At 50.4% G+C, this 123,557-nt stretch overlaps 5 protein-coding genes and 2 pseudogenes across 9 annotated transcripts; 5 read left to right on the top strand and 2 right to left on the bottom strand.

The window, feature by feature from the left end:
* Positions 1–1,862: 1,862 nt before the first annotated feature.
* LOC147091901 (uncharacterized) lies at positions 1,863–12,378 on the bottom strand. Of its 3 annotated transcripts, none has more exons than XM_085976919.1 (3): positions 11,942–12,378; positions 11,700–11,864; positions 1,863–2,835 (listed from the first exon to the last, which is right to left on the bottom strand). In XM_085976919.1, exon 3 carries the CDS (start codon positions 2,726–2,728, stop codon positions 1,973–1,975), a length of 756 nt encoding a protein of 251 aa, XP_085833045.1. In that variant the 5' UTR covers positions 2,729–2,835; positions 11,700–11,864; positions 11,942–12,378; the 3' UTR covers positions 1,863–1,972. The 3 variants fall into 3 exon arrangements, with proteins under 3 accessions (XP_085833045.1, XP_085833046.1, XP_085833047.1); XM_085976920.1 differs by having other exon boundaries at positions 12,123–12,378; XM_085976921.1 differs by lacking the exons at positions 11,700–11,864; positions 11,942–12,378 and adding an exon at positions 11,334–11,353.
* Positions 12,379–12,863: 485 nt separating this feature from the next.
* LOC147091900 (uncharacterized) lies at positions 12,864–62,567 on the top strand. Of its 2 annotated transcripts, XM_085976930.1 has the most exons (4): positions 12,864–13,182; positions 13,438–13,602; positions 28,246–29,555; positions 49,122–50,102. In XM_085976930.1, exons 3-4 carry the CDS (start codon positions 28,354–28,356, stop codon positions 49,963–49,965), a joined length of 2,046 nt encoding a protein of 681 aa, XP_085833056.1. In that variant the 5' UTR covers positions 12,864–13,182; positions 13,438–13,602; positions 28,246–28,353; the 3' UTR covers positions 49,966–50,102. The 2 variants fall into 2 exon arrangements, 1 of the variants encoding a protein (XP_085833056.1); XR_015075243.1 differs by lacking the exons at positions 28,246–29,555; positions 49,122–50,102 and adding an exon at positions 62,084–62,567.
* Positions 62,568–64,538: 1,971 nt separating this feature from the next.
* LOC147091899 (uncharacterized) lies at positions 64,539–65,822 on the top strand (annotated as a pseudogene).
* Positions 65,823–69,516: 3,694 nt separating this feature from the next.
* On the bottom strand, positions 69,517–105,730 carry LOC147091895 (uncharacterized). Its single transcript, XM_085976929.1, has 2 exons — positions 105,501–105,730; positions 69,517–70,701 (listed from the first exon to the last, which is right to left on the bottom strand). The coding sequence occupies exons 1-2, from the start codon at positions 105,713–105,715 to the stop codon at positions 69,678–69,680; spliced, it is 1,239 nt and encodes a 412-aa protein (XP_085833055.1). The 5' UTR covers positions 105,716–105,730; the 3' UTR covers positions 69,517–69,677.
* LOC147091898 (uncharacterized) lies at positions 83,633–84,570 on the top strand (annotated as a pseudogene).
* Positions 87,619–88,425, top strand: LOC147091897 (uncharacterized). The gene has a single exon (XM_085976462.1). The coding sequence runs from the start codon at positions 87,619–87,621 to the stop codon at positions 88,423–88,425; it is 807 nt and encodes a 268-aa protein (XP_085832588.1).
* Positions 90,659–101,226, top strand: LOC147091896 (uncharacterized). 2 transcript variants are annotated; one of them, XM_085976925.1, is made up of 2 exons: positions 90,659–91,065; positions 100,254–101,226. In XM_085976925.1, the coding sequence occupies exon 2, from the start codon at positions 100,361–100,363 to the stop codon at positions 101,060–101,062; it is 702 nt and encodes a 233-aa protein (XP_085833051.1). In that variant the 5' UTR covers positions 90,659–91,065; positions 100,254–100,360; the 3' UTR covers positions 101,063–101,226. The 2 variants fall into 2 exon arrangements, with proteins under 2 accessions (XP_085833051.1, XP_085833052.1); XM_085976926.1 differs by lacking the exon at positions 90,659–91,065 and adding an exon at positions 91,280–91,349.
* Positions 105,731–123,557: the final 17,827 nt, after the last annotated feature.

Genomic DNA, 123,557 nt, shown 5'->3' with positions numbered 1-123,557 from the left:
TTGTTTCCCCTGGCTGGAGTATGTAGAACTAATGGGCATAATCTTAGGATAAGGTGTCAGCCATTTAAGACTGAGATAAGGAGGAATTTCTTCACTCAGCGGGTTGTGAATCTTTGGAATTCTCTGCCCCAGAAGGCTGTGAATGCTGAGTCTTTGAGTATATTCAACGCTGAGCTAGATAGATATTTGGACTCTAGGGGAATCAAGGGATATGGGGATCGGGTGGGAAAGTGGAGTTGAGGTCGATGATCAGTCATGATCTTACTGAATGGTGGAGCAGGCTTGAGGGGCCATGTGACATACTCCTGCTCCTAATTCTTATGTTCTTATGTAAAACTTTAAAAGGAGTAGAGGAGCAGAGTGATTTAAGAGTTCAGGTACAGTGGTGTTCCACAGGGATCAGTGCTGGGATCACTGTTGTTCATAAACGATTTGGACTCGGGAATCAGAAGAACAATTTCAAAGTTTGTCGATAACACCAAAAAAGGTAGAGTTAATACTGAGGAAGACACAATGCAAGAAGCCATTAATACATTTCAGCATGGGGGTGTAATTGGCAAATGAATTTCACTATAGATCAGTGCAAGGTGGTGTGTTAATGAATTTCACTGTAGATCAGTGTGAGGTGGTGTGTTAATGAATTTCACTATAGATCAGTGTGAGGTGGTGTGTTAATTAAATTCACTATAGATCACTGAGGTGGTGTGTAAATGAATTTCACTTTAGATCAGTGTGAGGTGGTGTGTTAATGAATTTCACTATAGATCAGTGTGAGGTGGTGTGTTTTGGTGGGAAGAATAAGGAGGCCACTCACTATTTGGACAAGGGGGTGAAACTGGGTTGCTTTGTGCCTCCCGCAATATTCAGCGGGGGGTTAGTGGCGGCAGTAGCCGGTAGCGCCCCGCGGCACTGCACCGCCGGCAATGACGTCATCGCCATGCGCAGCGCCCCAGCTGCAAACTTGGGTTGTGATCCCTGACCGATCGCCGGACGATATGTCCGACAGGGTTAGGGGTCGTTCCTGCGGCCGCGGCAACGCCACTTAAAGGGCAGGTGTCGGGCGGCAACTTTTTATTTTGGCCGACTGCCTGCACCTGCCCCTTTCTTCTTCGGGGTGTCGGTCGCGATCGCTCACCTGGCGTTCCTTTTGATCTGACACCCCGGTGGTCCAGCAGGGCCCCGGTGTGCGCAGTGCTAGGCCCCTCCCCTTTAATCAGGGAGAGAGGTCTGCTATGGCACGGTGCTATGTGCCGACGGGCATGGCGCTGTTACACGAAGCACCGCAAAATTGACTGGTAGCGCTTCAAGAGGGAGAGGAGCGCTTCCAGTAGCACCCTGCCTCCTGCGTGGGGCGCTACCACTGAATTTAATGCACAGGGGCGCTAACTTTTTTGGGGGGCTAAAATTAGCCCCGGCGACGTTAGCGACCCAAAGGGGGCATCACCGAATTTCCCCCTAAGAGTCTAAATGGGCTGGAGGAGCAGAGGGATCCAGGGATACAGATACACAAATCACCAGAAGTAGCGACACACGTTAATAAGGCCATTAAAAAAAAAAGCACTGAGTACATTCCTAAAGGAGCCTTCTGTTCCGTGCCTAGGAGCTCTGAACCATGGCAGAGAGCGGCTGGGACATGTTTCTCACACGCCTCGAGATTAACCCATATGGCAACTTTGCTGACAGTGAAGAGAGACAAGAAAGACCAAAGTGCCGTTTGCCCCTCTCAGTGTGGCCCTGAAGGACTGTGTCTAGGCTGGAGTTCTGTTCCCACCGTACGATCCTCCCCCAGTTTGTCCTTTCTGAGCTCCAGCCAGGTGATGCTAAACACTCAGGTGGGAAAGACAAAAACCTACAACAATGTGTTTAAAACAAAGTTGATTTATTTGACATCTATCCAGAATATTAAACTCCAGCCAAGTTACAGGAGTTATTATCAGCAGAAACAAACCCCAACTGTCAGAATGAACATGGTTCAGTCCTGGATGTGATTAACAGCAGCAAAAACAATAAAATCCAACCCCTGCAGTCGCATGTGAACTCGCTGGTGTCTCAGCAGGTGGGATGAGCGAGTGAATCCCTTCCCACACACGGAGCAGGTGAACGGCCTCTCCCCAGTGTGAACTCGCTGGTGTGTCAGCAGGTCGGATGACTGAGTGAATCCCTTCCCACACTCCGAGCAGGTGAATGGCCTCTCCCCAGTGTGAACTCGCTGGTGTCTCAGCAGTTGGGATGAGCGAGTGAATCCCTTCCCACACACGGAGCAGGTGAACGGCCTCTCCCCAGTGTGAACTCGCTGGTGTGTCAGCAGTTCAGATGACTGAATGAATCCCTTCCCGCACTCAGAGCAGGTGAACGGCCTCTCCCCAGTGTGAGTGCGCTGGTGTACAGTGAGCTCAGATGATCGCCTGAACCCAGTCCCACAGTGAGAGCAACTGAAAGGTCTCTTGTCAGTGTGAACACGTTGATGGCATGTCAGCTCCCCGGAACCTTTATAGCACTTCCCACAGTCCGGGCATTTAAAAGGTCTCTCATCAGTGTGAACTTGCTGGTGTCTCAGTAGGTTGAATGAATTAGTGAATCCCTTCCCACACTCAGAGCAGGTGAACGGCCTCTCCCCGGTGTGACTGTGCTTGTGTCTCGATAGGCCAGAGGATTGGCTGAAGCCTCGTCCACACACAGAACACGTGTACAGCTTCTCCCTGCTGTGAACGGTGCTTCTTGCTTCCATATTCAAAGGCCGATGATATTCAGTTCCTGATGAATCGAGTGACTGTCAGATCTTGACGTGGTGTTTGGTTTGAGTTTCCCGTCTGCAAATCCACCCCTTCTAATACCCTGTAAAATGAATTTAAAACAGGGAGCGTGAGAGAGAACCCACTAAAGAGGCAGGTTGTGAAATTGAGCTCAATGAATCTGGTCATTTGTGGGGCCGGCACTAGAAAAAAGTGACCATGAAAGCTGCTGGATTGTCATAAAATCCCACTGGTTCACTAATGTCCCTCAGTGAAGGGAATCTACCACCTGGTCTAGGCCTCTGGCCTCTATGGGAGGAGAGAGAGAGAGAGAGAGAGAGGAGGGAGTGGGAGGGGGCGAAGGAGATGGACTTTATACATAGAAACATAGAAGACAGGAGCAGGAGTAGGCCATTCGGCCCCTCGAGCCTGCTCCGCCATTCGATGAGATCATGGCTGATCATCCAAACTCAGTACCTCGTACCTGCCTTCTCCTCATATCACAGAATCACAGAATCACAGAAACCCCACAGTGCAGATAGAGGCCATTTCGGCCCATCGAGCCTGCACCAACACATATCCCACCCGATCCCCGTAACCCCTACACCAACACATATCCCACCCTATCCCCGCAACCCCACATATTTTAATCCCCCTACCACTAAGGGTCAATTTACCATAGCCAATCAACCTAACCTGCACATTTTTGGACTGTGGGAGGAAACCGGAGCACCCGGAGAAAACCCACGCAAACACGGGGAGAATGTGCAAACTCCACACAGACAGTCACCCGAGGCCGGATTCGAACCCGGGTCCCTGGCGCTGTGAGGCAACAGTGCTAACCACTATGCCACCGTGCTGCCCTTGATACCTTTAGCTCTAAGAAATATATCTAACTCCTTCTTGAATATATTTAGAGACTTGGCCTCAACCGCCTTCTGTAGTAGAGAATTCCACAGGTTCACCACTCTCTGGGTGAAGAAATTCTTCCTCATCTCAGTCCTAAATGGCTTACCCCTTACCCTTAGACTATGACCCCTGGTTCTTGACTCTCCGACCATCGGGAACATTCTACCTGCATCTAGTTTGTCCAGACCTGTCAGAATTTTATAAGTTTCGATGAGATCCCCTCTCATTCTTCTAAACTCCAGCGAGTATAAGCCCAATCGACCCAATCTCTCCTCATACGTCATTCCTGCCATCCCAGGGATCAGCCTTGTGAATCTTCGCTGAACTCCTTCCATGGCAAGAACATCCTTCTTCAGATAAGGCGACCAAAACTGCACACAGTACTCAAAGTGTGGTCTCACCAAGGCCCTGTACAACTGCAGCAGGACATCCTTGCTCCTGTACTCAAACCCTTTCGCTATGAAGGCCAACATACCATTTGCCTTCTTCACCGCCTGCTGCACCTGCATGCTTACCTTCAGCGACTGGTGCACAAGGACACCCAGGTCTCATTGCACTTCCCCTTCTCCCAATCTATTGCCATTCAGATAATAGTCTGCCTTTCTGTTTTTGACACCAAAGTGGATAACCTCGCATTTATCCACGTTATATTGCATCTGCCATGCTTCTGCCCAATCACCCGACCTGTCCAAATCATCCTGGAGTTTCTCGGTATCATCCTCGCAGCACACACGCCCACCCAGCTTTGTGTCGTCTGCAAACTGGGAGACATTACATCTAGTTCCCTTATCTAGATCATTAATGTATATTGTGAATAGCTGGGGTCCAAGGACCGATCCCTGCGGTACCCCACTAGTCACTGCCTGCCACTCGCAAAAAGACCCGTTAACATCTGCAACTCAACCAGAACTTTGACAGAACCTCCAAAACCCGCAACCTCCAGCACCCAGAAGGACAAAGGCAGAAGGTGCATGGGAGCACCATCACCTCCAAGTTCTCCCAGTCACACATCATCCTGACTTGGACATATATCGCCGTTGCTACATCATCACTGGGTGAAAATCCTGGAACTCCTTACACAACAGCATTGTGGGAGTACCTTCACCACACAGACTGCAGCGGTTCAAGAAGGCGGCCCACCATCACCTTCTCAACGGGAACATGGGGATTGGCATCATATTCTGGTCTTGCGAGCAACGCCCACATCCCAAGAATGAATTAAAACAAATCTGTAGATGTAAACTGGATTAAAAGCCTCTACAGAAATACTTATTTCTAAAACAATATTCTTTTACATTGTAGGGACAGTGTCTGTTTAACAAGCTAATCTCCCCCAGAATCCACCTCCCTTGACTGTCACACATTGGAAATTGTTGGGTCCTCCTGGGCTCAGAAGTACTGGGGGTTAAACCCAGCAACTTCTCCTCCATCTCCACTCCAGCTCAAACTGAAGCAACAAAAAGGCCTACACAGGCAGCCAGGGACCTACCTTCCGTCAGCCTGCAATAAAACTCTTCCCGACAGCCACTGACTAATGGCAGCCGCAGCACCCACAATTCACAGCACCCCAGAAACTGCTCTATCCAATGCGCTGATTTCCCCGCTGAGAGTACGCATGTTCCCCGGGGCCGCGGGCCATTCTGGGAGCCTGGCTCCTATCCTTTGTCCCGAGTTGGACTTGGTGCAACCCGCTGAAGAAACCGGGAAGCGGCAGCTCGGATGGGGGAGGCGCTGCAACCTGGGTTTCCTGGTGCCAGTGCCCTGGCTGCTCTGATTCTGATTGAGTTTTTTGATGAGGTAACAGAGAGGGTTGATGAGGGCAATGCGGTTAACGCGGTGTACATGGATTTCCAAAAGGCGTTCGACAAAGAGCCACATAATAGGCTTGCCAGCAAAGTTGAAGGCCATGGAATAAAAGGGACAGTGGCAGCATGGATACGAAATTGGCAAAGTGACAGAAAACAGAGAGTAGTGGTGAACGGTTGTTTTTCGGACTGGAGGAAGGTACACAGTGGTGTTCCCCAGGGGTCGGTACTAGGACCACTGCTTTTCTTGATATATATCTTTATATATATATTAATGACTTGGAGTTGGGTGTACAGGGCACAGTTTCAAAATATGCAGATGACACAAAACTTGGAAGTATAGTGAACAGTGAGGAGGATAGTGATAGACTTCAAGAGGACATAGACAGGCTGGTGGAATGGGCGGACACATGGGAGATCAAATTTAATGCAGAAAAGTGTAAACTGATATATTTTGGTAGGAAGAATGAGGAGAGGCAATATAAACTAAAGGGTATAAGACTAAAATGTGTGCATGAACTGAGAGACCTGGGGGCATGTGTGCACAAATCATTGAAGGTGGCAGGGCAGGTTGAGAAAGCAGTTAAAAAAGCATGCGGGATCCTGGGTTTAATAAATAGAGGCATAGAGTCCAAAAGCAAGGAGGTTATGATGAACCTTTATAAAACACTGGTTCGGCCTCAACTGGAGTATTGTGTCCAATTCTGGGCACTGCACTTTATGAAGGATGTGAAGGCCTCAGAGAGGGTGCAGAAAAGATTTACAAGAATGGTTCCAGGTATGAGGGACTTCAGTAAGGTGGATAGACTGAAGAAGCTGGGGTTGTTCTCCTTAGAGCAGAGAAGTTGAGAAGAGATTTGATAGAGATGTTCAAAATCACGAGGCGTCAGGACAGAGTAGAGAGAGAGAAACTGTTCCCATTGGCGGAAGGGTCGAGAACCGGAGGACACAGATTTAGGGTGATTGGCAGAAGAACCAAACACGACATGAGGAAAAACTTTTTTACTCAGTGAGTGGTTAGGATCTGGAATGCACTGCCTGAGAGGGCGGTGGAGGCAGATTCAATCAAGGCTTTCAAAAGGGAATTGGATAAGTGCCTGAAGTAAAGAAATTTGCAGGGTTACGGGGAAAGGGCGGGGAGTGGGACTAGCTGAAGTGGTCTTGCAGAGAGCTGGCACGGGCTCGACAGGCCGAATGGCCTCCTTCTGTGCTGTAACCATTCTATGATTCTATAAAATATTAGAAAGTTTGTTCCACAGAAGCACGAGGTTTATCTGCTTTTATTGATGAATTTAAAAAGTCTCTATTAAAACCTGAGCCAGTGTGTTGTGAGCCAAAGAGCCTTGTGTCCAATAAGGGGAATAAAGGCCCACAGCCTCCCCTGGCCCCGGGCCCTGAACAAGGGACTGGAGAAACTCGCTGCCCTGCGGATCAGACAATCAGCCGGCGCTAGTCCTGCCCCTCGGGCTCCCCGATTGGTTGGAGGACCTGCCGCCGGCTCGCTCCTCCAGCCCCGCCCGGCTCGCTCCCTATTGGCCGGAAGCTCCCGTCAATCAGGCCGCGAGCCCAGGTCACTTGTCCCCAAGATCACGTGCTCCGTCCAACTGACGCCGCTGGGTCCGGGGCCTCGCGGACTCTCAGGTTTTTCTATTTCTCTTTATTCTCTCCCGATCCACCCCTCCCCCCCACTCCGCGCGATTCTCCACCCAATCGGAGCGGAGAAAACTCACTTTGCGTCACCGATCGCGACTCGAACCGACACCAAGGCCTTTCCCAGGAATGGCCCGCGCCGACTCCGTCCGGCAGGATCCGAGTGCGCAGGCGCAGCTCTGAGTGGGGGAGCGGGGGTTGGCGTCCTCTGGGCATGCGCGGTTGTTGCCCTTGGTAACCGGGAGGGGTCGCTGTGCCGTACTCGGCCCAAACCGCCGTCCCGTGTGTGCATGCGCAGACTATCGTCTGTCAATCAACCATCAGCCAGAAGAGGTCGCTGGTGAGACCAGTGAAGAAAGAAACACTTGCATTTCTATAGCGCCTTTCACCACCACCGGATGTCCCAAAGTGCTTTACAGCCAATGAAGTACTTTTGAAGTGTAGTCACTGTTGTAATGTAGGAAATGCGGCAATCAAATAGCGCACAGTAAGCTCCCACAAACAGCAATGTGATAATGACCAGATAATCTATCTTTTTGTTAACTCTGTTTCTCTCTCTACGGATGTTGCCTGGCCTGCTGAGTGTTTCCAGCATTTCCTGTTGTTATTTCAGGTTTCCAGCATCCGCAGTATTTTGCTATTATCCTTTTGTTACATTGATTGAGGGATAAACATTGGCTAGGACACCGGGGATATTTCCCCTGCTCTTTCCCACATTACAACAGTGACTACGCCTCAAAAGTACTTCATTGGCTGTAAAGCACTTCAAGACGTCTGCTGGTCATGAAAGCACTATATAAATGCAAGTCTTTCTTTCTCAAAATAGTGTCATGGGATCTTTTACATCCACCTGAGAGAGCAGACAGGGCCTCAGTTTAATGTCTCATCCGAAAGACGCCGCCTCTGACAGTGCCTCAGTACTGCACTGGAGTGTCAGCCTGAATTTTTGTGCTCAAGTCTCTGGAGTGGGACTTGAACCCACAACCTTATGCCTCAGAGGCAAGAGTGTTACCATAGAGTCATAGATTTATACAGCACAGAAAGGGGCCCTTTGGCCCATCGTGTCCGCGCCGGCCATCAAGCCCTGTCTATTCTAATCCCATTTTCCAGCACTTGGTCCATAGCCTTGTATGCTATGGCATTTCAAGTGCTCATCTAAATGCTTCTTGAATGTTGTGAGGATTTAATGCCTTTACCACCCTTTCAGGCAGTGAGTTCCAGATTCCAACCACCCTCTGGGTGAAAAAGCTTTTCCTCAAATCCCCTCTAAACCTCCTGCCCCTTACCTTGAAACTATGCCCCTTGGTTGTTGACCCCTCTACTAAGGGGAAAAGTTCCTTTCTATCTCCCCTATCTATGCCCCTCATAATTTTGTACACCTCAATCAGGTCCCCCCTCAGCCTTCTCTGCTCTAAGGAAAACAACCCCAGCCTGTCCAGTCTCTCTTCATAGCTGAAGCGCTCCAGCCCAGGTAACACCCTGGTGAATCTCCTCTGCACCCTCTCCAATGCAATCACATCCTTCCTATAGTGTGGCAACCAGAACTGCACACAGTATTCCAGCTGTGGCCTAACTAGCATTTTGAACAGCTCCATCATAACCCCCCTGCTCTTATATACTATGCCTCGGCTAATGAAGGCAAGTATCCCATATGCCTTCTTAACCACCTTATCTAGCTGTCCTGCTGCCCTCAGGGATCTATGTACATGCACACCAAGGTCCCTCTGATCCTCGGTCCTTCCTATGGTTCTACCATTCATTGTGTATTCCCTCGTTAGTCCTCCCAAAATACATCACCTCACACTTTTCAGGGTTAAATTCCATTTGCCACTGTGCTGCCCATCTAACCAACCCATCTATATTCTCCTGTAGCCTGAGGCTTCCCTCCTCGCTATTTACCACGCCACCAATTTTTGTGTCATCTGCGAATTTACTGATCATACCTCCTACATTCATATCTAAATCATTAATGTACACTAGAAACAGCAAAGGACCCAGACCCTGTGGTACACCACTGGACCCAGGCTTCCAGTCACAAAAACAACCTTCGACCATCACCCTCTGCCTCCTGCCACTAAGCCAGTTTAGGATGCAACGTGCCAAGGTACCCTGGATCCCATGGGCTCTTACCTTCTTGACCAGTCTCCTATGCGGGACTTTGTCAAAAGCCTTACTGAAGTCCATGTATACCACATCCACAGCATTTCCCTCATCCACACACCTAGTCACCCCCTCGAAAAATTCAATCAGATTGGTCAGACATGATTTACCCTTGACAAAGCCATGCTGACTATCCCCGATTAATCCTTGCCTCTCCAAGTGGAGACCAATTTTGTCCCTCAGAATTTTTTCCAATAATTTCCCTACCACAGATGTTAGGCTCATTGGCCTGTAATTCCCTGGTTTATCCCTGCTACCCTTCTTGAATAATGGTACTACGTTAGCTGTTCTCCAGTCCTCTGGAACATCCCCTGTGGCCAGAGAGGTTCTGAAAATTTGTGTCAGAGCCCCTGCAATCTCCTCCTTTGCCTCACACAGCAGCCTGGGATACATCTCGTCCGGGCCTGGGGATTTATCCATTTTTTGGCCTGCTAAAACCGCTAGTACCTCCTCCCTCTCGATGCTAATATGTTCAAGTATATCACAGTCCCCTTTCCCGATTTCTATGTCTACATCGTCTTTCTCCATAGTGAACACAGATGCAAAAAATTCATTTAAAACCCCGCCTACATCATCTGGCTCTACACACAGATTGCCACTTTGGTCCCTAATGGGCCCTACCCTTTCCCTGGTTATCCTCTTGCCCTTAATATACTTATAAAACATCTTAGGATTTTCCTTTATTTTGCTCGCCAGTGTTATTTCATGGCCCCTCCTCGCTCTCCTAATTTCTTTTTTAAGTACGCCCCTGCACTTTTTATACTCCTCTCGGGCTTCCTCCGTCTTTAGTCTTTTGTAACTGCCAAAAGCCCCCCCTTTTTTCCTAATGCATTTTTGTATATCCCTTGTCATCCAAGGTTCCCTTTGCTTGTTGGTCCCACCCTTGACCTTTACGGGAACATGTTGGCGTTGTACTCTCTATTTCCCTTCTGAAAGTCTCCCACTGCTTTGATGTGGATTTTCCTATAAGTAGCTGCTCCCAGTCCACTTTGGCCAGATCCTGCCTTATCATATTAAAATCGGCCTTCCCCCAATTTAGAACCCTTATTTCCAGGCCATCTTTGTCTTTTTCCATGAACACCTTAAAAGGAGTCGCTGCACTTGTACTGGTTCCTGGGGCCTGATCACCTTCCCCAGGAGCAGGGCCTTGATTCTGGGGGTGTATTATTGCACCGCTTGGTGTACATGAGAAGAGCCCCATCAGGGCGAGTGCGGGAGGGTCAGGGGGCGAGTGCGGGAGGGTCAGGGGGCGAGTGCGGGAGGGTCAGGGGGTGAGTGCGGGAGGGTCAGGGGGCGAGTGCGGGACGGTCAGGGGGCGAGTGCGGGAGGGTCAGGGGGCGAGTGCGGGAGGGTCAGGGGGCGAGTGCGGGAGGGTCAGGGGGCGAGTGCGGGAGGGTCAGGGGGCGAGTGCGGGAGGGTCAGGGGGCGAGTGCGGGAGGGTCAGGGGGCGAGTGCGGGAGGGTCAGGGGGCGAGTGCGGGAGGGTCAGGGGGCGAGTGCGGGAGGGTCAGGGGGCGAGTGCGGGAGGGTCAGGGGCGAGTGCGGGAGGGTCAGGGGGCGAGTGCGGGAGGGTCAGGGGGCGAGTGCGGGAGGGTCAGGGGGCGAGTGCGGGAGGGTCAGGGGGCGAGTGCGGGAGGGTCAGGGGGCGAGTGCGGGAGGGTCAGGGGGCGAGTGCGGGAGGGTCAGCGGGCGAGTGCGGGAGGGTCAGCGGGCAAGTGCGGGAGCGTCCATCTCCAGGACCAGTGTGTATCTGAGTCAATGGGACTCTCTGACATTTCTCCCTGGTCCATCTCCAGGACCAGTGTGTATCTGAGTCAATGGGACTCTCTCTGACCTTTCTCCCCAGTCTATCTCCAGGACCAGTGTGTATCTGAGTCAATGGCACTCTCTCTGACCTTTCTCCCCAGTCCATCTCCAGGACCAGTGTGTATCTGAGTCAATGGGACTCTCTCTGACCTTTCTCCCCAGCCCATCTCCAGGACCAGTGTGTATCTGAGTCAATGGGACACTCTCTCACCTTTCTCCCTAGTCCATCTCCAGGACCAGTGTGTATCTGAGTCAATGGGACTCTCTCTGACCTTGCTCCCCAGTCGATCTCCAGGACCAGTGTTTATCTGAGTTAATGGGACTCTCTCTGACCATTCTCCCCAGTCCATCTCCAGGACCAGTGTGTATCTGAGTCAATGGGACACTCTCTCACATTTCTCCCCAGTCCATCTCCAGGACCAGTGTGTATCTGAGTCAATGGGACTCTCTCTGACCTTTCTCCCCAGCCCATCTCCAGGACCAGTGTGTATCTGAGTCAATGGGACTCTCTCTGACCTTTCTCCCCAGTCCATCTCCAGGACCAGTGTGTATCTGAGTCAATGGGACACTCTCTCACATTTCTCCCCAGTCCATCTCCAGGACCAGTGTGTATCTGAGTCAATGGGACTTTATCTGACCTTGCTCCCCAGTCGATCTCTGGAAGCTCTTTGAATCGGAAGGGTTCTCTCTGGTTGGTGCTCACAATCCTGTGCTGGTTCACCTGCTGTTGTTCCTCAGTCTACAATCCCTGTTTACTTCGAGCTGAGCACCTTCCTCAATCACACCATCATTCACCGGGAGATCTAATTGTGGCAAAGCAGATAATAAGAACAATATTGAGAGCGTGAAATAATGTAATGTAGACTTTTAATCTGCTTACTAATAATTCAATTTCAAGGCCGAGTATTAGTTTGATTGTGTCCCTTTCCTCAGATCCCCAGTTCGAGGGCTGTGCGCTTAGTTTGGAGATTTTCCTCACTGTAAATTTCCGGCCTCCTGAGACTCCCCCATTTTCACTGCTCTGAGCGGAAATGCGGCATTTTCTGTGCGGAGTTACTAACCGGAGCGGTGACCCTGTGACCTTCCCTCGCTGTGATCTAAACTCGGGGCTGAGCAGCCGCTGTCGGGCCGGGTACTGAATGGAGCCCAGTTCCCTCAGTCACAGAGCGGGCCTTGTAACCCGGACAACCAGCCTGTTTCTGACCGGCCGGCGCCGCCCGGCCCAGCAGTCAGCAAACCCAGGATCAGCAGGGGAGCGGCACTGCGCCTGCGCGGGAGGGCAGGGAAGCGGCACTGCGCCTGCGCGGGAGTGGGAGAAAGGGAGCGGCACTGCGCCTGCGCTGGAGTGAGAGGGAGGGAGCGGCACTGCGCCTGCGCGGCTGTGCAAGGGAGCGGTACTGCACCTGCGCGGGAGAGAAAAAAGGGAGCGGTACTGCGCCTGCGCGGGAGGGAGAAAGGGAGCGGCACTGCGCCTGCGTGGGAGGGCAAGGCGCGGCACTGCGCCTGCGCCGGAGAGAGCAAGGGAGCGGCACTGCGCCTGCGTGGGAGAGAAAAACGGAGGTGCACTGCGCCTGCGCCGGAGACAGCAAGGGATTGGCACTGCGCCTGCGCCGAAGTGCACGGAGCGGCACGGGGACTGCACGGGAGAGTAATGGGAACGGCACTGGGCCTGCGCGAGAGAGCGATGTCGCACCTACGCATCACTATCGCTCCCAGCGGTGGGAGGACTACATCGTAACATATTTCCGATGTGGTCCTCCCACCACTGGGACCGATAGTGATGCGTTCGTGCGACATCGCTCTCCCGCGCAGGCTCAGTGCAGCTCCCTTCTTCCCTCTCCCGCGCAGGCGCAGTGCAGCTCCCTTCCTCTCACTCCGGCGCAGGCGCAGTGCCGCTCCCTTGCTCCCTCTCCCGCGCAGGCGCAGTGTCGCTCCCTTGTTCCGCGCAGGCGCACTGCCGGGCGACGCGGGTTGATCGGAGTGAGGGTCAGAAACAGGCTGGTTGCCCGGGTTACAAGGCCCGCTCTGTGACTGAGGGAACTCGGCTCCATTCAGCACCCGGTCCGACAGCGGCTGCTCAGCCCCGAGTTCAGATCACAGCGAGGGAGGGTCACCGCTCCGGTTAGTAAGTCCGCACAGAAAATGGCGCATTTCCGCCCAGAGCAGTGAAAATGGGGGAGTCTCAGGAGGCCGGAAATTTACAGTGAGGAAAATCTCCAAACTAAGCACACAGCCCTCGAACTGGGGATCTGAGGAAAGGGACAAAATCAAACAAATACTCGGCCTTGAAATTGAATTATTTGTAAGCAGATTAAAAGTCTACATTACATTATTTCACGCTCTCAATATTGTTATTATCTGCTTTGCCACAATTAGATCTCGCAGTGAATGATGGTGTGATTGAGGAAGGTGCTCAGCTCGAAGTAAACAGGGATTGTAGACTGAGGAACAACAGCAGGTGAACCAGCACAGGATTGTGAGCACCAACCAGAGAGAACCCTTCTGATTCAAAGAGCTTCCAGAGATCGACTGGGGAGCAAGGTAAGAGAAAGTCCCATTGACTCAGATACACACTGGTCCTGGAGATGGACTGGGGAGAAAGGTCAGAGACAGTCCCATTGACTCAGATACACACTGGTCCTGGAGATGGACTGGGGAGAAAGGTCAGAGAGAGTGCCATTGACTCAGATACACACTGGTCCTGGAGATAGACTGGGGAGAAAGTTCAGAGAGAGTCCCATTGACACAGATACACACTGGTCCTGGAGATGGACTGGGGAGAAAGGTCAGAGAGAGTCCCATTGACTCAGATACACACTCATCCTGGAGATCGACTGTGGAACAAGGTAGAGAGAGTCCCAATCACTCAGATACACACTATTCCTGGAGATGGACTGGGGAGAAAGGTCAGAGAGAGTCCCCTTGACTCAGATACACACTGGTCCTGGAGATGGACTGGGGAGTGTTAGATCCGTGGTTCAGTGCATAAAGAATTACACGGATGCTGTACATAAACAAACAAAAGGTCTTTACTGGAGGAGGGTTCTCTAGACTGGAGTACAGAGGCATGCGCACAGCTTATATACCGGTGTGGTTACTGCCGGTACTACAGTATACAGGAGCTGTAAAAAGTAGTTCTGACTTAAAGCACATACACTACAATTCCTCCCTTTTTAGATTAATAATACCCCCTTAATATTCAAATAACAATTACATTTTTACATGTACATTCAATAACAAAAAGTCCACTTATAGATTCAGTCTTTGGGGTGGCTTCCTGACCCTTTCGGGATAGCGCCTTTCCGGAGGTTCTTGTTCTTGGTGCAGAGGCGATTCTGACCCCTTTTCATCGGGTAGTTCATCGGGTTCCACTGCTACTGGGTCTGAAGTAGATGCTACCGGTATGTTGGGTTCATCCCCAGGTACTCGAGACATGGGGTTGACGTCTTCTTGTGATGCTATGATCTGATCGACGTGGCGTCTCACAATGTTCTCCCCGACATCCGCCGTGTACATTAATAGCCCATGCCTTGTACATATCGTTCCGGGTTGCCACTTCTCTGTTCGATAGTCACGGGCCAAGACTGGTTGCCCTACATTGAAGCTCCTTGTCGGCTTCTCGTTGATGTGCTGGAATTGTTTGTCCTCAACATTTCTTCGCACATTTGGTCTTAGCAAATCCAGACGAGATCTCAACCTTCTGTTAAAGAACATCATGGCCGGGGTCTGATTGGTAACTGCATGTGTCGCGTTTCGGTAGGCTAATAAGAAATTGTCCATCTTATGCTGTAGTGGAATTTCCTCGTCGCACATGGCCTTTATCGCCTTCTTAAAGGTTTGTACAAACCTCTCAGCCAATCCATTGGTGGCTGGATGATACGGGGCGGATGTGTAATGCCTTACCCCATTCCTTTTCATGAATTTTTGGAACTCGTTGGACACAAACTATGGTCCATTATCATAGCAGATCTGCTCTGGCAAACTGTTTCTGGCAAATATGGTCCGTAGGACTGCAATCGTTTTCTCTGTAGTGGTTGAAGATATCTTTATCACCTCAGGCCACTTTGAATGAGCATCCACTGCTATTAAGAACATTGATTTCGCTGGTCCATTCATGGACTCAATGTGCACCCGTTGCCATGGAGAGGAGGGCCACTCTCATGGGTGTAGAGGGGCATGTGGTGGTGCATTTTGGACCTTCTGGCATCCTAAGCAGCTCTTAGTTAGGTCTTCGATTTGTTGATCGATTCCCGGCCACCACACATAAGCCCTAGCAAGGCTTTTCATTTTCACTCCCCCCAGATGACCTTCATGTAGCTCCTTTAGCACTCTCTCCCTTAACTTGGGTGGAATCACCACTCTGGATCCACACATCACTGTCCCCTGGCATACTGACAGCTGTTCTCTTCTGGATGAGAATGCTGGCAACAGTGAGTCGCCATGTGTTGGCCACCCCCTCATCGTCAATTCATATACCCGTGACAGCATCGGATCATTGCGGGTCTCCCTCTCTATATCCGCGTTTGTTACTGGCAATCGTTCAATTATCGATGAATAAAATATCTCGATAGGGTCCACTGCTGGTGCTTCCTCCACTGTCGGCAATGGCAGGTGCGATAGCCCATCAGCATTCCCATGCTGTTTCGTGCCTTTATATTCTATTTCATATTGATTCGCCCCTAGAAACAGGGACCATCTTTGTAACCGCTGTGCAGTCATTACTGGCACGCCCTTCTTAGGATTAAAGATGGAGACAAGTGGTTGGTGGTCAGTCAGCAAGGTGAACTTCTGCCCATGCAGATAATGGTTGAATTTTTTTACTCCCCATACTAGGCTGAGGGCCTCCCTGTCAACCTGGGCGTAGTTGCGCTCGGCTGAGGTAAGTGACCGAGACACAAAAGCCACTGGCCTCTCCAACCCGTCTGGGAATTTGTGCGACAGCACCGCTCCAATGCCGTAGGGTGATGCATCACATGCCAAGCGAATTGGAAGTGCTGGGTTGAAATGGGCCAACACCTCTTTTGATGTGATCAATTCTTTACACTTCTGGAAAGCTCGTCTACGTTCATCATCCCACTTCCATGGTACCCCTGTTTGCAGTAGGGTGTTCAGCGGGTGTAGTACCATAGACAAATTTGGTAAGAACTTGTAATAGTTTACCAGCCTGAGGAACGACCTCAGTTGTGACACGTTTTCCGGTGCTGGAGCCTTGACTACTGCCTCAATCTTGTCAGGGGACTTATGTAACCCCTCTTCATCGATGACGTGGCCGCAATACGAGATCTGTTTCTGGAAAAACTCGCACTTGTGGCGATTAGCTCGTAGCCCACATTCCTTTAATCTGGCGAGCACCTTCTCCAAGTTAGCGAGGTGATCACCGTCATTTTCGCCCGTGACCAAGATGTCGTCCAAATAACACTGGGTCCCTGGAATCCCTTGCAGGACCTGATCCATCGCCCTTTGCCAGATAGCCGGAGCCGAGGCTACTCCAAACACCAGCCGGTTGTATTGATAGAGACCTTTATGGGTGTTGATCATAAGGTAATGTTTCGAAGCTTCTTCTACCTCCATCTGCAAGTACGCCTGGGCTAGATCAATTTTGGTGAAGCGTTTACCACCAGATAGCGAGGCGAAAATATCCTCAATTCGTGGAAGCGGATATTGCACCGTGTGAAGGACTGGGTTCACTGTCACCTTAAAATCCCCACAGATGCGGATCTTCTTTGGTTCCCCAGGCATATTACTCAATGACCTCTTCATTACAGGGACGATGGGTGTAGCCCACTCACTCCAGTCCACTTTGGACAGTACTCCTGAATGTTCCAACCCTTCCAGCTCTGCTTCAACCGCTGGCCTGGCCTTCAGAAACTTTGGGCTTGCATTATCCTCTATTTTAATTGTTGCTGTTATTCCTTTTAGTGTTCCTAGTCCCTCCTGGAACACTTCTTTTGCGTCAGTTAGCATTTTTGACAGTCGTCCAGGTGTGACGTCGTCATCCTTTTTGGCCTCCACCTTCAGTGCCTGTATGGAATGCCAATCTAAATGTATCTTCCGGATCCACTCACGTCCTAGCAGTGGTGGTCCTCCATTTGGCAATACATATATATCCATTTTAGGTATTTCCTGACCTTCATATGTCACTTTCACCCTTATTTTTCCTTTGGGGTAGACTTTTTGCCCCGTATACGTCTTCAAGACAATCTCTGTAGCTTTCAAGGGTATGTGTGAAAATAGCCGCTTGTAGTCTCTTTGATTTATGACTGTTAGAGCTGACCCTGTGTCCAATTCCATTTCCACTTGGACTCCGTCTATCTTGAGTGTAACCCAGATAGTCTGGTGATCCTCTATTTCGGTTACATTATGTAGTTTCAGACAACCCAGCTCCTTGCTTCCGGAGTCTGTGTCACTTTTCTTTTCGTCTGAACCACTGTCCATCACCTGGTGTACCTTTTTGTACTTCTCCTGTGGAGATTTCTTACTGTTGGTTTTCTTCCCAGACCTGCAGACCCTTGCTATGTGTCCTGCTTTCCCACACTGTCTGCACACTTGGTCCTTGAACCAACAATCTTTCTGGTCATGTGTTGTTCTGCCGCAGCGATAGCACTTCCTTGTTCCATAGGTCATTTCATTGGTGCCGTATTCTTGCGGTCTCCATTGTATCTCTGCAGCGCCCCTTGCGGATGCTTCGTGTGATACTGCCATATTGAAAGCTTTGTCCAGCGTAAGGTCCTTTTCTGATAGAAGCCGTTTCTGGGTTCCTTCACTTTGTAGCCCACACACAAACTTGTCCCTTAACGTGTCTGCTAGTCCCGCTCCAAACTGGCAGTATTTCGATAGCTTGCGCAGTTCCGTTAGGTACTCAGCATTGCTTTCGTCTTTGTGTTGGTTCCTTTTATGGAACTTAAATCGTTCTGCTATCAGCAGCGGTGTTGGGCTTAAGTGGTCCTGTAGGATTTCTACTATGCTGCCAAAATCCTTGTTTACTGGCTTCTCTGGGGTTATTAGATTCCGCAGTAACCCATAAGTTTTTGCACCCATGGAATTTAACAGAACCAGTGCTTTATTAGCATCTGGCACTTCATTCGCCCTGCAGTACACCTCAATACGTTCCACATATGTCGCCCAATCTTCGACTTCATTGTCAAACGTAGAGATACTGCCACTCTTCGGCATCCTTGGTTGTGCGTTATCTATCCCCAATGGCGCCTCCCACGCTTCCCCTTCTTCTCCGCTGGCACAAAATGGCGTCTCCCGCGCTTTCCTTCCTTCCCGCGCTCGCCCGTCTTCTCCGCTGCGGCTTCGCAAAATGGCGTCTCCCGCGCTCTTCCTTCTCCGCGGCTCAATGGCGCCTCCCGCGCTCTCCCTGCTTCTCCGTGGCTCAATGGCGTCTCCCGCGCTTTCCCTGCTTCTCCACGGCTCAATGGCGTCTCCCCTTGCTTCGCCCCATGGACCTTGATCAGCCCGTGATCCCTGGCTGTGCTCTGCGCGTTCTTCTCTTGATATTTGTCGACGCCGCTCGGTCTAGAACCCGGCTGTTTCTTACCCTCTCTCTCTCCGGTTTTGCAGTATTTTTCCACGATGCCGCTCGGTGATCAATCCCCGGCTGCGTCCTGCTCTCTTCACCCTTTTTCTTACCCCGTCGACGCTGCCCGGCTCTCTCTCTCTGCCGTCGGTCGGCTCCAGCCGCCGCTGCTCGGGAAGGGTCTGCTCAGGACCTGTCGTCGGTCTCTTACTGCTCGTTGTGGCTGGGGAACCAAGCCCGTCGCTCCACAGCCTCCCCAGCGAAGATGGATCTCTGCCTGACTGCTGGGCGGTTGCTCGCGGTCGACGCCCGTGTTCCTGGACTCGACTATTTTTTTATTTTTTGTTTTGTTTAATGTTGCAGGTAGATTCGCATCAACACTCGTCGCCACTGTTAGATCCGTGGTTCAGTGGATAAAGAATTACACGGATGCTGTACATAAACAAACAAAAGGTCTTTACTGGAGGAGGGTCATCTCTAGACTGGAGTACAGAGGCATGCGCACAGCTTATATACCGGTGTGGTTACTGCCGGTACTACAGTATACAGGAGCTGTAAAAAGTAGTTCTGACTTAAAGCACATACACTACAGGGAGAAAGGTCAGAGAGAGTCCCATTGACTCAGATACACACTGGTCCTGGAGATGGACTGCGGAGAAAGGTCAGCGAGAGTCCCATTGACTCAGATACACACTGGTCATAGAGTCATAGAGTTATACAGCACAGAAAGAGGCCCTTCGGCCCATCGCGTCCGCGCCGGCCATCATGCCCTGTCTAATCTAATCCCATTTTCCAGCATTTGGTCCGTAGCCCTATATGCCCTGGCATTTCAACTGCTCATCCAAATGCTTCTGGAATGTTGTGAGGGTTCCTGCCTCTACCACCCTTTCAGGCAGTGAGTTCCAGATTCCAACCACCCTCTGGGTGAAAAAGTTCTTCCTCAAATCCCCTCTAAACCTCCTGCCCGTTACCTTGAATCTATTCCCCCTTGTTATTGACCCCTCTACTAAAGGAAAAAGTTCCTTTCTGTCTACCCTATCTATGCCCCTCATAATTTTGTACACCTCAATCAGGTCCCCTCTCAGCCTTCTCTGCTCCAAGGAAAACAACCGCAGCCTGTCCAGTCTTTCTTCATAGCTGAAGTGCTCCAGCCCAGGTAACATCCTGGTGAATCTCCTCTGCACCCTCTCCAATGCAATCAAATCCTTCCTATAGTGTGGCAACCAGAACTGTACACAGTATTCCAGCTGTGGCTTAACCAGTGTTTTGTACAGCTCCATCATAACCTCCCTGCTCTTATATTCTATGCCTTGGCTAATGAAGGCAAGTATCCCATATGTCTTTTTAACCACCTTATCCACCTCTTCTGCTGCCTTCAGGGATCTATGTACATGCACACCAAGGTCCCTCTGATCCTCTGTCTTTCCTAGGGTCTTACCATTCATTGTGTATTCCCTTGCCTTGTTTGTCCCTCCAAAATGCATCACCTCACACTTTTCAGGGTTAAATTCCATTTGCCACTGTTCTGCCCATCTGACCAACCCATCTATATCGTGCTGCAGACTGAGGCTACCCTCCTCGCTAATTACCACCCCACCAATTTTCCTGGAGATGGACTGTGGAGAAAGGTCAGAGAGAGCCCCATTAACACAGATACACACTGGTCCTGGAGATGGACTTTGGAGAAAGGTCAGAGAGAGTCCCATTGACTCAGATACACACTGGTCCTGGAGATGGACTGGGGAGAAAGGTCAGAGAGAGTCCCATTGACTCAGATACACACTGGTCCTGGAGATGGACTCGCCCCCTGACCCTCCCGCATTCGCCCCCTGACCCTCCCGCTCTCGCCCCCTGACCCTCCCGCTCTCGCCCCCTGACCCTCCCGCACTCGCCCCGTGACCCTTCCATACTCGCCCTGATGGGGCTCTTCTCAAGTAAACCAAGCGGTGCAATAATACACCCCAGAATCAAGGCCCTGCTCCTGGGGAAGGTGATCAGGCCCCAGGAACCAGTACAAGTGAGCAAAGTCAGGGTCAAGGCCCTGCTCCTGGGGAAGGTGATCAGGCCCCAGGAACCAGTACAAGTGAAGCGACTCCTTCTCCCGGAGATTTATGAAACATGAATACTCCAAGAGTTGACCAAAAATCAGGTTAGTAATATTAATCAAGGAGTCAATTTCTGCTGTAAGGAGGGATGATACCTTAGCAGGTTCCTCTAATGAGGCCATATGGGTAGAACTTAAAAACAAAAAGGGGGCAAGCACTTTGCTGGGAGTGTACTATAGGCCCCCAAACAGGAAAGGGGAGATAGAGGAACAGATATGTAGGCAAATCTCAGAGAAGTGTAGAAATAATAGGGTAATAATTGTTGGGGATTTCAACTTCCCCAATATTAACTGGGATAGTCAGAGTGTGAAAGGCTTAGAGGGTGTGGAATTCTTAAAGTGCATCCAGGAGAGCTTTTTCAGCCAACATGTAGAAAGTCCTACAAGAGAGGGGGCGGCACTGGACCTAATTAGAGTGAATGTAGCAGGGCAAGTGGTAGAAGCATTAGTAGGAAAGCATTTTGGTGACAGTGACCATAATTCGGTGAGATTTAAGGTGGTTATGGAAAAGGACAAAGATGGACCGGAAATAAAGGTTCTAAATTGGGGGAAGGCCGATTTTAATATGATAAGGCAGGATCTGGCCAAAGTGGACTGGGATCAGCTACTTGTAGGAAAATCCACATCAGAGCAGTGGGAGTCTTTCAGAAAGGAAATAGAGAGAGTACAACGCCAACATGTTCCCGTAAAGGTCAAGGGTGGGACCAACAAGCCCAGGGAACCCTGGATGTCAAGGGACATACAAGAATGGATTAGGAAAAAAAGGGAGGCTTTTGGCAGATACAAAGGACTAAAAACAGTGGAAGCCCTAGAGGAGTATAGAAAGTGCAGGGGGGTACTTAAAAAAGAAATTAGGAGAGCGAAGAGGGGTCATGAAAAAACACTGGCGGGCAAAATAAAGGAAAATCCCAAGGTCTTTTATTAGTATATTAAGGGCAAGAGGATAACCAGGGAAAGAGTAGAGCCCATTAGGGACCAAAGTGGCAATCTGTGTGTAGAGCCAGAAGATGTAGGTGAGGTTTTAAATTAATATTTTGCATCTGTGTTCACTATGGAGAAGGACGATGCGGGCATAGAAATCAGGCAGGGAGTTTGTGATATACTTGAACAAATTATTATTGAGAGGGAGGAGGTTCTAGTGGTTTTAGCGGGCTTAAAAGTGGATAAACCCCCAGGCCCAGACGAGATGTATCCCAGGCTGCTGTGAGGCAAGGGAGGAGATTGCAGGGGTTCTGGATGGATTGGAGGGTAGCTAATATTACCCCACTATTCAAAAAAGGTGGTAGAGAGAAAACGGGGAATTATATCGGTTGTGGGGAAAATGCTAGAGTCCATTATAAAAGATGTAATAGCAGAGCACTTGGAAAACAGTGACGGGATCGGACAAAGTCAACATGGATTTACAAAAGGTAAATCATGCTTGACTAATCTACTGGAATTTGTTGAGGATGTAACTGCTAGAATAGATAAGGGAGAACCAGTGGATGTGGTGTATTTGGACTTTCAGAAGGCTTTCAATAAGGTACCGTATAAGAGATTAGCGTGTAAAGTTAAGGCACATGGGATTGGGGGCAAGGTACTGACTTGGATAGAGAACTGGTTGGCAGACAGGAAGCAAAGAGTTGGAATAAATGGGTCTTTTTCCGAGTGGCAGGCAGTGACTAGTGGGGTACCGCAGGGATCGGCCCTAGGACCCCAGCTATTCACAATATATATAAATGATCTAGACGAGGGAACTAGATGTAACATCTCCAAGTTTGCAGACGACACAAAGCAGGGTGGGCGTGTGTGAGGAGGATGCTGAGAAACTCCAGTATGATTTGGGCAGGTTGGGTGATTAGGCAGAAACATGGCAGATGCAGTATAATGTGGATAAATGCAAGGTTATCCACTTTGGTGGCAAAAACAGGAAGGCAGATTATTATCTGAATGGCAATAGATTGGGAGAAGGGGAAGTGCAACGAGACCTGGGTGTCCTTGTGCACCAGTCGCTGAAGGTAAGCATGCAGGTGCAGCAGGCGGTTAAGAAGGCAAATGGTATGTTGGCCTTCATAGCGAGAGGGTTTGAGTACAGGAACAAGGATGTCTTGCTGCAGTTGTATAGGGCCTTGGTGAGATCACACCTTGAGTATTGTGTGCAGTTTTGGTCACCTTATCTGAGGAAGGATGTTCTTGCCATGGAGGGAGTGCAGCGAAGATTCACCAGACTGATACCTGGGATGGCAGGAATGACGTATGAGGAGAGATTGGGTCGATTGGGCTTATACTCGCTGGAGTTTAGAAGAATGAGAGGGGATCTCATTGAAACTTATAAAATTCTAACAGGACTAGATAGACTGAATGCAGGAAGGATGTTCCCGATGGCCGGGGAGTCCAGAACCAGGGCTCACAGTGTAAGGATAATAGGTAAGCCATTTAGGACAGAGATGACTGTAAAAGCTTTTATAGATATGTGAAGAGAAAAAGATTGGTGAAGTCAAGCGTAGGTCCCTTACAGTCAGAATCAGGGGAATTTATAATGGGAAACAAGGAAATGGCAGACCAACTAAATACATACTTTGGTTCTGTCTTCACAAAGGAGGACACAAATAATCTCCCAGAGATGCCGGGGAACATAGGGTCTGATGAAAGGGAGGAACTGAAAGAAATCATTATTTGTAGGGAAATGGTGCTTGGAAAATTGATGGGACTGAAGGCTGATAAATCCCCAGGGCCTGATGGTCTACATCCCAGGGTACTTAAGGAAGTGGCCCTAGAGATAGTCGATGCATTGCTGGTCATCTTCCAGAACTCGATAGACTCTGGAACGGTACCCATGGATTGGAGGGCAGCTAATGTTACCCCACTATTCAAAAAAGGTGGTAGAGAAAAAGTGGGGAATTATAGGCCGGTAAGCCTGACATCGGTAGTGGGGAAAATGCTAGAGTCTATTATAAAAGATGTAATAGCAGAGCACTTGGAAAGCAGTGACAGGATCGGACAAAGTCAACATGGATTTACAAAAGGTAAATCATGCTTGACTAATCTACTGGAATTTTTTGAGGATGTAACTGGTAAAATAGATAAGGGAGAACCAGTTGATGTGGTGTATTTGGACTTTCAGAAGGCTTTCGATAAGGTCCCGCATAAGAGATTAGCATGCAAAATTAAGGCACATGGGATTGGGGGCAAGGTATTGACTTGGATAGAGAACTGGTTGGCGGATAGAAAGCAGAGATTTGGAATAAATGGGTCGTTTTCTGAGTGGCAGGCAGTGACTAGTGGGGTATCACAAGGATTGCTCCTAGGACCCCAGCTGTTCAAAATATACATTAATGATCTGGACGAGGGAATTGGATGTAATGTCTCCAAATTTGCAGACGACACAAAGCTGGGAGGGAGGGTATGCTGTGAGGAGGATGTGAAACTCCAGTACGATTCAGACAGGTTGGGTGATTGGACAGAAACATGGCAAATGCACTATAATGTGGATAAATGTGAGGTTATCCACTTTGGTGGCAAAAACAGGAAGGCAGATTATGATTTGAATGGCAATAGATTCGGAGAAGGGGAAGTGCAAAGAGACCTGGGTGTTCTTGTGCACCAGTCGCTGAAGGTAAGCATGCAGGTGCAGCAGGCGGTTAAGAAGGCAAATGGTATGTTGGCCTTCGTAGCAAGAGGGTTCGAGTACAGGAACAAGGATGTCTTGCTGCAGTTGTGCAGGGCCTTGGTGAGACCACATCATGAATATTGTGTGCAGTTTTGGTCGCCTTATCTGAGGAAGGACGTTCCTGCCATGGAAGGAGTGCAGCGAAGATTCACCAGGCTGATACCTGGGATGGCAGGAATGACGTATGAGGAGAGATGTGTCGATTGGGCTTATACTCACTGGAGTTTAGAAGATTGAGAGGGGATCTCATCGAAACCTATAAAATTCTGTCTGGCCTGGACAGACTGGATGCAGGAAGATTGTTTCCAATGGCCGGGGAGTCCAGAACCAGGGGTCATAGTCTAAGGATAAGGGGTGGCCCTTTTGGACAGAGATGAGGAGGAATTTCTTTACCCAAAGACTGGTGAACCTGTGGAATTCTCTGCCACAGAGGGCGGTGGAGGCCAGTTCATTAAATGTATTCAAGAAAGAGTTGGATAGATTTCTTAAGGCTAAAAGGGATCAAGGGATATGGGGAGAAGGCAGGGACAGGGTACTGGAATTTGGATGATCAGCCATGATCTCATTGAATGGCAGAGCAGGCTCGAAGGGCCGAATGGCCTACTCTGCTCCTATCTTCCATGTTTCTATCTGCTATGTCCAGACCCCTCATGATTTTGAACACCTCTATCAAATCTCCTCTCAACCTTCTCTGCTCCAAGGAGAACCACGCCAGTTTCTCCAGTCTATCCACGTAACTGAAATCCCTTATCCCGGGAACCATTCTTGTAAATCTTTTCTGCACCCTCTCTGAGGCCTTCACATCGTTCAGAAAGTGCAGTGCCCAGAATTGGACACAAAGCTCCAGTTGAGGCCGAACCAGTGTTTTATAAAGGTTCATCATAACCTCCTTGCTTTTGGACTCTATGCCTCTATTTATTAAGCCCAGGATCCCGCACGCTTTTTTAACCACTTTCTCAACCTGTCCTGCCTCCTTCAATGATTTGTGCACACATACCCCCAGGTCTCTCTGTTCATGCACACATTTTAGAATTGTACCCTTTAGTTTATATTGCCTCACTTGGTTCTTCCTACCAAAATGTATCACTTCGCACTTTTCTGCGTTAAATTTCATCTGCCACATGTCCGCCCATTCCACCAGCCTGTCTATGTCTTCTTGAAGTCTATCACTATCCTCCTCACTGTTCACTATACTTCCAAGTTTTGTGTCATCTGCAAATTTTGAAATTGTGCCCTGCACACCCAAGTCTAAGTCATTAATATATATCAAGTAAAGCAGTGGTCCTAGTACCGACCCCTGGGGAACACCACTGTGTACCTTCCTCCTTTCCGAAAAACAACCGTTCACCACGACTCTCTGTTTTCTGTCACTTTGCCAATTTCGTATCCATGCTGCCACTGTCCCTTTTATTCCATGGGCTTCAACTTTGCTGGCAAGCCTATTATGTGACACTTGTCGAACGCCTTTTGGAAATAAATGTTCATCACGTTAACAGCATTGCCCTCATCAACCCTCTCTGTTACCTCATCAAAAGCTCAATCAGAATCAGAGCGGCCGGGCCCGGCAGACATGCGGCCAGGGCCCCGGCACCAGGAAACCCAGGATGCAGCACCCCCCCGATCCGAGCCGCCGCTTCCCGGTTTCTTCAGCCGGTTCCACCGAGTCCGAATTGGGAAAAGGACAGGAGCCAGGCTTCCAGAATGGCCCGCGGCCCCGGGGAGCATGCGCACTCTCAGCTGGGAAATCAGCATGTTGGATAGAGCGGTTTCTGGGGCGCGGTGAATTGTGGGTGCTACGGTAGCCATTAGTCAGCGGCTGTCGGGAAGAGTCTTATTGCAGGCTGACGGAAGTTAGGTCCCTGGCCGCCTGTGTAGGTCTTTTTGTTGCTTCATTGTTGAGAATGTAACTAGTAAAATAGATAAGGGAGAACCAGTGGATGTTGTGTATTTGGACTTTCAGAAGGCTTTCGATAAGGTCCCGCATAAGAGATTAGCATGTAAAGTTAAGGCACATGGGATTGGGGGCAAGGTATTGACTTGGATAGAGAACTGGTTGGCAGACAGAAAGCAAAGAGTTGGAATAAACGGGTCTTTTTCCGAGTGGCAGGCAGTGACTAGTGGGGTACCGCAGGGATCGGTCCTTCGACCCCAGCTATTCACACTATATATTAATGATCTAGACAAGGGAACTAGATGTAATATCTCCAAATTTGCAGACGACACAAAGCTGGGCGGGTGTGTGTGCTGTGAGGAGGATGCCGAGAAACTACAGAAGTTATCCACTTTGTTGGCCAAAACAGGAAGGCAGATTATTATCTGAATGGCAATAGATTGGGAGAAGTGGAAGTGCAACGAGACCTGGGTGTCCTTGTGCACCAGTCGCTGAAGGTAAGCATGCAGGTGCAGTAGGCGGTTAAGGAGGCAAATGGTATGTTGGCCTTCATAGCGAGAGGGTTTGAGTACAGGAACAAGGATGTCTTACTGCAGTTGTACAGGGCCTTGGTGAGACCACATCTTGAGTAGTGTGCAGTTTTGTTCGCCTTATCTGAGGAAGGATGTTCTTGCCATGGAAGGAGATCAGCGAAGATTTGCCAGGCTGATACCTGGGATGGCAGGAATGACTTATGAGGAGAGATTGGGACGATTGGGCTTGTACTCGCTGGAGTTTAGAAGAATGAGAGGGGATCTCATTGAAACTTATAACATTCTGACAGGACTGGACAGACTAGATGCAGGAAGGATGTTCCCGATGGTCGGGGAGTCCAGAGCCAGGGGTCACAGTCTAAGGATAAGGGGTAGGCCATTTAGGACAGAAATGAGGAGGAATTTCTTCACCCAGAGAGTGGTGAACCTGTGGAATTCTCTACCACAGAAGGCAGTAGAGGCCAATACATTAAATATATTCAAGAAGGAGTTGGATATATTTCTTAAGGCTAAAGGGATCAAGGGGTATGGGGAGAAAGCAGGGACCGGGTACTGAATTTTGATGATCAGCCATGATCGCATTGAATGGCGGAGCAGGCTCGAGGGGCCGAATGGCCTACTCCTGCTCCTATCTTCTATGTTTGTATGTTTCTATGCTTCAGTTTGAGCTGGAGTGAAGATGGAGGAGAAGCTGCTGGGTTTAACCCCCAGTACTTCTGAGCCCAGGAGGACCCAACAATTTCCAATGTTAGACTGTCAAGGGAGGTGGATTATAGGGGAGATTAGGTTGTTACACAGACACTGTCCGTACAATGTAAAAGAGTATTGTTTTAAGAACAAGTATTTCTGTACAGGCTTTTAATCCAGTTTACATCTACAGATTTGTTTTAATTCATTCTTGGGATGTGGGCGTAGCTCGCAAGAGCAGCAAATATTGCCAATCCCCAGTTTCCCGTTGAGAAGGGGGTGGTGAGTCGCCTTCTTGAACTACTGCAGTCCGTGTGGTTAGGTATTCCCACAATGTTGTTTGGTAAGGAGTTCCAGGATTATGACCCAGCAACGATGAATATATCTGAGTCAGGATGATGTGTGACTTTGAGGGGAACTTGGATGTGATGGTGCTCCCATACAACAGCTGCCCTTGTCCTTCTAGGTGGTGGAGGTTGCGTGTTTTGGAGGTTCTATCAAAGTTCCGATCAAGTTGCAGATGTATAAAGTTCCTTTCCTTCGCCCCCTCCCCCTCCCACACCCATCTCTCTCTCTCTCTCTCTCTCCTCCCATAGAGGCCAGAGTCTTGTGTAGGCCCAGACCAGGTGGACATCAGTGAACCAGTTGGGTTTTCATGTCAATCCGTCAGCTTTCATGGTCACTTTTTTCTAGTGCCGGTCCCACAAATGACCAGATTCATTGAGCTCAATTTCACAACCTGCCTTTGTTTTCTTGTGGGTTGTCTCTCACGCTCCCTGTTTTAAATTAATTTTACAGGGCACTGGAAGGGGAGGATTTACAGACAGGAAGCTCAAACCAAACATCACTTCAAGGTCTGACAGAGTCACTCGACTCATCGGATCTGAATATCATTGGCCTTTGAACATGGAAGCAAAAAGCACCGTTCACAGCAGGGAGAAACTGTATACGTGTTCTGTGTGTGGACGAGGCTTCAGCCAGTCATCTGGCCTATCGAGGCACAAGCGTATTCACACCGGGGAGAGGCCGTTCACCTGCTCTGAGTATGGGAAGGGATTCACTCAGTCATCTGACCTTCAGACACACCAGCGTGTTCACACTGGGGAGAGGCCGTTCACCTGCTCTGAGTGTGGGAAGGGATTCACTCAGTCATCCCACCTACTGAGACACCAGCGAGTTCACACTGGGGAGAGGCCGTTCACCTGCTCTGAGTGTGGGAAGGGATTCACTAATTCATCCCACCTGCTGACACACCAACGAGTTCATACTGGGGAGAGGCCGTTCACCTGCTCTGAGTGTGGGAAGGGATTCACTCAGTCATCTGACCTTCAGACACACCAGCGTGTTCACACCGGGGAGAGGCCATTCACCTGCTCTGAGTGTGGGAAGGGGTTCACTATTTCATCCCACCTGCTGACACACCAGCAAGTTCATACTGGGGAGAGGCCGTTCACCTGCCCTGAGTGTGGGAAGGGATTCACTAATTCATCCAACCTGCTGACACACCAGCGAGTTCACACTGATGAGAGACCTTTTAAATGCCTGGACTGTGGGAAGTGCTATAAAGGTTCCGGGGAACTGATACGCCATCAACGTGTTCACACTGGGGAGAGACCGTTCAGATGCTCTCACTGTGGGACTGAGTTCAGGCGATCATCTGACCTCACTGTACACCAGCACACTCACACTGGGGAGAGGCCGTTCACCTGCTGCGTGTGTGGGAAGGGATTCACTCGCTCATCCCACCTGCTGACACACCAGCGAGTTCATACTGATGAGAGACCTTTTAAATGCTCGGACTGTGGGAAGTGCTATAAAGGGTCCGGGGAACTGATACGCCATCAGCGAGTTCACACTGACGAGAGGCCGTTCAGGTGCTCTCACTGTGGGACTGGGTTCAGGCGATCATCTGAGCTCACTGTCCACCAGCGCACTCACACTGGGGAGAGGCCATTCACCTGCTCCGTGTGTGGGAAGGGATTCACTCAGTCATCCCACCTGCTGAATCACCAGCGAGTTCACACTGGGGAGAGGCCGTTCACCTGCTCTGAGTGTGGGAAGGGATTCACTCAGTCATCCCACCTCCTGACACACCAGCGAGTTCACAAGTGACTGCAGGGGTTGGATTCTGCTGTTGTTGCTGCTGTTAATCACATCCAGGACTGAACCATGTTCATTCTGACAGGTGGGGATTGTTTCTGCTGATGTTAATAACTCCGGCAACTGGGCTGGAGTTTAACATCCTGGATATATGTCAAATAAATCAGCTTTGTTTTAAACACATTGTTGTGGGTTTTTGTCTTTCCCACCTGAGTGTTTAGCATCACCTGGCTGGAGCTCAGAAAGGACAATTTGGAGGAGGATCGTACGGCAGGAACAGAACTCCAGCCTACCGTCTACTGCCGCCGCTAACCTCCCGCTGAATATCACAGGAGGCACAATGCAACCCAATTTCACCCCCTTGTTGTCCAAGTAGTGTGTGGCCTCCTTATTCTTTCCACCAAAACACACCACCTCACACTGATCTACAGTGAAATTCATTTGCCAATTACACGCCCTTTCTGAAATTTATTAATATCTTCTTGCATTTTGTCTTCCTCAGTATTAACTCTACCTTCCAATTTAGTGTTATCGACAAACTTTGAAATTGCTCTTCTGATTCCCGAGTCCAAATCGTTTATGAATGTGATCCCAGCACCGATCCCTGTAGAACACCACTTCCCACCTTTTGCCAGTCTGAGTAGCTGCTCCCAACCCCTACTCTCTGTTTTCTGTTTTGTGACCAGCTTGCTATCCATAAACAGTATGTAAGATCGACAAGATGACCCAGGTCAGGCTGTGTGGAGGGAAGGGCCAGGCAGCAGAATGGATGGAAAGCTGTCTACAAAACAGAAATCAGAGGCTTGGAGTTAAGGGAAGTTTGTTGCGATCTTTCCATCCATTCTGCTGCCTGACCCTTGACTCCACGTGGCCTGACCGTGGCCATCTTGTAGACCATACATACTGCAGACACAGTGCACCAGTGATGGAGGGGGTGGATATTGAGTCCTGTGGCAGGGGCGCTGATGAAGTGGATTTCTCTGTCCGTGAGCTTTGAGGCATCGCTAGTGGTGTTTTTCACCTCTTTCCACCTTTAAAAAAAACCTTGCTGCCAGTTTATTAAAGCCATTAACAGCCGCTCGGGTGGGACGCACCAATAAATGAGGCCTTGTTTCCCTCAGAATGACAGGCCTGAACCCGAGTTAGAAAACATTTAGGAATTAAACCAGACTGGGCGGGGCCTGAGGTGCCAGTTAGTAACGGAAAATTGGTGGCCAGCGTACTTCACACCAGGGCTGAGGATCCGGGGACTTGGGTTTCTGTGTCATTTATTTATTCATTTTGTTTATTGCCCAATGTCAATCAGACGGGCGGGTCATCTTGCTGTCTGGCGGAGGCGAGGGTCCCCAATGGAGGGCTCTCTATGCGGGAGTCCTTCCCAGCACCATTGGGGATCTGGGTGGAGACTGTTGCAGGGAGCTGTCGTGTGCAACAGTTTCTAAGCTCATTTCCGGACTCCAAGGTCAGATGTGATGTTTGCAACCTAGAGGAGTCCACGGGCCGTGTATATATTCAGTGTGAGAGGTTGCAGCCCCTGGATAGTTACCTGAAGGGGCTGCTCCTCAATTCTTGTTTACACTTTAGCCCCACGCTCCTAATCTTTGGCCGCCCGGTGCGGAGGGGGGTGGGTAAGTGGGAGGTTCTTCTCCTGGACCTACTCTTGGGCCTGGCGAAAACAGCAATTTGTAGGTCCAGGATGGGCAGGGCCCATGGGGTGTCACTCTGGCTGCCTGCCTCTCTCCCGTGGTCTTGTCCCTGCCCGGGTGGCCCTGGAGAGGGAGCAGGCGGTGTCCACCGGTTCACTTGATACATTCCTCGACCGGTGGACACCTCTGGTTAAAGAGACGATAATCGATCCTCACAATCACATTGTGATTTAATTATTAATTGTGTGTGTGTCACAAATACATTTCTTCTATTTTGATACAAAAGCTCTACTAGACATGTTAAACTACTAGTTATTTAATCAGGGCTGCAGCTGCTGAAAGGTTGACTGTACTGAGGTTTGTGGCTGAGCTGGCAGACATGTTGTTCTGAAGTCTGATGTCTCACACCTGAAGAGTCTGTTTATGTCGTGTTGTAATGACCATTTTCTGTTGCCTGGTGTCAGAAATAGAAATCAAAGGAAGATGATGCCCCACTCTGTTAATCAACTCTTTGACACATTTCCATTTCTTAATTTACAAAGATCACAACTCCATTAGTGAACAATGGATTGCCAGTCTGCCACTTTTTACTGAGGCTTGAAAGGATTCGCTGTGAAGCTACACCTGCCCATCTGTCTGTGTGTCACTGTGTTTGGATTGTGTTAGACAACAGTCCTAATATCTCACCTACAGCCATTACAATTTTTGAAATTTTAGATTGTACTTGGAAGAAGTTGAGTTTGAATCTAACAATTCTGGAATTGGGAGCTTTTAATGATTTCTGTTTTTCACATAACTATATAGTGATGTGATCAGTAAAAGCAAATTAAAAGATGGTGCTATTTACTGAACACAACTGAATAATTCTACAAGGATGCTATCGCAGTCTTCCTCAGTATTAACGACACCCCCCAATTTAGTGTCATCAGCAAATTTTGAAATTGTACTTCTGATTCCCAAGTCCAAATCATTCATGTAAATGGTGAACAACAGTGGTCCCAGCACCAATCCCCGTGGAACACCACTTCCCACCTTCCGCCCATCTGAGTAAATACCTTTAACTCATCCCGTCACTATAACTGGACTTGTCTCTATTCCCGTGCCGAGGGGATTGCTGTACCAGACGGGAGGGGCAACATTTGGGGACTCTTGATTCTCCACCAATTGCCATTCCCCTTCTTTCTGGTGGATAATGGAGGTGCCACTGTGTGTAATGTGCAAGTCAGTAAGAGTTATCAGCGAGGATTAATCAGCACTTTCTAATTGGAGATGATAATCAATGGAATCTTTCAGACAATGAATTGTAGATTTTATAGCAAAGATTAATATACGATTGCAGTAAAAGTTCATAATTTTATTGTAAAATATTTCAGGAACACTCATCAGAAATTAAGGGGAAAGTTCAGACAGCAGTACTTAAAGGGACACTGCAGCCCCGACAACTCAATCAGCTATATATCCAGAATATTAAAACCCAGCCTAGTTATAGGGGTTATTAACATCAGCAGAAACAAACCCCAACTGTCAGAATGAACATGGTTCAGTCCTGGATGTGATTAACAGCAGCAATAACGGCAGAATCGAACCTCTGCAGTCACTTGTGAACTTGCTGGTGTCTCAGCAGGTTGCATGACTGATTGAATCCCTTCTCACACACTGAGCAGGTGAACGGCCTCTCCACGGTGTCAACTCGCTGGTGTGTCAGCAGGTTGGATGACTGAGTGAATCCCTTCCCACACATGGAGCAGGTGAATGGCCTCTCCCCAGTGTGAATGCGCTGGTGTATCAGCAGGTTGGACGACTGATTGAATCCCTTCCCACACATGGAGCATGTGAATGGCCTCTCCCCAGTGTGAATGCGCTGGTGTCTCAGAAGGTCAGAGGAATTAATGAATCCCTTCTCACACACGGGGCAGGTGAATGGCCTCTCTGCAGTGTGAATGTGCTGGTGTATCAGCAGGGTGGATGAATTAGTGAATCCCTTCTCACACACAGGGCAGGTGAACGGTCTCTCCCCAGTGTGAATGCACTGGTGCTCAATGAGGTGAGATGACTGCCTGAACCTCTTCCCACAGTGAGAGCAACTGAATGGTCTCTCTTCAGTGTGAAGTCGCTGGTGTGTCAGAAGGTGGGATGACTGACTAAATCCCTTCCCACACTTGGAGCAGGTGAACAGCCTCTCCCCGGTGTGACAGCATCGATGAGTTTCCAGCCGGGACGGGGAGCTAAATCCCTTCCCACAGTCCCCACATTCCCACAGTTTCTCCGTGGAGTGGGTGTCCTTGTGTCTCTCCAGGTTGGACAATCGGTTGAAGCCTCATCTACACACACAACACGTGTACGGTTTCTCCCCGCTGTGAACGGTGCGATGTTTTTTCAGACTGTGTAACTGGTTAATGCTCTTTCCACAGTCAGTGCACTGGAACACTCTCACTCGGGTGTGTGTGTCTCGGTGCTTTTCCAGTCACACCGATCTTTGAAATCTTTTCCCACAGACAGAACAGGCAAACATTTCTCCTTCCACATTCAAAGGCCGATGATATTCCCTGTAAAAGCAGTTTACAAAAGACATCACTGTAAGTTCAGGATTAAAATTCAGAACAGATAATTCTAGTTTCTATGGAACATTCCTCTCTTAGTACATAGAATTACACAGATTGTACAGCACAGAAACAGGCCAATCGGCCCAACTGGTCCATGTGGTGTTTATGCTCCACACGAGCCTCCTCCCATCTCTCTTCATCTCACCCTATCAGCATCTCCTTCTATTCCTTTCTCCCATGTGTTTATCCAGCTTCCCCTTAACTACATCCATGCTCTTCGCCTCAACTACTCCCTGTGGCAGCAAGTTCCACATTCTCAGCACCCTCTGGGTGAAGGAGTTTAATCTAAATAGGACTTCCCTGGGCAGCCACTGAGCACTGCTGCCTCTTTTGTGCATTTCCTGGCGAGGTGAAACAGTGGATATTTTCTGATCAAAAAGAGCTGAGCTCGGCAGCATTAGTCCTGTTTTGCCTCCTTTGGAGACCAGGTGTACGAGCAGAGTGAGTGCAGCCTTCACAGCAACTACAATAAAATTGTTACAGTTGTGAAGGAACTTTGTGTCAGTGCACTGGACCACAAACAAAGTATGTGTGTCGATTATTGTCTTATTACCCTACTGTAAAGTGCCTTGAGATGTTTTAAAAGCTCTATATAAAGGTAAGTTGTTGTTGGTGTATAGAGAACTCTATTGAAATTTAGTGAAATGATCAATAACCAAGGAAGATCATTTCTTTGTTTGGTTCTGTTAGTTTTCATCGAATCATGTAAAAGTACAGCATGAAGGAGGCCATTCGGCCCATCGTGCCTGTGCTGGCTCTTAGAAAGAGCACTCGTGCTTAGTCCCACATCCCTGCTTGTTGTCCGTAACCCTGTAAAATCCTCATCCTCAAGTACCCGCCCAACTCCCTTTTAAAATCATTGATGGAATCAGCTCATGACCTTTTCAGGTCGAGCGTTCCAGATCCCGACAACTCTCTGAGTTTTATTCAATTGTTACCACAGTTGTTTCTGTGGAGGTTTAATAATAAATGCATTTTGCTGTGAAAGCAATTAAAACATTCCTAGTATATAAATAGACAGATGCATCAAAATATTAAAATTGTGGGAGGGGGGTCAGTGCTCGCCAGGGCCCAATAAACAATGGAATTCTTCTTTCCCAACCCAATGCTCAGAAGATGAAGTCCCAGAGCTGCCTCTGGCTCGGTTCCACCTGCCCTATTCTGACAAGCTGAGGTGTTGGTCAGTGCACTGTGATTGCCCTGTGGGCAGAAAATGGCAAATCTAGAAATATGACCAAAATAACACATTTAACCCCAAAGCTGTAAATCCCCGTCCCACACACTCTCCCTCCTCCCTGTGCTGAAATCCAAACCCATTGCACCATCTCCAACATTTCTTTCCTCCACTCCCAGTTTTCCCCCTCCCTCTACTCTGGTTGGGTTCAGTGCTCCACCTGCTGTGTGCAGAGTGAGAATAAAATCAATGTGATAATGATTGTCTCTCCTGGTCACTGGGACTCTGAAACTTTCAGTTCTCCACCTGCTGTGTGCAGAGTGAGAATAAAATCAATGAGTCAATGATTGTCTCTCCTGGTCACTGGGACACTGAAGCCCTGCCCACTCTCTGTTCCTGTATAAAGATGGCCGCGCATGCACCCCGCTGCAGGTAGAACCGGTCTGTCTTTCCTTCACCAAGATGGCGGCGGGTAACCTGGGCCTGTCACCGAGAAAAAGCCTCACCGCTGCCGTCCGGCGGAACACATTCGGCCGCTGGATCTCATTCGGGCCTGAGACCGTTCTCCAACTTTATAAACCCTGAGGCGCGGCCTACCCGCAGTTTATTAACCTCCCGAACCCGCTCCCGCTGACCTGCAGCTCTGCCCAGCGACCGCGCGGGGCTTTCTTTGTAAAGTCGGTGAGGGACACGTGACCCGGGCCCACTGCCTGATTGACGTGAGCTTCCGACCAATAGGGAGCAAGCGGGGTGGGGCTGGAGGAGCGAGCCGGCGGCGGGTCCTCCAACCAATCGGGGAGCCCAAGGGGCAGGACTAGCGCCGGCTGATTGTCTGATCCACAGGGCAGCGAGTTTCTCCAGTCCCTTGTTCAGGGCCCGGGGCCAGGGGAGGCAGTGGGCCTTTATTCCCCACATTGGACACAAGGCTCTTTGGCTCACAACACACTGGCTCAGGTTTTAATAGAGACCTTTTAATTTCATCCATAAAAGCAGATAAACCCCGTGCTTCTGTGGAACAAACTTTCTAATATTTGGGAGTAAAAGTACAAGTTTTTTTCCCTCTGGGGAATTTATTATTAGTTTCAGGAAACAGCAACCACTTGTCTTTATAAAGCACCCTTAATGTAGTAAAACATCCCAAGGCTCTTCACAGGATCGTTATAAAACAAAATTTGACACCGAGCCACATAAGGAGATATTAGGGCAGATGACCAAAAGCTTGGTCAAAGAGCATCTTAAAGAAGGAGAGAGATGGAGAGGTTTAGGGAAGGAATTCCAGAGCTTAGGGCCCAGGCAGCTGAAGGCACGGCCACCAATGGTGGAGCGATCAAAATCGGGGATGCTCAAGAGGGCAGAATTAGAGAAGCGCAAATATCTCGGGGGTGGGGGGGTTTGTAGAGGCTGGAAGAGATTACAGAGATAGGGAGGGATGAGGCCACGGAGGGATTTGAAAACAAGGCTGAGAATTTTAAGGATGAGACACTTGAGGAAAAGCAGGGAGTGGGGGTGGGTCAAGCCCTTATGGGACAGGGTCGCTAATTCTGTTCTGCGACAGTTACTGGGACAGACTGTATCTCCCCCTCTCCTCCACACAGGGATTTGTGGTAGTTAAAGGGACAGCGATTCTTCTTGTTCCGTGAGATTGTAATTAAAGGGACACTACTCTGAGATGGCTGTGAACTTTTAGTGCCGCCAGCCTTTCTAAAACATCTTCCTTTTTTTGAAGATCTGTGTGAACTCGCTGGTGACTCAGCAGGTTGGATGAACTCTGAAACCTCTTTGCACAGTCAGAACATTTAAAGGGTCTCTCATCGGTTCTGGGACAGGAGGAATCTGGTTAACAGTGATCACAATATCATTGGGTTTAAAGTAGTTATGGAAAGGGACAAAGAAGAATCAATGGTGAAAATACCCAGCTGGAATCGAGCCAATTTCAGTGATTTGAGAAGGGATCGAGCACAGGTGGACTGGAAACAAAGATTGTCCAGGAAAACAGTGAATGGCCAATGGCAGGCCTTCAAGGCTGAGATAGTTCGGGTACAAACCAAGCATATTCCCATAAGGAGGAAAGATGGGCATCCAAAGCTAGAGCTCCCGATGACAAAGGATATCGAGGTTAGAATAAAACAGAGAAAGGAGGTTTACGACAAATGTCAGGTACAGAATACAGTCAAAAACCGGGAGCATACAGAGAGTGCGGGGGAAATTGAAACAGGATATAAGGGCAAAGAGAATATGAGAAAAGATTAGCGGGTAACATAAAAGAGAACCCAAAAATCTTCTATAAACATATGAAAAGTAAAAGGATAGTTAAATGAATGGTGGGGCCGATTAGGGACCAAATAGGAGCACATCATACGGAAGCAGAGGGCATGGCTGAGGTACTGAATGAGCACTTAGCATCTGTCTCCACAAAAGAAGAGGATGAAGTTCATGTCGCAGTAGAGGAGGGGGGAGTAGAGAAATTGGATAAAAATGGATAGAAAGCAGGTGCGAAATAGGTTGTCATCACTTAAAGTTAACAAGTCACCCGGTCCGGATGGGATGCATCCTAGGTTGTTGAGGGAAACTAGGGTGGAGATAGCAGAAGCTCCGACCACAATCTTTCAATCTCCCTCAGATATATGGGAGGGGTGCCAGAGGACTGGAGGATTGCAAATGTTACACCCTGTTTAAAAAAGGGGAGAGGGATAAACCTGCTAACTACAGGCCAATCAGTCTAATGTCAGTGGTGGGTGAACGACGAGAGACCATTGTCAAGGTCAAAATTAATTCTCACTTGGAGAAGCATGGGTTAATAAGGGGCAGCCAGTGTGGATTTGTTAAAGGTAAATCGTGTCTGACTAACCTGATTGAGTTCTTTGATGAAGTAACAGAGGGTTGATGAAGGTAGTGCAGCAAATGTTGTATACATGGACTTTCAAAAGGCATTTGACAAAGTACCACAAAAGAGACTTATTCGGAAAATAGAAGCACAGGAAATTAAAGGGATGATGGTAATTTGGGTGTATAATTGGCTGAGGGATAGGAGACAGTGAGCAGTGCTGAGGGATGTTTTTCTGACTGGAGGGAAATATGCAGTGGGTTCCCCCAGAAGTCGGGATTAGGACCATTGCTTTTCTTGTTATATATAAATGACCTGGATTGGGTATAGGTGTACAATTTTGAAGTTTACGGATGATACAAAACTTGGCAACGTAGTAAATAGTGAGCATAGTAGTAGCAGACTTCAGAAGGACAGAGACAGACTGTGAAATGAGCAGACACAAGGCAGATGAAATTAAATGAGGATAAGTGTGAAGTGATGCACTTTGGGAGAAACAACAGGGAGAGGCCGTATAATCTAAATGGGACTATTTTGAGGGGGTGCAAGGGCAGAGGGACCTGGGGGTCCATATTCACAAATCTTTGAAAGTGCCGTGGCAAGTTGGTGAGGTTTCAGAAAGCATATGGGGTACTTGGCTTTGTAAATAGGGCCATTGAATACAAAAACAAGGAAGTTACACTAAACCTTTACAAATCACTAGTTAGGAACATAGGACAGGAGGAGGCCATTCAGTCCCTCGAGCCTGTTCTGCCATTCAATGAGATCATGGCTGATCTGCGATCTAACTCCATACACCCACCTTTGGCCCATATCCCTTAATACCTTTGGGTAACAAAAACCTATCAATCTCAGATTTAAAATTAACAATTGATCTCGCATCAATTGCCGTTTGTGGAAGAGAGTTCCAAACTTCTACCACCCTTTGGCCTAGAAATTCAGTTGCCTTAGCGCCGCTTTTGAGGCGCTAGAGGGACTAGCGCCAGAGTTATGGCCAGTTTAAAAATTCCCTGGGGCCCTAAATCGGCATTGCACCGGTAGCGCTGCGCCGGCACCGATGACGTCATCGGTGTGCGCAGCGTCCTGGTTGCCATGCCGACGGGCCCTAGCGCCGAAATTCAGTTGCGGCCGCCTCGCCCGTGGCAGCCGCAACTAAGACTCTGGCAACAGAGTCTTGCATGAGTTTGCGCCGGCGCATTAAAGGCCCCGCGGCGGCCGGCCGCTTTCCCGCCGGCCGCCTGCCCGCAGCTCCCTCCCCGGACTTCTCCCCCCCACCCCCCAGAACAGATGCAAGCCCGGCACTTGTCCGAGGTGCCGGGCTCATTTTTAGACAGATTTGCGCGGGCCGCGGCCGGGTGCAGGCAGCTCCTCCTTAACGGAAGGAGGAGGCCTGCACTTCCCGAGCCTGCCGCACCGCATCGGGTGCCGCAGCGCCGGAATTGCGGCGCGAAACGGCAGTTAGCGCCGATTTACTGCCGCAAAGACCCTTCAGTAGCGCCGGCAGCCGTTTGGGCGCGGCCCTGCTGAATTTTTGGCACGCGCAGGGGGACTTAGCGCCGGCACTAACTTCCGGCGCTAAAGCCCTGGCTAAGCCAAAACCCAATTTCTAGGCCTTTGTGTGTAGAAGTGTTTCCTAATTTCACTCCTGAAAGGTCTGGTTCTAATTTTTAGATGATGCCCCCAGTCCGAGAATCCCCAACCAGCGGAAATAGTTTCTCTCTATCTACCCTCTGTTCCTCTTAATATCCTGAAAACTTCAATCAGATCACACCTTAACCTTTTAAATTCCAGGGATTACAACCCTAATTTGTGTAATCCCTCCTCGTAACTTAACCCTTGAAGTCCGGGCATCATTCTGGTAAACCTACACTGCACTCCCTCCAAGGCCAACATATCCTTCCTAAGGTGTGGTGCCCAGAACTGCTCACAGTACTCCAGGTGTGGTCTAACCAGGGTGTTGTACAGCTGCAGGGTTTTGGCCTCAGCTGGAGTATTGTGTACAGTTCTGGGCACCACACTTTAGGAAGGATGTCAAGGCCTTGGAGAGGGTGCAGAGGAGGTTGACCAGGATGGTACCATGGATGAGGGACTTCAGTTATGTGGAGAGATTGGAGAAGCTGGGATTGTTACCCTTAGAGCAGAGAAGGTTAAGAGGAGACCTAATAGAGGGGTTCAAAATGATGAGGGGTTTTGATCGAGCAAGTAGTGAGAAACTGTTCACTCTGGCAAGTGGGTCAGTAACCAAAGGTCACAGATTTAAAATAGTTGCTAAAAGAACTAGAGGGAAATTAGGAGAATTATTTTCACACAGAGGGTTGTTAAGATCTGTAACGCACCATCTGAAAGGATGCTGGAATCAGGTTCCACAGGAACTTTCAAACAATAATTGGACATGTCCTTGAAGAGGACTAGTTTGCAGAGTTCTGGGGATAAAGCTGGGGTGTGGGACTAAATTGGACAGCTCTTTCAAAGAGCCGGCACAGACACGATGGGCCGAATCACCTCCTTCTGTGCTGTTAGATTCTATGATCAGTGTGAACACGCTGGTGTCCCTTAAGGCTCTTCGAGATTTTAAAGCTCTTCCCACAGTCAGAACATTTAAAGGGTCTCTCGTCAGTGTGAACTCGCTGGTGTATCAGTAGGTGAGATGACTGAGTGAATCACTTCCCCCACACGGAGCAGGTGAACGGCCTCTCACCAGTGTATAGGAGCCGGTGTCTCTTCAGCTCCCTGGAGCTTTTAAATCTTTTCCCACAGCCAGAACATTTAAAGGGGTTCTCTCCAGTGTGAACTTGCTGATGGGCCAGCAGGTTGGAGGACTGAGCGAATCCCTTCCCACACACGGATCAGGTGAACGGCCTCTCCCCAGCGTGTAGGAGCCGGTGTCTCTTCAGCTCCCCAGGGCTTTTAAAGCTTTTCCCACAGTCAGAACATTTAAAGGGTCTCTCGTCAGTGTGAACTCGGTGTATCAGCAGGTTGGAGGGCTGAGCGAATCCCTTCCCACACACGGAGCAGGTGAACGGCCTCTCCCCAGCGTGTAGGTGTTGGTGTCTCTTCAGCTCCCAGGACCTTTTAAAGCTCTTCCCACAGTCAGAACATTTAAAGGGTCTCACGTCATTGTGAACAAGCTGGTGTGTCTGCAGGGTGGATGACTGATGCGCTATCAATAACTCAAAAGACTGAGATTAAGCGAGTAATTAACAGGCTTTTATTAACAAGAGAATGAAGGTGTGCCTCGAGTGGTCGACCGGTCCAGAATGTAGAGGGACTGTGGAGCAGTCACCTTTATACCTGGACTCATGGGAGGAGCCAGCCGAGACATGTACAGGCATGTACACAGTGGAATACAAACAGTGGTTTACCACAATGACTGAGTGAATCCCTTCCCACACACGAAGCAGGTGAACGGCCTCGCCCCAGTGTGAACTCGCTGGTGTTGCTTGAGCTCCCGTGGGATTTTAAAGTTCTTCCCACAGTGAGAACATTTAAATGGCCTTTCATCAGTGTGAACAAGCTGATGTGTCAGCAGTGTGGAGGACTGCAAGAATCCCTTCCCACGGATGGAGCAGGTGAATGGCCTCTCCACAGTGTGGAGGCACTGGTGTCCCTTCAGATCCCGGGGCTTTTAAAGCTCTTCCCACAGTCAGAACCTGTAAACGGCCTCTCATCAGTGTGAACAAGCTGGTGTCGCTTCAGATGCCCGGGGCTTTTAAAGCTCTTCCCACAGTCAGGACATTGAAATGGTCTCTCCCCAGTGTGAACTCGCTGGTGTGTTTGCAGGTGGGATGAACAAATCCCTTTCCACACACGGAGCAGGTGAATGGACTGTCCCTGGTGTGACTGCGCCGTTGAACTTCCAATGCAGATGGGGAACTGACTCCCTTCCCACTGTCCCCACCTTTACCCGGTTTCTCCCCGGTGTGACGTTGCACGTGTCCCACCAGGTCAGGCGATCGGCTGAATCCGTGTCTACACACTGAACACGTGTGCGGTTTGTCATCGCTGCTTTCTCCTTCCATGTGCAAAGGCCGATGATATTCAGGTCCTGATGAATCGAGCGACCCTCAGATTTTGACGTGATGTTTGGTCTGAGCTTCCCGCCTGTAACTGCTCCACTTCTATAACCCTGTAAATCGAGTTCAGAAAAGGATCAGAGGCAAACTGTTGTTTAATTTTCCCCTTTCCGAACCTAGGGGCAGTGAAGCTGATTTTCAGGCCCCAGCTGCTGCACAAGTTGGTTGAAAGGATCAGCAGTAATGGTGGCTGTAATACCCACAAGCCCCCGGCACTTCAGAAAGCGCTCTGTTGACTGCGTCCTGCGCATGTGCTCATGGCCCCCGCGCTCTCCTGCTCTACAATCGCCCGTCCCGATCGATCCGCAACGCGCATGCTCAGGGCACAAAACCCCGCGGTTGGAACATCGGGCGCGCATGCGGAGCCGCAACAACTGGTATGCATGCGCGGCTCAGGTGGGAGCGAGTCAGTGTTTCGCCTCAGCCGCCAGGGAGGTGCGCATGCGCAGGACAACCCAACATTCTTCCTGTCAGCAATCACTCCCTCGTTTCTTTAATAAAAACAGAAAATGCTGGAAATACTCAGCAGGTCAGGCAGCATCTGTGGAGAGAGAAACAGTGTTAACGTTTCAGGTCGATGACCTTTCATCAGAACTACTTCGTTAGTGTCAGCTGTGGCTCAGTTGGTAGCACTCTCGTCTCTGAGTCAGAAAGCTGTGGGTTCAAGTCCCACTCCAGAGATTTGAGCACAAAAATCTACGCTGGCACTGCAGTGCAGTACTGAGGGAGTGCGGCACTGTCAGAGGTGGTGTCTTTCGGATGAGACATTAAACTGAGGCCCCGTCTGCTCTCTCAGGTGGACGTCAACGATCCTATGGCACTATTTCAAGAAAGAAATGCTTGCATTTATATAGTGCCTTTCATGACCACCAGACGTCTTGAAGTGCTTTACAACCAATGAAGTACTTTTGGAGTGTGGTCACTGTTGTAATGTGGGAAAGAGCAGGGAAATTATCCCCGGTGTCCTAGTCAATGTTTATCCCTCAATCAATGTAACAAAATGATAGATTATCTGGTAATTATCACATTGCTGTTTGTGGGAGCTTGCTGCGCGCTAAGTGACTGCCGCGTTTCCTACATTACAACAGTGACTACACTTCAAAAATACTTCACTGGCTGTAAAGCACTTTGGGGCGTCCGGTGGTGGTGAAAGGTGCAATAGAAATGCAAGTCTTTCTTTCTTCACTGTTCTCACCAGCGACCTCTTCTGGCAGTTAGTTGGTTGATTGACAGCCGAGAGTCCACGCATGCGCACACGGAGCGGCGGTTTGGGACGAGTCTGGCACAGCGACCCCTCCCGGTCACCAAGGGTAATAACTGCGCATGCCCAGAGGACACCAACCCCCCTCCCCCACTCGGAGCTGCACCTGCGCACTCGGATCCTGCCGGACGGAGTTGGCGCGGGGCATTCCGGGGAAAGGCCTTGATGTCGGTTCCAGAGTCGCAATCAGTGATGCAAAGTGAGTTTTCTCCGCTCTGATTGGGCGGAGAATCGCGCGGGGTGGTGGGGAGCGGGGGATCGGGAGAGAGTAAAGAGAAATAGAAAAACCTGAGAGTCCGCGAGGCCCCAGACCGAGCGGCGTCAGTTGGACGGACCACGTGATCTCCTCGGGGACACGTCACCCGGGCCCGCGGCCTGATTGACGGGAGCATCCGACCAATAGGGAGCGAGCGGGGCGGGGCTGGAGGAGCGAGCTGGCGGCGGGTCCTCCAACCAATCAGAGAGCCCGAGGGGCGGGACTAGCGCCGGCTGATTGTCTGATCCGCAGGGCAGCGAGTTTCTCCAGTCCCTTGTTCAGGGCCCGGGGCCAGGGGAGGCTGTGGGCCTTTATTCCCCTCATTGGACACAAGGCTCTTTGGCTCACAACACACTGGCTCAGGTTTTAATAGAGACTTTTTAAATTCATCAATAAAAGCAGATAAACCTTGTGCTTCTGTGGAACAAACTTTCTAACATTTTATAGAATCATAGAATGGTTACAGCACAGAAGGAGGCCATTCGGCCTATTGAGCCCATGCCGGCCATCTGCAAGACCACTTCAGGGAGTCCCACTCCCCGCCCTTTCCCTGTAACCCTGCAAATTTCTTTCCTTCAGGTACTCGAGGGGCCGAATGGCCAACTCCTGCTCCTATCTTCTATGTATCTATAATCCGAGGCACAGGTAGGCCCCACAGTGGCGGTGGCGGCGGACATGTGAGGAGCGGCGGCGGTGATATAAGGTGAGGTGGTGGAGCAGGTAGGCCCCACAGCAGTGGACCTGTGAGGAGCGGCAGCGGTGATATAAAGAGCGAGGCGGCGGAGTTTATAGGGTGTCTGTAATTCTTGTGACACTTCCTGTGTCCCTGATAACTATGTGTGCGGGAAGTGTATCCAGCTGCAGCTACTGACAGACCACATTGCGGCGCTGGAGCTGCGAGTGGATACATACTGGAGTATTCATGATGCTGAGGACATCGTGGATAGCACGTTTAGGGAGTTGGTCACAGCGCAGGTAAAGGCTGCACAGGCAGGAAGAGAATGGGTGACCACCAGGCAGAGTAGCAGGCGCAGGCAGGTAGTGCAGGGGTCCCCTGTGGGCATCCCCCTCAAACAGATATACCACTTTGGATATTGTTGGGGAGGATGGCTTATCAGGGGAAGGCAGCAGCAGCCAATTTCCTGGCACCGTGGGTGGTTCTGCTGCACAGGACGGGAGGAAAAAGAGTGGGAGAGCTATAGTAATAAGGGATTCTATTGTAAGGGGAATAGATAGTCGTTTCTGCGGCCGCAAACGTGACTCCAGGATGGTATGTTGCCTTCCTGGTGCAAGGGTCAAGGATGTCTCAGAGTGGCTGCAGAACATTTTGGAAGGGGAGGGTGAACAGCCAATTGTCATGGTACATATAGGTACCAACGGTATAGGTAAAAAAATGGGATGAGGTCCTAAAAGCTGAATATAGGGGGTTAGGAGGTAAATTAAAAAATAGGACCTCCAAGGTAGTAATCTCAGGATTGCTACCAGTGCCATGTGCTAGTCAGAGTAGAAATAGAAGGATATTTCAGATGACTACATGGCTAGAGGAAAGGTGCAAGGGGGAGGGATTCAAATTCCTGGGACATTGGAACCGGTTCTGGGGGAGGTGGGGCTAGTACAAACCGGACGGTTTGCACCTGGGCAGGACCGGGACCGATGTCCTTGGGGGAGTGTTTGCTAGTGCTCTGGGGGAGGGTTTAAACTAAAATGGCAAGGGGTTGGGAACCTGAGCAGGGAGACAGAGGAAAGGGAAACAAGGATAGAAGCAAAAGACAGGAAGGAGAAAAACAAAAGTGGCAGTCAGAGAAATCATGGGTTTAAATCAAACATAGCCACAGTAAATAATAATTCTAAAAGGTGTAACAGTGTTAAAAAAACAAGCCTGAAGGCCTTGTGTCTTAATGCGAAGAGCATTCGTAATAAGGTGGATGAATTAGTTGCGCAAATAGAGGTAAACGGATATGATATGATTGGGATTCCGGAAACATGGCTCCAGGGTGACCAAGGCTGGGAACTCAACATCCAGGGGTATTCAATATTCAGGAAAGATAGGCAAAAAGGAAAAGGAGGTGGGGTAGCATTGCTTTTTAAAGAGGAGATTAACACAATTGAAAGGAAAGATATTAGCTCTGATGATGTGGAATCTGTATGGGTAGAGCTGAGAAATACTAAGGGGCAGAAAACGTTAGTGGGAGTGTTATACAGACCTCCAAACAGTAATGCGGAGGTTGGGGATGGCATTAAATGGGAAATTAGAGATGCGTGCTATAAGGGCACAGCAGTTATCATGGGTGACTTTAATCTACATATAGATTGGGCTAAACAAATTAGTAACCATACTCTGGAGGAGGAATTCCTGGAGTGTTTACGGGATGGTTTCCTGGACCAATATGTCGAGGAACCAGCTAGAGATCAGGCCATCTTAGACTAGGTATTATGTAATGAGAAAGGATTAATTAGCAATCTTGTTGTGCGAGGCCCCTTGGGTCAGAGCGATCATAATATGATAGAATTATTCATTAAGATGGAGAGTGAAGCAGTTGACTCAGAGACTAGGGTCCTGAATTTAAATAAAGGAAACTACGATGGTATGAGGCGCGAGTTGGGTAGGATTGCTTGGGGAATGTTACTCAAAGGCTTGATGGTGGATAGGCAATGGCAAACATTCAAAGATTGCATGGATGAACTACAGAATTTGATCATCGCTGTTTGGCATAAAAATAAAACAAAAAAGGTGACTCAACCGTGGCTAACAAGGGAAATTAGGGATAGCATAAGATCCAAGGAGAGGACATATAAAGTGGCCAGAAAAAGTAGTAAACCTGAGGATTGGGAGCAGTTTAGGATTCAGCAAAGGAGGACAAAGGGATTAATTATGAGGGAGGAAATAGAGTATTAGAGTAAGCTTTCAGGGAACATAAAAACTAACTGTAGATATGTGAAGAGAAAAAGATTGGTGAAGTCAAGCATAGGTCCCTTGCAGTCAGAATCAGGGGAATTTATAATGGGGAACAAAGAAATGGCAGGCCAATTAAATACATTCTTTGGTTCTGTCTTCACAAAGGAGGACACAAATAACCTCCCAGAGATGTCGGGGAACATAGGGTCTAATGAAAGGGAAGAACTGAAAGAAATCAGTATTTGTAGGGAAATGGTGTTAGGGAAATTGACGGGATTGAAGGCCGATAAATCCCCAGGGCCTGATAATCGACATCCTAGGGTACTTAAGGAAGTAGCCCTAGAAATAGTAGATGCATTGCTGGTCATCTTCCAAAATTCGATAGACTCTGGAACAGTTCTCATGGGTTGGAGGGTTGCTAATATTACCCCACTATTCAAAAAAGGTGGTAGAGAGAAAACGGGGAATTATATCAGTAGTGGGGAAAATGCTAGAGTCCATTTTAAAAGATGTAATAGCAGAGCACTTGGAAAACAGTGACAGGATCGGACAAAGTCAACATAGATTTACAAAAGGTAAATCATGCTTGACTAATCGACTGCAATTTTTTGAGATTGTAACTGGTAGAATAGATAAGGGAGAACCAGTGGATGTGGTGTATTTGAACTTTCAGAAGGCTTTCGATAAGGTACCGCAGAAGAGATTAGCGTGTAAAGTTAAGGCACATGGGATTGGGGGCAAGGTACTGACTTGGATAGAGAACTGGTTGGCAGACAGGAAGCAAAGAGTTGGAATAAACGGGTCTTTTTCCGAGTGGCAGGCAGTGACTAGTGGGGTACCGCAGGGATCGGTCCTAGGACCCCAGCTAGTCACAATATATATAAATGATCTAGACGAGGGAACTAGATGTAACATCTCCAAGTTTGCAGACGACACAAAGCAGGGTGGGCGTGTGTGAGGAGGATACCGAAAAACTCCAGTATGATTTGGACAGGTTGGGTGATTAGGCAGAAGCATGGCAGATGCAGTATAATGTGGATAAATGCGAGGTTATCCACTTTGGTGGCAAAAACAGGAAGCAGATTTTTATCTGAATGGCAATAGATTGGGAGAAGGGGAAGTGCAACGAGACCTAGGTGTCTTTGTGCACCAGTCACTGAAGGTAAGCATGCAGGTGCAGCAGGCGGTTAAGAAGGCAAATGGTATGTTGGCCTTCGTAGCGAGGGGGTTTGAGTACAGGAACAAGGATGTCTTGCTGCAGTTGTACAGGGCCTTGGTGAGATCACATCGTGAGTATTGTGTGCAGTTTTGGTCGCCTTATCTGAGGAAGGATGTTCTTGCTGGGGAAGGAGTTCAATGAAGATTCACCAGGCTGATACCTGGGATGGCAGGAATGACGTATGAGGAGAGATTGAGACGATTGGACTTGTACTCACTGGAGTTCAGAAGAATGAGAGGGGATCTCATTGAAACTTATAAAATTCTGACAGGACTGGACAGACTAGATGCAGGAAGGATGTTCCCAATGGTCGGGGAGTCCAGAACCAGGGGTCACAGTCTAAGGATACGGAGTAAGCCATTTAGGACAGAAATGAGGAGGAATTTCTTCACCCAGAGAGTGGTGAACCTGTGGAATTCTCTACCACAGAAGGCAGTAGAGGTCAATACATTAAATATATTCAAGAAGGAGTTGGATGTATTTATTAAGGCTAAAGAGATCAAGGGGTATGGGGAGAAAACAGGGACCGGGTACTGAATTTTGATGATCAGCCATGATCGCATTGAACGGCGGAGCAGGCTAGAGGGGCCGAATGGCCTACTCCTGCTCCTATCTTCTATATTTCTATGTTTGTATGTTTCTATGCTTCAGTTTGAGCTGGAGTGGAGATGGAGGAGAAGCTGCTGGGTTTAACCCCCAGTACTTCTGAGCCCAGGAGGACCCAACAATTTCCAATGTTAGACTGTCAAGGGAGGTGGATTATAGGGGAGATTAGGTTGTTAAACAGACACTGTCCGTACAATGTAAAAGAGTATTGTTTTAGGAACAAGTATTTCTGTACAGGCTTTTAATCCAGTTTACATCTACAGATTTGTTTTAATTCATTCTTGGGATGTGGGCGTAGCTCGCAAGAGCAGCAAATATTGCCAATCCCCAGTTTCCCGTTGAGAAGGGGGTGGTGAGTCGCCTTCTTGAACTACTGCAGTCCGTGTGGTGAAGGTATTCCCACAATGTTGTTCGGTAAGGAGTTCCAGGATTATGACCCAGCAACGATGAATGTATCTGAGTCAGGATGATGTGTGACTTGGAGGGGAACTTGGATGTGATGGTGCTCCCATACAACAGCTGCCCTTGTGCTTCTAGGTGGTGGAGGTTGCGGGTTTTGGAGGTTCTATCAAAATTCTGGTCGAGTTGCAGATGTATAAAGTTCCTTTCCTTCGTCCCCTCCCCCTCCCCCCTCCCACTCCCACCTCTCTCTCTCTCTCCTCCCATAGAGGCCAGAGTCTTGTGTAGGCCCAGACCAGGTGGTGGATTCCCTTCCCTGAAGGACATTAGTGAATCAGTTGGGTTTTTATGACAATCCGGCAGCTTTCATGATCACTTTTTTCTAGTGCCGGCCCACCAAATGACCAGATTCACTGAGCTCAATTTCACAACCTGCCATTGTGGGTTGTCTCTCACGCTCCCTGTTTTAAATTAATTTTACAGGGCACCGGAAGGGGAGGATTTACAGATGGTAAGTTCAAACCAAACCTCACTTCAAGATCTGACAGAGTCACTCGACTCATCGGATCTGAATATCACCGGCCTCTGAACATGGAAGCAAAGAGCACCGTTCACAGCGGGGAGAAACCGTACACGTGTTCTGTGTGTGGACGAGGCTTCAGCCATTCCTCTGGCCTATCGAGACACAAGCGCATTCACACCGGGGAGAGGCCGTTCACCTGCTCTGAGTGTGGGAAGGGATTCACTAATTCATCCAACCTGCTGACACACCAGCGTGTTCACACCGGGGAGAGGCCGTTCACTTGCTTCGAGTGTGGGAAGGGATTCACTGATTCATCCAACCTGCTGACACACCAGCGTGTTCACACCGGGGAGAGGCCGTTCACCTGCTCTGAGTGTGGGAAGGGATTCACTAATTCATCCAACCTGCTGACACACCAGCGTGTTCACACCGGGGAGAGGCCGTTCACCTGCTTTGAGTGTGGGAAGGGATTCACTGATTCATCCACCCTGCTGAATCACCAGCGAGTTCACACTGAGGAGAGACCTTTTAACTGCTCGGACTGTGGGAAGTGCTATAAAGGTTCCGGGGAACTGATACGCCATCAACGTGTTCACACTGGGGAGAGACCGTTCACCTGCTCTCACTGCGGGACTGGTTTCAGGCGATCATCTGAGCTCATGGTACACCAGCGCACTCACACTGCGGAGATGCCGTTCAGGTGCTCTCACTGCGGGACTGGGTTCAGGCAGTCATCTGCGCTCACTGTCCACCAGCGCACTCACACTGGGGAGAGGCCGTTCACCTGCTCCATGTGTGGGAAGGGATTCACTCAGTCATCCCACCTGCTGAGACACCAGCGAGTTCACACTGGGGAGAGGCCGTTCACCTGCTCTGAGTGTGGGAAGGGATTCACTCAGTCATCCACCCTGCTGAGACACCAGCGAGTTCACAAGTGACTGCAGGTGTTGGATTCTGTTGTTGCTGCTGTTAATCACATCCAGGACTGAACCATGTTCATTCTGACAGTTGGGGATTGTTTCTGTTGATGTTAAACTCCAGCCCAGTTCCTGGAGTTATTAATATTCTGGATAGATGTCAAATAAATCAACTTTGTTTTAAACACATTGTTGTAGATTTTTCTCTTTCCCACCTGAGTGTTTAGCATCTCCTGGCTGGAGCTCAGAAAGGACAATCTGGGGGAGGATCGTACGGCGGGAGCAGAACTCCAGCCTGGACACAGTCCTTCAGGGCCACACTGAGAGGGGCAAATGGCACTTGGTCTTTCTTGTCTCTCTTCACTGACAGCAAAGTTGCCGTGCGGGTTAATCTCGAGGTGTGTGAGAAACGTATCCCAGCCGCTCTCTGCCATGGTTCAGAGCTGCTAGGCACGGAACAGAAGGTTCCTTTAGGAATGTACCCCAGTGCTTTTTTTTTAATGGCCTTATTAACCTGTGTTGCTACTTTTAGTGATTTGTGTATCTGTGTCCCTGGATCCCTCTGCTCCTCCAGCCCAGTTAGACTCTTAGGGGGAAATTCGGTGGCGCCCCCTTTGGGTCGCTAACGTCACCGGAGCTAATTTTAGCCCCCTGAAAAAGTTAGCGCCCCTGCGCATTAAATTCAGTGGTAGCGCCCCAGGCAGTAGGCGGGGTGCTACTGGAGGCGCTCCTCTCCCTCTTGAGGCGCTACCAGTGAATTTCACGGTGCTTTGTGTAACAGCGCCACGCCCGTCAGCACATAGCACCGCATCATAGCAGACCTCTCTCCCTGATTGAAGCAGAGGGGCCTAGCACTGCGCACACCGGGGCCCTGCTGGACCACCAGGGAGCGGGGAGTCAGATTAAGAGGAACGCCGGGCTGAGCGATCACGGCCAACACCCCAAAGAAGGAAGGGGGCAGGTGCTGGCAGTCGGCCAAAATTAAAATTTGCCGCCCGACACCTGCCCTTTAACTGGTGTCGCCGCGGCTGCAGGAATGACCCCTGACCCTGTCTGACATATCGTCCGGCGATAGGTCAGGGGTCGCAAACCAAGGTTGCAGCCGGGGTGCTGCGCATGGCGATGATATCATTGCTGGCGGTGCAGTGCCGCGGGGAGCTACGGACTACCTCCGCCACTAACCTCCTGCTGAATATCGCGGGAGGCACAAAGCAACCCAATTTTACCCCCTTGTTGTCCAAGTAGTGTGTGGCCTCCTTATTCTTCCCACCAAAACACACCACCTCACACTGATCTATAGTGAAATTCATTAACACACCACCTCACACTGATCTATAGTGAAATTCATTAACACACCACCTCACACTGATCTATAGTGAAATTCATTAACACACCACCTCACACTGATCTATAGTGAAATTCATTAACACACCACCTCACACTGATCTGTAGTGACATTCATTAACACACCACCTCACACTGATCTATAGTGAAATTCATTTGCCAATTACACGCCCATTCTGAAATTTATTAATGTCTTCTTGCATTTTGTCTTCTTCAGTATTAACTCTACCTCCCAATTTGGTGTGATCGACAAATTTTGAAATTGTACCTCTTATTCCCAAGTCCAAATCGTTTATGTAAATGGTGAACAATAGTGATCCCAGCGCCGATCCCTGTGGAACACCACTTCCCACCTTTTGCCAGTCTGAGTAGCTACTCCCAACCCCTACTCTCTGTTTTCTGTTTTGTAACCAGCTTGCTATCCATAAACAGTATGTAAGATCGACAAGATGACCAAGGTCAGGCCGTGTGGAGTGAAGGGCCAGGCAGCAGAATGGATGGAAAGATGGCTACAAAACAGAAATCAGAGGGTTGGAGTTAAGGGAAGTTTGTTGCGATCTTTCCATCCATTCTGCTGCCTGGCCCTTGACTCCACACGGCCTGACCGTGGTCATCTTGTAGACCGTACATACTGCAGACACAGTGCACCAGTGGTGGAGGGGGGTGGATATCGAGTCCTGTGGAAGGGGCGCTGATGAAGTGGATTTCTCTGTCCGTGAGTTTTGAGGCATCGCTCGTGGCGTTTTTCACCACTTTCCACCTTTAAAAAAAACCTTGCTGCTAGTTTATTAAAGCCATTAACAGCTGCTCGGGTGGGACACACCAATAAATGAGGCGTTGTTTCCCTCAGAATGACAGGCCTGAACCCGAGTTAGAAAACATTTAGTAATTAAACCAGACTGGGCGGGGCCTGAGGTGCGAGTTAGTGATGGAAAATTGGTGGCCAGCGTACTTCACACCAGGGCTGAGGATCCGGGGACTCGGGTTTCTGTGTCATTTATTGATTAATTTTGTTTATTGCCCAATCTCAATCAGACTGGCGGGTCATCTTGCTGTCTGACGGAGGCGAGGGTCCCCAGTGGAGGGCTCTCTATGCGGGAGTCCTGCCCTGCATCATTGGGGATCTGGGGTGGAGACTGTTGCAGGGAGCTGTCGTGTGCAACAGTTTCTAAGCTCCTTTCCGGACTCCAAGGTCAGATGTATTTTTTGCAGCCTAGAGGAGCTCACGGGCCGTGTATATATTCAGTGTGACAGGTTGCAGCCCCTGTGTAGTTACCTGAAGGGGCTGCTCCTCAACTCTTGGTTACACTTTAGCCCCACGCTCCTAATCTGTGGCCGCCCGGTGCGGAGGTGGGTGGGTAAGTCGGAGGATCTTCTCCTGGACCTGCTCTTGGGCCTGGTGAAAACAGCAATTTGTAGGTCCAGGATGGGCGGGGCCCATGGGGTGGGGTCACTCTGGCTGCCTGCCCCTCTCCCATGGTCTTGTCCGTTCCTGGGTGGCCCTGGAGAGGGAGCAGGCGGTGCTTTGACCGGTACGCTTGATGCCTTCTGTGACCGGTGGGCACCTCAGGTTAAAGAGGGTATGATTAAGAAGTTTGCAGATGATACTAAAATCGGCTGTGTGGTTGATACTGAAGGAGGAAGCTGCAGACTGCACGAAGATATCAATACATTGGTCAGGTGGGCAGAACAGTGGCAAATGGAATTCAATCCGGGGAAGTGTGAGGTAATGCATTTGGGGAGGACTAACAAGGAAAGGGAATACACATTAAATGGTAGGACACTGAGTAGTGTAGAGGAACAAAGGGACCTTGGAGTGCATGTCCACAGATCCCTGAAGGTAGCAGGCCAGGTAGATAAGGTGGTTAAGAAGGCATACGGAATGCTTGCCTTTATTAGCCGTGGCATAGAATACAAGAGCAGGGGGGTTATGCTTCAACTGTATAAAACACTAGTTAGGCCTCAGCTAGAGTACTGCGTACAGTTCTGGTCACCACATTACAGGAAAGATGTGATTGCACTAGAGAATGTACAGGGGAGATTTACAAGGATGTTGCCAGGAGTAGAGAATCTTAGCTCTGAGGAAAGACTGGATAGGCTGGGTCTGTTTTCCTTGGAACAGTGGAGGCTGAGGGGAGACCTTATTGAGGTGTATAAAATTATGAGGGGCCTAGATAAAGTGGATAGAAAGGACCTATTTCCCTTAGCAGAGGGGTCAAAAACCAGGGGCCACAGATTTAAAGTAATTGGGGGAAGGTTTAGAGAGGATTTGAGGGGAAATGTCTTCACCCAGAGGGTTGTGGGGGTCTGGCACTCAGTGCCTGAAAGGGTGGTAGAGGCAGGAACCCTAACCACATTTAAAAAGTACTTGGATGTGCACTTGGGATGCTTTACCCTGCAGGGCTATGGACCAAGAGCTGGGAAGTGAGATTAGGCTGGATAGCTCTTTGTTGGCTGGCGCGGACACGATGGGCTGAAATGGCCTCCTTCCGTGCTGTAACTTTCAATGATTCTAAGTGGCAATAATCGATCCTCACAATCACATTATGATTGAATTATTAGTTGTGAGTGTCGCTGTATTGTACAGTTATTATTCATAGAATAGATTCACAGAGACTTACAGCACAGAAGGAGGCCATTCGGCCCATCATGCCTGTGCCGGCTCTTTGAAAGAGTCGTCGTGTTTAGTCCCACATCCTCACTTTTTGTCTGTAACCCTGTCAGTTGCTCAAGTTCCCGTCCAACTCTGCTTTACAATTATTAACGGAATCAGCTTCCACCATCTTTTCAGGTCGAGTGTTCCAGATCCCCACAACTCTGAGTGGAAACATTTCTCCTCATCTCTCCTCTAGATCTTTTGTCAATATTGTTGACTCTTTGACCTCTAGTTATTGACCCACTCACCAGAGCGAATGTTTCTTTCCCAATTTATTCTATCAAAATCGCTCACCATCTTGAAAACCTCTATTAAATCACCTCTGAACCTTCTCTGTTCCAAGGAGGACAGTCCGAACTTAGAACATAAGAAGTAGGAGCAGGAGTCGGCCATACGGCCCCTCGGGCCTGCTCCGCCATTCAATAGGATCATGGCTGATCCGAACTTAGACTCACGTCCACTTCCCTGCTCGCTCCCCGTAACCCCTAGTTCCCTTATCAGCTAGGAAACTGTCTATCTCCGTTTTAAATTTATTTAATGTCGCAGCTTCCACAACTCTCTGAGGTAGCAAATTCCATAGATTTACTACCCTCTGAGTGAAGAAGTTTCTCCACATCTCAGTTTTGAAAGGGCAGCCCCTTATTCTAAGACTATGCCCCCTAGTTCTAGTCTCACCCATCAGTGGAAACATCCTCACCGCATCCACCCGATCAAGCCCCCTCACAATCTTATATGTTTCGATAAGATCGCCTCTCATTCTTCTGAATTCCAATGAGTAGAGGCCCAACCTACTCAACCTTTCCTCATAAGTCAAGCCCCTCATCTTCGGAATCAACCGAGTGAACCTTCTCTGAACAGCCTCGAGAGCAAGTATATAAGTGTGGGGCCCAGACTTGTCCACAACACTCCAGCTGAGGCCTAACCTGTGATTTATTAAGTTCCAGCATCATCTCTTGGCTTTATAAACAGAGGAATAGAATATAAAAGCAAAGTAACCGGTTATTGGTTGTTTAATATCTGTGGGGCACTGGGGCACTTGCCTTCATGGGTTTTGCTCCTATCTGGTGTCACTGGGGCAACTCAGAGTCACCCCTACAGGTGGTGAAAAATGGCCCAATCTCAATCGGATGACAAAGATCAGGAGAAATGTTTTCACTCAGAGAGTTGTTGGGATATGGAACGCTCAGGGAGTGGGTTAATGAACCCCGGGATCCCTGATAGCCAGCCAGGATCTTGTGCTGCTGCTGTGTCAGAAGAGAGGAGAGGAGAGGAGAGGTCTCTCTCTCTCTCTGTGTCCAGGAGGAGAGACCACATCTGTTGCTGCTGCAGCTACTATTGGGGTGCCAGAGGACAGGAGAGGAGAGACCAGACCAGAGATAACAACAAAGGGAAGCCATCCCATCACTGCTTCCCCAACTGGTCTCCATTACAGGAGAGGGAGAGAGGGAGAAAAACGAACATCCTACATCTGTTCAGAAGGAGGGAGAGCCGTTGGAAAACTTCTACAGGTGGGTGTCTCATGGTGCACTCTCATAAAGACTTTGTATTTAAGTGGGGGGGAGGAAAGAAGGAGAAGAAAACGTCTAGGGGTGTGTGTGAGTCTCTTGTAAAAACTAGGCCACACACACCACCAGCAAACACCCCTCCCTATTGCTTGACCTGGGACAGCTGGAGCTGCCCAGGCAAAGTCATCATTTAATTATCACATCGTTAAGACCTGGTGGTGGACTGAGCCTGGGCATCTCCAGCTTTAATTTCCCAGGTGAAGTCATCTTCTCCCCCCACAAGAAGACCATCAATAGAGATTATTTTTCAGAGAGTGCACCCCTGCGAGCACCCACCCACCATCTTGAATGGAGACCCAGCCCCTGCGGCCTCTCTCCTTCCCACCCCCCCTTTCTCTCTCTCTTTGTCTCTCTCTAAAGAGGCACCTCATATCCATTAATTGCCCGTTGAGCAGAGGGGAGAAGGCCCCTCTCCCAATTTAATCAACAAGGGGAGAGGTGCGCCTTCACTTTTAAAGCTCCCTCTGCTCAGGGAAAACAACCACTGAGGCCATTAACATCACCAGGCCTGTGACTTGGGTGGGTGTAGCCCTTTATAGTAAGCGCCCCACGATGTTGACCACATCATCGCCGGTGACGGGGCCAGCAAGGTCATACGCAAGTGTGGCAGCCACGGCCAAGGCTGCTCCCGCTGCTTCTGCCCCGTCACCTTTCCGCCTTCTCACTAAAAAACACAGGGCGAAGAGCTACACTCACCCCAACATGACTATCGAAGCATGCGTGAAGGCCATGGCTGAGGTTGTCGGCCCTTCAGCCATCGTCATCGCCTCGAAAATGTACGGCAAGGCTGTGTTCTTCCTGGCATCGGAGCGGGCGATGTCCCTGGCCGTAACCAAGGGGCTCACCGTGGGCGGGACCTTCCTGCTGGTGGATCCTCTCAAGGCCACTGTGCAGAGAATCCTTTTATCAAACGTCCCGCCCTTTGTTTTGGCTGAGCTCCTCCTCCCCCACCTACGTCAACTGGGGGAGGTGATGTCGGGGATCACACCAATCCCGCTTGGATGCAGGGAGGCCAGCCTCCGGCACGTCTTCTCCTTCCGACGCCAGCTTTTTGTTCAGCTGGCTCAGGAGGACACCGAGGGCACTTTTATTGTATGCCACGAGGGGGCTGCCTACCGCGTCTTTTGGACGTCGGACGGTGTGCGGTGCCACGCCTGTAAGGAGGTGGGGCATGTACGAAAGAACTGCCCCACCTCCAAGACCACCAGAACATCTGAGGCAGCCAAGGCTGGCGCCGCCGCCGCTCGCCCCCCCGATTCTGTCCGCGCGTCCTCAACACCTGATTCGCGGTCGACGTCGGAGGCCAACGCCATCACAGCCTTCAGCTGGGGGTAGGGAGAGCGTCCGAGCGAAGGGAAGGTGCGGAAGAAGATGAAGCACCTTAGGGCGGGTCCCCTCGGTGAGCACGTGGATATGGATGATCTGCTGGAACTTACACCTGCATACCTTGCGCTGGTGGCGGCAGAGTCTCGGAGTTTGGGGGGCCTCGTGCCCGGGCCCGTGATCGCAACCACTGAGGCGGAAGAAGTAAGACCTGCGACCGGGCTCGAGGGACCCGAGCAACCCGCGCAATGGGAGGGAGCGGAGGAGGAGGCTCCGGTAGGTATGGAGGTCTCCCAGCCTTCGTGTCCCTCCATAACAAAAAGGAGGCGCGAGTCCCTGGGAGAGGAGGAGGACCACGAGAGACAATGTCCCTCCTCGTGGAGGGAATCGTCACCCGCCATGGGTGCTGCACGCCCCCCCCCCACCGTTACTGACATCTGTATTCGGCAGGAGTTGCCTGTCCCTCGGGAGGGTACGACAGATGAGTCTGTCCTGCCTGCGCCTCCCGGGGATGGGGAAGAGACCCTGCGCGTTGGGGAGGACTGCGAATCTACCCGCGGAGGAAATAACAAGAGAACCATTACATCTTGCCATGTCGGGCACCCTGGAGACTGGGATGGGCGAGGCCAGTTAGGCTGGGATCACCCAGGACAGTCCGGACCATTCCCAGGTGCTGCTCGACGTGGCCGAGGAATGTATTCAAGCTCCCCAGTCCGCTGGGTCGGTGGCTGATGGTGGTGAGGGGGAAGAACCCCTGACTCCGCCTCCGATGCTGTCGCCGGGGGTGTTGGGGGAAATGGGGATAGTGTTCTCCCCGGTTTCCCCATGCACCCCGGTGCCTGGGGCGGAGGGGGGCCCCGAACTGCTGCCGCCTCCTGACCCGTCACCTCTGGAGGAGCCCAGGGAGGAATCCTCTGCCGCCGATCCTGGGGGTGGGATCAGGACAGAGGTGGGGCTGGCTGATGACGACCTCCTGGAGGAGGACGGGGACCCGGCGGAGAGCACCGAGGATGAGTCAGACTCCGTCGCCAGTGAGGTGGCGGATACCCTCGTGCCCCCCTCCGAGTCCCCCCTCATCCCCGTTGTGGAACTCCGGGACTTTCTGGCTGCATGCCGGGGTCGCCCTGGCAAAATCCGGATGGCCCTAGACAGATGGTCAGATCTGGCGCTGCTCGTCGGATCCATCCGTGCTGCTGTCAAATCCATGGGCGCGGACGAGGGCGCGGGGCCATGCGAGCAGCGTCGGATCAACAAGTTCCTCGCTGGGCTGTTGAGGGAGTGGCGGTTGACAAGCGGCCGCTCTCCCTCCTCCCGTTAGGTTAAGTAGCGGTTGCGCTATGCTCTTGTCATGAAGATAACCATAGCCAGCCTCAACATCAATGGCAGCAGAGATGCGCGCCATAGATTTAATAACTTCCCAGTCCTCTGGGACGAGAGGTATGTGGTGTGCTTCCTGCAAGAAACCCACACCATTCCGGAGGACGAGGCCACGTGGCTCCTGGAGTGGCAAGGAGGGGTCAGCATAGGTCACCTCTCCAACTATTCCAGCAGGGTGGCTATCTTGCTGGCCCTGCATTTTCAGCCAGTTATTTTGTGGATCAAGGAGCATGTGCCGGGCCGCTTGCTCCAGGTCATTGTTCACCTGGGGGGCATGCCTCTCCATCTAGTGAACGTGTACGCCCCCACAGCCGGTGCGCTTCTTTGAAGAAGTGTCTGCTCTTCTGGGCTCCATCGACGTCGGCGAGTGCGTCATCCTCGGGGGGGATTTTAATTGCACCCTCGAGGCGAGGGACCGTTCGGATCCCCCGTACAGTCTGGCGGCGATGGAAAAGTTGAGGGACCTGGTCGGGTCCTTCGACTTGGTGGACGTCTGGCGAAATCTCCATCCCGACTCCAGCGCCTTCACTTATGTGAGGTCTGGAGGAGGAAGGTCCAGAATCGACCGCCTTTACATTTCCCGGGCGTACGTCTCCTGCATTCCGGCGGTTTCCATGCGGCCGGTGCCAGGCACGGACCACCACCTGGTGTGGGCGGAGCTTGTTCTGTTACGCGCACGGGGGGGGCCCGCGTACTGGCACTTTAACAACCTGCTGCTGTAGGACGAGCGGTTCCAGGATTCATTTCGTCGGTTCTGGGCCGACTGGAGAAGGAAGGGGGGGGCTTCCCCTCCTTGAGGCTATGGTGGGACGTGGGCAAGGCTCACGTCCATCTCTTCTGTCAGGAGTATGCGAGGGGGTCGACCAAGAGGCAGGAGGCCCAGGTCGGGCGGTTGGAGAGGGAGGTGCTCGACCTGGAGTCCCGTCTCGGTCAAGTCGTCAATGACCCGGCCCTGCAGAAGGTGTACGAAGAGAAGAAGGGCGCGCTGAAGGACCTACAGCTCGTCGAGTCCCGAGGCGTGTATGTGTGGTCGCGGATCCAGATCCTCTGGGACCTGGCCCGTGGCTCCCCCTCCTTCTACTCGCTGGAAAAAAGATGGGGGGTCCGTAAGCAGCTCTTGGGGCTGCTGGCCGATGACGGATACCTGGTCTCGGATCCGGAGGGGATCAGCGCGGAGACCCGGGCCTATTACGGAGCTCTGTTCTCTCCGGATCCGTCCAGCAAGGATGCGCGCAGAGTTTTGTGGGAGGACCTGTTGAAGGTCGGCCTGGAGGGCGCCGAAAAATTGGACGCTCCGCTAAGCTTGGCGGAGCTGACCGGCGCCCTCAGCCAGCTCTCGAGGGGAAAGTCCCCGGGGCTGGATGGGCTAACCGTGGAGTTCCACAGGGCGGGGGTGTGACTACGCGTGGGTCCTGGGGGAACATCTGGCAACCGGGGAGATGCCCCTCTCGTGGCGCAGGGTGGTCATTGTCCTGCTGCCTAAGAGGGGCGATCTCAGCCTTTTAAAAAACTGGTGCCTGATTTCCCTCCTTAGCACGGATTGTAAAATTATTGCCAGGGCCATGTCTGCCCGCCTTTGCACCGTGCTGGCCCACATGATCCACCCCGACCAGTCCTACACAGTCCCAGGCCGGACTATCCACGATAACATCCATCTGGTTCTGGACCTGGTCCACCATTCCCAGAGGCCTGGTCTGTCGGTCGCCTTCCTTTCCCTGGATCAGGAGAAAGCATTCGACAGGGTGGATCACGGGTATCTCTTCGGGACTCTGCGTGCATTCGGGTTCGGGATGCATTTCGTCACCTGGATCCGACTTCTGTACGCCGCCGCGGAGTGTCTGATTAAAGTTAACGGGTCTTTGACGGCGCCCCTTCGCTTCGGGAGGGGGGTGCATCAGGGATGCGTCAGTTATACGCCGTCTGCCTGGAGCCTTTCATGCGCCTCTTGCGGAAGAGGTTGACGGGACTGGCTGTGCAAGTGCCGGGCATGGAAGTCGTCCTCTCGGCTTATGCCGATGACGTGCTCCTCATGGTCACGGATCCCGCTGACTTGCGGAGGATGCGAGAATGCCAGCAGATTTACTCGGACGCATCCTCCGCCAGGATCAACTGAGAGAAATGTTCTGGACTCCTGGTGGGCCAGTGGCGGGTGGACTCCCTGCCAGAGGAGTTCAGGTCCTTCGCCTGGAGCACCACGCACCTCCTTTACGTCGGAGTCTACCTCAGCCCCACCGAGGACACCTGGCCGGTGAGCTGGCAAGAGCTGGAGGCCAAAGTCACCGCTCGCCTAGGACGGTGGACAGGACTGCTCCGAGTGTTGTCCTATAGAGGTCGAGCGCTGGTCATAAACCAGCTGGTGGCCATGTTGTGGTACCAGTTGGTCACTTTGATCCCGCCCCCTGCGTTTGTCGCCAAGATGCAGAAGAAGTTCATTGACTTCTTCTGGGACAAAGGGAAGCACTGGGTCTCTGCCGCGGTTCTGAGTCTCCCGCTTAGGGAGGGCGGTCAGGCACTGGTGTGACTTCGCACCCGGGCGGCAACTTTCCGTTTTCGGACCCTGCAGAGATACCTGTACATCGAGAATCCTCCTCGATGGTGTGCGCTGGTGACGTATTTCTTCTGCCAGTTGCACGGCCTCAACTATGACACGCAGCTCCAGTTTGTGGAATTGGGCCGTACGCATGCCTACCTGCGGGAGTTGCCTGTCTTCTACCAGGAACTGCTATGGGTCTGGAACAGCATCGCCTCCAGGCGGAGTTCTCCCCCGTCAGGAGTGGCAGCTCTCCTTCAGGAGCCGCTGCTCAGGAATCCGCACCTCCGTGACCGCTGGATCGGGCGGCTGGCGGAGGGCAGGGCTGTGCCTGGTAAGGTGACCAGGGTCGGGGACCTGCTCAATGGCGGAGGAGCGGGCTGGATGGTGCCGGAGGAGCTGATGCAGCACCTGTCCTGGGCCAACGTCCAGCTCACGGCCAAAGCCATCGAGACACTGAAAGCGGCACTGGGCCCCGACTCCACTAGGTATATCGAGGAGGCTCAGGCACGTGGGGCGATCCCGTCCAAACTGACCCCTGTTCGGACGGAATTCCTCATCGGCGCGCGGCCCCGAAACCCCTCTCAGGAACCGACGCCTCACAGCTTGAGCCATCTCGGAGAAATGCCCTCCGTGTCTTTAAGTTCTGCGCGGAGGGGTTTCCTGTACGGGCTGCTCCTGCACACTCTCCACTTTGCCATCTTCGCCTGCCGTCCGGACTCGCCTTGGCGTGCCATCTTGCCGTCCGGTGGAGGCGGAGGTCCCCAATGGAGGGCTCTCTATACGGGAGTCCTCCTTTGTTCTATTGGGGACTTGGCCTGGAGGGTGTTGCATGGAGCAGTCCTGTGCAATAAGATTTTAGATAAGTTCACGGACTCCCAGGCCTCTTGCTATTTTTGCGGCCTAGAGGAGTCTGTGTTCCATGTTTATGTGGAATGTGAGAGGTTGCAGCCCCTGTTCCATTATTTGAAGGGGCTGCTCCTCGATTTTTGGCTGCACTTCAGTCCCACGCTCCTGATCTACGGCCACCCGGTGCGGAGGGGAGAGGGCAGGTCGGAGGACCTCCTTGTAGGACTGCTCCTGGGCCTGGCCAAAGTGGCCATAAACAGGTGCAGGCAGTGGGCGGTCGGGGGGGGGGGATCGTTTGGCCCAATTGCCTGCCTCTCTTCCACGGCTATGTTCATGCCCGGGTGGCCCTGGAGATGGAGCACGCGGTGTCTGCCGGCATGCTTGAGGCCTTCCGAGACCGGTGGGCGCTGCGGGGACTGGATTGCATCATCACCCCAGCCAATGTGATTTAAATTTAATTTGATAAGTTTTTTTAATTAATCTAATGTTTTTCAGCTTCTTTACAGACCATTTGTTCGGCTGGGAGAAGGGGAGGCTCCGCTCAGCGATGCAGAGAGCCCTGCAGATGGAGAAGAATGTTGACCAGAGTCTGCTGGATCTGCACAAACTGTCCACTGGGAGCGCCGACCCTCAACTGTGTGAATTCCTGGAGACCCACTATCTGGATGAACAAGTGAAGATGATCAAGAAGCTTGGAAATCACATCATTAACTTGAAGAGGCTGGGACCCCTGCCTTGCAGGCATGAGGGGCTTGTGACTTTGTACCAAGAGCCGAGACTTGAGCTCTGTGAATGTCATTATAAAAAAAAAAAAAAAAAAAAAAAAAAATTGCGGGTAGGCCGCACCGCAGGGTTTATAAAGTTGGAGAATGGTCTCAGGCCCGATTGAGATCCAGCGGCTGAATGTGTTCCGCCGGACGGCAGCGGTGAGGCTTTTTCTCGGTGACAGGCCCGGGTTACGTGCTGCCATCTTGGTGAAGGAAAGACAGACCGGTTCTACCTGCAGCAGGGCGCATGCACGGCCATCTTTATACAGGAACAGAGAGTGGGCAGGGCTTCAGGGTCCCAGTGACCAAGAGGGACAATCATTGATTCTCACTCTGCACACAGCGGGTGCAGAACTGAACCCAACCAGAGTAGAGGGAGGGGGAAAACTGGGAGTGGAGGAAAGAAATGTTGGAGATGGTGCGATGGGTTTGGATTTCAGCACAGGGAGGAGGGAGAGTGTGTGGGACGGGGATTTACAGCTTTGGGGTTAAATGTGTTAATTTGGTCATATTTCTAGATTTGCCATTTTCTGCCCACAGGGCAATCACAGTGAACTGACCAACACCTCAGCTTGTCAGAATAGGGCAGGTGGAACCGAGCCAGAGGCAGCTCTGGGACTTCATCTTCTGAGCATTGGGTTGGGAAAGAAGAATTCCATTGTTTATTGGGCCCTGGCGAGCACTGACCCCCCTCCCACAATTTTAATATTTTGATGCATCTGTCTATTTATATACTAGGAATGTTTTAATTACTTTCACAGCAAAATGCATTTACTATTAAACCTCCACAGAAGCAACTGTGGTAATAATTGAATAAAACTCAGAGAGTTGTCGGGAGCTGGAACGCTCGAGCTGAAAAGGTCATGAGCTGATTCCATCAATGATTTTAAAAGGGAGTTGGGCGGGTACTTGAGGATGAGGATCTTACAGGGTTACGGACAACAAGCAGGGATGTGGGACTAAGCACGAGTGCTCTTTCTAAGAGCCAGCACAGGCACGATGGGCCGAATGGCCTCCTTCGTGCTGTACTTTTCAATGATTCTATGAAAACTAACAGAACCAAAGAAATGATCTTCCTTGGTTATTGATCATTTCACTAAATTTCAACAGAGTTCTCTATACACCAACAACAACTTACCTTTATATAAAGCTTTTAAAACATCTTGCTGCAGTTGTACAGGGCCTTAGTGAGACCGCACCTTGAGTATTGTGTGCAGTTTTGGTCGCCTTACCTGAGAAAGGACGTTCTTGCCTGGACAGACTAGATGCAGGAAGGAAGGACATTTAGGACTGAAATGAGGAGGAATTTCTTCACCCAGAGAGTGGTGAACCTGTGGAATTCTCTGCCACAGAGGGCGGTGGAGACCAGTTCATTAAATATATTCAAGAAAGAGTTGGATATATTTCTTCAGGCTAAAGGGATCAAGGGATATGGGGAGAAGGCAGGGACAGGGTACCGAATTTGGATGATCAGCCATGATCTCATTGAATGGCGGAGCAGGCTCGAAGCTTCGAATGGCCTACTCCTGCTCCTATCTTCTATGTTTCAAGGCACTTTACAGTAGGGTAATAAGACAACAATCAACACATATTTTGTTTGTGGTCCAGTGCACTGACACAAAGTTCCTTCACAACTGTAACAATTTTATTGCGGTTGCTGTGAAGGCTGCGCTCACTCTGCTCGTACACCTGGTCTCCAAAGGAGGCAAAACAGGACTAATGCTGCCGAGCTCAGCTCTTTTTGATCAGAAAATATCAACTGTTTCGCCTCACCAGGAAATGCACAAAAGAGGCAGCAGTGCTGATTGGCTGCCGAGGGAAGTCCTATTTAGATTAAACTCCTTCACCCAGAGGGTGCTAAGAATGTGGAACTTGCTGCCACAGGGAGTAGTTGAGGCGAAGAGCATGGATGTATTTAAGGGGAAGCTGGATAAACACATGGGAGAAAGGAATAGAAGGAGATGCTGATAGGGTGAGATGAAGAGAGATGGGAGGAGGCTCGTGTGGAGCATAAACACCACATGGACCAGTTGGGCCGATTGGCCTGTTTCTGTGCTGTACAATCTGTGTAATTCTATGTAATAAGAGAGGAGAGAATGTTCCATAGAAACTAGAATTATCTGTTCCGGGTTTTAATCCTGAACTTACAGTGATGTCTTTTGTAAACTGCTTTTACAGGGAATATCATCGGCCTTTGAATGTGGAAGGAGAAATGTTTGCCTGTTCTGTCTGTGGGAAAAGATTTCAAAGATCGGTGTGACTGGAAAAGCACCGAGACACACACAACCGAGTGAGAGTGTTCCAGTGCACTGACTGTGGAAAGAGCTTTAACCAGTTACAGTCTGAAAAAACATCGCACCGTTCACAGCGGGGAGAAACCGTACACGTGTTGTGTGTGTGGATGAGGCTTCAACCGATTGTCCAACCTGGAGAGACACAAGGACACCCACACCATGGAGAAACTGTGGGAATGTGGGGACTGTGGGAAGGGATTTAGCTCCCCGTCCCGCCTGGAAACTCATCGATGCTTTCACATCGGGGCGAGGCTGTTCACCTGCTCCAAGTGTGGGAAGGGATTTAGTCAGTCATCCCACCTTCTGACATACCAGCGACTTCACACTGAGGAGAGACCATTCAGTTGCTCTCACTGTGGGAAGAGGTTCAGGCAGTCATCTCACCTCATTGAGCACCAGTGCATTCACACTGGGGAGAGACCGTTCACCTGCCCTGTGTGTGAGAAGGGATTCACTAATTCATCCACCCTGCTGATACACCAGCACATTCACACTGCAGCGAGGCCATTCACCTGCCCTGTGTGTGAGAAGGGATTCACTAATTCATCCACCCTGCTGATACACCAGCACATTCACACTGCATAGAGGCCATTCACCTGCCCCATGTGTGAGAAGGGATACACTAATTCCTCTGACCTTCTGAGACACCAGCGCATTCACACTGGGGAGAGGCCATTCACCTGCTCCATGTGTGGGAAGGGATTCAATCAGTCATCCAACCTGCTGACACAACAGCGAGCTCACACTGGGGTGAGGTCGTTCACCTGCTCCGTGTGTCGGAAGAGATTCACTCAGTCATCCAACCTGCTGACACACCAGCAAGTTCACACCGGGGAGAGGCCGTTCACCTGCTCAGTGTGTGAGAAGGGATTCAGTCAGTCATCCAACCTGCTGAGACACCAGCAAGTTCACAAGTGACTGCAGAGGTTCAATTCTGCTGTTATTGCTGTTGTTAATCACATCCAGGACTGAACCATATTCATTCTGACAGTTGGGGTTTGTTTCTGCTGATGTTAATAACCCCTATAGCTGGGCTGGATTTTAATATTCTGGATATATAGCTGATTGAGTTGTCGGGGCTGCAGTGTCCCTTTAAGTGCTGCTGTCTGATCTTTCCCCTTAATTTCTGATGAGTGTTCCTGAAATACTTTACAATAAAATTATGAACTTTTACTTCAATCCTATATTAATCTTTGCTATAAAATCTACAATTCATTGTCTGAAAGATTCCATTGATTATCATCTCCAATTAGAAAGTGCTGATTAATCCTCGCTGACAACTCTTACTGACTTGCACATTACACAAAGTGGCACCTCCATTATCCACCAGAAAGAAGGGGAATGGGAATCGGTGGAGAATCGAGAGTCCCCAAAATGTTGCCCCTCCTGTCTGGTACAGCAATCCCCTCGGCACGGGAATGGAGACAAGTCCAGTTATAGTGACGGGATGAGTTAAAGGTATTTACTCAGACAGGCGGAAGGTGGGAAGTGGTGTTCCGTGGGGATTGGTGCTGGGACCACTGTTGTTCACCATTTACATGAATGATTTGGACCTGGGAATCAGAAGTACAATTTCAAAATTTGCTGATGACACTAAATTGGGGGTTGTAGTTAATACTGAGGAAGACTGCGATAGCATCCTTGTAGAATTATTCAGTTGTGTTCAGTAAATAGCACCATTTTTTAATTTGCTTTGACTGATCACATCACTATATAGTTATGTGAAAAACAGAAATCATTACAAGCTCCCAATTTCAGAATTGTTAGATTCAACTCAACTTCTTCCAAGTACAATCTAACATTTCAAAGATTGTAATGGATGTAGGCGAGATATTAGGACTGTTGTCTAACACAATCCAAATACAGTGACACACAGACAGATGGGCAGGTGTAGCTTCACAGCGAATCCTTTCAAGCCTCACTAAAAAGTGGCAGACTGGCAATCCATTGTTCACTAATGGAGTTGTGATCTTTGTAAATTAAGAAATGGAAATGTGTCAAAGAGTTGATTAACAGAGTGGGGCATCATCTTCCTTTGATTTCTATTTCTGACACCAGGCAACAGAAAAAGGTCATTACAACACGACATAGACTCTTCAGGTGTGAGACATCAGACTTCAGAACAACACGTCTGCCAGCTCTGGCCACAAACCCCAGTACAGTCAACCTTTCAGCAGCTGCAGCCCTGATTAAATAACTAGTAGTTTAACATGTCTAGTAGAGCTTTTGTATCAAAATAGAAGAAATGTATTTGTGACACACACACAATTAATAATTCAATCACAATGTGATTGTGAGGACCGATTATCGCCTCTTGATACCTTCCGTGTCCAGCTGTCGAGGAAGGTATCAAGTGAACTGGTGGACACCGCCTGCTCCCTCTCCAGGGCCACCCGGGCAGGGACAAGACCATGGGAGAGAGGCAGGCAGCCAGAGTGCCCCCCCATGGGCCCCACCCATCCTGGGCCTACAAATTGCTGTTTTCACCAGGCCCAAGAGCAGGTCCAGGAGAAGATCCTCCCACTTTCCCACCCCACTCCGCACTGGGCGGCCAAAGATTAGGAGCGTGGGGCTAAAGTGTAACCAAGAGTTGAGGAGCAGCCCCTTCAGGGAACTATACAGGGGCTGCAACCTCTCACACTGAATATATACACGGCCCATGGACTCCTCTAGGCCCCAGAAACCACATCTGGCCTTGGAGTCTGGAAAGGAGTTTAAACTGTTGCACACGACAGCTCCCTGCAACAGTCTCCACCCCAGATCCCCAATGATGCCGGGAAGGACCCCCGCGTAGAGAGCTCTCCATTGGGGACTCCTGCCTCCGCCAGACAGCAAGCTTACCTGACTGACATTGGGCAATAAACTAAATTAATCAATAAATGATACAGAAACCCGAGTCCCCGGGTCCTCAGCCCTGGTGTGAAGTACGCTGACCACCAATTTTCCGTTACTAACTCGCACCTCAGGTCCCGCCCAGTCTGGTTTAATTGCTAAATGTTTTCTAACTCGGGTTCAGGCCTGTCATTCTACGGGAAACTTACAAGGCCTCATTTATTGATGTGTCCCACCCGAGCGGCTGTTAATGGCTTTAATAAACTGGCAGCAAGATTTTATTAAATGTGGAAAGAGGTGAAAAATGCAACTAGCAATGCCTCAAAACTCGCGGACAGAGAAATCCACTTCATCAGCGTCCCTGCCACAGGACTCAATATCCACCCCCTCCACCACTGGTACACTGTGTCTGCAGTATGTACGGTCTACAAGATGACCACAGTCAGGCCGTGTGGAGTCAAGGGCCAGGCAGCAGAATGGATGGAATGATCGCTACAAACTTCCCTTAACTCCAACCCTCTGATTTCTGTTTTGTAGCCATCTTTCCATCCATTCTGTTGCCGGGCCCTTCACTGCACACAGCCTGACCTGGGTCATCTTGTAGATCTTACATACGGTTTATGGATAGCAAGCTGATCACAAAACAGAGAGTAGGGGTTGGGAGTAGCTACTCAGACTGGCAAAAGCTGGGAAGTGGTGTTCCACAGGGATCGGTGCTGGGATCACTGTTGTTCATAAACGATTTGGACTTGGGAATCAGAAGAACAATTTCAAAATTTGTCGATGACACCAAATTGGGAGGTAGAGTTAATACTGAGGAAGACAAAATGCAAGATATTAATAAATTTCAGAATGGACGTGTAATTGGCAAATGAATTTCACTGTAGATCAGTGTGAGGTGGTTTGTTAATGAATTTCACTGTAGATCAGTGTGAGAGGGTGTGTTTTGGTGGGAAGAATAAGGAGGCCACTCACTATTTGGACAAGGGGGTGAAATTGGGTTGCTTTGTGCCTTCTGTGATATTCAGCGGGAGGTTAGCGGTGGTGGTAGACGGTAGCGCCCCCGCGGCACTGCACCGCTGGCAGTGACGTCATCGCCATGCGCAGCACCCCGGCTGCAACCTTGGGTTGCAACCCCTGACCTATCGGCAGACGATATGTCCAACAGGGTCAGGGGTTGTTCCTGCAGCCGCGCGGCGCCACTTAAAGAGCAGGTGTCAGGCGGCAACTTTTTATTTTGGCCCACTGCCAGCACTTGCCCCCTTCCCCTTTCTTCTTTGGGGTGTCAGCCGCGATCGCTCAGCCCGGCGCTCCTCTTGATCCGACACCCCACTCCCCAGTGGTCCAGCAGGGCTCCGGTGTGCACAGTGCTAGACTCCTCCCCGTTAATCAGGGAGGGAGGTCTGCTATGACACGGTGCTATGTGCCGACGGGCGTGGCACTGTTACATGAAATGCCAGGAAATTCACTGGTAGCGCCTCAAGAGGGAGGGGAGCGATTGCAGTAGCACCCCGCCTCCTGCTTGGGGCGCTACCACTGAATTTAATGCGCAGGGGCGCTAACTTTTTCGGGGGGCTAAAATTAGCCCGTGATGTTAGCGACCCAAAGGAGGCACCACCGAATTTCCCCCTAAGAGTCTAAATGGGCTGGAGGAGCAGAGGGTTCCAGGGATACAGATACACAAATCACTAAAAGTAGCAACACAGGTTAATAAGGCCATTAAAAAAAAGCACTGGGGTACATTCCTAAAGGAGCCTTCTGTTCCTTGCCTAGGAGCTCTGAACCATGGCAGAGAGCGGCTGGGACACGTTTCTCACACGCCTCGAGATTAACCCTCATTGGGAATTTGCTGTCAGTGAAGAGAGAGAAGAAAGACCAAAGTGCCGTTTGCCCCTCTCAGTGTGGCCCTGAAGGACTGTGTCCAGGCTGGAGTTCTGTTCCTGCCGTACGATCCTCCCCCAGATTGTCCTTTCTGAGCTCCAGCCAGGTGATGCTTAACACTCAGGTGGGAAAGACAAAAATCTACAACAATGTGTTTAAAACAAAGTTGATTTATTGGACATATATCCAGAATATTAAACTCCAGCCCAGTTACAGGGGTTATTAACATCAGCAGAAACAATCCCCACCTGTCAAAATGAACATGGTTCAGTCCTGGATGTGATTAACAGCAGCAACAGAATCCAACCCCTGCAGTCACTTGTGACCTCGCTGGTGTGTCAGCAGGTTGGATGAACGAGTGAATCCCTTCCCACACACGGAGCAGGTGAACGGTCTCTCCCTAGTGTGAGTGCGCTGGTGTCTCAGCAGGGTGGATGACTGAGCGAATCCCTTCCCACACACGGAGCAGGTGAACGGCTTCTCCCCAGTGTGAACACGTTGATGGCATATCAGTTGCCCGGAACTTTTAAAGCACTTCCCACAGTCCGAGCATTTAAAAGGTCTCTCCCCAGTGTGAACTCGCTGGTGTATCAGCAGGTGGGATGACAGAGTGAATCCCTTCCCACACTCCGCGCAGGTGAACAGCCTCTCCCCAGTGTGAACTCGCTTGTGTGTCAGCAGGGTGGATGACTGAGTGAATCCCTTCCCACACACGGAGCAGGTGAATGGCCTCTCCCCAGTGTGAACTCGCTGGTGATTCAGCAGGTTGGATGACTGAGTGAATCTCTTCCCACACTCAGAGCAGGTGAATGGCCTCTCCCCAGTGTGAGTGCGCTGGTGTACAGTGAGCCCAGATAATCCCCTGAACCCAGTCCCGCAGTGAGAGCACCTGAACGGTCTCTCGTCAGTGTGAACACATTGATGGCGTATCAGTTCCCCGGAACTTTTAAAGCCCTTCCCACAGTCCGAGCATTTAAAAGGACGCTCCCCAGTGTGAACTCGCTGGTGTATCAGCAGGTGGGATGACTGAGTGAATCCCTTCCCACACACGGAGCAGGTGAACGGCCTCTCCCCACTGTGAGTGTGCTGGTGTACAGTGAGGTGAGATGACTGCCTAAACCCAGTCCCGCAGTGCGAGCACCTGAACGGTCTCTCATCAGTGTGAACACGTTGATGGCGTATCAGTTCCCCGGAACTTTTAAAGCACTTCCCACAGTCCGAGCATTTAAAAGGACTCTCCCCAGTGTGAACTCGCTGGTGTCTCAGCAGGATGGATGACTGAGTGAATCCCTTCCCACACTCAGAGCAAGTGAACGGCCTCTCCCTGGTGTGAACGGTACTTTTTGCTTCCATATTCAAAGGCCGATGATATTCAGTTCCTGATGAATCAAGTGACTGTCAGATCTTGACGTGATGTGTGGTTTGAGTTTCCCGTCTGCAAATCCTCCCCTTCTAATACCCTGTAAAATGAATTTAAAACAGGGAGCGTGAGAGAGAACCCACTAAAGAGGCAGGTTGTGAAATTGAGCTCAATGAATCTGGTCATTTGTGGGGCCGGCACTAGAAAAAAGTGACCATGAAAGCTGCCGGATTGTCATAAAATCCGACTGGTTCACTAATGTCCCTCAGTGAACGTAATCTGCCACCTGGTCTGGGCCTCTATGGGAGAGAGAGAGAGAGAGAGAGAGAGGTGGGAGGGGGCGAAGGAGATGGACTTTATACATCTGCAACTCGACCAGAACTTTGACAGAACCTCCAAAACCCGCAACCTCCAGCACCTAGAAGGACAAAGGCAGAAGGTGCATGGGAGCACCATCACCTCCAAGTTCCCCTCCAAGTCACACACCATCCTGACTTGGACATATATCGCCGTTGCTACATCATCACTGGGTGAAAATCCTGGAACTCCTTACACAACAGCATTGTGGGAGTACCTTCACCACACGGACTGCAGCGGTTCAAGAAGGCGGCCCACCATCACCTTCTCAACGGGAAAATGGGGATTGGCAACATATTCTGGTCTTGCGAGCGATGCCCACATCCCAAGAATGAATTAAAACAAATCTGCAGATGTAAACTGGATTAAAAGCCTCTACAGAAATACTTATTCCTAAAACAATACTCTTTTACATTGTAGGGACAGTGTCTGTGTAACAAGCTAATCTCCCCCAGAATCCACCTCCCTTGACAGTCTCACATTGGAAATTGTTTGGTCCTCCTGGGCTCAGAAGTACTGGGGGTTAAACCCAGCAGCTTCTCCTGCATCTCCACTCCAGCTCAAACAGAAGCAACAAAAAACCTACACAGGCGGCCAGGGACCTACCTTCCGTCAGCCTGCAATAAAACTCTTCCCCACAGCTGCTGACTAATGGCGGCCGCAGCACCCACAATTCACCGCGCCCCAGAAACCACTCTATCCAACGCGCTGATTTACCCGCTGAGAGTGCGCATGCTCCCCGGGCCATTCTGGGACCCTGGCTCCTGTCCTTTGTCCCGAGTCGGATGTGGTGGAACCGGCTGAAGAAACCGGGAAGCGGCGGCTCGGATGGGGGAGGCGCTGCACCCAGGGTTTCCTGGTGCCAGCGCCCTGGCCGCACGTCCGCTGGGCACGGCTGCTCAGATTCTGATTGAGGTTCTTGATGAGGTAAGAGAGGGTTATCGAGGGCAATGCGGTTAACATGTTGTACATGGATTTCCAAAAGGCGTTCGACAAGTGCCACATAATAGGCTTGCCAGCAAAGCTGAAGCCCATGGAATAAAAGGGACAGTGGCAGCATGGATACGGAATTGGCAAAGTGACAGGAAACAGAGAGTAGTGGTGAACGGTTGCTTTTCAGACTGGAGGAAGGTATCCAGTGGTGTTCCCCAGGGGTCGGTACTAGGACCACTGCTTTACTTGAGATATATATATATATATTTCTATCTTCTATAATATATAAAAGGATACATGTCTGTCTGTCTGTCCGGCTATACACTCAAATTATAGAGCGTACCTACACGTGCGTTACATCAAAAGAAAGCTTGCGATTCCGGAACGGTCGTAAGCGTATTTACGTTTCGGCCGGACAAAAATTGCGCCCGCGGTATCCAAAAAACGTTCAAAATTCCGCTCATTATCTGCTCATTAGCATTGAGTTACATCGAGGTCGACCAATCGTACGGTCCAGCGACCCGACGGTCGACCAATCGCGGCGTGTGGGCGGGCCCTCCTAGAGTCGAGTGACAGGACGATTGACCAATCCTACGCTTCAGTGACCTGACGGTCGACCAATCAGTGCGTGTGTGGGCGGGCCTTATCGTTCTGAACCGAGGTGAGTCGATGCTATCTTGATTCCAAACTTTTCATTTCTTTTTCCGACTTTCTGCGTGTTTCTTTTCAAATCTACATTTCCACCAAAAAAAAAAGTAGCTTTTAAAACACAAATTGTTTAAAAAAGTTAATTCATTTGTAAATCTTTTTTCTAACCTCTATAATTTTCCTACCTTTCACCGTTTTTCCAGGCAGGCCTCGAAGCCTGGGCATCTGTTGCCCAGCCACGCCCGAGCTACGCACTGGCCATCCCGCTGGGCCCGATTCCGAACCAGCGGCCAGCCATCTTGGTAAAGGCTGGCTGGCCTCACTGCAAGCTCCTCGCGCTGCACGGCGCACGCGCAACTCCACACAGAGCGCGGCCAGAGGGAAGCGAGCAGGCTCGGGGTGGGGGGGGCTGGTGGGGCTCGGGAGGGGGAGCGGAGAGGGTTACTCCAGCAACCGGGCTCGCCAGCCGCAATCGGCCGTCTCAAGCCGCTCAGGCCCGGAGATCGGGAGGCGGAGATTTACCAAGGCAACCAGGCCCGGCCAGCTGCAATCGGCCGTCTCAGGCCCGGCCTCGGAAGGGCGGGGCTCGGGCTCACCGGGGCGCTGCGCTCGGCATGTCAGTGCATGGGGCGGCACGGAGCTCAGCGGAGCCATCGCCGGCAGAGGGGAGGGGGTCTGCTGGCTCCCCCCTCCCTTCCTCCCCCCCTCCCCCCTCCCTTCCTCCCCCCCACTTGGGGTCGCTGTGCCGGACTCAGTCCAAACCGTCGCTCCCTGTGCGCATGCGCGGACTATCGTCTGTCAATCAGCCATCAGCCAGAAGAGGTCGCTGGTGAGACCAGTGAAGAAAGAAACACATGCATTTCTATAGCGCCTTTCACCATCACCGGATGCCCCAAAGTGCTTTACAGCCAATCAAGTACTTTTAAAGTGTAGTCACTGTTGTAATGTAGGAAATGCGGCACACAGCAAGCTCCCACGAACAGCAATGTGATCATGACCAGATAATCTATCTTTTTGTTAAATCTGTTTCTCTCTCTACGGATGTTGCCTGGCCTGCTGAGTGTTTCCAGCATTTCCTGTTGTTATTTCAGATTTCCAGCATCCGCAGTATTTTGCTATTATCCTTTTGTTACATTGATTGAGGGATAAACATTGGCTAGGACACCGGGGATATTTCCCCTGCTCTTTCCCAACAAACCGTCTATATTCTCCTGTAGCCGGAGGCTTCCCTCCTCGCTATTTACCACTCCACCAAATTTCGTGTCATCTGCGAACTTACTGATCATACCTCCTACATTCATATCTAAATCATTAATGTACACTACAAACAGCAAAGGACCCAGACCCTGTGGTACACCACTGGACACAGGCTTCCAGTCACAAAAACAACCTTCGACCATCACCCTCTGCCTCCTGCCACTAAGCCAATTTTGGATCCAATGTGCCAAATTGCCCTGGATCCCATGGGGTCTTACCTTCTTGACCAGTCTCCCATGTGGGACTTTGTCAAAAGCCTTACTGAAGTCCATGTAGACTACATCAACTGGACTGCCCTCATCCACACACCTGGTCACCCCCATTGAAAAATTCAATCAAACTGGTTAGACATGATCTCCCCCTGACAAAACCATGCTGACTATCCTTGATTAATCCTTGCCTCTCCAAGTGGAGACTAATTCTGTCCCTCAGAATTTTATCCAATAATTTCCCTACCATTGATGTTCGACTCACTGGCCTGTAATTCCCTGATTTATCCCTACTACTACCCTTCTTGAATAATGGTACTACGTTAGCTGTTCTCCAGTCCTCTGGCACCTCCCCTGTGGCCAGAGAGGTTCTGAAAATTTGTGTCAGAGCCGCTGCAATCTCCTCCCTTGCCTCACACAGCAGGCTGGGATACATCTTGTCTGGGCCTGGGGGTTTATCCACTTTTAAGCCTGCTAAAACCACCAGTACCTCCTCCCTCTCAATACTAATTTGTTCAAGTATATCACAATCCCCCTGCCTGATTTCTATGCCTGCATTGTCCTTATCCATAGTGAACGCAGATGCAAAATATTTATTTAAAACCTCACCTACATCTTCTGGCTCTGCACACAGATTGACACTTTGGTCCTGAACGGGCTCTACTCTTTCCCTGGTTATCCTCTTGCCCTAAATATACTAACAAAACACCTTGGGATTTTCCTTTATTTTGCCCGCCAGTGTTTTTTCATGACCCCTCTTCGCTCTCCCAATTTCTTTTTTTAAGTACCCCGCTGCACTTTCTGTACTCCTCTAGGGCTTCCACTGCTTTTAGTTCTTTGTATCTGCCAAAAGCCACCCTTTTTTTCCTAATCCATTCGTGTATGTCCATCTCCAGCACCGGTGTGTATCTGAGTCAATGGGCCTCTCTCTGACCATTCTCCCCAGTCCATCTCCAGGACCAGCGTGTATCCGAGTCAATGGGACTCTCTCTGATCTTTCTCCCCAGTCCATCTCCAGGACCAGCGTGTATCTGAGCCAATGGGACTTCCTCCCCAGTCGAACTCCAGGACCAGTGTGTATGAGTCAAAGGGACTCTCCCTGACCTTACTCCCCAGTCCATCTCCAGGACCAGTGTGCACCTGAGTCAATGGGACTCTCTCTGACCTTTCTCCCCAGTCCATGTCCAGAACCAGCGTGTATATGTGTCAATGGGACTCTCTCTGACCTTTCTCCCCAGTCCATCTCCAGGACCAGTGTGTATCTGTGTCAATGGGATTCTCTCTCTGACCTTTCTCCCCAGTCCATGTCCAGAACCAGTGTGTATATGTGTCAATGGGACTCTCTCTGACCTTTCTCCCCAGTCCATCTCCAGGACCAGTGCGTATCTGAGTCAATGGGATTCTCTCTGACCTTTCTCCCCGGTCCATCTCCAGGACCAGTGTGTATCTGAGTCAATGGGACTCTCTCTGACCTTTCTCCCCAGTTCATCTCCAGAACCAGCGTGTATCTGTGTCAATGGGACTCTCTCTGACCTTTCTCCCCAGTCCATCTCCAGGACCAGTGTGTATCTGAGTCAATGGGACTCTCTCTGACCTTTCTCCCCGGTCCATCTCCAGGACCAATGTGTATCTGAGTCAATGGGACTCTCTCTGAACTTTCTCCCTCGCGCCCCCACTTCGCCCCAATGTTCCCAGAGATTGCCTGAGAGAGGCCGGCGCTGCTGTAAATGTCGGATATTCTCTGATCCACACTCACCGCACCATCCGCCGCTCCTCAGTCCCGCCGCCATTTTATCTCCTTCCTCAAACCGGAGCCTCATCCGGGGACTGCGAGCAGCACCAAGCATGCGCACTGCGGCCACACAGCCCGCTCTTGAAGGCCCTCACTGAGTCCTTCTTTTCTATTGGCTGCGACTCGTAGATTGACAGCTGCGCTCACCAATCGCAGCCCGCAACGCCTCGGGGCCCCGCCCACTGTGTTAAAAGGCCGCCGCCTGCTCCGGGGTCACGTGGCTCCTGATCGGCCGTTCAACCGCCTCAGCGCGCGGGTGAGGTCATAGCCCCGCCCACCGCGAGCCCTTGTTGCCCAAGGTGCCGGCCGACTGCTGTCCCTTCTCCCCGGGCGGGCGGCGGCTGTCCTTCCCCCGGGGGGGCGAACTCCTCTCTAACTCTGTTCTCCAACTGCTCCTCCCCGCTCCGGGCTGCGGCTTTTATAGCAGCCGCCGGCCCCGCCCAGCCCAGCCGCGCCTTCTGATTGGCTGAAAACCCGGCAAATCTCTGCCTCTGATTGGCGCGTTTTTCAATCCGCTCCAACCTCGGACACCAACGAAAAAGGCGGCTTATAGAATAAGAGCTCGTCTGTGAATCAGACTCGTTATTGTTAAAGCACGGTGGCATAGTGGTTCGAATCCGGCCTCGGGCGACGGTCTGTGTGGAGTTTGCACATTCTCCCCCTGTTTGCGTGGGTTTCCTCCGGGTGCGCCGGTTTCCTCCCACAGTCCAAAGATGTGCAGGTTAGGTTGATTGGCTATGATAAATTGACCCTTAGTGTTAGGGGGATTAAATACGTGGGGTTACAGGATAGGGTGGGATATGTGTTGGTGTAGGGGTTACGGGGATCGGGTGGGATATGTGTCGGTGCAGGCTCGATGGGCCGAAATGGCCTCTATCTGCACTGTGGGGTTTCTGTGATTCTGTGATTCTGTGATGGCCCTCTGTGGGACTGAATATTAACCAGTTATTAAAATCATTGCATCTGTGGGATTGAATAATAATCATTATTGTTAAAATCATTGCATCTGTGAGATTGAATAATAATCATTATTGTTAAAATTATTGCATGTGGGATTGAATAATAATCATTATTGTTAAAATTATTGCATCTGTAGGATTGAATAATAATCATTATTGTTCAAATTATTGCATCTGTGGGATTGAATAATAATCATTATTGTTTAAATTATTGCATCTGTGGATTGAATAATAATCATTATTGTTCAAATGATTGCATCTGTGGATTTGAATAATAATCATTATTGTTTAAATTATTGCATCTGTGGGATTGAATAATAATCTTTAAAATGATGGTATCTGGGACTGAATAATAATTAAAACTATGGCATTTGTGAGACTGAATAATAATCATTACTGCTAAAGATTGTCATCTGTGGGACTGAATAATCATTTTAATTAAAATTATAGCGTCTGTGGGACTGAATAATCATTAAAATGGCATCTGTGAGACTGAATAATTCATTATTAAATTGTGAATTATGGCAAATTCATCCTTTAAAATTACTGGTTCCTGAATTGACAGATTTAATTTCATTTTAGCTTTTCAGCGACCAGCTTGAAAATGAGATGCCGGTGTCGGGTCAGGGTGGACCTGCTTCAGCACCTTGTAGATGTAGATGCTGTAACTCTGCTTCCTGGTCTTCCTGCGCTTCTTGTCGCCTTTGGCCCGCTTCTTGGTGGCCGCTTTCTTCGGCCCCTTTTTCGGGGCGATGCTTTAGGCCTGGTGAATGGACGCGAGGGTTTGTGATGGAGAAAGTCTCCCGGACGCGCTACTTAATAGACAGCCGTATGCAAATGAGGAATCAGAAAGTGAAGGATTCCTATTGGTAAACCAGCGCATAAGTATCTATTGTGAGTTAGGAACAAGGGGTGCCACCTGGCCAATCAGAAACGCTCATGGTGTTGCAGCTGGTTTCAGGCACGTGGGGGAGAGTCTCCACATGGCTGCAGCTTGAAAAATATATTGCAATAGGAAAATACTGCGGAATCTGAAATAACAACAGAAAATGCTGGAAATACTTGATGAAGGGTCCCAGACCTGAAACGTTAACTCTGTTTCTCTCTCCACGGATGCTGCCTGGCCAGCTGATTATTTCCAGCATTTTCTGTAGAAAAATATATTTTTCGTCCCATAAGTTGCCCTGTTAAATTGCAGACTGCTTGCCCGACATTGATCCAGCTGAATGTTGGGAAGGCCGGTCCCCACCACTAACTGCGTCCCCACGCCACCGACTCCCTCCCTCTCCCTGGGCAGCTGGCTGAGCCAGACTGTTCGCAACCGTGGTGTCATATTTGAACCCCCACCCCCCTCAGATGAGCTTCCGACCACATATCCACGCCAGCACTAAGACAGCCTATTTCCGCCGCCGGTATATCACCCGACTCCGCCTCTGCCTCAGCTCATCTGCTGCTGAAACCCTCATCCATGCCTTTGTTACCTCTAGACTTGACTATTCCAATGCACTCCTGGCCGGCCTCCCACATTCCACCAGAGGAATAGATTGTTTAATATTAAGGGCATCAGGGGATAGTTCAGGAAAGTGGAGATGAGGTGGCGGACCAGGCTCGAAGGGCCAAATGGCCGACTCCTGTTCCTGTTTCTTATGTTCTTATCTGTGCCTACTCCTGCCACGCCCCTCATTGTCAAATCTCGCAGTGAGGTTTGCCAGAATTTTTACATTTCACAGCCCTCTTGTCGATTGAATGGGTGGCTATTAAAAGAGCCTTTTTTCTTTGGTTCAGATCCATAATTTTATTTTAATCTTTTCAACCGCCGAATCCAGAGTGTCCGCCCCTGGTGTTTCAGTGCGTACACCACGTCCAGGGCAGTGACCGTCCTGCGCTTCACGTGTTCCGTGTAGGTGACCGAGTCTCTGATGATGTTCTCCAGGGAGACCTTCAGCACACCCCGGGTCTCTTCGTAGATGAGACCGGAGATGCGCTTGAAGCCGCCTCGCCGAGCCAGGCGGCGGATGGCGGGCTTGGTGATACCCTGGATGTTGTCACGAAGGACATTGCTGTGCCGCTTGACTCCGCCTTTCCCCAGCCCCTTACCCCCTTTCCCTCTGCTGAAACTGAAACTTAAGCTTTTGCAAAAGAAACAACCCCAGTAATTGAATTGGGAATAAGGGTTTTCGGCGCTGCACACTCCTTTTATAGAATGCTGGCGGACCTGGTTGGAAACCCATAAATGGGCGGAGTCAGGATGAAAATGAGGACTCACGGGCCTAGAAATTCGCTATCACCGCGCCAGGTCTTTAGCGCCCGAAATTTAGCGCTCGCCCGGATTCCCGTAGCGCCCGCCTGAAATTCAGTTGCGCCGCCCCAAGACGGAGGCGGGCGCTATTGCAGGGTTTGGCCGCCTCGTTTGGGGCGATGAAAGTCAGTTTCAGGCGTCCAGCTGCCGCTGCGGCACCCGATGCGGTGCGGCAGGCTGGGGTACTGCAGGCCTCCTCCTTCTCTTAAGGAGGAGCTGCCTGCAGCCGTGAGATCGCCGCTGGATTCCCCCGGCAAATGAGCCCGGCACCACGGAGAAGTGCCGGGCTCGCGGGAGTCAGACATCAATGCCGCGGGGGGGGGGTGGTGCAGGAGTCCGGGGAGGGAGGTGCGGCCAGGCGGCCGCCGGGAAAGCGGCCGGCCGCCCCTACACCTTTATGCGCCGGCCTCTCGGAGCTGCAAGGCCCCGTTTTTCAAACGCTGTTTGCAGCCGCCACGGGCGAGGCGGCCGCAACTGAATTTGGCGGTCGGCACGGAATCGCATTGGAACCGGGGCACTGCGCACACCGATGACGTCATCGGTGCCGGCGCAGCGCTACCAGCTAACGCCGATGTTAGGGACCAACTGAATTTCGGGCGCTAAAAAACTTCCGGCGCAAACCACTCTATAGCCAATAAGTGGGCGCAAACGCGACTGAATTTCTAGGCCACGGTTCCTTCTCAAGTAGCCGATATTGAACTGCACCCGTGGGGGAGATAAGCAAAATACTGCGAATGCTGTCAAACCTGAAATAAAAACAGAAAATGCACGGAATATAAGCAACAGGTTGGGCAGCACCTGTGGAGAGAGAGAGAGAAATAGAATCGATCTTCCTTGTGCCAGACCTTGTTTTGGACACAGTTTGGTCTCCTTCAGCTGTGCTTTATTGAAGTCCTTCCCAGTTTTTATCTCCCATTACATGTTTCGGTCCTTCCAGCAGACGACTTTTCCATTGTACCACTGCTTCCCCCCACCCCCACCCCGCCTTTGTGGGGTGTTTCCTGTTCACCCGGGTTTTCACAAGTTAACAGGGGTGGGGGTGGGGAGATGCCTTCAGTTAGATGCAACCTGGATGAAGGCAGCCTAGACACCTCTTTCACAGAGTGTTGTAATCGCTGATAAGCACAAAGTTTTAATATAATAATGACTGGGAGATGGCTACTCTCCGAGTCCTCCTGACCCTCAGACTTGAGCACCTACCAGCAATCAGTGAAATCCCAATTGTGATCTGAGGTGAAACCTTTGCTTTAGAAAGTAGCTCCAGGGGTTTCAGAATGCAAGGGCCACTGTATGTGCGTTGTCCATCAGCAGCTTTACCAGCACAAAAATTAATCAGAAGAGCAAATGACAGAATAAACAGCCACTTGCCAATATACAGACAAGACTACTAGGAATCATTCCTAATGGAAATGTTACTCCAGCTCCCCATATTTCCAATTGCATGTGATTACTATGGTTTACAATACTAATCAATCTTTGCTAGATAGGAAGGTCTATGGATGCAACATTAATATTTTCTGGTCTATTTCTCAGTAATTGTTTTCCATTGTTTCCCTAAACCTCTCCGTCTCTCGACCTCTCTTTCCTCCTTTAAGACACTCCAAAAAACCTCCCTCTTTGACCAAGCTTTTGGTCATCCACCCGAATCTCTCCTTATGTGGCTCGCTGTCAAATTCTGCTTGATAATCGCTCCTGTGAAGCGCCTTGGGATGTTTTACTACATTGTTGTTGTTTTGTGCACCTCTTAAGTTAATATGCAGCATATTCCTTTCTTTCCTGTGAAATTGGAAGCGGTAGAGAACCAGGAGCCAATGTCGGCCGACAAGAGCAGGGGTGATTTGTGAGCGGGACCTGGTGCGGGATAGGAAGCGGGCGGCAGAGTTTTGGATAAGCTGAAGTTTGCCGAGGATGAAGGAAGGGAGGCTGCCCAGGAGAGCCTTGGAATAGCCATGTCTGGGGGGCGACAAAGGCATGGATGCGACTTTCAGCAGCAAATGGTCTGAGGCAGGGGCGGAGGCCGGCGATGCCACAGGGGTGGAAGTAGGTGATATTCGTGATGGAGAGTAAGGGGAGAAACCCAGGGGGTAGATTTTCACCTTAGCACTCAGGCGTAAAACGGGTGTTGCGGATCGGCCGCCCTTTAAATAAACCGCCCGATTTTCATTCCGTTGAATTAATGTAGTGAAAATTGGATGACTTCTATAACAGGAAGTCTCGCCAGATTCAACCCCCAGACTGAGCCTTATGACATTTATGAACTAACAAAGCAGGTTCACTCCTAAGTTAGAAATTTCTTCCAAATCCATGGGAATCTTGAATTTTTTATTTTATTGTTTTGAAAGCCTCTTGCATTAATGTACAACATTTCTTTTCTTTTAAATTGGAGGTGTTAGGGAGCCAGGAGCCAAAGTAGGTCAGCAAGGGCAGGGGTGATTTGTGAGAGGGACCTGCTTTCAGCTGTGGCTCTGTGGGTAGCACCCTTGCCTCTTGAATCAGAAGGTTGTGGGTTCAGAGTCCCCACTCCAGAAACATCAGCACACAATCTAGGCTGACACTCCAGTGCAGTGCTGAGGGAGCGCTGCACTGTCGGAGGTGCAGTCTTTCGGATGAGACGTTAAACCGAGGCCCCGTCTGCTCTCTCAGGTGGATGTAAATAGATCCCAAGGGCCACGATTTCAAACAAGAGCAGAGGAGTTATCCCCAGTGTCCTGGCCAATATTTATCCCTCAATCAACATAACAAAAACAGATTATCTGGTCTTTATCACATTGCCCATTTGTGGGTCCTTGCTGTGCGCAAATTGACTGCTGCATTTCCTACACTGCAACAGTAACTACACTTCAAAAGTATTTCATTGGCTGCAAAGAGCTTTGGGACATCCTGAGGTCATGAAAGGCGCTGTACAAATGCAAGTCTTTCTTTACTTAATCACATGTTTTTTTAACTTGTCACAAACAAGGCTTTTCGTTAGCCTTGTTATACCGAACGCTCAACCATTCCGTCCAGGGAGATCAAGACTGCCGTGCTTCTTCAGCCTGGGGAGAACTGGACAAACAGGCCAGGTTGCTATCTTCAGTGCCCAGGGGTAGTGCTTGGCAGGGCAAAAGCTCCAGTGGCAGAAATTGGAACAAAAAGCATATCCTTCCATTGTACTGGTTTGTGACCAAATTTTAACCTGGTCTTATGTAGTCATGAAAATCTATAATGAATCTAAAAATGTAAAATTGGAGAATTTCCCCAGTCTCCTTTACGTTCTAAACATTGCTGATTTTAGCAAAGATGGCTATAAAACAGAGGATAGAAGTTAATGGACGTTTCATGAGCTGGCAGAAAATGGGAAGTGGTGTCCTACAGGGACCACCGTTGTTCACCATATAGATATATATATATAAATGATTCAGACTCAGAAATCGGAGATCTAGAGTCGAAATTTGCTGATTGGCATATAGGAACAGGAGGAGGCCATTCAGCCCCTCGAACCTGTTCCGCCATTCAATGAGATCATGGCTGGTCTGTATCTCAAACCCTCTACCAACCTTGTTCCCGTGACCCTTAATAACTTTGCCTAACAAAAATCGATCAATTTGATACCAAATTGGGGTGAGGTTGGGGGGGGGGGGGTAGAGCTAATAATGTGGGGAGCTGCACCAAAACACAGGAAGATATAAACAGGCTTGCAGAATGGGCAGATAAATGGAGGTGGCTAGACTCTCTCTTGTTGGAAATGGTCATTGCCTGGCACTTGTGAGTTGCGAATGTTACTAGCCACTTATCAGCCGAAGCCTGAATGCTGTCCATGTCTTGCTGCATGTGGGCAAGGACTGCTTCATTGCCTGAGGAGCAATTGGTGTAAGACAAGGCCGAATTCAAAGTTTAGTTCGCATGGTTAATGTAATGGATGCACCACCTCGGGTGAGAAAGGCGTTGAAGGTTTCAAGAATGCAACCAAATGGGATGTAGCCATTTAGGGAGGGAGGGATTGAAGGTTTGGAGAATGTAATCAAATTGGATGCACCCGGCTAGGGAGAGGGAGGGGTTGAAAGTTTAAAGAATGCAACAAAATGGGATCCAGCCACCTAGGGAGAGGGAGGGGTTGAAGGTTTGAAGAATGCAAGAAAATGGGATGCAGCCGCCTAGGGAGAGGGAGGGGTTGAAGGTTTGAAGAATGCAACAAAATGGGATGCAGCTGCCTAGGGAGAGGGAGGGGTTGAAGGCTTGAAGAATGCAACCAAATCTTTCCACGCTCGCACTCACACAGAAAGAGTCGCAGGCGGCGCTCGGCCACGCGCCGGGTCCCGGTGGAGGAGTTGCCTCTGGACCGTCCGCCTTGAGCTTACAAAAGGCGCGGCCGCCGCTCGGCAGCTGGACTCGGCGCGGTGAGGAGCGCGGAGCAGCCGGAGGAGGGGGGGAGGCGCTGAGCGGAGCAGCTGGACTCGGCGCAGTGAGGAGCGCGGAGCAGCCGGAGGAGGGGGGGAGGCGCTGAGTGAGCGAAAAAATAAAATGGCTTCGGGCGACCAGACCAAAGGCCCGGCCCGAGGCCGCAAGGCCAGGAAGAGGAGGAGCCCAGCCCAAGGCGCGGCCGGCGGGCGGGCCCACGGTGTCGGGCCACATCCTGCAGGCGGTGGCGGCTTCCAGGGAGCGGCGCGGCCTGTCGCTGGCCGCCGTCAAGCAGGCGCTGTCGGCCGCCGGCTACGACATGCCGCGCATCAACTGGCGGGTGAAGCAGGCGGTGCGGAGCCTGGTGACCGAGGCCTCGCTGGTGCGGCCGGCCGGCAAGAACAAGCCCAGGGGGCGGAGGAGAAAGGAGGCCGGGGCCGGTGATCCTGCTGCTGCCGCCCGCCGGAGAAAGGCCGAGAAGAGAGCGGGCGGGGTCCGCCAGGGGGCGAGGACCGTCGGGCGACCCGGGAGCCGTCGGGGGCCCAGGTCCCCTCCAGGGGCAGGAAGCCCGGGAGCTGCCGAGACCAGAAGGCGGCAGCAGCCCCACGGGCGGCGGCCAAGACTGAAAACCCAAAACAGAAATACTACCCGTGTGAACCGAAACAAAAGGCTCTTTTCAGAGCCACCACGCCCTTCAGATGAAAGAGGTTGTTCTAGAATTATACAATAAATATCTTTATTTTTAAATCATTGCTGCGGCCGTTGTTTCTGTTCAACTTTCCCGATTGACATTTTGAAGATAAACCCGAGAATCTTCGAATGATCCTGGCGGTTGTCCTCCAGCTCTCGGGAGACTTTGCAACCAGCTGCAGCCGTCGTGAAGCATCTTGCAGACTAGAATGAGTTGGAGAAAAAATAGTCACAGAAATGATTGGTAGTCATTGGATTAAGAGTTGGAATTGTGTTGGTGTTTCTGCTCCATACGATCATCCATGTCGCCCTACTTTACCTCATGTTTCCAGCGTATTCTGCAGTGAGTCTCACTTCCTGACTCCAAGCCTTTCCACCATCTACAAGGCACAAGTCAGGAGTGTGATGGAATACTCTCCAGTGTGGACCATCGACAAGATGCACTGCAGCAACTCGCCAAGGCTTCTTCGGCAGCACCTCCCAGACCCGCGACCTCTTCCACCTAGAAGGACAAGGGCGGCAGGCGCATGGGAACACCACCACCTCCAAGTTCCCCTCCAAGTCACACATCATCCTGACTTAGAAATATATCGCCGATCCTTCATCGTCGCTGGGTCAAAATCCTGGAACGCCCTCCCTAACAGCCCTGTGGGAGTACCTTCACCACACGGACTGCAGCGGTTCAAGGGGGCGGCTCACCACCTCCTTCTCAAGGGCGATTAGGGATGGGCAATAAATGCTGGCCTTGCCAGCGATGCCTACATCCCGAGAATCTTTTTAAATACCAAATAAATTGCCTCAGGTTCAGCATTTGTGTACTATGCCATAAGGGTTTTAGTAAATAGCTAATATTGCAGTGGCCTTTCTTAAACAGAAGCGATTAAGCGCATATATTTTTTTCTTAGACAATCTCTTTTGTAGTTTCTGGGACCCGTCTAATTTGTATATTATGGGGAGTTCCAGAATTGTGGCTCGAATGAAATGTATTTCGCAGAAGACATTTACTGTGGACGTGTCACATGAGAGTATGAGATTTTATATATATATAGCTTTGGGATTTTGCTCCAGCAAATTAAGGTTTCCCCATTCCTTGCGTGGCAGCGGCTTCTGGCAAAAAAAACTTGATAGGTGACTGTGATTTGTGCAGACTGCACATGTGGTATGTCAAGGATCAGCCAATTGGAATAGACAATTTGGCATCCTTCATTAGGATAAAGCTGCGTATATAAAGGAGGGGTTGCAGGCTCCATTTCAATGTTGCTTTGTGTTTTTATTAACCAGTCACCGTGGAGAACACTCCAGCACGGTGGCATAGTGGTTAGCACTGTTGCCTCACAGCGCCAGGGACCCGGGTTCGAATCTGGCCTCGGGTGACTGTGTGGAGTTTGCACATTCTCCCCGTGTTTGCGTGGGTTTCCTCCGGGTGCTCCGGTTTCCTCCCACAGTCCAAAGATGTGCGGGTTAGGTTGATTGGCTATGATAAATTGACCCTTAGTGTTAGGGGGATTCAATACGTGGGGATAGGGTGGAATATGTGTTGGCGTAGGGGTTACGGGGATCGGGTGGGATATGTGTCGGTGCAGGCTCGATGGGCCGAAATGGCCTCTATCTGCACTGTGGGGTTTCTGTGATTCTGTGAGAAGGAATTGAAGGGCTTGCCATGCCGACTGCTGCTACTGTTTCCACCAGTTCCACCACAGCCGGTGCCAAGGGCGCCATCTCCAAGAAGGGCTCGAAGAAAACCGCCATTAAAATGACCAGGAGAAGGGACAGGAAGTACAGGAGGAGCAGGAAGGAGAGTTCCAGCATCTACATCTACAAGGTGCTGAAGCAGGTCCACCCCGACCCGACACCAAGGTCATGAGTGTCATGAACTCGTTCATCACCGACATCTTCAAGCATATCGCCTGCGAGGCCTCCCGCCTGATCCATTGCACCAAACACCAGACCATCTCCTCCAGGGCGGGAGATCCAGACCGCCGTCCGCCTCCTGCTGCCCGGGGAACTGGCCAAGCACGCCATCTCAGAGGGGACCAAGGCAGTCACCAAATACACCAGCTCCAAGTAGAGTCCCCCTCCCAAAATAAAACCTGCAATTAAATCACCAAACAGCTCTTTTAAGAGCAACTTCACAAAGCCTTAAAACGGAGCTATAAAACAAAACCGAGACCCCTGAACAAATACTTCTGTTAGGCTGTATGTTAATGCAATGAATTGCCAAATTAATCGTCCGGTTCATCCATCTACATGTGGTGCGTTCTATTTATGAAAGCTGTTTTAATTCGCATTTCTTACTTTTGAGTATAAGTCCCTGAAGAGATTGGGGAATTCACGGGGAAGAGGGCAATGGGCACTCAATAACTCTGAGAACAAGGATTTCGGTTGAAACCAAGGCTCTTCCCTGCCAGTTGAAGAATTTACTCTTGATATTGAAACCCAGGAGTACAGCGACGATCAATGTTGCCGGACCGCCAATATTGTGGAAAAAAGCGGGTAAAATAGGAGGTCGCTCAAGCATTAATGTTCAGTGACGCCACATTTCGGTTCAGGAAGACCTTTGTTTTGTACAGGGAAGGGGAGAACTTGGAGACAAGAAATCATTGAGACCGCGACTTGGAGTAGGAGATATGACGGACACATTTCCCAGATCAAGAAATCTGCACAGCTCACATTTACAAATGACATTTAAGGTCGAAACACGTCCCAAGACGTTTCACGGGGGAAAGAGATGAAGAGACGCTCAAGTCTTTACAGAGAGCTGAGCTAAAGATACATGAAAAAAACATAAGATTCAGAAGAACTTAATAATAATAATCAACTTTATTGTCATTGTTAGTGCACAAGTGCAGTACAATGAAATGTAGGCTTGCGGCTCCCGAGAGTGTACATTTAGATTAAGACATTTAACATTCAACATTCATTTGACTTGTAATACATAAACATAATAAAGTGCATTGGCAGATGTGCAGGCTTTAGAGTTTATTTGTGGAGTTCAGTAGGATGACAGCCCTGGGAAAGAAGCTGTTCCTAAATCTGGTTGTTCGGGTGCGAATGCATCTGTAGCGTCTCCCAGATGGCAGGAGGGCGAACAGACTGTGGCTGGGGTGCGTGGGGTCTTTGATGATGGTCAGTGACCTCCATAAAGAGCGAGAGAGAATGTCTCTGGGGATATATAATCGCTCTGAGGTGATACACGCTTAGGAAAGAAGGCGACTTTGTTTTGTGTTTTGTTGGCAGGCATTTTTCAGGAGACGAGACCTTTGGCTCTGCAGCGTCTGGTTCGCCTGGTTAAATAGCGCCGGCTGCTGGAAACTCTTCATCCCCCAACACACACTCAGATAGAGGGAGAGAGAGAACAGGTCCCAGCCCCAAGCCATGGCCGACACTCTCCCTGCCAGGAACACCAGGAGGAAGACCAGGACTGCACCCCCGGCCAGGAGACGCGGCGCTACCGTGTCCCAGCAGACCCTGGAGGCGGTGGCGGCCAGCAAGGAGTGCCGGGGGCTCTCGGCTCTCAAGAAGGTCCTCTCGGGCCGCGGCTGCGACGTGGCCAGAAACAACTGGCGGGTCCACCAGGCGGCCCGGAGCCTGGTGACCAAAGGCTCACTGCTGCAGCCCACCGGCACCGGTGCCTCGGGCTCCTTCAGGCTCAGCAAGAGGTGGGGCGACCGGGAGGAGGAGCAGAAACCCAAGAGGGAGCCCGCCGCCGCCGCCAGGGAAAGGAGGAGGAGGATGAAGCAAGGTGTGGTCAGGAAAGCGGCGCCCAGGAGCAGAGGCTCGCCCAGGAAGACCAAGAAACAGGGCGCCGCCAGGAAGGGGGCGAGGAGGGCCACCGCCCACAAACCCAAGGGCAGGAAGGCGGCCAGGGCCGAAGGGAAAGGCAAACGCCAGCGTGCAAAGCCGAGCAAGCTGGCCAAACAACCGGAGCAGGAAGCGGACCAAACCCCCGCTCAGGAGGAGACCTCCCTGTCGGAGAAAGAAAGCCAAGTTTGCTCGGAGCAAGAGGACAGCTCCTCAAGGGGAGACCAATCAGAGGATGAATACCTTCAATTTCAAACGGCTCTTTTCAGAGCCACAAAAAACATTCACAAAGAGCCGGACCGGAGGGTTGGGTGTGTGAAAAAAGGAACATTGCAATTGGCCCGATGGTTAATGACCAAAATCATCCTGATTGAAAAATAGAAAACCAATTATTTCCCCATTACAATACTGGAAATTATTAAAAATTCGATTGAGTTTTAATTCCTGAAGTATACCTGCCAGGAATAATACAATACATGAACCAATATTGGTTTTTAACTCCTATTTTAAAGGTGGTTAAATTGACAGCAGCAGAGCTGTGATAGATTGTAGGGCGGGAGAATCGGAAGACCAGGAGTCCTCAGCCTGGGCACCACTTTCAACAGTCCTCAGCCAGCTCCGCAACGGCAGCTTTTGCCTCAAATTGTTCATTTTGTTAGTCTCATTGCTGAAGCGAGAAATATATCTGAAAATTATAAATGGTTGAAATCAAATCCTGTCGTGCAGCTGATGATTGTTGCTGCAAGTATTTATTGCAATGTGCATATCGTGAAACTACAAACGTCTTTATGAACTCTTGTGGTTGCGGCGATGCCTTGTAGATAGCATTTAAATTCTGTTAGTTATTGACACGATTTCGGTCGGTCAGTCGTCTTCGCCACTTGAATGTGTAAGAATCAACGTTGAAACAACAATAATGAGCTATTTTCGCTTCCATTGTGTGCTTCCGATGCACTTTTAATAGCCGAGCTGAGATTGTCTTTGTCAAGACCACCAATTTACATTTTTATAACGTAAAACAATGGATGTTATCGCAGAATACAACCTCCAAAACACTGGGGAAATTCCTACAAAACGTGGTCCTAAAATTCAGGCACCATAAACCAGGTGGCCCCACTTATAAACACATGGAATTTTAGAATGTGGTCTCCAACGTACTGGTGAAATGTTGGGACTTCCCAACATCCCAGGTAATAGGATTTGGTCACCAAGAACCAGTGTGTGATTGTGCGGACCCAGATCGATGAGTAGCGGGGACTGGAGTGCATCATCAACCCGGACCACCAAATTTTAGTTTGATTTGTTTAAGTTTTATTTGAACTTTTGTTAATTTACAGTCAATTTGTTTAAGCACCAACCAAAAGAGTGCACCAAACGCCAGACCATCTCCTCCCGGCCGGGAGATCCAGACCGCCGTCCGCCTCCTGCTGCCCGGGGAACTGGCCAAGCACGCCGGACCATCTCCTCCCGGCCGGGAGATCCAGACCGCCGTCCGCCTCCTGCTGCCCGGGGAACTGGCCAAGCATGCCGTCTCGGAGGGGATGAAAACTGTCACCAAATACATCAGCTGCAAATAAAGCCTCTCGTTCCTCCCACCTTAAAAACTCAACCCAAAGGCTCTTTTCAGAGCCACTCACCAGATCCAGAAGGGGCTATTTATTTTCATTTGACTAATGACATTTGAAATATGGACAGCATAAAGAACGAAACTCTTTAAAAAAAATGTTTTATCATCCTTTCTTTATTTAACCCCCACTTTCATTTTTTTGTCGTATGTTCAGATTTTGCTGGTGCGTTTTTGTAACACAGTATATCGTTAATTTAAAATAGATTGAAATTTAACAAATATATAACAAAATGATGCATTGTCACTGCCCTGTTTTGTACAAGGCACTCATTTATAAGCGGGTCGCTGAAAAGCTAAAATGAAATTAAATCTGTCAATTCAGGAACCAGTAATTTTAAAGGATCAATTTGCCATAATTCACAATTTAATAATGAATTATTCAGTCTCACAGATGCTATAATTTTAATTAAAATGATTATTCAGTCCCACAGATGACAATCTTTAGCAGTAATGATTATTATTTAGTCTCACAAATGACATAGTTTTAATTATTATTCAGTCCCAGATACCATAATTTTAACGATTATTATTCAATCCCACAGATGCAATGATTTAAACAATAATGATTATTATTCAATCCCACAGATGCAATAATTTAAACAATAATGATTATTATTCAATCCCACAGATGGAATGATTTTAGTAACTGGTTAATATTCAGTCCCACAGATGCAATGATTTTAACAATAATGATTATTATTCAGTCCCACAGATGCAATGATTTTAATAACTGGTTAATATTCAGTCCCACAGAGGGCCATCACTTTAACAATAACGAGTCTGATTCACAGACGAGCTCTTATTCTATAAGCCGCCTTTTTCGTTGGTGTCCGAGGTTGGAGCGGATTGAAAAACGCGCCAATCAGAGGCCGAGATTTGCCGGGTTTTCAGCCAATCAGAAGGCGCGGCTGGGCTGGGCTGGGCGGGGCCGGCGGCTGCTATAAAAGCCGCAGGCCGGAGCGGGGAGGAGCAGTTGGAGAACAGAGTTAGAGAGGAGTCCACCCCCGGGGGAAGGACAGCCGCCCGCCCGGGGAGAAGGGACAGCAGTCGGCCGGCACCTTGGGCAACAAGGGCTCGCGGGTGGGCGGGGCTATGACCTCACCCGCGCGCTGAGGCGGTTGAGCGGCCGATCAGGAGCCACGTGACCCCGGAGCTGGCGGCGGCATTTTAACGCAGTGGGCGGGGCCCCGCGGCGTTGCGGGCTGCGATTGGTGAGCGCAGCTGTCAATCTACGAGTCGCAGCCAATAGAAAAGACGGACTCCGTGAGGGACTTTAAGCGCGCGCTGTGTGCCCGCAGTGCGCATGCTCGGTGCTGTTCGCAGTCCCCGGATGAGGCTCCGGTTTGAGGAAGGAGATAAAATGGCGGCGGGACTGAGGAGAGGCGGATGGTGCGGTGAGTGTGGATCAGAGAATCTCCGGCATTTACAACAGCGCCGGCCTCTCTCAGGCAATCTCTGGGAACATTGGGTCGAAGCGGCCGCGCGAGGGAGAAAGGTCAGAGAGAGTCCCATTGACTCAGAAACACACTGGTCCTGGAGATGGACTGGGGAGAAAGGTCAGAGAGAGTCCCATTGACTCAGACACACACTGGTCCTGGAGATGGACTGGGGAGAAAGGTCAGAGAGAGCCCCATTGACTCAGAAACACACTGGTCCTGGAGATGGACTGGGGAGAAAGGTCAGAGAGAGTCCCATTGACTCAGACACACACTGGTCCTGGAGATGGACTGGGGAGAAAGGTCAGAGAGAGTCCCATTGACTCAGACACACAGTGGTCATAAGAACATAAGAAATAGGAGCAGGAGTAGGCCAATTGGCCCCTCGAGCCTGCTCCGCCATTCAATAAGATCATGGCTGATCTGATCCTAACCGCCAATCCACTATCACAGAACCATCTCCTGAATCTAACAGAATTAGACACACGAAATAGGAGCAGGATCAGGCTACACAGCCCCTGGGCCCGCTCCGCTACCCACAGGGCCATGACCGATCCAAACCTAGACTCATGTCCAAATTCCTGCCCGCTCCCCGTAACCCTTAATTCCCTTTACTTCTAGGAAACTGTCTATTTCTGTTTTAAATTTATGTAATGATGTAGCTTCTACAGCTTTTTGGGGCAGCATATTCCATGGACCGACCACCCTCTGAGTGAAGTAGTTCCTCCTCATCTCAATTTTGAAAGAGCAGCCCCTTATTCTAAGACTATGCCCCCTGGTTCTAGTTTCACCCATCATCGGGAACATCCTCCCCGCATCCACCCGATCCAACCCCTTCACAAACTTATATGTTTCAATAAGATCGCCTCTCATTCTTCTGAACTCCAATGAGTAGAGTCCCAATCTACTCAACCTCTCCTCATATGTCCATCCCCGGGATTAACCGAGTGAACCTTCTTTGTACTGACTCGAGAGCAAGTATGTCCTTTCTTAAGTATGGACACCAAAACTGTACGCAGTGTTCCAGGTGCGGTCTCACCAATACATTGTACAACTGAAGCAATACCTCCCTATTTTTATATTCTATCCCCCTAGCAATGAAAGCCAACATTCCATTGGCCTTCTTAGTCACTTGCTGCACCTGCATACTAACCTTTTGAGTTTTGTGCACCAGGACCCCCAGATCCCTTTGGCAGACCAATTAAACTCATACTTTGGTTCTGTATTCACAAAGGAGGACACAAATAACCTCCCAGGAATATCGGCAAACATAGGGACTAATGAGAGGGAGGAGCTGACAGAAATTAGTATCTCTAGGGATATGGTGTTGGGTAAGTTGAGGGGACTGAAGGCCGACAAATCCCCGGGGCCTGATAAACTACATCCTAGGGTACTTAAGGAGGTGGCCCTGGAGATAGCAGATGCTCTAAGGATCATCTTCCGGAACTCCATTGACTCGGGAACAGTACCCGTGGATTGGAGGGTAGCTAATGTTACCCCAATATTTAAAAAGGGGGGTAGAGAGAAAGCAGGGAATTATAGACCAGTAAGCCTTACATCGGTTGTGGGCAAAATGCTAGAGTCCATTATTAAGGATAAAATAGCGGAGCACTTGACAAATGGGGAAAGGATCGGACAGAGTCAACATGGATTTACAAAGGGTAAATCGTGTTTGACTAATCTGCTGGAATTTTTTGAGGAAGTAACTGGTAAAATAGATGGGGGAGAGCCAGTGGATGTGGTGTACCTTGACTTCCAGAAAGCCTTCGATAAGGTTCCACACAAAAGATTATCATGCAAAATTAAGGCTCATGGGATTGGGGGCAAAGTATTAACGTGGATAGAGAACTGGCTGGCGGATAGAAAACAGAGAGTTGGAATAAACGGCTCATTTTCGGAGTGGCAGGCAGTGACCAGCGGGGTGCCGCAAGGATCTGTCCTGGGACCCCAGCTGTTCACAATATATATAAATGATCTGGATCAGGGAATTGGATGCAATATTTCCAAATTCGCTGACGACACTAAACTAGGAGGAGGGGTGAGCTCTGATGAGGATGTCAGGAGGCTACAGTGTGATTTGGACAGGTTGGGGGAATGGGCGGATACGTGGCAGATGCACTATAATGTGGATAAATGCGAGGTTATCCACTTTGGGGGTAAAAACAGGAGGGTAGATTATTATCTAAATGGCAATAGATTGGGAGATGGGGAAGTGCAGAGGGACCTGGGTGTTCTTGTGCACCAGTCACTGAAGGAGAGCATGCAGGTGCAACAGGCGATTAAGAAGGCAAATGGTATGTTGGCCTTCATATCAAGGGGGTTCGAGTATAGGAATAGGGATACCTTACTACAGCTGTACAAGGTGCTGGTGAGACCGCATCTGGAGTATTGTGTACAGTTTTGGTCGCCCCATCTGCGGAAGGATGTTCTTGCCATGGAAAGAGTGCAACGGCGATTCACCAGGCTGATACCTGGAATGGCGGGAATGACCTACGAAGAGAGATTAAATAGTTTGGGCTTGTACTCACTGGAGTTTAGAAGATTGAGAGGGGATCTCATCGAAACATATAAAATTATGGCAGGCCTGGACAGGCTGAATTCAGAGAGAATGTTTCCAATGGCCGGGGAGCACAGAACCAGGGGCCACAGTCTAAAAATAGCGGGCAAATCATTTAAAACAGAGATGAGGAAGAATTTCTTCACTCAAAGAGTGGTGAGCCTGTGGAATTCCCTGCCACAGAGGGCTGTGAAGGCTAATTCAATAAATATTTTCAAGAGAGAATTGGATATATTTCTGAAGGCTAAGGGGATTAAGGGTTACGGAGAAAAGGCGGGGACGGGGTACTGAACTGGTAAGATCAGCTATGATCTCAGACGAAGATCAGCCATGATCTCATTGAATGGCGGAGCAGGCTCGAAGGGCCGAATGGCCTACTCCTGTTCCTATCTCTATGTTTCTATGTTTTACTTCAGTACTTTCCAGTTTCTTGCCATTAAGATAATAACTTGCTCTACGATTTTTCCTGCCAAAGTGCATAACCTCACACTTTCCAGTATTGTATTCCATCTGCCAAATCTCTGCCCACTTACTTAGCCTGTCTATGTCCCCTTGCAGGTTTTTTATGTCCTCCTCACTCACTACTTTCCCTCCCATCTTGGTATCATCTGCAAACTTTGATATGTTACACTCTGTCCCCTCCTCCAAATCGTTAATATAGATTGTAAAGAGTTGGGGACCCAGCACTGACCCCTGCGGAACACCACTAGTTACTGATTGCCAGTCTGAGAATGAACCATTTATCCCAACTCTCTGCCTTCTGTTAGATAGCCAATCCTCTATCCATGCCAGAATATTACCCCAATCCCGTGGTTTTTTATCTTAAGCAATAATCTTTTGCGTGGCACCTTGTCAAATGCCTTTTGGAAGTCTAAATACACTACGTCCACTGGTTCCCCTTTATCCACCCTATATGTTACTTCCTCAAAGAACTCCAGCAAATTTGTCAAACATGACTTCCCCTTCATAAAACCATGCTGACTTTGCCCTATTAAATTATGATTATCCAAATGTCCTGTTACTGTCTCCTTAATAATGGACTCCAAAATTTTACCTACCATAGATGTTAGGCTAACCGGTCTATAGTTTCCAGCCTTCTGTCTACTGCCCTTTTTAAATAAGGGTGTTACATTAGCAGTTTTCCAGTCTGCCGGGACCTTTGCCGAGTCCAGGGAGTTTTGGAAAATTATTACCAATGCATCCACAATCCCTACCGCCACTTCCCTCGACCCTAGGATGTAAGCCATCAGGTCCAGGTGATTTATCCGCCTTGAGTCCCATTATTTTACCGAGTACCACTTCCTTAGTGATTTTGATCGTGTTTAGCTCCTCCCCCGCTTTAGCCCCCTGTTTGTCCAGTGTTGGGATATTCTTAGTGTCTTCTACTGTAAAGACTGATATGTACTGGGGAGAAAGGTCAGAGAGAGTCCCATTGACTCAGATACACACTGGTCCTGGAGATGGACTGGGGAGAAAGCCCCATTGACTCCGATACACACTGGTCCTGGAGATGGATTTGAGTGAAAGGTCAGAGAGTCCCATTGACTCAGATACACACTGGTCCTGGAGATGGACTGGGGAGAAAGGTCAGAGAGAGTCCCTTTGACTCATACCCACTGGTCCTGGAGTTGGACTGCGGAGAATGGTCAGAGAGAGGCCCATTGACTCAGATACACACCGGTGCTGGAGATGGACATACAAGAATGGATTAGGAAAAAAAGGGTGGCTTTTGGCAGATACAAAGGACTAAAAGCAGTGGAAGCCGAGATGAGTACAGAAAGTGCAGGGGGGTACTTAAAAAAAGAAATTAGGAGAGCGAAGAGGGGTCATGAAAAAACACTGGCGGGCAAAATAAAGGAAAATCCCAAGGTGTTTTGTTAGTATATTAAGGGCAAGAGGATAACCAGGGAAAGAGTAGAGCCCATTCGGGACCAAAGTGTCAATCTGTGTGCAGAGCCAGAAGATGTAGGTGAGGTTTTAAATAAATATTTTGCATCTGTGTTCACTGGATAAGGACAATGCAGGCATAGAAATCAGGCAGGGGGATTGTGATATACTTGAACAAATTAGTATTGAGAGGAAGGAGGTATTAGTGGTTTTAGCGGGCTTAAAAGGGGATAAACCCCCAGGCCCAGACGAGATGTATCCCAGCCTGCTGTGTGAGGCAAGGGGGGAGATTGCAGCGGCTCTGACACAAATTTTCAGAACCTCTCTGGCCACAGGGGAGGTGCCAGAGGACTGGAGAACAGCTAACGTAGTACCATTATTCAAGAAGGGTAGTAGTAGGGATAAATCAGGGAATTACAGGCTAGTGAGCCGAACATCAATGGTAGGGAAATTATTGGATAAAATTCTGAGGGACAGAATTAGTCTCCACTTGGAGAGGCAAGGATTAATCAAGGATAGTCAGCATAGCTTTGTCAGGGGGAGATCATGTCTAACCAATTTGATTAAATTTTTCGATGGGGGTGACTAGGTGTGTGGATGAGGGCAGTCCAGTTGATGTAGTCTACATGGACTTCAGTAAGGCTTTTGACAAAGTCCCACATGGGAGACTGGTCAAGAAGGTAAGACCCCATGGGATCCAGGGCAATTTGGCACATTGGATCCAAAATTGGCTTAGTGGCAGGAGGCAGAGGGTGATGGTCGAAGGTTTTTGTGACTGGAAGCCTGTGTCCAGTGGTGTACCACAGGGTCTGGGTCCTTTGCTGTTTGTAGTGTACATTAATGATTTAGATATGAATGTAGGAGGTATGATCAGTAAGTTCGCAGATGACACGAAAATTGGTGGAGTGGTAAATAGCGAGGAGGGAAGCCTCAGGCTACAGGAGAATATAGACGGTTTGTTGGGAAAGAGCAGGGGAAATATCCCCGGTGTCCTAGCAAATGTTTATCCCTCAATCAATGTAACAAAAGGATAATAGCAAAATACTGCGGATGCTGGAAATCTGAAATAACAACAGGAAATGCTGGAAACACTCAGCAGGCCAGGCAACATCCGTAGAGAGAGAAACAGATTTAACAAAAAGATAGATTATCTGGTCATTATCACATTGCTGTTTGTGGGAGCTTCCTGTGCGCTATTTGACTGCCGCATTTCCTACATTACAGCAGTGACTACACTTCAAAAGTACTTGATTGGCTGTAAAGCACTTTGGGGCATCCGGTGATGGTGAAAGGCGCTATAGAAATGCAAGTGTTTCTTTCTTCACTGGTCTCACCAGCGACCTCTTCTGGCTGATGGTTGATTGACAGACGATAGTCCGCGCATGCGCACAGGGAGCGACGGTTTGGACTGAGTCCGGCACAGCGACCCCTCCCGGTCACCAAGGGGGGGAGAAAGGGAGGGGGGAGCCAGCAGACCCTCTCCCCTCTGCCGGCGATGGCTCTGCTGAGCTCCGTGCCGCCCCACGCACTGACATGCTGAGCGCAGCGCCCCGGTGAGCCCGAGCCCCGCCCTTCCGAGGCCGGGCCTGAGATGGCCGATTGCGGCTGGCCGGGCCTGGTTGCCTTGGTAACTCTCCGCCTCCCGATCTCCGGGCCTTAGGGGCTTGAGACGGCCGATTGCGGCTGGCGAGCCCGGTTGCCGGAGTAACCCTCTCCGCTCCCCCTCCCGAGCCCCGCCCCCCCCCCCCCGAGCCTGCTCGCTTCCCTCTGGCCGCACTCTGTGTGGAGGTGCGCCGTGCAGCGCGAGGAGCTTGCAGTGAGCCCAGCCAGCCTTTACCAAGATGGCTGGCCGCTGGTTCGGAATCGGGCCCAGCGGGATGGCCGGTGCGTAGCTCGGGCGTGGCTGGGCAACAGAAGCCCAGGCTTCGAGGCCTGCCTGGAAAAACGGTGAAAGGTAGGAAAATTATAGAGGTTAGAAAAAAGATTTACAAATGAATTAACTTTTTTAAACATTTTGTGTTTTAAAAGCGACTTTTTTTGGTGGAAATGTAGATTTGAAAAACACACAGAAAGCGGGAAAAAGAAATGAAAAGTTTGGAATCACGATAGCGTCGACTCACCTCGGTTCAGAACGATAAGGCCCGCCCACACACGCACCGATTGGTCGACCGTCAGGTCACTGAAGCGTAGGATTGGTCAATCGTCCTGTCACTCGACTCTAGGGGGGCCTGCCCACACACGCCAGGAACCCCGCCACGCCGCGATTGGTCGACCTCGATGTAACTCAATGCTAATGAGCAGATAATGAGCGGAATTTTGAACGTTTTTTGGATACTGCGGGCGCAATTTTTGTCCGGCCGAAACGTAAATACGCTTACGACCGTTCCGGAATCGCAAGGTTTCTTTTGATGTAACGCACGTGTAGGTACGCTCTATAACTTTAGAGTGTATAGCTCGACAGACAGACAGATAGACAGACAGATGTATCCTAGATAGATAGATATAATATATACTAGCTGGGGGAGCCCGGCTTTGCCAGGGCTGTTTTGGGCCGGGCGGTTTAAATCGAGTGCGAGGCTTTGGGGCCTGTCTGTCCCTCTGTGAATCTGCTGCCGGGCAACATTTTAAATCGAGTCCCAGGCTTTTGGGCCCTGTCTCTGTCCCTTTGTGAATCTGCTGCCGGGCAACATTTCTACCTTTTAATACCTTGAAAGATGAAAGTGAAAGTACTTATAAAACGTTTTTTGTAAATCTTATGTTATTTTTAAAAGAGATACTAACTTTTTCAAAGCTGGATGATCAAAGTAGTTTGAGCTGGAAGCTGAAGTAATGGTAGTGAAACAATGGCTGCCAGATCCCTGAGATGAAAACGATTAGTCCCGCCCACACACACACACACACCGATTGGCCAACCATCAGGGGACCATACTGTAGGATTGGTCAATCTTGACGGCACAGGATTGGTCGAACATTGACGTCAGTCAATCAATGCTAAGTAGCAGATAATGAGTTTAATTTTGAAGGTTTTTTGCATAAGGCGCGAACAATTTTCGTGCGACCGAAAAGTAAATACGCTTACGACCGTCCCGGAAGCGTAAGCTTTCTTCGGAGGTAACGCGCGCGTAGGTACGCTCTATAACTTTCGAGCGCATAGCCGGACAGATGCACACCTGAGGACAGACAGACAGATCGACTCATACATACATACATACATACATATATATATATATATGTGTATATATATATATATATCTCAAGAAAAGCAGTGGTCCTAGTACCGACCCCTGGGGAACACCACTGGATACCTTCCTCCAGTCTGAAAAACAACCGTTCACCACTACTGTTTCCTGTCACTTTGCCAATTCCGTATCCATGCTGCCACTGTCGCTTTTATTCCATGGGCTTCAACTTTGCTGGCAAGCCTATTATGTGGCACTTCTCGAACGCCTTTTGGAAATCCATGTACAACATGTTAACCGCATTGCCCTCATTAACCCTCTCTGTTACCTCATCAAGAACCTCAATCAGAATCAGAGCGGCCGGGCCAGGCAAGGCAGACGTGTGGCCAGGGCCCTGGCACCAGGAAACCCTGGGTGCAGCGCCTCCCCCATCCGAGCCGCCGCTTCCTGGTTTCTTCAGCCGGTTCCACCAAGTCCGACTCAGGCCAAAGGACAGGAGCCAGGCTCCCAGAATGGCCCGCGGCCCCGGGGAGCATGCGCACTCTCAGCGGGTAAATCAGCGAGTTGGATAGAGTGGTTTCTGGGGCGCGGTGAATTGTGGGTGCTGCGGCCGCCATTAGTCAGCAGCTGTCGGGAAGAGTTTTATTGCAGGCTGACGGAAGGTAGGTCCCTGGCCGCCTGTGTAGGTCTTTTTGTTGCTTCAGTTTGAGCTGGAGTGGAGATGGAGGAGAAGCTGCTGGGTTTAACCCCCAGTACTTCTGAGCCCAGGAGGACCCAACAATTTCCAATGTGAGACTGTCAAGGGAGGTGGATTCTGGGGGAGATTAGGTTGTTACACAGACACTGTCCCTACAATGTAAAAGAGTATTGTTTTAGGAATATGTATTTCTGTAGAGGCTTTTAATCCAGTTTACATCTGCAGATTTGTTTTAATTCATTCTTGGGATGTGGGCGTCGCTCGAAAGACCAGAATATGTTGCCAATCCCCATTTTCCCGTTGAGAAGGTGATGGTGGGCCGCCTTCTTGAACCGCTGCAGTCCGTGTGGTGAAGGTACTCCCACAATGCTGTTGTGTGAGGAGTTCCAGGATTTTCACCCAGTGATGATGTAGCAACGGCGATATATGTCCAAGTCAGGATGGTGTGTGACTGGGAGAACTTGGAGGTGATGGTGCTCCCATGCACCTTCTGCCTTTGTCCTTCTAGATGCTGGAGGTTGCGGGTTTTGGAGGTTCTGTCAAAGTTCTGGTCGAGTTGCAGATGTATAAAGTCCATCTCCTTCGCCCCCTCCCACTCCCACCTCTCTCTATCTCTCTCTCCCATAGAGGCCCAGACCAGGTGGTAGATTCCCTTCACCGAGGGACATTAGTGAACCAGTCGGATTTTATGACAATCCAGCAGCTTTCATGGTCACTTTTTTCTAGTGCCGGCCCCACAAATAACCAGATTCATTGAGCTCAATTTCACAACCTGCCTCTTTAGTGGGTTCTCTCTCACGCTCCCTGTTTTAAATTCATTTTACAGGGTATTAGAAGAGGAGGATTTGCAGACGGGAAACTCAAACCAAACATCACGTCAAGATCTGACAGTCACTCGATTCATCAGGAACTGAATATCATCGGCCTTTGAATATGGAAGCAAAAAGCACCGTTCACACCAGGGAGAGGCCGTTCACTTGCTCTGAGTGTGGGAAGGGATTCACTCAGCCATCCCACCTGCTGATACACCAGCGAGTTCACACTGGGGAGAGTCCTTTTAAATGCTCGGACTGTGGGAAGAGCTTTAAAAGTTCCGGGGAACTGATACGCCATCAACGTGTTCACACTGATGAGAGACCGTTCAGGTGCGTGCACTGCGGGACTGGGTTTAGGCACTCATCTGACCTCGCTGTACACCAGCACACTCACACTGGGGAGAGGCCGTTCACCTGCTCCGTGTGTGGGAAGGGATTCGCTCAGTCATCCCACCTGCTGACACACCAGCGAGTTCACACTGGGGAGAGACCTTTTAAATGCTCGGACTGTGGGAAGTGCTTTAAAAGTTCCGGGCAACTGATATGCCATCAACGTGTTCACACTGGGGAGAAGCCGTTCAGCTGCTCCGTGTGTGGAAAGGGATTCGCTCAGTCATCCACCCTGCTGAGACACCAGCGCACTCACACTGGGGAGAGACCGTTCACCTGCTCAGTGTGTGGGAAGGGATTCATTGTGTCATCCACCCTGCTGACACACCAGCGCACTCACACTGGGGAGAGGCCGTTCACCTGCTCCGTGTGTGGGAAGGGATTCACTCGTTCATCCAACCTGCTGACACACCAGCGAGGTCACAAGTGACTGCAGGGGTTGGATTCTGTTGTTGCTGCTGTTAATCACATCCAGGACTGAACCATGTTCATTTTGACAGGTGGGGATTGTTTCTGCTGATGTTAATAACCCCTATAACTGGGCTGGAGTTTAATATTCTGGATATATGTCCAATAAATCAACTTTGTTTTAAACACATTGTTGTAGATTTTTGTCTTTCCCACCTGAGTGTTTAGCATCACCTGGCTGGAGCTCAGAAAGGACAATCTGGGGGAGGATCGTACGACAGGAACAAAACTCCAGCCTGGACACAGTCCTTCAGGGCCACACTGAGAGGGGCAAACGGCACTTTGGTCTTTCTTCTCTCTCTTCACTGACAGCAAAGTCCCCATGAGGGTTAATCTCGAGGCGTGTGAGAAACGTGTCCCAGCCGCTCTCTGCCATGGTTCAGAGCTCCTAGGCAAGGAACAGAAGGCTCCTTTAGGAATGTACCCCAGTGCTTTTTTTTAATGGCCTTATTAACCTGTGTTGCTACTTTTAGTGATTTGTGTATCTGTATCCCTGGAACCCTCTGCTCCTCCAGCCCATTTAGACTCTTAGGGGGAAATTCGGTGGTGCCCCCTTTGAGTCGCTAACATCACAGGGGCTAATTTTAGCCCCCCGAAAAAGTTAGCGCCCCTGCGCATTAAATTCAGTGGTAGCGCCCCAAGCAGGAGGCGGGGTGCTACTGGAAGCGCTCCCCTCCCTCTTGGGGCGCTACCAGTGAATTTCCCGGCACTTCATGTAACAGCGCCACGCCCGTCAGCACATAGCACCGTGTCATAGCAGACCTCCCTCCCTGATTAACGGGGAGGAGCCTAGCACTGCGCACATTGGGGCCGTGCTGGACCACCGGGGAGTGGGGTGTCGGATCAAGAGGAGCGCCGGGCTGAGCGATCGCGGCTGACACCCCAAAGAAGAAAGGGGAAGGGGGCAAGTGCTGGCAGTCGGCCAAAATAAAAAGTTGCCGCCTGACACCTGCTCTTTAAGTGGTGCCGCGGCGGCTGCAGGAACAACCCCTGACCCTGTTGGACATATCGTCTGCCGATAGGTCAGGGGTTGCAACCCAAGGCTGCAGCCGGGGTGCTGCACATGTCAATGACGTCACTGCCGGCGGTGCAGTGCCGCGGGGGTGCTACCGTCTACCGCCACCGCTAACCTCCCGCTGAATATCACAGAAGGCACAAAGCAACCCAATTTCACCCCCTTGTCCAAATAGTGAGTGGCCTCCTTATTCTTCCCACCAAAACGCACCCTCTCACACTGATCTGCAGTGAAGTTCATTAACACACCACCTCACACTGATTTACAGTGAAATTCATTTGCCAATTACACGTCCATTCTGAAATTTATTAATATCTTGCATTTTGTCTTCCTCAGTATTAACTCTACCTCCCAATTTGGTGTCATCGACAAATTTTGAAATTGTTCTTCTGATTCCCAAGTCCAAATCGTTTATGAACAACAGTGATCCTAGCACCGATCCCTGTGGAACACCACTTCCCAACTTTTGCCAGTCTGAGTAGCTACTCCCAACCCCTACTCTCTGTTTTCTGTTCTGTGATCAGCTTGCTATCCATAAACCGTATGTAAGATCTACAGGATGACCCAGGTCAGGCTGTGTGCAGTGAAGGGCCCGGCAGCAGAATGGATGGAAAGATGGCTACAAAACAGAAATCAGAGGGTTGGAGTTAAGGGAAGTTTGTAGCGATCATTCCATCCATTCTGCTGCCTGGCCCTTGACTCCACACGGCCTGACCGTGGTCATCTTGTAGACCGTACATACTGCAGACACAGTGTACTAGTGGTGGAGGGGGTGGATATTGAGTTCTGTGGCAGGGATGCTGATGAAGTGGATTTCTCTGTCCGCGAGTTTTGAGGCATCGCTAGTTGCATTTTTCACCTCTTTCCACCTTTAATAAAATCTTGCTGCCAGTTTATTAAAGCCATTAACAGCCGCTCGGGTGGGACACATCAATAAATAAGGCCTTGTAAGTTTCCCGTAGAATGACAGGCCTGAACCCGAGTTAGAAAACATTTAGCAATTAAACCAGACTGGGCGGGGCCTGAGGTGCGAGTTAGTAACGGAAAATTGGTGGTCAGCGTACTTCACACCAGGGCTGAGGACCCGGGGACTCGGGTTTCTGTATCATTTATTGATTAATTTAGTTTATTGCCCAATGTCAGTCAGGTAAGCTTGCTGTCTGGCGGAGGCAGGGGTCCCCAATGGAGAGCTCTCTACGCGGGGGTCCTTCCCGGCATCATTGGGGATCTGGGATGGAGACTGTTGCAGGGAGCTGTCGTGTGCAACAGTTTAAACTCCTTTCCAGACTCCAAGGCCAGATGTGGTTTCTGGGGCCTAGAGGAGTCCATGGGCCGTGTATATATTCAGTGTGAGAGGTTACAGCCCCTGTGTAGTTCCCTGAAGGGGCTGCTCCTCAACTCTTGGTTACACTTTAGCCTCACGCTACTAATCTTTGGCCGCCCGGTGCGGAGGGGGGTGGGAAACTGGGAGGATCTTCACAGAATCACAGAATCACAGAAACCCCACAGTGCAGATAGAGGCCATTTCGGCCCATCGAGCCTGCACCGACACATATCCCACCCGATCCCCATAACCCCACGTATTTAATCCCCCGAACACTAAGGGTCAATTTATCATAGCCAATCATCCTAACCCGCACATCTTTGGACTGTGGGAGGAAACCGGAGCACCCGGAGGAAACCCACGCAAACACGGGGAGAATGTGCAAACTCCACACAGACAGTCACCCGAGGCCGGATTCGAACCCGGGTCCCTGGCGCTGTGAGGCAACAGTGCTAACCACTATGCCACCGTGCTGGTGAAAACAGCAATTTGTAGGTCCAGGATGGGTGGGGCCCATGGGGGGGGTCACTTTGGCTGCCTGCCTCTCTCCCATGGTCTTGTCCCTGCCCGGGTGGCCCTGGAGAGGGAGCAGGCGGTGTCCACCGGTTCACTTGATACCTTCCTCGACCGCTGGACACGGAAGGTATCAAGAGGCGATAATCGGTCCTCACAATCACATTGTGATTGAATTATTAATTGTGTGTGTGTCACAAATACATTTCTTCTATTTTGATACAAAAGCTCGACTAGACATGTTAAACTACTAGTTATTTAATCAGGGCTGCAGCTGCTGAAAGGTTGACTGTACTGGGGTTTGTGGCCGAGCTGGCAGACATGTTGTTCTGAAGTCTGATGTCTCACACCTGAAGGGTCTATGTCGTGTTGTAATGACCTTTTTCTGTTGCCTGGTGTCAGAAATAGAAATCAAAGGGAGATGATGCCCCACTCTGTTAATCAACTCTTTGACACATTTCCATTTCTTAATTTACAAAGATCACAACTCCATTAGTGAACAATGGATTGCCAGTCTGCCACTTTTTAGTGAGGCTTGAAAGGATTCGCTGTGAAGCTACACCTGCCCATCTGTCTGTGTGTCACTGTGTTTGGATTGTGTTAGACAACAGTCCTAATATCTCGCCTACATCCATTACAATCTTTGAAATGTTAGATTGTACTTGGAAGAAGTTGAGTTTGAATCTAACAGTTCTGAAATTGGGAGCTTTTAATGATTTCTGTTTATCACCTAACTATATAGTGATGTGATCAGTCAAAGCAAATTTAAAAATGTTGCTATTTACTGAACACAACTGAATAATTCTACAAGGATGCTACCGCAGTCTTCCTCAGTATTAACTACACCCCCCAATTTAGTGTCATCAGCAAATTTTGAAATTGTACTTCTGATTCCCAAGTCCAAATCATTCATGTAAATGGTGAACAACAGTGGTCCCAGCACCAATCCCCGTGGAACACCACTTCCCACCTTCCGCCCGTCTGAGTAAATACCTTTAACTCATCCCGTCACTATAACTGGACTTGTCTCCATTCCCGTGCCGAGGGGATTGCTGTACCAGACGGGAGGGGCAACATTTGGGGACTCTCGATTCTCCACCGATTCCCATTCCCCTTCTTTCTGGTGGATAATGGAGGTGCCACTGTGTGTAATGTGCAAGTCAGTAAGAGTTGTCAGCGAGGATTAATCAGCACTTTCTAATTGGAGATGATAATCAATGGAATCTTTCAGACAATGAATTGTAGATTTTATAGCAAAGATTAATTTACGATTGAAGTAAAAGTTCATAATTTTATTGTAAAATATTTCAGGAACACTCATCAGAAATTAAGGGGAAAGATCAGACAGCAGCACTTAAAGGGACACTGCAGCCCCGACAACTCAATCAGCTATATATCCAGAATATTAAAATCCAGCCCAGCTATAGGGGTTATTAACATCAGCAGAAACAAACCCCAACTGTCAGAATGAATATGGTTCAGTCGTGGATGTGGTTAACAGCAGCAATAACAGCAGAATTGAACCTCTGCAGTCACTTGTGAACTTGCTGGTGTCTCAGCAGGTTGGATGACTGACTGAATCCCTTCTCACACACTGAGCAGGTGAACGGCCTCTCCCCGGTGTGAACTTGCTGGTGTGTCAGCAGGTTGGATGACTGATTGAATCCCTTCCCACACACGGAGCAGGTGAATGGCCTCTCCCCAGTGTGAATGCGCTGGTGTCTCAGAAGGTCAGAGGAATTAGTGAATCCCTTCTCACACATGGGGCAGGTGAATGGCCTCTATGCAGTGTGAATGTGCTGGTGTATCAGCAGGGTGGATGAATTAGTGAATCCCTTCTCACACACAGGGCAGGTGAACGGTCTCTCCCCAGTGTGAATGCACTGGTGCTCAATGAGGTGAGATGACTGCCTGAACCTCTTCCCACAGTGAGAGCAACTGAATGGTCTCTCCTCAGTGTGAAGTCTCTGGTGTGTCAGAAGGTGGGATGACTGACGAAATCCCTTCCCACACTTGGAGCAGGTGAACGGCCTCTCCCCGGTGTGACTGCATCGATGAGTTTCCAGCCGGGATGGGGAGGTTAATCCCTTCCCACAGTCCCCACATTCCCACAGTTTCTCCATGGTGTGGGTGTCCTTGTGTGTCTCCAGGTTGGACAATCGTTTGAAGCCTCATCCACACACACAACACATGTGTACGGTTTCTCCCCGCTGTGAACGGTGCGATGTTTTTTCAGACTGTAACTGGTTAAAGCTCTTTCCACAGTCAGTGCACTGGAACACTCTCACTCGGGTGTGTGTGTCTCGGTGCTTTTCCAGTCACACCGATCTTTGAAATCTTTTCCCACAGACAGAACAGGCAAACATTTCTCCTTCCACATTCAAAGGCCGATGATATTTCCCTGTAAAAGCAGTTTACAAAAGACATCACTGTAAGTTCAGGATTAAAATTCGGAACAGATAATTCTAGTTTCTATGGAACATTCTCTCCTCTCTTATTACATAGAATTACACAGATTGTACAGCACAGAAACAGGCCAATCGGCCCAACTGGTCCATGTGGTGTTTATGCTCCACACGAGCCTCCTCCCATCTCTCTTCATCTCACCCTATCAGCATCTCCTTCTATTCCTTTCTCCCATGTGTTTATCCAGCTTCCCCTTAAATACATCCATGCTCTTCGCCTCAACTACTCCCTGTGGCAGCAAGTTCCACAATCTCAGCACCCTCTGGGTGAAGGAGTTTAATCTTAATAGGACTTCCCTGGGCAGCCAATGAGCACTGCTGCCTCTTTTGTGCATTTCCTGGCGAGGCAAAACAGTTGATATTTTCTGATCAAAAAGAGCTGAGCGCGGCAGCATTAGTTCTGTTTTGCCTCCTTTGGAGACCAGGTATACGAGCAGAGTGAGCGCAGCCTTCACAGCAACTGCAATAAAATTGTCATAGTTGTGAAGGAACTTTGTGTCAGTGCACTGGACCACAAACAAAGTATGTGTGTCGATTATTGTCTTGTTACCCTACTGTAAAGTGCCTTGAGATGTTTTAAAAGCTCTATATAAAGGTAAGTTGTTGTTGGTGTATAGAGAACTCTGTTGAAATTTAGTGAAATGATCAATAACCAAGGAAGATCATTTCTTTGTTTGGTTCTGTTAGTTTTCACAGAATCATTGAAAAGTACAGCACGAAGGAGGCCATTCGGCCCATCACTCCTGCTTAGCCCCACATCCCTGCTTGTTGTCCGTAACCCTGTAAGATCCTCATCCTCAAGTACCCGCCCAACTCCCTTTTAAAATCCTTGATGGAATCAGCTCATGACCTTTTCAGGTCGAGCGTTCCAGATCCCGACAACTCTCTGAGTTTTATTCAATTGTTACCACAGTTGTTTCTGTGGAGGTTTAATAATAAATGCATTTTGCTATGAAAGCAATTAAAACATTACTAGTATATAAATAGACAGATGCATCAAAATATTAAAATTGTGGGAGGGAGGTCAGTGCTCGCCAGGGCCCAATAAACAATGGAATTCTTCTTTCCCAACCCAATGCTCAGAAGATGAAGTCCCAGAGCTGCCTCTGGCTCGGTTCCACCTGCCCTATTCTGACAAGCTGAGGTGTTGGTCAGTGCACTGTGATTGCCCTGTGGGCAGAAAATGGCAAATCTAGAAATATGACCAAAATAACACATTTTAACCGCTAAGCTGTAAATCCCCGTCCCACACACTCTCCCTCCTCCCTGTGCTGAAATCCAAACCCATCGCACCATCTCCAACATTTCTTTCCTCCACTCCCAGTTTTCCCCCTCCCTCTACTCTGGTTGGGTTCAGTTCTCCACCTGCTGTGTGCAGAGTGAGAATAAAATCAATGTGACAATGATTGTCTGTCCTGGTCACTGGGACCCTGAAACCTTCAGTTCTCCACCCGCTGTGTGCAGAGTGAGAATAAAATCAATGAGTCAATGATTGTCCCTCTTGGTCACTGGGACCCTGAAGCCCCGCCCACTCTTTGTTCCTGTACCAAGATGGCAGTGCATGCGCCCTGCTGCAGGTAGAACCAGCCTGTATTTCTTTCACCAAGATGGCGGCGTGTAACCCGGGCCTGTCACTGAGAAAAAGACTCGCCGCTGCCGTTCGGCGGAACACATTCGGCCGCTGGATCTCATTCGGGCCTGAGACCATTCTCCAACTTTATAAACCATGGCAACCCGCAGTTTATTTATTTATTTATATAATATTTTTTTTTAATGACATTCAGAGAGCTCAAGTCTCGGCTCTTTGTACAAAGTCACAAGGCCCCATGCCTACAAGGCAGGGGCCCCAGTCTCTTCAAGTTAATGATGTGATCATCTTCACTTGTTCATCCAGATAGTGGGTCTCCAGGAATTCACACAGTTGAGGGTTGGCGCTCCCAGTGGACAGTTTGTGCAGATCAAGCAGACACTGGTCAACATTCTTCTCCATCTGCAGGGCTCTCTGCATCGCTGAGCGGAGTCTCTCACTCTCCCGACCGAACAAGTGGACTGTAAAGAAGCTTAAAAACACTGGATTAATTTTTAAAACTTATCAAATTAAATTACAAACACATTGGCCAGGGTGATGATGCACTCCAGTCCCCGTGGCACCCACCGGTCTCGGAAGGCCTCAAGCATGCCGGCAGACACCGCGTGCTCCATCTCCAGGGCCACCCGAGCATGAACATAGCCGCGGAAGAGAGGCAGGCAATTGGGCTGAACGACCCCCTCGACCACCCGCTGCCTGGACCTGTTTATGGCCATCTTTGCCAGGCCCAGGAGCAGTCCTACAAGGAGGTCCTCCGACCTGCCCTCTCTCCTCTGCACCGGGTGACCGTAGATCAGGAGCGTGGGACTGAAGTGCAGCCAAAAATCGAGAAGCAGCCCCTTCAAATAATGGAACAGGGGCTGCAACCTCTCACATTCCACATAAACATGGAATACGGACTCCTCTAGGCTGCAAAAACAGCAAGCAGCCTGGGAGTCCGTGAACTTATCTAAAATCTTATTGCATGGGACTGCTCCATGCAACACCCTCCAGGCCAAGTCCCCAATAGATAAAGGGAGGACTCCCGCACAGAGAGCCCCCCATTGGGGACCTCCGCCGGACGGCAAGATGGCATGCCAAAGCGTGTTCGGACGGCAGGCAAAGATGACAAAGTGGAGAGTGTGCAGGAGCAGCCCGTACAGGAAACCCCTCCGCGCAGAACTAAAAGGCACGGAGGGCATTTCCTCGAGATGGCTCAAGTTGTGAGGCACCGGTTCCTGAGAGGGGTTTCAGGGCCGCGCGCCGATGAGGAATTCCGTCCGAACAGGGGTCAGTTCGGACGGGATCGCCCCACGTGCCTGAGCCTCCTCGATACACCTATTGGAGTCGGGGCCCAGCGCCACTTTCAGCGTCTCGATGGCTTTGGCCGTGAGCCGGACTTTGGCCCAGGACAGGCGCTGTGCCAGCTCCTCCAGCACCATCCAACCCGCTCCTCCGCCATCAAGCAGGTCCCCGACCCTGGTCACCTTACCAGGCACAGCCCTGCCCTCCGCCAGCCGCCCGATCCAGCTATCACGGAGGTGCGGATTCCTGAGCAGCGGCTTCTGAAGGAGAGCCGCCACTCCTGATGGGGGAGAACTCCGCCTGGAGGCGATGCTGTTTCAGACCCATAGCAGTTCCTGGTAGAAGACAGGCAACTCCCGCAGGTAGGCACACGTACGGCCCAATTCCACAAACAGGAGCTGCATGTCAAAGTTGAGGCCGTGCAGCTGGCGGAAGAAATACGTCGCCAGCGCACACCAGCGAGGAGGATTCTCGATGTACAGGTATCTCTGCAGTGTCCGAAGACGGAAAGTCGCCGCCTGGGTGCGAAGGCACACCAGCGCCTGACTGCCCTCCCTAAGCGGGAGACTCAGAACCGCGGCAGAGACCCAGTGCTTCCCTTTGTCCCAGAAGAAGTCGATGAGCTTCTTCTGCATCTTGGCGACAAACGCAGGGGGCGGGATCAAAATGACCAACAGGTACCACAACATGGTGGCCACCAGCTGGTTTATGACCAGCGCTCGACCCCTGTGGACAACACTCGGAGCAGTCCTGTCCAGCGTCCTAGGCGAGCAGTGACTTTGGCCTCCAGCTCTTGCCAGTTCACCGGACAGGCGTCCTCGGCGGGGCTGAGGTAGACTCCCAAGTAGAGGAGGTGCGTGGTGCTCCAGGCGAAGGGCCAACTCCTCCGGCAGGGAGTCCACCCGCCACTGGCCCACCAGGAGTCCAGAACATTTCTCCCAGTTGATCCTGGTGGAGAATGCGTCCGAGTAAATCTGCTGGCATTCTCGCATCCTCCGCAAGTCAGCAGGATCCGTGACCATGAGGAGCACATCATCGGCGTAAGCCGAGAGGATGACTTCCACGCCTGGCCCTTGCAGAGCCAGTCCCGTCAACCTCTTCCGCAAGAGGCGCAGGAAAGGCTCCACGCAGACGGCGTATAAGTGACCGGACATGGGGCATCCCTGATGCACCCCCCTCCCGAAGCAAAGGGGTGCCGTCAAAGACCCATTAACTTTTATCAGACACTCCGCGGCGGCATGCAGAAGTCGGATCCGGGCGACGAAATGCGTCGAAGAGATACTCGTGATCCACCCTGTCGAACGCCTTCTCCTGATCCAGGGAAAAGAAGGCGACCGACAGACCAGCCCTCTGGGAATGGTGGACCAGGTCCCGGACCAGATGGATGTTATCGTGGATAGTCTGGCCCAGGACCGTGTAGGACTGATCGGGGTGGATCATGTGGTCCAGCACGGTGCCAAGGCGGCCAGACATGGCCATGGCAAAAATTTTATAATCCGTGCTGAGGAGGGAGTCCGGACACCAGTTCTTTTTTTTTAAAAGGCGGAGATCGCCCCTCTTAGGCAGCAAGACAATGACCGCCCTGTGCCACGAGAGGGGCATCTCCCAGGTCACCAGACTTCCCCCAGGACCCATGCGTATTCACCCCCCAGGACGTCCCAGAATGCCCTGTGGAACTCCACGGTCAGCTCGTCCAGCCCCGGGGACTTTCCCCTCGAGAGCTGGCTGAGGGCGCCGGTCAGCTCCGCCAAGTTTAGCGGAGCGTCCAATTTTTCAGCGCCCTCCGGGCCGACCTTCAGCAGGTCCTCCCACAAAACTCTACACGCATCCTCGCTGGACAGATCCGGAGAGAACAGAGCCTCATAATAGGCCTGGGTCTCCGCGCTGATCCCCTCCGGATTGGAGACCAGAGATCCGTCGTCGGCCAGCAGCCCCAAGAGCTGCTTACGGACCCCCCGTCTTTTTTCCAGCAAGTAGAAGAAGGGGGAGCCGCGGTCCAGGTCCCGGAGGATCTGGATCCGCGACCTCACATACGCGCCTCAGGACCCGATGAGCTGCAGGTCCTTCAGCACGTCCTTCTTCTCTTTGTACCCCTTCCGCAGGGCTGGGTCATCGACGACTTGACCGAGATGGGACTCCAGGTCGAGGAGCTCCCTCTCCAACCGCCCGACCTGGACTTCCTGCCTCTTGGTCGACCCCCTTGCGTACTCCTGACAGAAGAGATGGACGTGAGCCTTGCCCACGTCCCACCATAGCCTCAAGGGGGGGGAAGCCACCCCCCCGCCTCCTTCTCCAGTTGGCCCAGAACCGACGAAACAAATCCCGGAACCGCTCTTCCTCCAGCAGCAGGTTGTTAAAATGCCAGTACGCGGAACCCCCCGTGCGTGTAACAGAACGAGCTCCGCCCACACCAGGTGGTGGTCCGTGCATGGCCCTGGCCGCATTGAAGCCGCCGGAACGCAGGAGAAATGTAAAGGCGGTCGATTCTGGACCTTCCTCCTCCAGACCTCACGTCCACCAAGTCGAAGGACCCGACCAGGTCCCTCAACTCCTCCACCGCCGCCAGGCTGTACGGGGGACCCGAACGGTCCCTCGCCTCAAGGGTGCAATTAAAATCCGCCCCGAGGATGACGCACTCACCGACGGCGATGGAGCCCAGAAGAGCGGACACTTCTTCAAAGAAGCGCACTTTGCGCACCGGCCACGGGGGCGTACACGTTCACTAGATAGAGCGGCATGCCCCCCAGGTGAACAGTGACCTGGAGCAAATGGCCCGGCACATGCTCCTTGACCCCCAAGATCTCCGGCTGAAAATGCGGGGCCAGCAAGATAGCCACCCCGCTGGAATAGTTGGAGAGGTGACTCATGCTGACCCCTCCTTGCCACTCCAGGAGCCACGTGGCCTCGTCCTCCGGAACGGTGTGGGTTTCTTGCAGGAAGCACACCGCATACCTCCCGTCCCGGAGGACCGAGAGGTTATTAAATCTACGGCGCGCATCTCGCTGCTATTGATGTTGAGGCTGGCTATGGTTATCTTCATGACAAGAGCATAGTGCAACCTCTACTTAACCTAACGGGAGGAGGGAGAGCGGCCGCTTGTCGACCACCACTCCCTCAGCAGCCCAGTGAGGAATTTGTTGATCCGATGCTGCTCGCGCGACCCCGCGCCCTCGTCCGCACCCATGGATTTGACAGCGGCACAGACGGAGCCAACGAGCAGCGCCAGATCTGACCATCTGTTTAGGGCCAGCCGGATTTTGCCAGGGTGACCCCGGCACGCAGCCAGAAAGTCCCAGAGTTCCACAACGGGGATGAGGGGGGACTTGGAGGGGGGCACGAGGGTATCCGCCACCTCACTGGTGACGGAGTCTGACTCATCCTTGGTGCTCTCCACCGGGTCCCCGTCCTCCTCCGGGAGGTCGTCATCAGCCAGCCCCACCTCTGTCTCGATCCCACCCCCAGGATCGGTGGCAGAGGATTCCTCCCTGGGATCCTCCGGAGGTGCCGGGTCAGGAGGCAGCGGCGGTTCGGGGCCCCCCTCCGCCCCAGGCACCGGGGTGCATGGGGAAACCAGGGAGTACACTATCCCCATTTCCCCCAACACCCCCGGTGACAGCATCGGAGATGGAGTCAGGGGGTCTTCCCCCCTCACCGCCATCAGCCACCGACCCAGCGGACTGGGGAGCTTGAATACATTCCTTGGCCACATCGAGCAACGCCTGGGAATGGTCCAGACTGTCCTGGGTGAGCCCAGCCTCACTGGCCTCGCCAACCCCAGTCTCCAGGGCGCCTGACATGGCGAGATGTAACGATTCTTGTGTTATTTCCTCTGCGGGTAGATCCACGGCCCCCCCCTCATGCGCAGGGTCTCTTCCCCATCCTCGGGAGGCGCAGGCAGGACAGACTCATCTGTCGTACCCTCCCGAGGGACAGGCAACTCCTGCCAAATACAGATGATGCTAATAGTAGGCGGGGGGGGGGCGCAGCACCCACGGTGGGTGACGATTCCCTCCGCAAGGAGGGACATTGTCTCTCGTGGTCCTCCTCCTCTCCCAGGGACTCGCGCCTCCTTTTTGTTATGGAGGGACACGAAGGCTGGGAGACCTCCATACCTACCGGAGCCTCCTCCGCCGCTCCCTCCCATCGCGTGGGTTGTTCGGGTCCCTCGAGTCCAAGCCCGGTCGTAGGTCTTACTTCTTCCACCTCAGCGGTTGCGATCATGGGCCCGGGCACGAGGCCCCCCAAACTCCGAGACTCTGCCGCCACCAGCGCAAGGTATGCGGGTGTAAGTTCCAGCAGATCGTCCGTATCCACGTGCTCACCGAGGGGACCCGCCCTAAGGTGCTTCATCTTGTTCCGCACCTTCCCTTCACTCGGACGCTCTCCCTCCCCCCTGCTGAAGGCTGTGATGGCGTTGGCCTCCGACGTCGATCGTGCATCAGGTGTTGAGGACGCGCGGACAGAATCGGGGGGGTGAGCGACAGCGGCGCCAGCCTTGGCTGCCTCAGATGTTCTGGCGGTCTTGGAGGCAGGGCAGTTCTTTCGTACGTGCCCCACCTCCTTACAGGCGTGGCACCGCACACCGTCCGACGTCCAAAAGAAGCGGTAGGCAGCCCCCTCGTGGCATACATTAAAAGTGCCCTCGGTGTCCTCCTGCGCCAGCTGAACAAAAAGCTGGCGCCGGAAGGAGAAGACGTGCCAGAGGCTGACCTCCCTGCATCCGAGCAGGATTGGTGTGATCCCCGACCTCACCTCCCCCAGTTGACGTAGGTGGGGGAGGAGGAGCTCAGCCGAAAAAAAGGGTGGGACATTTGATAAAAGGATCCTCTGCACGGTGGCCTTGAGAGGTTCCACCAGCAGGAAGGTCCCGCCCACGGTGCGCCCCTTGGTTACGGCCAGGCACACCGCCCGCTCCGATGCCAGGAAGAACACAGCCTTGCCATACATTTTCGAGGCGACGACGATGGCTGAAGGGCCGACAACCTCAGCCATGGCCTTCACGCATGCTTCGATAGTCATGTTGGGGTGAGTGTAGCTCTTCACCCTGTGTTTTTTAGTGTGAAGGCGGAAAGGTGACGGGGCAGCAGAAGCAGCGGGAGCAGCCTTGGCCGTGGCTGCCACACTTGCGTATGACCTTGCTGGCCCCATCACCGGCGATGATGTGGTCAACATCGTGGGGCGCTTATTATAAAGGGCTGCACCCACCCCAAGTCACAGGCTTGGTGATGTTAATGGCCTCAATGGTTGTTTTCCCTGAGCAGAGGGAGCTTTAAAAGTGAAGGCGCACCTCTCCCCTTGTTGATTAAATTGGGAGAGGGGCCTTCTCTCCTCTGCTCAACGGGCAATTAATGGATATGAGGTGCCTCTTTAGAGAGACAAAGAGAGAGAGAAAGGGGGGGTGTGGGAAGGAGAGAGGCCGCAGGGGCTGGGTCTCCACTCAAGTTGGTGGGTGGGTGCTCGCAGGGGTGCACTCTCTGAAAAATAATCTCTATTGATGGTCTTCTTGTGGGGGGAGAAGATGTCTTCACCTGGGAAAATAAAGCTGGAGATGCCCAGGCTCAGTCCACCACCAGGTCTTAACGATGTGATAATTAAATGATGGCTTCGCCTGGGCAGCTCCAGCTGTCCCAGGTCAAGCAATAGGGAGGGGTGTTTGCTTGTGGTGTGCGTGGCCTAGTTTTTACAAGAGCCACACACACTCACACACACCCCTAGATGTTTTCTTCCCCTTCTTCTTCCCTCCCCCCCACTTAAATACAAAGTCTTTATGAGAGTGCACCATGAAACACCCACCTGTCGAAGTTTTCCAACGGCTCTCCCTGCTTCTGAACAGATGTAGGATGTTCGTTTTTCTCCCCTCTCTCCCTCTCCTGCAATGGAGACCAGTTGGGGAAACAGTGGTGGGATGGCTTCCCTTTGTTGTTAGCTCTGGTCTGGTCTCCTGGTCTCTCCTCTCCTCTGGCACCCCAACAGTAGCTGCAGCAGCAACAGATGTGGTCTCTCCTCCTGGACACAGAGAGAGAGAGAGAGACCTCACCTCTCCTCTCCTCTCCTCTCTTCTCTTCTGGCACAGCAGCAGCACAAGATCCTGGCTGGCTATCAGGGATCCCGGGGTTCATTAACCCACTCCCTGAGCGTTCCCGATCCCAAAAACTCTCTGAGTGAAAACATTTCTCCTCATCTTTGCCATCCGAATGAGATTGGGCCATTTTTCACCACCTGTAGGGGTGACTCTGAGTTGCCCCAGTGACACCAGACGGGAGCAAAACCCATGAAGGCAAGTGCCCCAGTGCCCCACAGATATTAAACAACCAATAACCGCTTACTTGGCTTTATAAACAGAGGAATAGAATATAAAAGCAAAGAGATGATGCTGGAACTTCATAAATCACAGGTTAGGCCTCAGCTGGAGTGTTGTGGACAAGTCTGGGCCCCACACTTGAGGAAAGGTGTAAAGGCCTTAGAAAGGGCCCAGAGGAGGTTTACCAGGATGTTACCCGGGATGAGGGACTTCAGTTATGAGGAGAGGTTGGAAAAGTAATAAAATTAATTGAAATTAATAATCCAGTAGGGTTGTCCTGGTACATTCTACTGCCTTATGATTTGGGCTTTAAGCAGAAGTCCAAATTGCTCAGGCAGTATTGTGTAAGCCACAAAGAATATACTCCATCTATTATTCTATAATAAGGGCCGAGACTGAAGGTTTTTATGGCCACAGATCAAGAGATCATAATAGAAGCGTATTGACAGACTGGTGAGGCCACACCTGGAATACTGCGTGCAGTTTTGGTTTCCATATTTAAGAAAAGATATACTTGCTCTTGAGGCAGTTCAGAGAAGGTTCACTTGGTTGATTCCGGAGATGAGGGTGTTGACTTATGAGGAAAGGTTGAGTAGGTTGGGCCTCTACTCATTGGAATTCAGAAGAACTGGAGGCGATCTTATCGAAACATATAAGATTGTGAGGGGGCTTGATCGGGTGGATGCGGGGAGGATGTTCCCACTGATGGGTGAGACTAGAACTAGGGGGCATAATCTTAGAATAAGGGGCTGCCCTTTCAAAACTGAGATGAGGAGAAACTTCTTCACTCAGAGGGTAGTAAATCTATGGAATTTGCTACCTCAGAGAGTTGTGGAAGCTGCGACATTAAATAAATTTAAAACGGAGATGGACAGTTTCTGAGCTGATAAGGGAATTAGGGGTTACGGGGAGAGGGCAGGGAAGTGGACGTGAGTCTAGGTTCGGATCAGCCATGATCCTGTTGAATGGCGGAGCAGGCCCGAGGGGCCGTATGGCCGACTCCTGCTCCTACTTCTAATGTTCTAAGTTCGGACTGTCCTCCTTGGAACAGAGAAGGTTCAGAGGTGATTTAATAGAGGTTTTCAAGATGGTGAGCGATTTTGATAGAATAAATTGGGAAAGAAACATTCGCTCTGGTGAGTGGGTCAATAACTAGAGGTCAAAGATTCAAAAATATTGGCAAAAGATCTAGAGGAGAGATGAGGAGAAATGTTTCCACTCAGAGTTGTGGGGATCTGGAACACTCGACCTGAAAAGATGGTGGAAGCTGATTCCGTTAATAATTGTAAAGCAGAGTTGGACGGGAACTTGAGCAACTGACAGGGTTACAGACAAAAAGTGAGGATGTGGGACTAAACACGACGACTCTTTCAAAGGGCCGGCACAGGCATGATGGGCCGAATGGCCTCCTTCTGTGCTGTAAGTCCCTGTGAATCTATTCTATGAATAATAACTGTACAATACAGCGACACTCACAAATAATAATTCAATCATAATGTGATTGTGAGGATCGATTATTGCCACTTAGAATCATAGAAAGTTACAGCACGGAAGGAGGCCATTTCAGCCCATCGTGTCCGCGCCAGCCAACAAAGAGCGATCCAGCCTAATCTCACTTCCCAGCTCTTGGTCCGTAGCCCCGCAGGGTAAAGCATCCCAAGTGCACATCCAAGTACTTTTTAAATGTGGTTAGGGTTCCTGCCTCTACCACCCTTTCAGGCAGTGAGTTCCAGACCCCCACCACCCTCTGGGTGAAGACATTTCCCCTCAAATCCCCTCTAAACCTTCCCCCAATTACTTTAAATCTGTGGCCCCTGGTTTTTGACCCCTCTGCTAAGGGAAATAGGTCCTTTCTATCCACTTTATCAAGGCCCCTCATCATTTTATACACCTCAATAAGGTCTCCCCTCAGCCTCCACTGTTCTCAGGAAAACAGACCCAGCCTATCCAGTCTTTCCTCAGAGCTAAGATTCTCTACTCCCGGCAACATCCTTGTAAATCTCCCCTGTACCCTCTCTAGTGCAATCACATCTTTCCTGTAATGTGGTGACCAGAACTGCACACAGTACTCTAGCTGAAGCCTAACTAGTGTTTCATACAGTTGTAGCATAACCCCCTGCTCTTGTATTCTATGCCACGGCTAATAAAGGCCAGCATTCCGTACACCTTCTTAACCACCTTATCTACCTGGCCTGCTACCTTCAGGGATCTGTGGACATGCACTCCAAGGTCCCTTTGTTCCTCTACACTACTCAGTGTCCTAACATTTAATGTGTATTCCCTTTCCTTGTTAGTCCTCCCCAAATGCATTATCTCACACTTCCCCGGATTGAATTCCATTTGCCACTGTTCTGCCCACCTGACCAATTTATTGATATCTTCCTGCAGTCTACAGCTTCCTTCTTCAGTATCAACCACACAGCCGAGTTTAGTATCATCTGCAAACTTCTTAATCATACCCTCTTTAACCTGAGGCGCCCACCGGTCACAGAAGGCATTAAGCGTACCGGTCAAAACACCGCCTGCTCCCTCTCCAGGGCCACCCAGGCACGGACAAGACCACGGGAGAGAGGCAGGCAGCCAGAGTGACGCCACCCCATGGGCCCCGCCCATCCTGGACCTACAAATTGCTGTTTTCACCAGGCCCAAGAGCAGGTCCAGGAGAAGATCCTCCGACTTACCCACCCCCCTCTGCACCAGGCAGGCAAAGATTAGGAGCGTGGGGCTAAAGTGTAACCAAAAGTTGAAGAGCAGCCCCTTCAGCTAACTACACAGGGGCTGCAACCTCTCACACTGAATATATACACGGCCCGTGGAGTCCTCTAGGCCACAGAAAACACATCTGGACTTGCAATGGTGCAGGGAAGGACTCCCGCGTAGAGAGCCCTCCACTGGGGAACCTCGCCTCCGCCGGACAGCAAGATGACCCGCCCGTCTGATTGAGATTGGGCAATAAACTAAATTAATCAATAAATGACACAGAAACCCGAGTCCCCGGGTCCTCAGCCCTGGTGTGAAGTACGCTGGCCACTAATTTTCCATTACTACCTCGCACCTCAGGCCCCACCCAGTCTGGTTTAATTACGAAATATTTTCTAACTCGGGTTCAGGCCTGTCATTCTGAGGGAAACAAGGCCTCATTTATTGGTGTGTCCCACCCGAGCGGCTGTTAATGGCTTTAATAAACTGGCAGCAAGGTTGTTTTTAAAGGTGGAAAGAGGTGAAAAACGCCACTAGCGATGCCTCAAATCTCACGGACAGAGAAATCCACTTAATCAGCGCCCCTGCCACAGGACTCAATATCCACTCCCTCCACCACTGGTGCACTGTGTCTGCAGTATGTACGGTCTACAAGATGACCACTGTCAGGCCATGTGGATTCAAGGGCCAGGCAACAGAATGGATGGAAAGATCGCAACAAACTTCCCTTAACTCCAACCCTCTGATTTCTGTTTTGTAGCCATGTTTCCATCCATTCTGCTGCCTGGCCCTTCACTCCACATGGCCTGACCTTGGTCATCTTGTCGATCTTACATACTGTTATGGATAGCAAGCTGGTCACAAAACAGAAAACAGAGAGTAGGGGTTAAGAGTAGCTACTCAGACTGGCAAAAGGTGGGGAGTGGTGTTCCACAGGGATCAGTGCTGGGATCACTATTGTTCACCATTTACATAAACGATTTGGACTCATGAATCAGAAGAACAACTTCAAAGTTTGTCGATAACACCAAATTGGGAGGTAGAGTTAATACTGAGGAAGACAAAATGCAAGAAGACATTAATAAATTTCAGAATGGGCGTGTAATTGGCAAATGAATTTCACTGTAGATCACTGTGAGGTGGTGTGTTAATGAATTTCACTGTAGATCACTGTGAGGTGGTGTGTTAATGAATTTCACTATAGATCAGTGTGAGGTGGTGTGTTAATGAATGTCACTATAGATCAGTGTGAGGTGGTGTGTTTTGGTGGGAAGAATAAGGAGGCCACACACTACTTGGACAAGGGGGTGAAATTGGGTTGCTTTGTGCCTCCCGCGATATTCAGTGGGAGGTTAGCGGTGGATGTAGCTGGTAGCGCCCCGTGGCACTGCACCACCGGCAATGACATCATCACCGTGCGCAGCACCCCGGCTGCCACCTTGGGTTGCAAGCCCTGACCTATCGCCGGACGATATGTCCGACAGGATTAGGGGTTGTTCTTGCAGCCGCAGCAGCGCCACTTAAAGGGCAGGTGTCGGGTGGCAACGTTTTATTTTGACCGACTGCCAGCACCTGCCCCATTTCTTCTTCGGGGTGTCGGTCACGATCGCTCAGCCCGGCGCTCCTCCTGATCCAACACCCCACTCCCCGGTGGTCCAGCAGGGCCCCGGTGTGCGCAGTGCTAGGCTCCTCCCCGTTAATCAGGGAGGGAGGTCTGCTATGATGCGGTGCTATGTGCTGACGGGCATGGCGCTGTTACACGAAGCACTGTGAAAATCACTGGTAGCACCTCAAGAGAGAGGGGAGCGCTTCCAGTAGCACCCCACCTCCTGCTTGGGGCGCTACCACTGAATTTAATGCACAGGGGTGCTAACTTTTTCAGGGGTACAATCCTAAAGGAGCCTTCTGTTCCATGCCTCGGAGCTCTGAACCATGGCAGAGAGCGGCTGGGACACATTTCTCACACGCCTCAAGATTAACCCGCACGGCAACTTTGCTGTCAGTGAAGAGAGATGAGAAAGACCAAAGTGCCGTTTGCCCCTCTCAGTGTGGCCCTGAAGGACTGTGACCAGGCTGGAGTTCTGTTCCCGCCATACAATCCTCCCCCAGACTGTCCTTTCTGAGCTCCAGCCAGGTTATGCTAAACACTCAGGTGGGAAAGAAGAAAATCTACAATAATGTGTTTAAAACAAAGCTGGTTTATTTGACATCTATCCAGAATATTAAACTCCCGCCCAGTTATAGGGGTTATTAACATCAGCAGAAACAATCCCCACCTGTCAGAATGAACATGGTTCAGTCCTGGATGTGACTAACAGCAGCAACAACAGCAGAATCCAACCCCTGCAGTCACTTGTGAAATCGCTGGTGTATCAGCCGGTTGGATGACTCAGTGAATCCCTTCCCACACACGGAGCAGGTGAACGGCCTCTCCCCAGTGTGAACTCGCTGGTGTCTCAGCAGGGTGGATGACTGAGCAAATCCCTTCCCACACACGGAGCAGGTGAACGGCCTCTCCCCAGTGTGAATTCGCTGGTGTATCAGCAGGTTGGATGAATTATTGAATCCCTTCCCTCACTCAGAGCAGTTGAACGGCCTCTCCCCGGTGTGAATGCACTTGTGTCTCGATAGGCCAGAGGGTTGGCTGAAGCCTCGTCCACACACAGAACACGTGTATGGTTTCTCCCCGCTGTGAACGGTGCTTTTTGCTTCCATGTTCAGAGGCCGGTGATATTCAGATCCGATGAGTCGGCTGACTCTGTCAGATCTTGAAGTTATGTTTGGTTTGAGCTTACCATCTGTAAATCCTCCCCTTCCAGTGCCCTGTAAAATTAATTTAAAACAAGGAGCGTGAGAGGCAATCCACAAGAAAACAAAGGCAGGCTGTGAAATTGAGCTCAGTGAATCTGGTCATTTGTGGGGCCGGCACTAGAAAAAAGTGACCATGAAAGCTGCTGGATTGTCATAAAAATCCAACTGGTTCACTGATGTCCTTCAGGGAAGGGAATCCACCACCTGGTCTGGGCCTACACAAGACTCTGGCCTCTATGGGAGGAGAGAGAGAGAGAGGTGGGAGTGGGAGGGGGAGGGGGCGAAGGAAAGGAACTTTATACATCTGCAACTCGACCAGAGCTTTGACAGAACCTCCAAAACCTGCAACCTCCAGCACCTAGAAGAACAAGGGCAGCTGTTGTATGGGAGCACCATCACCTCCAAGTTCCCCTCCAAGTCACACATCATCCTGACTCAGATATATTCATCGTTGCTGGATCATAATCCTGGAACTCCTTACCTAACAACATTGTGGGAATACCTTCACCACACGGACTGCAGTAGTTCAAGAAGGCGACTCACCACCCCCTTCTCAACGGGAAACTGGGGATTGGCAATATTTGCTGCTCTTGTGAGCTACGCCCACATCCCAAGAATGAATTAAAACAAATCTGTAGATGTAAACTGGATTAAAAGCCTGTACAGAAATACTTGTTCCTAAAACAATACTTTTACATTGTACAGACAGTGTCTGTGCAACAACCTAATCTCCCCCAGAATCCACCTCTCTTGACAGTCCCCCTTGGAAATTGTTGGGCCCTCCTGGGCTCAGAAGTACTGGGGGTTAAACCCAGCAGCTTCTCCTCCATCTCCACTCCAGCTCAAACTGAAACATAGAAGATAGGAGCAGGAGTAGGCCAGTCAGCCCCTCAAGCCTGCTCCGCCATTCAATGCGATCCTGGCTGATCATCCAAATTCAGTACTCGGTCCCTGCTTTCTCCCCATACCCCTTGATCCCTTTAGCTTTAAGAAATATATCCAACTCCTTCTTGAATATATTTAATGTATTGGCCTCTACTGCCTTCTGTGGTAGAGAGTGCCTTGTGCATTGAGTGATGCTGGAGTTTTGCTAAGTGGGAGAGTTCGGATAAGTGGGAGGTGCGGGTGTGTTTTTTGCTCTGTTTTGTTCCCCACTCCCAGGCTTGGACAACACTGCGGAGGCGGAGCAGTGAGACGAGTCAACCAAACAGGCCCCACAGACAGTATTCAAGGAGGAGGTTGGTGATCAGCTGGTTGGTTGGTTTTCTTCCTTCTCTTCTCTTTTATACCTATAAGTTGGTAAGTCCTATTGAATAGTGGTGTGATATTATCATATATATCCGGGCAGGGTCTTCATAACTAATAATAAGAAATTTAATTAATTATATAGAATGGAGCAGGTGATGTGTTACTGTTGCGAGATGTGGGAGCCGGTGGTTCCCATTGAGGCTGACGGTGATTACATCTGCGACAAGTGTTTGCTGCTAGAGGAACTCAAGTTCCATGTTATGGAGCTTGAGACCGAGCTTCAGACACTGCGACACATCAGGGAGGGGGAGAAGTTCCTGGACTCTATGTTTCAGGAGATGGTCACACCTATGAAGTTAATTACTGCAGATGTAGTCCGTGGTCAGGGACAGGACGGTGTGACTACGAGTGAGGAAGGTACAGGGATCCAGGATGTAGTGTTGAAGGAGACGCAGCCCTTGTTCTTGTCCAGCAGGATTGAGGTTCTTACTCCCTGTGAGGGCGGGAGCGGGGACTGCAGGGAGGATGAGCAACCTGAACACAGCACCGTGGTACAGGGGGCCATTCAAGTGGTGGAAGTAAAAAGAAATGTTGCAGTGGTAGGGGATAGTATCATTAAGGGGATAGATAGGGTTCTCTGCAGTCAAGAGCAGGAGTCCCGAAGGCTGTGTTGCCTGCCCCGGTGCGAGGGTTAAGGACATCTCTTCTGGGCGGGAAAGAAACTTGGAGTGGGAGGGGGAGGATCCAGTTGTCGTGGTCCATGTTGGTACAAACGACGTAGATAGGACAAGGAAGGCGGTTCTGTTAAAGGAGTATGAGCAGCTAGGGGTCAAATTAAAAAACAGAACATCAAGGGTAATAATCTCTGGGTTATTACCTGAGCCATGAGCGAATATGGCTAGGATAAATAAAATTAAAGAGTTAAATGCGTGGCTAAAAGACTGGTGTGGGAGAAATGGGTTTTGCTTCTTGGGACACTGGCACCAGTACTGGGACAGGAGGGAGCTGTTCCGTTGGGACGGACTCCACTTGGCCAGTGCTGGGACTAGAGTCCTGGCGAATCATATAACTAGGGCTGTAGAGAGAGCTTTAAACTAATTAGTGAGGGGTAGGTTTCTAGAGAGCAAATAATAGAAATGACAACAGAGGTCATAGACTTAGGTAGCAGTGGGGGAATTAAAAAACAGAATGTGTCAGGAAGGGACAGA

The sequence above is a fragment of the Somniosus microcephalus genome, unplaced genomic scaffold (assembly GCF_052327205.1).
Source record: "Somniosus microcephalus isolate GS21.2 unplaced genomic scaffold, FLI_Smic_1.0 unresolved_chr3, whole genome shotgun sequence".
Classification (NCBI taxonomy): domain Eukaryota; kingdom Metazoa; phylum Chordata; class Chondrichthyes; order Squaliformes; family Somniosidae; genus Somniosus; species Somniosus microcephalus.
The sequence above is the reverse complement of the archived record's forward strand: the minus strand, read 5'-3'. Positions and strand labels throughout refer to the sequence as shown.

Excerpts from the sequence above, each read along its gene's own strand:
- LOC147091901 (XM_085976919.1), bottom strand. The coding sequence starts at position 2,728 with ATGGAAGCAAGAAGCACCGTTCACAGCAGGGAGAAGCTGTACACGTGT.
- LOC147091897 (XM_085976462.1), top strand. The coding sequence starts at position 87,619 with ATGGCCGACACTCTCCCTGCCAGGAACACCAGGAGGAAGACCAGGACT.
- LOC147091896 (XM_085976925.1), top strand. The coding sequence starts at position 100,361 with ATGGAAGCAAAAAGCACCGTTCACACCAGGGAGAGGCCGTTCACTTGC.
- LOC147091900 (XM_085976930.1), top strand. The coding sequence starts at position 28,354 with ATGGAAGCAAAAAGCACCGTTCACAGCAGGGAGAAACTGTATACGTGT. Across the intron at positions 29,556-49,121 it reads ACACACCAGCGAGTTCACAA|CGGGGAGAAACCGTACACGT; the intron begins GTGACTGCAGGG and ends CACCGTTCACAG.
- LOC147091895 (XM_085976929.1), bottom strand. The coding sequence starts at position 105,715 with ATGTGTGAGAAGGGATTCACTAATTCCTCTGACCTTCTGAGACACCAG. Across the intron at positions 70,702-105,500 it reads TCCAACCTGCTGAGACACCA|TACCGTTCACACCAGGGAGA; the intron begins GCAAGTTCACAA and ends GGAAGCAAAAAG.